We start from the raw sequence: 130,549 nt of genomic DNA on the forward strand, positions 1-130,549 counted from the left end.
GATGTAGTAGTAAAGTTGTAGGTGTTGGAGAGGTGGCAGGGGTCTTGACAGAAGTAGACAGAAGTCTATGAATCTTCCCCTGAGCTACTCTAATGGGTGTGTGGTTGGCAGAGGAGGCACAGGGAGTTTGACGGATGTTCTCTGTCAAATCAACCAACAGAGGATATGAGGAAAGTAGGAATATCTTGCCCTTTACCTCTAATAGTGGTGGGAGAGGGAACATTGTAATGAAAACTAATATGATTAAACTTACATGATGTATACAGTAACACATGGATAATACTTAAAACAGTAGCTAGCACATAGTAAGAGCTTAATAAAAGTTAAAGGGAACATAAAAAGATAACTTTGAAAACATTCTTTCCACTGGGGGTTATTCTGTATGTTAGTAAATTGAACACCAATAAAAAATAAATTAAAAAAAAAAGAAAATATTCTTTCTTGTGTATCAGTGTAAGAAATTGTCTTCAAAGTTTACATGCAATAGACAAAACCAATTTTTTACTCATTAGATCTATTTTCCTGTTTCTCTTGGGACCCTGGGAAGAGTTCATGATTTGGCACACTCTCAGAATAGCTCTGTTTATACCAAAAAGTTGCCTACAAATGCATTCCAAAAGACCCATGATCCAGAAAACATTTGTAGTACTCTACATGGTTGAAAACACAGGCGGAACACTCCCAAAACTGTTCCACTGACCCCTTTCAGGCTTTCCAGAGTTTGGAGTTTACAGGTTCAGAGCCTGTCTCTCTCTCTCTCTCTCTCTGCCTCTCTCTTTTTCCTTTATTCCTCTTCCTTTATTTCCTTTATCCCAACAGAATTCTGTGAAAAGATCACGCCAAGGGAATAAGGACCAAGAAAATAATGTATCCCTATAAACATCTCAAACAGTAAAGTTTGAACACTATAAGTCAAATTTTAAGTCTGCCTTGTAGATAATCTAAGATGTTTACTGAGAAATTAGTCCTTACTGTGTGCTAGGTACTAAGGTTTGCTCCCTCACTTGTAATGCTATTATTTTTATGACAATCTTGTGAGATAAATCAGGTGAATAATGAATATTTTATAGATGACAGAGGTAAGGTTCAGAAAGTGACTTGATGAGGGCCACAGAGTTGGTGGCCAAGCTAGGATTTCAACTCACCTTATCCACCAAAAGACCTTTCCTTTCCCCTAAATCTGTGATCTGCAGTCTTACTCTGGTACACAGTAGTCAGTAAGTCACTGTGAGCAATCAATGTCCCCAAGTATTCTCCTAAATGTTTGCTTCCTCTTGGAAGTGTCACCTGGTAGAGATGGTCTTCAGTTAGATCTACTTTCAGCTCTTTGCTGCTGCCTCACCCATTTCCCAGGGTTCAAGTGTCCCAAGGGTTTGGGAGCCCAGAGTGGTGGCTCAGTACACCCACATCCTCACTCCTTAAACAGATGTGTCCCTAGGCGCCAGAGTTCTGAACCCTGCTGTATTTGCATTTCTCATTTTTCTCTGTCAGTCTTAGAAGCAGGAAGTGGGGAAATCACTGACCTTCGACATACAAAGTCTAAAATGCCTATTAATAAGATGATCATGCCATTTTGTATCATCATCACAACTGGAAATGTAGTAATGGAGCATGTGGCCCAGTTTCTCTGTTGGAGTCCAGTTTTCTGTGTCTTTCCTGTGGGCTCCCCCATCCGAGTGGTAAAAGGCTGTCTTTTCCTGAGATGTTTAGAAATCAGATATGGAATTTTAAAACTGAAAGAGATCATCTTATATAATTCACTCAGGAGACCCAATGGAAGTCACCCAAATAGGGAAGTTTGGGTTAAAAATAGAACTAGGTTTCTTGTCTCTTTATTCAGTGCTTTTAAATAACAGTATGAAGGGCTTTTTTTTTTTTTTTTTAAGAAATGTTAAATTTCTATGTAGAAAGCAAAGTAAGATTTTCTAAATGATGGGTTCAAATACTTATCTCTTTTGTGAAGTTCCCAAAGCTAGGCCAAACTTTGAATTCATAATAATTTATTGTACTGGCACAAATAAAAAGGTTTCCAGAAAGATAATCTCTTTTATTTTCTCCCTAATTTCTATTAAGCTCTTAATATGTGCCGGGCACTGAGTACTTAAAATATGTTATCACATTTAATCATGTAAATTTTTATCAAGTCAGTTTTGACCACATGTTAAACATGTGGTTAATAACATGTTAAACATGTTATTGGAAAATAATAGTGTTGGCTGGAGCTTATGAACCAATGCTGAACCAAGCATTTTACACATTATCTAATTTAACCCAAACTTCTCTGAGCTCTAGACTCAAATCACCATCTCTTACCTCAGTATCTCCTCTTGAGGGTTTCAATAGCATCTCAAGTTTAACAAGTCCTAAAGCAAGCACATACTCACATCCCCTTCCCTGCCCCACCATTTAAGACCAGCATTTGCTCCTCACTTCAGTGAATAGCATATTGTATACTTCCTAGACCTAGGAGTTACCCTTGCCTCCCTCTCCTTGGCCTCCCATTTCTAACCCATTATCAATTTCTGTGGATTTTACCTCCTAAGCTTCTCTCAAATCTATTCATATTTGTCCATGTCTATCAGGCTACCCTATTCCAAAATACCATAATTTCTCACTTAGATTTTATCAAAAAATTCTTAATTTGCGTACCCTTAGCTGCCCTCACCCTTCTTAAATCTGCTTTACAAATTGCATACAGTGTAATCTTTTTAATAAGACAAATCTACACATGTTCTGTTTCTTAAAACATGTTAACAGCTTCCCATTGCTCTTAGGATAAATATAAACACCTTAGTATGGTTAACAGGGTAATGCATCTGGCTGCTGCCTCTCTCTCCTTATTTCTTCCACATTTTTCTCCCACTTCAACTATATTGTTCTTCTTTTAGTCTTGTTGAATATAATGTTCCCTCCAGCCACAGGACTTTGCACATAGTTCCATTTGCCTGAATTGCTTCTTTTCCTTATCTAGTTAAATCCCTCATCCTTCATATCTTGGCCTTCTCTAACTCTTCAGATTAATTAAAATCCCTCCCATTCTATCTTCCAGCACCATGGACCTCTCATTTATAAGATTTATCATAAGTGTATTTCTTATTTATTTGTGTAATTTGTATCTTTCTTCTTTACTAGACAAGAAGCTCCACTAAGGCAGGTGTATCAACATTTGCTGAAAATGGAATATCTAGTGCCAAGTATAGATTTTACCCTATAGATGACATTCATTTTTTAGGCATTATCTGATACATAATGAAATCAATAAATAGATTTTCCCAGCATGATAGAAATTTTATTGTGTCATTACTGCTATTTCAGCTCATCCTATACTATCTGCAGAGAGTCTTTTACATATAATGGAATCACAAACTCAAATACTCATAGGATTAGGCAAGTACTAATGGGTAGTCATCATCTAAAAGGAGCAGCGATGAGAAACATAGGCTCTGAGATTTCTCAAGAGAAACTGTATGTGCAGTTTTTTTAAATGTTTCTTATAGATGGAAAATGTACTGAGACAATTGGACAGAAAGATGAGGAGTGGGAAAGTTTGTTAAATGCTACTAGGTAGATGTAGTGATTGAATTGTGTGCCCAAAAAATTTACATCCACCTAGAACCTCAGAGTGTGACTTTATTTAGAAATAGGGTATATTTTTCAGTTATAATTAGTTAAGGATTGAGATAAGATCATATTGAATAAAGTAGACCTTAAATCCAATCATTGGTGTCCTCATGAGAAGAGAAGAGACAAAGAAACTCAGCGAAAGAGTCTATGTGAAGACTGAGGCAGAGATTAGACAGATGCCTCCACCAGCCAAAGAAAGCCAAGAATTGCCAGTAATTACTAGAAGCTGGAGATAAGCATGGAATAGATTCTCTTTCAGAGTCCCTGGTAGGAACCAACCCCACTAACATCTTGATTTTAGACTCATGAACCGTAGCAAATAAATTTCTGTTGTTTTTTACAGCATGAAGCTTCCTTGGAAAGTTAAAAATAGAACTACACTATAACCCAACAATTGTACTATGAGGTATCTACCCAAAGGGTGCAAAAATACTATTCAAAGAGGGGGTACATTGACCTTGATGTTTATAGCAGCATTTTCAACAATAGCCAAATTATGGAAAGAGCACAAATGTCCATTGACTGATGAATGGATAAAGAAGGTGTGGTACACACACACATACATACACACGATGGAATATTACTCAGCCATCAAAAAGAGTGGAATCTTGCCATTTGCAAGGATGCAGTTGGAGCTAACGTGTATTTTGCTAAGAGAAATAAGTCATCAGAGAAAGACAAATACCATGTAAATTCATTCATATGTGGTATTTAAGAAACAAAACATATAAATATATGGGGAAAAATACAAGCAAACCAGGAAACAGACTCTAAGCTATAGAGAACAATCTGAGAGTTGCTGAAGGGGAGGTGGGCAGTGGGATGGGTCAAATGGGTTATGGGTTAAGCAGGATACTGGCTGTGATGAATACCAGGTGCTGTATATAAATGATGAATCACTAGATCCTACATCAGAAACTGTTATGCTGTATGTTAACTAACTGGAATTTAAATAAATCTTGAAGAAAAAAAAAGAGTAGTGTTATTTCTATGAATGAAGATGTTTACCAGAAGGTGCTTCCTTTAAAATATTCTGTGATGGCACATGTATGAAAAAAAAATTTCCAAGAATGCTCATTGTATTTTTTTTTTTTTAGAGAGTTCAGTGTAATTTTATCCAATGTGTTAACCACACTGTGGTTCACAGGTCACAATATATACAATCATATTAATAAAAGCCTTCTAAAAGTGATAGAAAAAAGAAATTATGTTGTTTTAAGTCACTCAGTTTATGGCAGCCACAGGAAAATAAGCAAGGAAAGAAAAAAAAATCAGGACTGATAGCTAGGTGAATAAGATTTGGGCACATAATGGTCATTAGAGGCCTTAGCAAGGGGCATTTCAGAGGAGAGGTTTGAGAAGTGAAACAGAAGTGAAAAAATTCAGATCCTGTGTCTATGCCTGCCTCAAATCACCCACCCCCTCTACCAATCTATGCTGTGAACAGAAGCTTCCAGGGCAGACAGATGGCCTGGGGCACTTGCCTGCCTACAGTCTGCCTGCAGGTCTATCTGAATTACACAGAAAGAAGGGACTTCCAGTTCTTGGCTACCTCTTGGGGAACACATGAGACTGGCTGGGCACAGGACCAAAAGAGAGTTTGGCTCTGCTCAGGGCCAATAACATGATGAGTGAGAGAGGTGGAGGCGCCTGGGAGGAGGAGAACAGAGCCAGGTAGGAGCAGAGAGCAGCCGGGGAAACCCATACAACTGCAGAGGTCAGTCCTAGCACATGTAGTCAGAGAGTCCTGGCCTGGCCTTGTTCAGGCAGAGGTTAAATCAGGCATTGCTTACAAAAGCACATTAAGAGGTCAGTCCAGTCAGTGGGGAAGCTGACAAGGAATTCCAAGCAGTAGGTGATAAGAGAGTCATCATATGAAAGTACCTTGTTATTCTAAGAATTATGTTTACTCTCAGCCAATAGCTGGAGAAATGTGGACCAGGATGCAGTGCCCTGATAGAGGAGCATGGCAGAGAAGGGTCTGGATCTAAGGTGAGCCCCTGAGCCCTTCATTGCATGATACTGAACACTTTTAGCCTGGCTCTGAGCAGCTCATCTCCAGCTGCCTCTCTCAACTGTGCTTACTGTATCACTTAACATTCTCTTATGTTTTCATTTCTTTATTTAATTTGTCTATTGTTTACATAATTGTTTATACAGAATACACAGTTTTTCTTTCTCAATCTAGTACCTACGAACTCAGGTAAAAATGCAGTAAATCATTAATAATTAATTTCAATAGAATTGGCCATTATAGAGAACTCAAACTCAATTTGAGTTTGGTCAGAAATGGCCATTTCCCATATCCCTAGAAAGCAGGATTTGAAAGGAATTATCCTTACGGTTGCTTTTCCCTTGTCTATGTGTAAACAACGATGATATCGCTGCACATTTTCCTAAGCAATAAACTACATAATTCTCATGTCCTAGTTTCTTCAACATAAGCCCAGTTTCTACTGTTTAAAACATAAATTAAAAACAATAAAATTATACTTCAATAAAAATTTTTATTTTCAACGTTCTCATTGTTCCCTTGAATACAGGTAGTGCTTTTATGTGGACTTTGGTTCAGAAATGGGGCAGCCACTGGGTATAATTTGGCAAATGGTAAAATGACTCTAATTAGGAAAATCCTCAACAGAATGATTTGTTCATTCATTCATTCATCTGTTCATTCCTTCCAACAGAAAGCATTCTTTAAGCCTTCTGTGTGCCCTGCACTGTTTTAGGTACTATCCGGGAACAGAGAAGCTCTTGCCTTCTGGGAGCACAGACAGTGAACACATAGAATATTATACACCGCACAGTGCCAAGAAAAAGTTGCAAGATATAGAATTAAGTCAAGTAAGGTATTCAGTGGAGGCTTCTTTGAAAAGATGGGACCCAATTGAGTAGAAACCAGGATGAGGTACTAGAACAAGCCAGGGATACATACTGGAGAAGAGGAGTCCAGCTGGGGTGGGGGCCAAATGTGAAAGCCTTGGAGCTGCTTAGCTTGCTTGAGAGAATAGCAAGCAAGCTGGAGAATGGGGTCACAGGAAAAAAAGTTGTAGGAGATAAAAATTGAAGAGGAATCTAGAGGCCAAATTACAAAGGCAAGAATAAGGGCTTCACATTTTATTTTACATGAGAAGGAGGCCTATGCCAATGCAGTTTCTCAGCTGACTAGTGATATGATTTTGATTTGACTTGGATCTTAAAAGAATAATCTTGGCTGCATTTTAGAGAATACATAGTTAGGGGATGTAGGGGAAGAAAAACTTTTACATCTACCCTTCTAGATTCTCTAGTTGTTCTAACAATTAAAATGATATAAGACAGAATAACAAGAGAAAAATAAAATTATGTACATGTAGGGGATCCCCATAAAGATAGAAGACTCAAAAGGCAGCTAACAATTGAGTCTTCTATACCATCCTGAGCCAAGGAAAGGAGTAGGGAGCTGGGGCTACAGAGGAGGAAGTCAATTCATAGGAAGCTGAGAGGAGGAAATGTTCCACAAACAAAGGTTGCCCTGCCCTGTAGATTAGTTGTTTTTTAAAAAAATTATCTCTGGTAATAGCTTTCTTCCCGGTAATATGTAAATTTCTTCCTTTCCAGTGTAAATTTCCTTTATAATTCCAGGTTTTCCCACGTATGGGGAGATCTGTATTTCTTTTAGGCAGTTAAAAAGGTGGTAAAGAGCTTTTCCGGAGTCCGATGGGTTTAGATTTTCTTTAGTTCTAAATAAGCCTCCTGCCAAAGTGGCATATTTAGGGAGGGTGGAGGGGAAGATTGTTTTGAACTCCTTCAGGAGCAAGAATGAAAGTAGAGAGACCAGTAAAGAGCTTTTGCTCTTGTCTAGGGGGGAGATGATGATATCTGGGACCAAGGAGGTAGCAGTAGAGATGGTGAGATTTGGTCATATTTGTGATATAATTAAAAGGCAGTTATAGTGAGTTGAATGGAATCTCCCTCCTCCTCCCACAAAAGAAAAAAACAATCCAAAAAAAAAAAAAAAGAAAAAAGAAAAAAACAATCCATGTCAAATCCCTGGAACCTGTATTACCTTGTTTGGAAAACTTATTGCAGATGTAATTAATTTTTTTAAGATTTATTTATTTATTTATTTATTTATTTATTTATTTGAGAGAGAGAGAGAGAGAGCAGACATAAGCAGGTGGAGGGGCAGAAGGAGAGTTAGAGAATCCTCACACAGCCCTGCTGAGCACAGAGCCCAACTCAGGGCTTGATCCCAGGACTCTGAGATCATGACCTGAGCCAAAATCAAGAGTGGGACACTTGGTTGACTGAGCCACCCAGGAGCCTTGCAGATGTAATTAATTTAAGGATTTTGAAATAAGGAGATCATCCTAGATTATCTGGGTGGGTCCTAAATCCAATGACAAATGTCCCTGTAAGAGATATATAGAAACTTGGCACACAATAAAGGCTCTTCCTCACACTTCCCCATCCCCACTGCCTTCTGACTGACCTTGTGCTTATTCATATGACCCTCCAATGTGTGGTGGGCCCCTCCCCTTAAGAACTGTGGGTACAACGAACTGTCTCTTCAATGGCTATCGTTTCCTGATCTGTCGGCCTTGTCACACCTAAATAATAATAAAACCTGTATTTAAAACAATTGATGCAGTGAGCAGGGAGGTTTGGCCTCAAACTGCAATGACATAGCACTAGACTGTTCTTGGCTTGCTAACTGGTTTCACTAGATGGCAGCGGCAGCCTGAGAAGGTATCCCTGCCTGCTGGTGTGCATTTGTGTTGTGGCTGAAAATATTTGCTGCATTCGAGTTAGGATGAGGGTTAGGGTTATATTAATATTTATATACTAAAATTTATGTATAATAAATGATATATAATAATTACATATACCAAAGCTTACTAATTTGAATAAAGGGTGCTGATCAACTTTTTGTGTCTATAGCATAGTCTCTAAATAATTCTTGCATTTGCTAAAATGCACTCAAATGACACAGCTTCATAGACTTAATGCTGAGGCTCAAATTATAGTTATATCTGGGGATACTGCTAAGTTTGAACACTGTACGCCCTATAATTTTAAGAAAGTAACTAAGAATAGAATAGAGGAAAAGTAAGTATGGCTCATTTTAATGATAACCTTGCCTAAATTTCTCATAGTCGTAGTAGCTATTGCTCTAAAATGTCCCATATTGGGCATGGACATTCTCAACACCATGAGTAATAAATTAAAATGAATCAAGTCTTTGGCACTTACAATTTGGCCTTGATAAAATGGAACTCCATGGACTCCCAGTTAAAACGGCCCAAATTAAGTTAAAATAGGGCCTTCAAGTATTAAAACATATAAAATCTCATTAATAAAGGGACAATTATCCCCATTGCCTCTCCAGTCAAAAGCCCAATTTTTCTGATTCTTAGCTGTGGAAAAAATAAATGGTGCTTCATGGTAGATTATTGAAACCCTAATGCAGGGGTCCCCATGCCCAATGCCCACTATTAAAATCACTGGCTTTGTCTAATCCACAACTGGTACCCATCTTACTAATATAGATCTGGCTAATATGCTCTGTTCAGTGCCCATTTCAGCAGATGGGTAGCCATAGTTTGTCTTCAGCTTCAAAAGCACACAATACATTTCAAGGCTACCCCTGAGGTACCTCAACTACTTTGCCATGGCACACCATCTTTGCAGACAAGATCTAACTGTACCCACCTCTCTCCAGAAGCACACAAATGTTGCTGCATTGACATTGTCCTCCAAGGAGATTCCTTTGACAGACTAATTAAGAACATAGATGTCCAACATTTTTCAGTCTTTTTTGGTTTCTGGTGGCAACATATTCCTCATTTACAAATTTTACTTAATCTTACTAGTGCTGCCACAAATCAGCCCACCTTAAGTTGGGCTCACTCCAACAAAAGACTTAAAAACTGTCCCAGTTGAAATCAACAGGCACTCCCATTAGTGCCTCAGTGACTCTTTCACTATAAAGACTTTGACAAACTTTTCCCACTTAAATCTTTGGATCACCTCTGATGTCCATGAATTGCCCAAGGACTTCTGATGCCAGAAACTGCCCTCCTCAGCCTCGTGCTATATACCATTAAAGACAAATAGCAACAAGCAAACAAAAAACAAAATGACTGGTTATTTACTGGATTTTGTGGGAACTAGAGGCTGTTAAAGATGCTAAACCTCTGTGATTTCCATTTCTAGTTGCCCATTTTTCTTTGAGTCATGGAAACAGTTTCCACAAGTTCAGGATGTCTATCAAGATCTCTGAAATACATAACGGAGCCAAACCTGAGGTCTCTGGCATATTCCATCTATAGGACGGGGTGGTCTCCTTTGACTTCAACCTTTTACCAGATTCCATAGTGCTAGAGGTGGTCACCCTTATCCTAGATCCCTTGGCTACTTGGGATTTACTAAGTAAACAGCAATGAGAATTGATAGAATATACCAATTGCACTGCCAACCATCAAAATAATGGAGTTCAGTGAAATGCTGCTACTCTCCATTCCTTGGCCAGGATGTCCCCAATAAGTAATAAGATCCAAAGATCAACACAATTAGCCAAACTTTATTCAGTCATTTTAGCATTGGGTATCCCTAAAAAGATCTCCACCTTGCCCCAGGCTTCAATCTCTTTTAATTGAAGATTCCTTGAATGACTTGCATTGAGTACCAACTTAAAAAATTTTGTCCCCCAGATGCCTGGGTGGCTCAGGGGTTGAGCATCTGCCTTTGGCTCAGGCCATGATCCCCGGGTCCTGGGATCAAGTCCCCTAATGGGTTCCCCACAGGAAGCCTTCTTCTCCCTCTGCCTGTTTCTGCCTCTCTCTGTATCTCTCATGAATGAGTAAATAAAATCTTTTTAAAAAAATTTTCTCCTCATCTTTCCCTATATGTAAAGGAGGATATGTGTCACATCTGTGTATATAAAGACTCAATATATATGAGATCCTTTGTCTTCCTCTTTCTTTATACATGTTTGATCTTGCTTCTGTTCCATAAAGGCTAAAGACCAGTTGGAGAATGCCTAATATTAACCAAGGACTCATTGACCATAGATTGCCCCATGACCCAGGTACCTACTCATCTATGTGGAATCCATTTGATCATAAACTTCTGCCTTATAAAATCAAGGGAAAACAAAAACTGTCAAGTGCAGCTCAACACCCTTCTGTTGACTGTTGGTTTCATTACTATTGATCTGGTGGCTTTCATTGATTTGCAATCTAGAGGCCCAAATCTTCCAAGTAAACCATTATTTTGACCAGACATGGCAAATACTGAGACTCATGTGCTTTCTAGTTGTGTAAGACTAGCCCTATAACTCAAAGAATGTCACTGATGAAACCAACGACTGAGAAAAAGGGCCCACACACATATTGGCTAAATTGGAAAACAAAAACCTACCTAATGCTGGAGCTCCAACCTCAGCCACGGATATTTTCATTGCCAGGAAATCTGATAGCCTATTAACAACATACTGCTCCTCCTAGCTCTAACAAAGCTAGTAAACAATTCACACTGAAGGCCTTTCAAAAGCAAACTAGCCAATCCAGAGCCTACACTCATAACCACCTTTCCTATCTGGCTCTCACAATCTGAGCCACAATCTACAATGCTGAAATTATTCAAACCAGTGAATCTAAAGCCTGTTCATCTTTCTTTGTTTGCTCCTTCCCATGGAAACCACAATAAAAGCACTTGCTCTCATTTCCCCCCACTCCCTGTGTTTCTTGACCAACCCTGATACTTCCCTTGTGACCTTGTATAGCCTAACGTGGGCCCCTTTTTCTTGGGATCTGTGAGTTTAACAGATGATCTTTTCAATGATGCTGACCTGTTGGCCTAAATAATAAAACCTGTATTTAAAATTACCTAAGACCTAACGCCTAGTCACTCTACCTTTCAGACTCATCAAAGGGAGAGAGCCCCATGGCTATCTCTCCAAGATGGTAATGACGAAATTTGGAAGTTTTGGGGTTTGTGAGCTAATGGCTAAGAAAGAATTCTTGAGACATTTTTGGTGCAAAAACATGATTTTATTATAGCACAGAGACAGGACCTGTGGCCAGAAAGAACTGCACTGGGATTGTGAGGAGGAACTGATTATATTTTTTTAATTAGTGGGGTTTACGGATAGTGTAAGTCTCTAAGGAATTTGGAAGCAATGTTCTCAGGACCTTGAGGGGCTAGCTGTTATCACTATAAGGTTACTTTCAGTCTTTAATAAAACATAAACATTAAGGTGGAGCCTGATTTTTCTTCTACTGCTAATATCCCTTTATTTATTCCCTTGAGATACCTGATAGCAACATGAAGAAACTACCCTCACATGGGGAAATCATCTCTTAGAGACTTAAAATTATTTTTCTCATTACTATTAGAAGGTGACAATATGTCCATGTGTATTTTATTCACCCACTCTTGCCTATAGTCTGATGAGATAAGGAACTTTGTTTCTGGTTAAGGCAAAATAAGTTAGGTAAAGTATGGGTGGGAAAGTGGGTGACTACTGCATGCCTACCACAACCTGCTGACTATTACCATTACCATTACCAAGAGCTAATGACAGAGGCTAACTACACCATTAAGGATGTAGATCTAAAAGAGCAAAGTGCTGGTGGGAACTAGTTATTACCTTGGTCAGATTATTCTTGCCCTTGAGATTGGGCTGTACTCTTTGAAAGTGACTCATTTATTATTTTTTAATTGTTTTATCTCTAATTATCTTATTATGGAACTCAAAGCTGAACTCTCAAAACTAGATTAATGCTAGGCCATTGGGATTTTAGTGTGGATTGTACCACACAATTCAGCACTGAATTATTTCTACCTTATACTAGTCACCATGGATCCCTCTATACTATAGTTAACTTCTCATCATTTTTGTTTCAAGCATCTTATGGATAGAGACTTCTATTTCTCCTTCACAGTATGAGTAAATACTAGGTGCTCACCAGATGCATAGATTACATATGTAGTCTTATATTTTATCAACTTACATAAATAGAATCAGTTATAATATCTGATGCATCTTTGGGTTCAAATCATATAGAATAATGTCAACAAGTCAAGGGTTTTCCGATTGAGTTAAGAAATTAAGTTCAAGTGCCAAAATTGTGGGCTTCGGCACATATTGTTGAAATAAAAAACACACAAACAGCCATCCATTGCTCTTTTCACACATTTGTAGCTTTATGAAATTTATCAGTGTGTTAGGGCTGAGTTCCAAGTTCTGAATGTCCTGTGGAAGAGTTGTCATAGGAGACATTTCTCAATTTATAACAGCTGCAAACTCTGTTAGTCAATTAAACTGGGAGACCAGCTACAGATGACCCAAAAGCAATCCATTAACTTTGAGATAAGTGTTTCCCAGGTTTTCTGATCTTTTTTGCTCATCTGTTTATCTAACACCTCTATCAGCTGGTCTCCCTAGGTTCAAGCTGCTCCAAGTGTGATATACAGACCAGTAGCCTTGACTTCCTCCAGGAGGCTGTTGGAAATGTAGGATACCATATTTCCTAAGCCCTAGATCTACAGAGTCAGGATCTGCATTTTAATAAGATCCCAAGATGAAATAGATGTACATCTAGTTTTCAAAGCACTGTTTTAAGATAACTAAAATAAAAAACCCATTTTCATCTTGCATAGTTTTTGCTGTTGAGGATTTTTGTTGTTGTTGTTCCATTTTTTGGAAAAGGTAGAATGGAGGTGGGTGATGGTGGGGAGAATGATGGAACTTCTAGTCATTTGAGTTGTTGTCTCTTAGCTAAGTCAATAGTGGTTTCTGGTGTGCAGTTTGCTGTACAATAATTGAGATAAATAAAAAGGATTGAACCTGTATTTCAACCAATACTAATGATGTGAAACAAGCAAATGTAAAGTCGAGATGACCAAGGATCCCAATATTCAATAAATTAAAAAGTCTTTTGCCATAGTAAATCATAGAAGATCCTCTCCTTTTCTTTTAAGTCAGCAAACATTTACCGAGAATGTGTTAACTTCTAGGTCTATAAGAATGAATAAAATGTCTGCCAGTCTTGAAAGCTTCATGATCTAATTGAAATTCGAATAATTTTGATACAAATTGTGTATCAGCTATTTCAAAAATAGGAAGAACTTATTAATTCTTCTCCGGAAGGTCTCACATAGATGCTGACTTAGGACTATGTAGAATGTATCTCCCAGTTGGAGAGATGATTACAGGGGCGGCATGTGAGGCCCTATAAGATGGTTTCACTCATGAAGCCAGAGAACACCCCACTGTGGTAGCATTCTTCTTGCTAGAAGCAGTCAGGTAATAAAGGAGAAGGAAAGAAATAGGCTTGAGATAAATTGATGGTTTTTCTTGCTAGTGTGTAATGAGCACAACTCTGAGACTCAGAGTCCTCATTATTAATGAGGACTTCAGAACAGGATAAAACTGTTCAAACCAATTCCATCTGATTTGATAACAGACTATGGGTGTATAAGATGCTATCATTGGAGGAGGTTGAGGGAACGGTACATAATGACATTCTATACTATTTTTGAAATTTTTGGTGAGAAACTATTTCAAAATGAAAAATATGTGTAACAGAATCCCATAATATTTCACTGCTTTAGAGAACAAAAAGACTTTGCTTTGGGATGCCTGGGTGGCTCAGTGGTTGAGCATCTGCCTTTGGCTTGGGTCATGATCCCGGGATCCTGGGATCAAGTCTGGCATTGCGTTCCTCACAGAGAGCCTGCTTCTCCCTCTGCCTTTATATATCTCTGCCTCTCTCAATATGTCTCTCATGAATAAATAAATAAATAATCTTTTTAAAAAATTAAAAAATAAAAAGACTTTGCTTTCTAAGTCTTAATTTCCTTTATTTTCTATAAAATGGTTATAGTATTATAAAGCATAATAGTTATAGTGATATACTATATATACCATGATTATAATATACATATACATAAGACCATAGTCTAGTATATATTTGCTGGGTTTTTTGATCACTGGTTATACATTCCCCTATCCTTAAGATATCACTCATTTGTGTTTAGTCCTAATTGAACTATTAGTTAATATTCTCTGCTTTCTCTTAAAGGGCATGAGGCAAGAGGTAGATATGACTCAAATTAGATCAATCTAACAACATCAGCTATCTATTCCTAAATTTAACAATTAAACAACAATATTTTGGTATTTCTCACAATTCTGGATAGGCAATTTTTCTGCTGGTTTCACCTGAGTTCACTTATGTGGTTGAATTTAGCTGGTGAATTGGAAAAGAATTGGGCTTATTGGACAGTTTGGCTCAAGTGATGTAAAAAAAAAAATGATGAGAAAGGGCTAACGTTAATTCATTTCTTCAGGGAAATTCCAACAGACCAGTATATTAATTAGTTCCTGTTCATCCAAATCCTACTTACTCTTCCCTGCCCTTTCCAAATCTGTTTCTTCAGCTATTCCTTGAATTCTGTGACCATCCTTTACTCATGTCATTATTATAAATTCTCCTTGGGCTTGACTTGGGTAGAGTTGGCTTCCATTGTCTACATTTAAAAAACCTGATATGAAAAGCTCCTTCACAGAGCTGCTGTGAGGATCAAATGAGATAATGTAAATGAGGCACTTAGCAGGGTCTAGTCCCATAAGAACTCTCAATACATTTAGTTATTATTATTACAATGACTTGAACTTTGAAGGGGTAACTAGAGAGAAATGTAAAGAAAAATGGCATTAAATAGTTTTTTGCTCTGTCTCCTAGGGACACTAGAAGCTTTAGAACTGAGGCTGAATCTGACTCCATTTGCTAGGTATCTTTTTATGACTTTTATGACCCTCAACAGACACAGGTAGTCTCAGTCCAGCCACAGTAGATTTTATATTTATTTTGATGTGATTCCATAATGAATATACTCTCTACAAATGTAGAACCAGTTCCTGCCCAGAAACTTCCACCTCCTGTAGCATAGTTCCTCCAGAGTATTAAAAAAGATTCTAAAGTAAATAGCAGGAATATAGGACACAGGGTCATATTGATGATAATGTTCCTGACAAAGTCCCATGCTCTTCTTGTTTGCCTTCCAACAATTTTACACTTTCTGGTGGATTCACTTGTTGGAAGTCACAGTTCTCAAAGACCTGACATACACTCCGTGCACATGGGAATTTTGTTTATGATAGAGATGGCATCTCAAAATCAGTGGGGAAAAGTACTACTTGATAAATGACAATTAGGGGACCATTTGGGGACAAAAGAATTAGATCTATACTCCGAACATAACTACTTAACTAACATAAATTCCACATAAATCCAATATTAAAATGTAAGAAACAAATTTATTAAAGACCTAGAGCAAAATATGGAAGATTTGTTATGTCTTTTGAGTGGAAAAGCTCTTACTATGACTCAAAATCAATAGCGATAAAAGGCTGATTAAGTGACAACATAAAAGTTTAGTGAGGGGGAATCCCTGGGTGGCGCAGCGGTTTGGCGCCTGCCTTTGGCCCAGGGCGCAATCCTGGAGACCCGGGATCGAGTCCCACGTTGGGCTCCCGGTGCATGGAGCCTGCTTCTCCCTCTGCCTGTGTCTCTGCCTCTCTCTCTCTCTCTCTCTCTCTCTCTCTCTCTGTGTGTGTGACTATCATAAATAAATAAAAAACTTATAAAAAAAAAGTTTAGTGAGTTGTATATGATAAAACACATACATACATGCACATGCCATAGACAAATCCAAAAGACAGTGTCAAATTGAGAAGAAATACTTTTCAAATTATATCACAGATATAAAGTGACTCTCCCTAAAAAAAAAAAAAAGAAAGAAAGAATAGAAAAGCCTAATGAAAGAATGCAATTGAGAAAATGAAACAATTAAACAATTGAGAAAAAAGAAAATAATAAATGATTCCTATATATAGTCCATTTAGGAACAAACTTGTTGGCAAAAGCTTCAAGATTTTTTTTGGCAAGAATGTGGTGGGGAAATGGATTTCTGCTGGGAGAATAAGCTAGTGCAATCCTTATAAAGGCCAGTTTGTCAATAAATGTTAAAATTATAAGTGCTTAAACTTCTCCACCCAGAAATTACACTTTTAGAAATTTGTTCTATAAATATATTCACATATACATGAAATAATTTGTAATAGCAAAGATTAAAAACAAATTGAATTTCCATCAGTAGGAAACTTAAATTGTGGTACCTTCATACAATATAACTCATTTAGTGGTTAAAGAGAAAAAGGAAATGAGAAAGCTTTTTATGTACTGAAACAGAGGTTTCTCTCAGATTTAAGAAAAAAGCGAAGTAAAGGACAATGAGTATAGTGTGTCACCATTTGTGGTTAAAAAGGGGGTGGGCAGAGGGGAACATATTTGGAAATGTATAAATATCTTTGCCAGCATATGCATCCAAAAGTTGTGGGAGCTTACACACATACACCCACACACCAACTAATATAGTAACAGGAAGAGCGTGGGAATTAGGAGTGGGGAAGGAAGATCTTTCACTCTTATACTTTCTTATGGTTTTTTGCTTTGTTGGTTTTTTGGGGGTTTGTTTTTTGTTTTTACTTTTTGAACTACTTAAATATATTGCTTCGGCAAAAACAGTAATAATTAAAACAATAGCAGAGAAATAAGAAAAATAAAATAAAAGTCCTCTCTTTTAAGAAAAACTCACAAATTCAAGGCCCTCCATGTGCTGAAATTCTAATGAGAATAACTATATGACTACCATTTTTAGAGCCTATACATTTATAAAGTATTTCCCTCTACTCCTTGATCTCCTTAGACTGTTTTATTTCTTCTTTAATTCTTAGAACAATTTACAAAGTTGGTTTTGTTGTCCCCACTTAGTAGTAGTAGATGAGAAAATTGAGTCTCTAAAGTTTACAAATCCCCAAAACTGCTATCTGCTATGCACTAACACAAAGATTGGAACATAAATCTGGACCTCCTTGCTTCAGGTCGACTTCATTCTATCATGTCATGCTGCCTTGAGGCACTTGGCCTTGGCTCTTCTTGCTTGAGTGGCTACACTCTACATTGTAGAATGCAGCCCACCCTCATTCTCTTGAGTGATGATACATATTCATATGCTGATCCTGTTCAAATCAAAGCTCCTGATATGCCTGGGTTGCTCAGTGGTTGGGGGTCTGCCTTCGGCCCAGGCCATGGTCCCGGAATCCTGGAATCAAGTCCCACATTGGGCTCCCCTCGTGGAGCCTGCTTCTCCCTCTGCCTGTGTCTCTGCCTCTCTCTCACTCTCTGTGTCTCTCATGAATAAATAAATAAAAATCTTAAAAAAAGAAAAACAAAAACAAATCAAGTCTCCTAAAGTCTCCTTCCTGCACAGGAACATAGACTATCATGTGACATGATAAACACCTGATCAAAAGAACCAAACGCCTAGCAAAGATCAGCTATATTATTTAATTAATTGAGCCAACTGTGGCACATTTGGACAGCTTCCTAATTCTTGACAAGGAGCAAATTAGGACAGCTTCCTAATTCCTTATTTTACAGATTACAATAGGAAACTTTCATAAGCCTATGTACTAGGTACTATTTTAAGTGCTTCACATTAATGATTCACTTGATTCAAATATCAACTTAACGAAGTAGATACTATTACGCCTCCCTTTTCACATGTAGATAAACTAGGCAAAGAGAGTTAAGAAAGTTAAGAAAGTCACCCTAGTGCTAAGTGGTAGAGCAGACTATTGGAATCCAGACAGGCTGTCCTCGAATCCATGTTCTTAACCTTTATACTTTGAGGTAACATGATTTGTCCAACTCAACTAGTGAACCAAATGGGCTAGAGCTCAGGTTTTCTGCATTGAAGTCCAGAGAGCATCCAGTGTAGACACACCAGCACTGATTAAAGACGGTAACTATGATGAAGTTACAAAGATATATCAGAAAGAGAGGGAGAGGTAGAGAGAGAGGGAAGGATGGAGACAGGGAGAGAGAGAGAGAGAAGGAAAAAGGAAAACAGAAGGAAGGACGGGCAGGCCATTTTCCTTGTCTTCAGAGTGTATGTCCAGGTGCCTACTGGCTTCCTTCTGTTCATCTACAGACAAAAAGCTCTGATGGTCTGCTGTGGGGTGCCTTAAACAGTTCTCAGAAGAGTGATATCATTTTGTCATTGGGTCAAAATTTTACCAGGGGACGATATCACCTTTCTTGCTACATCCTTTTTCTGGCTCTGGTCCTCTCTCTCATTAATTAAGAGGAAGTTTATCTGGTTAACAAAACTATGCTTCTTAGTTTTTAGAAGAATAACTATTTGCAAGTACAATTTGTTGAACTTTCTACATACATTATCTCATTTGACCATTATTAAACCCACTTTAGAGATGAAAAATTGAAGTTTCAGGTAGGTTAAGTAACTGGCTCAGTCATGTAGCCAGTATGTAGAAAGACTAAGATTTATATCCAAGACTGATTCTTTCTTACTCTGTTCAGGCTGATAGAATAAAACTGAGAGATTTATAAATAGACTGAATATCTTATTAAAATAAAATAGAAATATATTTCTCAGTCTGGAAGCTGAGAGGTCAGAGAACAAGGCTCTAGCAGATTGGTTGGTGTCTTCTGAGAGCACACTTTCTGGTTTGTAGATATCCTGGTTTCTCAGTTCCTCACATGGCAGAAAGAGATGGGGGAGTGTCTCTAGGGTTTCTTTTATAAGGACACTAACCCAATTCGTGATGGATCTACTCATAACTTAATCACCTTCCCAAGGCCCCTCCCCCAAATATCACCACATTGGACATGGACATTAACATTTAACATATGAATTTTGGAGGGATGCACTCAGTCCAAAGCAGATTCTAAAGACTTCTGTTTAATATGTTGATACTATTGCTTCCCCACAGTATATTATAAAACCTATAGATGCTTTCATATGGTGTGAACATTTAAATCCTAATGTTGTATCCACCTATATAAGAAAATAAGCTATAAATATGTATTTTCAGGTTGGCAAAAGGGTGGTGTTTCTTTCCAGCTCTTCTTCTATCCCCATCCGGCCAGAAACTGACTTTGACAAGGTCACAGTGAGGTGATTCTGTCCTTGTGTACAAAACTGATCCAGTAGCAAGCTATTTAAGAATAATTTAGCACCATGTTCTAGGCCAGAAGAAAATAATTCAAAATTAGAACATAATCCCCAAAGGGAAATAGGTTTCTTGTTTGTAGAACTTCATATATGCTTCATAGTTCTATAGCACAGCAGATTTTTCTAAGGTACTGAGCTCTGACAATGTGTTTGTTTTTTTTTTTTATTTTTATTTATTTATGATAGTCACAGAAAGAGAGAGAGAGAGAGAGAGAGGCAGAGACATAGGCAGAGGGAGAAGCAGGCTCCATGCACCGGGAGCCCAACGTGGGATTCGATCCCTGGTCTCCAGGATCGCGCCCTGGGCCAAAGGCAGGCGCCAAACCGCTGCGCCACCCAGGGATCCCTGACAATGTGTTTTATAAGAAAAACCTAAAGCATGAGAGAGAAATCAATGGACATCATTTTTTGCTACCTGTTTTCTCTCCCTCATAAGGCTCTTACTGCTCATCTTATTTAACTCAAGGCTTCTCTGTAGAATATCTCATTTTATTAGTCAGCAAATGGGGTAAATTACTGGTTTACATTTCCTAATGCTCCTTCTTGGGCAAAAACCAAGGGGGATAAATTAAAATTTTAGTAAAATGTCCTGTAATGTCAAAAGGAGCCAGAGCTATACATAGAGCTAGGTATACAGCTAGCAAAGTGCATCTACACACATTATTTTGGATAGAGCCACTTCAACTGAAGTGCAAAAGGCATCCTGTTAAGAGAGAGAATTTGTGTTTTTTAATGGTTTTTCCCTTTCCATGTATCTCCCTAACAGTTTTCTAGGCTTTACTCTAAAAACAAATAAAAATCCCTGCCTTCAATAAGCTTATATCCTTTTGGAGGAAGACAGAATTTACACACAATAGCAAGTAAATTAAATTGCTATTGGAGAGTGATACATTTTGGGGAAAAAATTAAAATGTGCTAGAAGGTAGGCAATTTAAAATAGAGTGCCATCAGGGAAAACTCCACTGAGATGTTGGCATTTGAACAAACCCTAAAGGAGTTTGAGGGAGAAAGGCAAACTGATATCTTGGAGGAGAGCCTTCCAAGCAGAGGAAAGACTAACTGGTTAGGCTTTGGAGTGGCATGGGAGCACACAGTACTGAAAGGACTGGAGTGGCTAAAGCAGAGAGAAGGAAGTCAGGGTGGAAGGAGGTAAGGTGAGGTGTTAGGGGACAGGCAATGTGTGGGGCTGTGTAGACCATCAAAGCATCCTGCTTACACCAACTATAGTTTCATTTGTAATCCCTATCATTAGCAAAGCATTTAGTGCTTGTTTATGTTCTTGATCAAATTTAAACCTACTTTGGCGGGGTAGAAAAGTGTAGCAGATACCATTGAACTAGAGATGAAGAACCAGACTCAGACGATATTGAATAATTTATCAACTTCTCAGAAAGTTGTTTGATCTGGATATGACCCTATGTCTCCTCATTTCTAGATCTTTTCTCTTTCCACAACATCTTGACTTTATCTCAGGATATCTATGCTTTTAAAATGGGGAGCGATAAAAAATAAACAAACAAATAAATAAATAAATAAATAAATAAATAAATAAATAAAATAAAATGGGGAGCAAATAAAAATGCAAAACTCTGGGTCATTTATTTAAAAGATTTAATTATTTAGAAAGAGAGAGAGAATGAAAGACAGAGTGTGGGGAGGAAGAGGCACCAAGGGAGAGGGAGAGAAAAACTTAAGCAGATTCTGCTGAGCACAGAGTCAACTCGGAGCTGGTCAACATATGACCCTGAAATCACAACCTGAGCCAAAACCAAGAGTCAGCCACTTAACTAACTGCATCATCCGGGTGCCCCAACTCTAGGCCATTTTTAGATTTGATGCAGTCTCTCATCCATGTGCCATGGTCCATTTTACTATCCACAGCTACAAGAGAGTGTAGGTTACACAAAGCCCAGCCCTACTGGACACCATACATATTAGACTACAGCATGAATGGTGCTCCCTGGAGTTGAACCAAGGGCTGGCCCTGCCATCAACTATCAGCTTTCCTTATCTTGATGTTATCTCTTATTTCTAGCTCCACATTTGTCCTCAGAACTCAATAGCAGAATTCCATCTTCCCAGTTTTGACTTCTAATATCCCCTAGATAAAACATGGTTTGCACTGGCATTTTGGCAAATAGTTGGCCCAAACCCAGCCCAGCATTGAACCTCATCTGGAATGACTTGCCTGGAAGGCAAATTAGCCATTACTATTCCTTCCTCACTCCTTCCTATTCCTCACTCCAATGCCCAACAAGACATGGGGTAGTTCCTTTCTACATCTATTTATCCAGCTCATAATCTTAAACAGTTAGGATTTATCTTCAATTCTTGTGTTTATTGCAAACCTCCCCAAGCCCTGGGGTGTGAGTTTTTTTCCTTATGCTGTCTTTGCAGGGTCTTTGACAGTCGTTTCCACAGATCGCTAAGCCTGAGCCAATTTGATGAATGGAGTTCAGAAATGGACATTCGTTAAACAAACAGATCTCCTAAGTTAATAAACTTTGTTTATAAGCTAAGTAAATTTCCTCTTATGAAATCTCTCACGGTATCAAGTTGTGCTGGGGAAGAAAGCAGCTGTTTTCTCAAGGGTCTTTGGGTCCCTAGTCACTGCTCCAATTTACAGAGGGGTGCCCATAGCCATGTACTTTCCCATGCCCCATCTCCTGACTTCTGGGTTTATAAGTGATGTGAGAATCCTTGAAGCAACAGAACTGAGACCTCTGGCAACAGATTGCTCCTATGTCTTAGTCACCATGAGAGCTGTTTTCTGACACAGCATCCTATTTCTCCACTGAGGATGCCTTGTTCTTTCTCAATTAAACCTCTTTTTCCTTCCTTTAACCCTCCAATCCTAGATCCCCTTTGATCATACTGTTTTCTTAACCTCAAGCCAAAAGGCCTCCACTGGAGAAAACAGAGGCATCTTTTATCTCTTAACAAATGAAATAAAGATAAAAGAATTGCATGCAATACCCTTATACCACAGCACAAGTACAAGTCATCAGAGGAAACTCCCACAATAAGGCAGTCCAAATGCTGTCCATGCATGCTTTCAGTTCTCTGATTTATCCTGAGGTACAGTTTTCCAGTTTTTCCAGTGAATTAAGTATGAGTGAAATATCTTTATTTTAATTCATAAGTGTTGTTTTCTTACTTTGAGATGAGCTTCAAATCGAGATTTGAAAATACTCCAAAAGAAAACACAAAGCAGATCAAGCTGACTCTTATGATATTGACACAAGAAAGAATTTCTGAAATGGTGGGAAACAGCTACTTTCCTCCTTCAGGGATGGAAATGTGTAAAATGTAAATTATTCAGAATAAGGCCCTGGGCTGAAGCTTTTATTTTATTGCTAAAAGATTATTAAGAGCTACAAGTGGCTCTTGTATTGTTAGGATATGAAATAGTATTAAGTACCATCTTAGAATATTAGCAATTAAGAATACTAAATATTAATAATATTATTACTATTAAGTATTAATGTATATATTTGTATGTTTACATATATATATTATATCTATCTACCATCAATCTGCCATCTATCTATACGCTGATGATTGGGAGGAAGAAGGTTGTGGAGGGAAGTTTATTTTTACACAAGGAATGTCACAGTATTTCACAATGAAATAAGTGTTTCCAGCTCCAAACGCAACTTGCAAAATAATCCTTTTTAACAATTCCCAGGACCCTGAAGAACCAAAGCCAACTGGTATTCTGAGCAGGAGTAGGCAAATTCTCTGTGTTAGTTTCCCAAGGTTGCCATAACAAACAATCACAAACAACAGGAATTTATTCTCTCAGATTTTTGGAGGCCAGAAGTCTGAAATCCTGCATGGACATATTTCTTCCATGGATGCAGGGGAGAATCTTCTTTGGCTTCCTCCAGCTTCTGGTGGCTACAAACATCCCTAGGCTTCTGGCCCCATCACTCCAATACTGCCTCTATTTTCACATCACTGTCTCCTCCGTGTACCTATTCTCTGTATGTCTCATAAAGACACTGTCATTGGATGTAAAACCCACCTAGATAATTCAGAATGATCTCAAGATTTTTAACTTAAACTTTGCAAAAGGTAAAGATTTTTTTTAAAGATTTTAGTTTACATAAATTCTCGATTTAATTAACATACAGTATATTATTAGTTTCAGAGGTAGTTTAGTGATTCATCAGTTGCATATAACACCCAGTGTTCATTACATCAAGTGCCCTCCTTAATGACCATCATCCAGTTACCCCATCCCCCTACCCACCTCCCCACTCCAGCAACCCTCAGTTTGTTTCCTATAGTTAAGAGTCTCTTATGATTTGTCTCCCTTTCTGTTTCTCTTATTTTTTCCTTCTCTTCCCCTAGTTGACCACTTTTGTTTCTTAAATTCCATGTATGAGTGAAATCACATGATATTTGTCATTCTCTGACTGACTTATTTCACTTAGCATAATGCCCTCTAGGTCCATTCATGTCATTGCAAATGGCAAAATTTCATTCTTTCTGATAGCTGAATAATATTCCATTGTAAATAAATACCACATCTTCTTTATCCATCTGTCAATGGACTTCTGCGCTCTTTCCATAGTTTAACAATTGTGAACACTGATGACATAAACATTGGGGTGCATGTGCCCCTTCAAATCACTATGTTTGTATCCTTTGAATAAACACCTAACAGTGCAATTGCTGGGTCATAGGGTAGCTCTATTTTTAACTTTTTGAGGAACCTCTATACTGTTCTCTAGAGTGTACCAGCTTTCATTCCCACCAAGAGTGTAAGAAAGTTCCCCCTTCTCCACTTCCTTGCCAACATCTCTTGTTTCTGGAGTTGTTAATTTTAGCCTTTCTGGCTGGTGTGAGGTGAGATCTCATTGTGGTTTTGATTTGCATTTCCCTGATGCTGAGTGATGTTGAGCATCTTTTCATGTGTCTGAAAACTTGGATATCTTCTTAGGTGATATGTCTGTTCATGCCTTATGCCCATTTTTTGACTGGATTGTCTTTTGGGTATTGAGTTTGATCAGTTCTTTATAGATTTTGGATACTAGCCCTTTGTGTGATATCTCAATTGCAAATATCTCCTCTCATTCTGTAGGATGTCTTTTAGTTTTGTTGACTGTTTCCTTTGCTGTGCAAACACTTTTTATCTAGATGAGTTCCCATTGGTTAATTTTTGGTTTGTTTCCCTTGCCTTTGAAGACATGTCTAGTAAGGTCAAGGAGGTTGCTGCCTATGTTCTCCTCCAGGATTTTGATGGATTCTTGTCTCACATTTAGGTTTTTCATCCATTTTTAGTATATTTTATATGGTGTAAGAAAGTGGTCCAGTTTCATTCTTCTGCATGTGACTGACAAAAGATACCTTTCCACATTCATAGGCTCCAATGATTGATATAGACAAGATATCTTGTGTGCATGTGTGTATATGTGTGTGTGTGTATGTGTGTGTGTGTGTGTGTGTGTGTGTGTGTGTGTAGAGGGCACTATTCAGCCCTCTATACTCTCTTTTCACACATTCTTATCATTTTTTTTACCTGGGCATTTAAGTAGTCCCCTGGCCTTAGAGTAAAATATAAAAACAAACAAACAAGCAAACAAAAACCCGCAACCTCTCTTAGTTTTAGTCCCAAAGACTTTATTTCCCAGGTCCCAGATAAATTCCATGATGGACTGAAGGATCCATCCCTGAGATTATATCTTATCACTCTCCCCATTCACCTTCTCTAGTACTCCTTCACACCTCTTCCACCCAAACTCTCATGGAGTTAGCTAAGAAATCAACTCTGGTGTTCCTCCAGTGTTGGCCTTATGCCTAGACATAACAGTTTTCCCAGAATGAACACAGTTGAAGCAAAGCCAGGACCTCCTCTTCAGCCCCTCCCATCCCTGACCATAGATGCATCCCTAAATCAAAATGTAGGTGACTGTTTCTGTCTAAAATTAAGCTACATCAAGAGGCTTTGACAAAATTAGTACTCAATAAATATTAATTGAAGAAATGAATGAACTATAAACTTTTACTTTTATAATCAAAAATTTTATAACCCCTCCTTACTAAACTACAGCCTACTGAAATTATCAGGCACATGAAATATTTGTGAATTTAATTGAACTAAATCTGAAAACAAAAATGGAATAAACCTATTGTTGTGGTTAATTTTATGTGTCAACTTGGCCAGACCTTGGTGTTCAGACATTTGGTTAAATATTATTCTGGATATTTCTGTAGGGTGTTTTTGGATGAGATTTGCAGTTAATAGATGTACTTTGAGTAAAGCAGATTGCTCTCTGTATTATGAGTGAATCTCTGAAGGCAGGAAGAAAACAAAAGGCTGACCTCCCCCCAAGCAAAGGGGAATTCTGGGAGCAGACTGCATTAAGATTCCATTTGCGGTATCAGTTCTTACTGGTTTGCCAGTAGACTGCCTTTTTACAAAAACTGCAGCTTTTTTGAGACTCTGGCCTGCTGATCTCAATCAGATTTTGGACTTGCCAAGGCTCACAAATGCATGAGAGAGTTCCTTAAAATAAATCACACACACCCACCTCCTCAACCTACCCCCACACATCCTATTGGTTCTGTTTCTCTGAAGAACTCTGATTATTGCACTCGTGCTGTACCAAAGGTGGCCAAACACAAAGCCAATGGCAAAAACACTGATTTTTTTTAACTTGGATAAATTTGATATGGCTTTTCTTACTATTGAGTTAAAAGGTTTAGTAATACTAAGTGTTGGTGAGGATGTGGAGAAAAAGGAACCCTCATGTACTGTTGGTAGGAATGCAAACTGGTACAGCCATTGTGGAAAACAGTATGGAGGTTCCTCAAAAAGTTAAAAACAGAACTACCCCATGATTCAGTAATCATGCTACTTGGTATTTATACCAATAATACAAAAACTCTAATTCAAAGGGATACATGTACTCTGATGTTTATAGCAGCCTTATTTATAATGACCAAACTATGGAAGCTGCCCAAGTATCCACTGACAGATGAATGGATAAAGAAGATATGATACATATGTGATGGAATATTATTCAGTCATAAAAAAGAATGAAATCCTGTCATTTGGAATGGCATGGACAGAGAAAGAATGTTAAGTGAAATAAGTCAGTTAGAGAAAGACAAATACCGTATGATTTTACTTCCATGTAGAATTTAAGAAACAAAGCAAATGAGCAAGGGAAAAAAGAGACAGAGATAGGCAAGCCAAGAAACACACTCTCAACTATTGAAACAAATTGATGGTTACCAGAGGGGAGGTGGCTGGGGGAATGGGTTAAATAGGTGATGGAAATTAAGAAGTATTCTTGTCATGATGAGCACTGGATGATGTGAGGAATTGTTGAATCACTATATTGTACATCTGAAACTAATATAACACTGTATGTTAACTTTACTGGAGTTAAATAAATAAAATAAATTTAATTTTTTTAAAGGACAAGATGCTAGTAGGCTAGGGGGGAAAAGTCTTAGTATTCTTAAAAGTCATGTTGTGAAGTTTATTTTTTCTCACAATCTCAAACAACAAACTCAGTTCATTTAACTGGATACTTTAGAGTTTGTTGATATGGAAGCTTCTGCCTGTCTGTGGTTGGCATCATTATGAAGTTTTATAAGCAGGAATAGAAGATCACACTTAGCTTTGCTCTCAATCTTGAAGGAGCACATAGCATCACCAGAAACGTGTGAAATGCATATTCTCAGATGAAACCAAGACCTACTGAATCAGAAACTGTCAAGGAGTGTCTTTTAACAAGCTCCCAGGTGATTTTTTTAAAAGATTTTATTTATTTATTCATGAGAGACAGAGAGACAGAGAGAGAGAGAGAGAGAGAGGCAGAGACACAGGCGGAGGGAGAAGCAGGCGTCCTGCAGGGAGCCGGATGTGGGACTTGATCCCAGGACTCCAGGATCATGCCCTGGGCCGAAGGCAGGTGCTTAATCGCTAAGCCACCTGGGGATCCCCTCCCCAGGTGATTTTGATGGAAGCTAAAGTTTGAGAACCAATTTCCCACAATGAAGGTCAAAGTCCAGAGACTCCTAACTCTGGGAAATGACAAGGGGTAGTGGAAAGGGAGGTGGGTGGGGGGATGGGGTGACTGGGTGATGAGCTCTGAGGGAGGCACTTGACAGGGATGAGCACTGGGTGTTATGTTATACGTTGGCAAATTGAACTCCAATTAAAAAATATACGAAGAAGAAGAAGAAAGAAGAAGGAGAAGGAGAAGGAGAAGGAGAAGGAGAAGGAAGAAGAAGGAGAAGGAGAAGAAAGAAGAAGAAGAAGAAGAAGAAGAAGAAGAAGAAGAAGAAGAAGAAGAAGAAGAAGAAGAAGAAGAAGAAGAAGAAGAAAGAAGAAGAAGAAGAAGAAGAAGAAGAAGGAAGAAGAAGAAGAAGAAGGAGAAGGAGAAGGAGAAGGAGAAGGAGAAGGAGAAGGAGAAGGAGAAGGAGAAGGAGAAGGAGAAGGAGAAGAAGAAGAAGAAGAAGAAGAAGAAGAAGAAAGAAGAAGAAGAAGAAGAAGAAGATGGTCAAAGTCCTCCCCCAGTCACCTCTTTTGACTAGTAGGGCCCTGAATAGAATCCTTTTAGATTAGCTATTTTAAAAAATAATTTTATACAGCCAGAATTGCATATAGGTTTAGAAAACAGTTCCAACTTGACTTTTCTTGCACCTAAGAAGTTAGCAGATGTGGCAAAAACAAATATTTATTCAGTACTTAACCCTTACCCTTCATTTTATTAGGTTCAATTCCTCTTCAATCCTTTTTCTCTGCCTACACTCATGCTTTACCCTGTCACCTAAATTATCTTACCCTCTAGTTCATTGATTAATCATTCAAGGCCCAACTGAGGTCTATCTTTCTCATGATGTCCTTTCAGTTACACTACTCTTGCTCTTTATCAAATATCTGATTTAATTATTGCATTTTCTCATATGTAACTCATTTCTAAGTGTAACTGAGTTATAATTGAGTTAGCATTGAATTGCATTCATATTTAGCTTTTCCCTACTCCCTGGGCCCTACAAAGTATTGAAAATCTCTGAAGGGAAGGTATACAACTTTAGGTAGTTGTACATGCCTAACTTGGTCAGCTCAGGCTGCTAAAATTAGACACTACAAAGTGGATGTCTTATCAACAACAGAAATTTATTTCTCCCTGGTTCCTTTAGGTCTGGTTTATAAAGCATGCAACTAATATCTAGTTTACTCTGCTTTAACTGCTATATTTCAGAATCAACCCTATTTATCCAGACTATAGGACCACGTCTCTAAATTATAATCAAAGGAATTTTCAAAATTTGTACCATCTCTTCATGGCTGGACTCACTAGAATTTGGAGAGGTTAGAACTATTGAAATCCAAGTTACCCAGACCTTGAAGTGTCCAAGGTCACCTGGCCCAGAATAGTTGGTATTTTTAGAAACTGGTATGGAGTTTCTATTGAGAAATGTGAGTGTGATAAAATTACTTCCAACAGTATTTCTTGGCTGAACTGAATAATCTTGAAGCTTGTTTTGTGTTGTGATGACTAGGTGAACAAGTGTGGGATACACAAAGAGTATGGGATCTAATGCACTCAGAGGTATTTTTTTCCATAAGTTTCTAAATGAAGCTGACCTCAACTACCAAAAGAGTGCACACTCTTTCTTAGGAGCTTTTTAGAATGCCTTTGGTAACTTGACGGTTGCAGCTTCAATGGTACAGAATTCTCAATTTAGGATCTCAGGAGGAGTCTTTCTTAATGGACATAATATAATGGTAGCAGAGGTGGCCATGTCGCTAGTGAGGAGGAAAGGAAGTCTTGCTGTTGCCAGAGCTAAAGAAAGGACTTAGAGATATGAGGCCATAAGAATCTAGCAAGCCATATTTAGATGTTCTTAAGTGAATATTCCACAAGTTCTCAAGGAAAATATCAGAAAACTTTAATGAGAATTTTGGTCAGTTTGTCAGAGTTATTTTTGTTGTTGCTCTTCTTCTCCATGTTAGACCATCTTTCAGAAAATCCAAACTTCCATTAATAATCATATCAATGACTATCACTTATTGAGGACCTATCGTAGTCTAGACCTGTGATTTCTAAAACAGTAGCAGCATGGAATTATTTACATTTAAATTAAATAAAATGAAAAATTCAATTCCTCAGGCACACTAGCCGCATTGAAAATCCTCAGTAGCTACTTCTGACTAATAGCTACTATATAAGACAGGGAAGAATAGGGAATTTCTATTATTGTAGAAATTTCTATTAGATTGTGGTACAGGCACTCTCTAATGTCTTATGAGCATTATTCCTAATTCTCACACATCTCTATAGTGAATATTATTACCGCATTTTTGCTGCTAAGAAAATCAAACCTCAGAAGGGCTCGTGGTTTGTCCAAGTTCATGTACAAACTGGCAAAGGTAGGTCACAATTTTAATTTGGTCTGGTTCCTAGCCTCTTTTTTCTCTCTTTGCCCCATGTTTCTTGACTATAACTTCTTATTGTGGAAACTTCTTTTTTTTTATTGTGGAAACTTCTTTTCAAAAAGTGTCTCAAAAGGACATTCACCAAAGAGTAGAATCATTACTGAACCACTGAGAATTTAAGTAGACAATATGATAAACTACCAAAGTGAAAGGTACTTTAAGTTGCTAAAAAAATGGCATAGGAGCTTAGGTGTGGTTATGTGTAAATTACTGTATCACATTTAGGCATAAATACTGTAAACCAGACTTGGAAGCTGTTAAGCTGTATCCAATAGTTAGTTCATCACTCAAGAAATGGTTATAGATATCCTTGAAGAAATGATTACAAAGCTCTCCTAAAGTCAAGAAGCATCAATCTTCTATTGGATACCATGTATAAGCAGTGAAAAATAAGCAGAAAATATGACTCTATCTTGTGGAAATTTATGTTTTGGCTAAAGTAGGAAAACTGTGTGTATAATTTTACAATGTACCTCAAGGAAGTCTTAATATAACTGTATAGGAAGATTTCAGACACAGGGAACTAAATTTACTAAAGAAATAGATAACCTCTAGGTAAAGGAGGAAAAAACGTGAGTTTTTGCCAAGGGGATAATAAAGATAAGATTATGACTAGAGTAACTGGTCATTGTGTTTCTCAAACACAGGAGCAGGTTTTGGTGTGGGGGGGGGGGTGGGGGGGGGGGTGTTTAATTTCCTACAGCACATTGCATATTACTGGCATACAATTATTGCTCATGAGTTATTTCTTGAAATGAACCAAATGTAAGAATTTTCTGACTCCACAAATACTAATGAAATCATCAGAATAATAGAATAGGTAATACAATGTGAAATTTTGGTCAATTTTTGGATTACAGCAGCTTTGCTCTTCTCTGATATATACACTCTCTTCTACAACACATTTTTCTTTGATACTGCATTCATTTTATGTGGCTAACAGTTATTATGGTTTACCCTCACAAACTCTGTAAGAAGACAAGTTCATATCTCTCAGATTTGCAGACCCTTCAAAGTCAGCAGAGCTCAGTTCCAAGAGAACATGTGTGCCCCACCTCAGATGCCTATAAGATGGTCTGAGTACAAACTGTGAGTCCTTGAAGCTTGGGTGCCTGCCCTGGAAAGCAAGCTGGACAGAGATGACACCAGCTGACCTCAAACATGAGAGAACAATGTGTTAATGACACAGGGAACAGGAATTAAGTCAGATGGTAGTGGATGTAATGGAATCACTCTGTCTTGCCAACATTTTTCAACCTCTAGGCAAGCAATCGTCTTCAAAGCTACTTCTTATCAAGGTTACAGTGATAGGCAGATCCTGACTTACCTCTTCATGCAATGTATACTATTCTTTATATTAATAGAATATTATCAGCTCAGGTTTCAGGTTCTGTGATTCACAGGAGAAAAAACAATGGCACATGTTGGGTAGTTGTTAACTTCCCAAATGTACAAATCCCAGAGCTGAGAGTTCCTGCTCTGGGTGGGCAGGAAAGTTTCACTAAGCTTTTTTTTTTTTTTCAAAAAGGCCTGCCTTGAGTCATGAAAAAACTAACTACATTTCTCCAAGCCAGGGAATAAGGCTTGTGCCTAAATATTGGTCAAGGAGTGATTTAATGGTTCCTTCTATTTAGGTTAGACAGAACATAGATTTAAAAAGAGGAACAGTAGTAGCACAGAGAATGTTATAGGGATGGGAAAGAAGGAAATCACTCCTTAACAACTCTTAGTCTCTGTTAGTTTTTACAATTCTTCATAGAGCACTTTTGTGCCAGGTAAGTGCATTTAGAAAGCTGTCTAGTCATTTTGGGAATGGTACTTCAACTCATTAATTTAACAAATATTGAACCTTTATTCAATAGTGTTTGGTTATGACAGCCTCTGTGATCACATAGGAGGGCACCTGAACTAAAATGGGGGTGGGACATAGAGAAGGTCCCTTCCCCAAGGGAAATATTTCTGAGATATGAACATTCACAATGGTAGTAATTATAACAAAAAACCTAGGGAAAAATTGTTCTATATCATGGGTGTAGTATATGTAAAGGTCTATATGTGAATAAGAGCATGAATATTCAAGGAAAAGAGGTTCATGGTGACTAAAGAATAAAACATAAAGTGGAAGCGGTATGGATGATGATGGAGGGAGAAAGGGCCAGATCAAGTTCTGCAAACCTAGCAGCTCACATACATGAGCATTGGTATGAATCCAACACTTTGTTTTACATGTTGGATTGTATTTACTACTCACAATAGCCCTAGGAAGTAATTACAATTATTTCCCCTGATTTTAAAGATAAATAAAGAGGGGCTTAGTGAATTTATATGATTGATCTGTGATCATTGCTCCGTAGTTAGTGAGAGCATCAGAATTTGAACCCAGGCAGTCTGTCATAGAAATATTTTCAGTATTAAGTGACATAATTAAGTCAGAGTTCTAGAATTGTTGACCAAAACCAGATGTTAACCACACCTACTGACCCACAGTGCTTCATAATTTATTAAAAGGACTGCTAACTAATATTAGAATTTAATCATCACGTTTTCTTTCGGTAATTAATCACCATATATTTATGGAGTTTCCACTATATGCTAACATTGTTGTAGGAACTATAAATAAGTCAGTGAACAAAATATACAAAACTTTTGATTCCACAAAATCTACATTTCTAATGAGGAGTGTTAGGCAGTTAAAAATTAACAAAAATATAATAAATAGAATTGTTTCTTTCGGTAAACAGAACTCTAATTTAATATAGCTAAATATACAAATATTTTCTTATATGATCCTTTTTTATATTTGTCATTTAAAATGTTTTTCTACCTTAAAATTTAAGAGATATCCAGGTGTATTTTCTACTATATTTTCTCCCCAACATTTTACTTTAAAAATTTCAAATCTACAGAAATATTTTAAGAACACTACAAAGAACATCAATATACTCTTCACCTAGATTCAGATAGATTCATGAATTGTTAATATTTTATCATACATAAAAATTACCACTACCACTTCCATACAACACTGGGTGCTCATCACAGGTGCACTTCTTAAACTCTGTCACCTATTTAATCCATCCCCTCCCCCCAGCTCCCCTTTGGTAACCATCAGTTTGTTTTATATAGTTAAAAGTCTGTTTCTTGGTTTGCCTCTCTTTTGTTCCCTTATGATCATTCTTTGTGTTTCTTAAATTCTACATGAGTGAACTCATATGGTATTTGTTTTTCTCTGACTGACTTATTTTGCTTAGCATAATACTCTCTAGCTCCATCCGTATCTTTGCAAGTGGCAAGATTTCATTCTTCTTTTTTTTTTTTTTGTTTTTTTTTATTTCATTCTTCTTAACAGCTAAATAATATTCCACTGTATATGTATAGTATTCTTCTTTATCCATTCATCAGTTGATGGACATTTGGGCTCTTTCCATAATTTGACTATTGTAGATAATGCTGCTATAAACATCAAGGTGTAGGTATTCCTTTGAATTAATATTCTATATTCTTTGGGTAAATAACCAGCAGTGCAACTGCTGGATTGCAGGGTATTTTTTTAATTTTTTGAGGAAACTCCATATTGTTTTCCAGAGTGGCTGCACCAGTTTGCATTCCTACCAACAGTATAAGAGTGTTCCCCTGTCTCCACATCCTTGCCAACACCTGTTGTTTCTTGTGTTATTAATTTTAGCCTAAAATAAAACGTTTTTTTTAATTCAGTAGTTAATTAAATTGCTATTTGTTGTCAATTTGTGTTACTATTGTTTCTTGTACGTGGGTTCACTTTTTTTCTTGCTGATATTTTGTAGATCTTTTAGTAAGGATCCATTGCTGATAAATTTTCTTGTTTGTCATATTTACTGAGCTCAAAATCCTGTTGACAATTACATTACTTCAAAATATTACCCCATTGTCATCTATTGTAGCTGGTGAGAAGTATTTTATATGTCCGATTCTTCTGGGTGACATGCCCTTTGTTTCTAGCACATTGTTAAATTTTGCTTCAATTTCTTTCATTTCTCTAATTTTCCAATTCAAAAATTCTCTCTTTAGCAGTCCATTCAAGATTTATATCTTCATTTACTTTTGGCAAATTCTCAATGATTTCTCCAAATATGGTCTTTTAACTTAATTTCTTTTAGTCTGTTTTTCCAGAACTTTTAATAGACAAACATTGGGCCCTCTCTATTTATCCAGTATGTTTTATACCTGCTATTTGCTTGTTTATATCTTTGTGAATTTTGCACAGAATTTAGCATATAATTCTGTTTAGATTTATTTCATATCTTTAACCTTTCAATTTACAAATTCTCTTTTCAACAATCCACTCAAGATTTAAAATAGGCAAACGTAGGGAGTGTTTAAGTTCTAGAGCTCTGCTTCGAATCTGTCCAGGTTCAATTCCACTTCTACCATTCATTAGCTAATTCAGCTGAAACAAACTACTAGCTTCTCTGGAGTTCATTTTCCTTATCTGTAAAATGTAGATAATAGTATTTACTTTGTAGTAATTATGAATATTAGGAAAGCCAGTATCTGTAAAGTATTTAAAAGAGTTATTAGCACACATGGTAAGCCTCAATAAACACTAACTTTTATTGATACTGTTCTATTAATATCTAAATTTATTTCAAAAAATTTAGAGAACATGGGAAGAGTAGGAGGACCTAAGCTCACCCCATCTCACATTAACAACTAGGTATCAGTCATATCCAAGTCAATAAACCAGAGAGTGATCAGAAGACTGACAGAAAACACTCCACAATTAAATACAGAGAAGAAGCTGCATCTGAAATATTAGGAAGGTCAGAAAGAAGGTTGCCTGTAAGACAGAAGGAGCTGTGCACACAGAAAAACAGGTCTCAGGTAGCTCACATGGGGAAGACTAATCCCAAGGAAGTATGACTTTGAAAACCAGGGGGGCTGGGGACCCCAGGGTGGCTTAGCGATTTAGCTCAGGGCATAATCCTGGAGTCCTGGGATCGAATCCCACATCAGGCTCCTTGCATGGAGCCTGCTTCTCCCTCTGCCTGTGTCTCTGCCTGTCTCTCTCTCTCTGTGTGTATCTCATGAGTAAATAAAATCTTTAAAAAAATAAAAAGAAAACCAGAGGTTGTATAACCAGTGAGACTTGGAGCCTGAAGCTTTAAAAGTCTGACTCAACACTGGTCTAGAAGGGACGGTGAGTGATAGCAGGATTGTTATTCTTAAAGAGACAGTAGCCTCCACAGAGAGACAACATAAAAATGGCAGTTTTTACAATGCTGGAGGCAAATGGGAAACATCTATTCATACTGATTTCAGAGTATGCTCAGAGACTTCTCCAAAAATAGGGGAGCTCACAGGTACCATTTTCCATCCCTGCTCCCCAACATACACACAGGGCCATCTGCAGGAGGCAGGACTGCACAGTTGGGCATTTGCTACCTAATCTGTTAGCAGCATGCCACACCCACAAGTTTTCCTGAGGATTCACTCCACTCCAAGCCTGCTAGCCCCAGCTCTGGGCTCAGAGCAAATTTTAGTAAAGCTGTGCACACATCATGCCCAGCCACCAGGTGCACAGCTGCTTCCATGTGCCATACCCAGCCATGACATGCTGCACCCAGCTGTCACACTGCACTTGGCCTCTATGCAGAGCTCAGTGACCATTTTTCCCACGCAGGGCCCAACCGTTGCTGCACTTAGTTTTGTACCCCTGTGCACAGTCCAGAGCACTGTAGTGCTGCATAGGACTAGTGGCCTAGCATACTTTTTTAAAGATTTGATTTGATTTGACTTGATTTGATTTGATTTGATTTTAGAGAGCACAAGGAGGGGTAGCAGTAGAGGGAGAGAGGTAGGCTTTCCACTGAGCAAGGAGCCCATGTGGGGCTCAATCACAGGACTCTGGGATCATGATCTGAGTCAAAGGCAGATGTTCAATCAACTGAGCCACCCGGGTACCCTGGCCCAGCATAAATTTTGCTAACACCATTGCCTCACTCCTGAGTTACCCAGTGGGCACACCTCCTCAGAGCTGGCCTCCCTGGGGTCCACTAACAACACAAACACAGGTCACAACAGGCAACGAGTCAGTGTAGATGATCACGCTGAAAGAAAAAGTGACTCAGACACAAAAGCAGTGCATAAAAAATACATATAGGATAGTTTCCTGAAGTGCTAGGATCTGGTAACAGGGTTCACAACAGGCAGTACACTCCGGGAACTCCTCTTCATAAAGTCAATACTTTTAAAAGACAAAGACATATCTAATTTTCTTAACATATAGAAACAGACAGAGAGAGGAAGATAAAATGAGGAGACAAAAAAATTTATCCCAAATGAAGGAACAGGACAATGCCACATCTAGATATCTTAATAAAACAGATTAACATGCCTGATAGCAAATTTAAAGCAATAATAATGATACTCACTGGACTTGAGAAAAGAGTGGATAATATGAGTGAGATCCTTAATACAGAGATAAGAAATGGCAACAGAGATAAAATAGCTCAATAAACAAAATGAGAAACACACTTGATGGAAAAAAACAATAGAATGGAAAAATCACAGAAATGAATTAGTGACCTAGAAGATGGAGTAATGGAAAGTAATCAAGCCAAACAAAGACAGGAAAAAAATTACACAAAATGGCAATATATTTGGGAACCCAGTGACCCCAGTCAAAGGTAATAACATTAGTATTATAAGAGTCCCAGAAGAAAAAGAGAAAGAAAAAGGAGTAGAAAGTCTATTTGAAGATATAATAGCTGAAAACTTCCTTAATCTGGGGAAGGAAACACATGTCTAGATCCAGGAGGCACAGAAAACCCTCCACAAAATTGACAAAAGCAGATCCACACAAAGACAAATGGTAATTAAAGTGGCAAAATACAGTGGTAAAGAAAAAATCTTAAAAGCAGCATGACAAAAGAAGACAGTTACATACACATCCCTCAATAATTTGAAAGTATAATGAACTAATCACTCCAACTAAACCACATAGGGTGACTGGGTTAAAAAAAAAAAAAGAACTATCTTTATGCTCTTTATAAGACACATATTTTAGACCTAAAGACACCTACATATTGAAAGTGAGGGGATGAAGAAATATCAGAGAAATGGATGTCTTAAAAAAAAAAAGCCAAGTAGTAATACTTATATCAGACAAAATAGACTTTTTAAAAAAATTTTATTCATTTATTCATGAGATACAGAGAAAGAGAGAGAGACAGAGACAGAGACAGAGACACAGGCAGAAGGAGAAGCTGGCTCCATGCAGGGAGCCTGATGTGGGACTCGACCCCGGGCCCCCAGGATCACACCTCCGGCTGAAGGTGGCACTAAATCACTGGGCCACCGGGGCTGCCCCAAAATAGACTTTAAAACAAAGACTCTTATAAGGGATAAAGAAGAACACTATATAATAATAAAGGGGACAATCCAGCAAGAAGATACAACAATTGTAAATATTTATGCACACAACATGGGAGCACTCAAATATATAAATAAGTTAATAGCGAACATAAAGGAACGAATACAATATTAGTAGGGGACTTTAATACCCCACTTAACATCAGTAGATAGATCATCTAAACCAAATATTAACAAGGAAACAATGGGTTTGAAAGACACACTGAAATAGATGGATTTAACAAATATACTCAGAACATTCTATTCTAAAACAGCAGAATACACATTCTTTTCCTGTGACTTGGGACATCTCCAAAACAGATCACACATTAGACCACAAAACAGTCTCAACAAATTCAAAATGATTGAAGTCATACCTTGCATCTTTTCTGACCACAAAGCTATGAAATCAGAGGTCAACCAAAAGAAAAAATCTGGAAAGACCACAAATACACGGAGGTTAAATAACATGCCACTAAGCAATGTTATGGATCAAACAGAAATTTTAAAAAATAGAAAATTAAATGGAAACTAGTGAAAAAGAAAACACAATGGTCCAAAATCTTTGGGATGCTTCAAAAGCAGTTTTAAGAGGGAAGTATATAGCAATACAAGCCTACCTCAAAAAGCAAGAAAAATCTCAAACAACCTAACCTTATACCTAAAGGAGATAGAAAAAGAACAACAAACAAAACCTGAAATCAGCAGAAAGAAATAAAGTTTAGGGCAGAAATAAATGATATAGAAACTAAAAAACAAAACAAACCCACAAAAACTAATAAAACACATCAATGAAACCAGAGGCTGTTTCTTTGAAAAAATCTATAAAATTGACAAACTCTAGCCAGACTTATCAAGAAAAAAAGAGAAAGGACGCAAAGAAATAAAATGACAAATGAGAGAAGAGAAATAACAAGCAATGCCACAGAAATACAAACAATTATGAGAGACTATTATTAAGAACTATATACCAACAAATTGGACAGCGTCAAAGAAATGGATAAATTCCTAGAAATATAACCTAACAAAACTAAAGCAGGAAGAAATATAAAATTTGCAGAGACTGATAACCAATAAAGAGATTGAATCAGTTATCAAAAAACTCCCCAAAAAAAGAAGTCCAGGACCAAATGGCTTCACAGACGAATTCTACTAAATATTTAAAGAAGAGTTAATTCCTACTCTTCTCAAAAGATTCCAAAAACTAGAAAAGGAAAACTTCCAAATTCAGTATATGAGGCCAGCATTACCCTGATACTAAAGCCAGATAAAGATATCACAAGAAAAGAGAACTACAGGCCAATATCCTTGATGAACGTACATGCAAAAAATCTTCAACATAATACTAGCAAAATGAATTTAACAATAAATTTTTAAGAAACCATTGACCACAATCAAGTGGGATTTATTCCTGGTTTGCAAGAGTGGTTCAATATTCACAAATCAATCAATGTGATACATCACATTAATAAAAGAAATGATAAGAACCATATGATCTTTTCAATAGATGGAAAGAAAGCATTTGACAAAATACAACCTTTCATAATAATAATAAAAAAAATAACTCAACAAAGTTGGTTTAGAGAGAACATAACTCAACATAAGAAAGGCTATAGATGAAAAACCCACAGTGAACATTATACTCAATGGGGGAAAACTGAGATTTTCCTCTAAGGTCAGGACAAAACAAGGATGTCCATTCTCACATTTCTATTTAAACTATTTAACGTAGTATTGGGAGTTCTATCTATTGGGAGTTCTATCTATATTTATTGGAGAAGAAAACAGATAAAATTCATCCAAATGGATAAGGAAGAAATACAACTTTCACTATTTGAAAATGACATGATATATCTAGAAAATCCAAAAGACGCCACCAAAGCATTGCTAGAACTGATAAATGAATTAGGTAAAGTTGCAACATACAAAATTGATGTGTAGAAATCTGTTGCATTTCTATACACTAATAATAAAACAGCAGAAAGAGAAATTAAGAAAATTCCATTTACAATTGCACCAAAAAATAATAAGATACCTAGGAATAAACTGAACCAAAGAGGAGAAAAAAGTGTACTCTAGAAACTATAAAACACTAATGAAAGAAACTGAAGAGGAAGAGGACACAAAGAAATGGAAAGACATTCCATGCTTAGGGGTTGGAAAAACAAATATTATTAAAATGTCTATACTAACCAAAGCAAACCACACATTTAATGCATTCTCTCAAAATACCAGCAGAATTTTTGACAGAACTAGAACAAACAATCCTAAAATTTGCATGGAACCACAAAATAACCCTGAAAGGTTAAAAAAATAATAAATTGAAAAAGAAAAGCAAAGCTGGAGGCATCACAATTCCAGAGTGAATTCAAGTTATACTACAAAACCATAGTAATCAAAATAGTATGGTACTGGCACAAAAATAGACAAATAGGTCATTGGAACAGATTAGAAAACTCAAAAATGAGCCCATAACTAGATGGTCAATTAAGCTTCAACAACACAGGAAAGATTATCCAATGGGGAAATGACAGTCTTTTCAGAAGATGGTGTTGAGAACTCTGGACAGAAACATGCAAAAGAATGAAACTGGAGCACTTTCCCACACCATACACAGAAATAAACTCAAAATGAAAGAAACATCTAAATGTGAGACAGAAAGCCATCAAAATCCTAGAAGAGAACAGAAACAGTAACCTCTTTGACATCATCCATAGCAACTTTTTTCTAGATATATCTCCTGAGGCAAGGGAAACAGAAGCAAAAATAAACTAATGGGATTATATCAAAATAAAAAGCAAGAGAGGATATAATCCACCAAACAAACTAAAAGGCAACCCACTGAATCAGAGAAGATATCTGCAAAAGACATATTCAATAAATGATTAGTATTTTTAAATAAATAAATAAATAAATAAATAAATAAATAAATATATGGTTAGTATTGAAAACGTATAAAGAAATTATAAAACTCAACACCCAAAACCAGATAATCCAATTACTAAATGGACAGAGGATATAAACAGACATTTCTCCAAAAAAGACATCTAGATGGCTAACAAACACATGAACAGATGTTCATCATCACTTACCATCATGGAAATACAAATCAAAACTACAATGAGATATCACTTCACACCAGTCAGCATGGCTTAAATTAACAATATAGGAAACAACAGGTATTGGTGAGGATGTGAAGAAAGGGGATCCCTCTTACACTGTTGGTGGGAATGCAAACTGGCACAACCACTCTGGAAAACAATATGGAGTTTTCTCAATGTGTTAAAAACAGAACAAGCCTACAATCCATCAGTTGCTCTACTGAGTATTCACCCAAAGAATACAAAACACTAATTCAAAGGGATGCATTCACCCCTATGTTTATAGCAGCATTACTTACAGTAGCCAAGCTGTGGCAGCAGCCCTAGTATCCATCAATTGATGAGTAAATAAACTGTGGCATGTTCATGCAATGGAATACTATTCAGCCATAAAAATGGATGAAATCATTTGCAATGACATGGATGGATCTAGAGAGTATTATGCTAATCAAAGAAAGGCAAATACCATATGATTTTACTCCTATGTGTAATTTAAGAAACAAAACAAATGAGCAAATGGGGGGGGGTAGGAAGGGAGAGAAAAATCAAGTAACAGAATCTTAATTTTAGAGAAAAAACTAATGGTTACTAGAGGGGAAAGGGTCCGGTAAAATGGATTAAATAGGAAATAGGGATTAAGGAGTGCGCTTATCCTGATGAATAGTGGGGTGATGTATGGAAGTGTGGCATCACTATATTGTATACCTGAAACTAATATAATACTGTATGTTAACTAACTCCATTAAAATAAAAAAAATTTAAAACTAAAATGGGAAACATTTATTGAAAAAAATTATTTTAATTGTTTTTGTTTTTATTTAAATTCCAGTAGTTAACATACAATGTAAAATCAGTTTCAGGCATACTGTTTAGTGATTCAACACTTCCATATAAAACCCAGTGTTCATCACAAGTGCATTCCTTAATCCCATCACCTATTTCACCAATCACTCTACTCACCTCCCATCTGGTAACCATCAACTTGTTCTGTATAGGTTAAGTCTGTTTCTTAGTTTGCTTCTCTCTCTCTTTTTGCCCTATGATTGTTTTATTTCTTAAATTCCACATTTGTTTTTATATCATTCTTTCTTTAGTTGCTGCCTTTAAACATAACTTTATTTTTAATGCCAATTGCATCTTCATTTATCTCCTTGAACATCATAAACATACTTACTTTTAAGTATTTTCCACATTGCTCTACCAATAATTTCATCTGGAGAGATTTTTTTTTTTTCTGATTTTGAGTCTTGTTGTCTATTTTATTAAATGTCATGGTTTTTGGGATGTTGAGAAACAGGCTTATTTTGAGTAGGAGATTTTTTTTTTCTTCTCTCTTTTGCTCCAGGTAAACTTGGGCTCACCTGTTTCTTTCTAACAAGTTTGTGGTTGTGCCTATCTAGCCTTCTATATCTCTAAGTAAGAAAATCTTTTCATGATAACTTGGAGCTCATTCGTGCCCTGAACTGAGACTGGGAATATCAAAGTGCTGTCACAGAACCGATCCCTAGTTGGTAACTTTGAATTAAATAAAAGCAATCTATCATATTCTATGAAATCCAGGATGTTACTGACTGGAGGCTATAATTTTATGGCATTCTATGTACCAATTAAAGAAAAGAAAATTGCCAATTAAATCTTGCTATACTGCTTTGTTATCACATATAATTGTTATTTTATACTTATCAAAAAATTTGGCTTCGATGTCAATATCCATCATATATTACTCTATACATGTATAAAAGTCAATGGCAGTGTAGAGGTTCTTCAAGAAGGTAAAAATAGAACTACCCTATGACCCAGTAATTGCACTACTGGGTATTTACCCCAAAGATATTGATGTAGTGAAATGCCGGGACACCTGCATCCCAATGTTCATAGAAGCAATGTCAACAATAGCCAAAAATGTGGAAGGAGCCATGATGTCTTTCAATAGATTAATGGATAAAAAAGATGTGAATATATATAAACATATATAAATATTGGAATATTACTCAGCCATCAGAGAGGATGAATACCCACCATTTGCTTCAACATGGGTAGAACTGAAGGGTATTATGCTGAGTGGAATAAGTCAATCAGAGAAGGACAATCATATGGTTTCACTCATATGTGGAATATAAGAAATAGTGAGAGGAATTAAAAGGGAAAGGAGGGGAACTGAGTGGGAAAAATTAGAGAGGGAGCAACCATGAGAGACTCCTAACTCTGGGAAACAAACAATGGGTTGTGGAAGGGAAGGTTGGGGGGGATGGGGTAACTGGGTGATGGGCACTAAGGAAGGCATTTGATGGGATGAGCACTGGGTGTTATCTATATGTTGGCAAATTGAATTTATATTTTTAAATTAACTTAAAAAAACACCAATGGCTAACATGTTCCTAGAATGTGTCTTTCAATTCAGAAACTGATATTCCATATTTTTTCACATCTTTTTGGTCCCTGTGCCAATTAAAGCATGGGTGATACAGCATTTCTTAACATATCTTCATGAAGCTCTTTGTACCTCTGACCCTCATTCTAGTTTTGATACTTATGATTAGTCAGGGACAACTTGCCTCACAAATGCCTGCTGTCCAAAAGAAATTCTGGAATGCTTTCAGCTTTTAGAGATATTGCAATGTGGAAATGCATTGCATAAAAATGGTTTTTAAAAACTGATAATTACCAGGTTGCCTGTGTGGCTCAGTTGGTTAAGCATCTGCCTTCAGCTCAGGTCCTGGGATCAAGCCCTGAATCAGGCTTCCTGCTCAGCAAGCACAGGGGCTCCAGCTTGTCCCTCTCCCTCTGCCTGCCCACCCCCATCCCAGCTTGTGCTCTTTCTCTTTCAAATAAATAAAATCTTTAAAAAATTTTTAAATGTGGTAATTACCAATTTGCCCTTCTATCCAGTATAAGATATTTGATAGAATCTGAGACATTTTAATTGAGAATGAAAGGGGAAGCATGCTAGAATTTCCACTACCTGCTTAAAGGAGAGTCTGTAATGCTTAAAAGCATTCAATATAAAATTTTTTGTTTTAAATAAAAAATAAAAAGACCAAAAAACAAAAATAAGCAAACAAAAACATCTACTATTTCTTAGAGATATAACCTTGGTCCAGCTAATAAAGCTCTCTGTACCTCAGTACTCTTCTAAGGTTATAACTTAATTATATAAATTAATGTGTAAAGCACCTAGAACAGTGCATGTTCATAATTATCCACTTTCCCACTCCTATACTTGTCTAACTGCCCAAATCAAAGTTCTGTTTTGTTTCTAACTTCCTTTTACTGGCAGAGAGGATCCTCACCACAGCCTTTGACTTCTAGCTACAAGTTTGGCTGAGAACAGTGCCCTTTCTCCTCTCACCCCAACCCTTTCTGCTCATACAGGGATTCTTTTCAGTCATCTTCTCCTGGCAAGATCTCATTTCTGGCCACAGTACCTTTTCCAGACAGAGAGCCTGTCCCTTGAGTCCTGTTAACTCCTCAACTTCTAGTTCATAGAAATGTTTGCCTGGTTTTTGAGTTCAGCTGGTTTTCTCTTTTTATATTTTACCACTGTTAAAAGATAAACTGAGACACATTAAATTTTTTACAATTTTATTCTTAAAAAATCAACTCCAATCAGGCAGCAACAAACCATAAGTGATTAGGAGCACTCCACTCACAGAAGCTAGAGGAAAGAGTTCTGTAGAGAAATTATGAAAGCAAAACCAGAAAATTATCTGATTAGCTTATGGAGTTGCATTATTTGAAAAAGACTAGTTGGTTATTTCTAACTGGTTGTCCTTAGATTTTGATTTCTTAACCTTGAGGCATTTATAGCTTAGGTTTGAGTTTCCTTACCTAGGCAGCTAAGGTGTTAGGGCTACCACCTAAGAGCCTAATGGCCTTGTTTAATTTAACATCAATAATTGCTGTATCTTTTGATCAGAAGGGGCAATTGAAGCATGAATTCTTTGTGTCACCTTGGCTGGAGTTTTTAATCATGTTTTTACATATCTGTATCCTTATTTAGGGTTCAGGACTTATTCACCTTGGTATTAGTCCAACACCTGACACAGTGCCTACTGCATGGTAGCACTAAACAAAAATGATTAAATGACTAAAATAAACTTTTTTTTTATTTCAAAACTTATCTTAGTGTCATTTTATAATGTTTTATTTTACTTAGTTTCATTTGGGACTCTGATTTTCTATTTTTATTTTTTATTAATGAGACTTAAGAGTCATGAATTTTTGTTTGCTTTATTTATTTTTTATTGGAGTTCAATTTGCCAACATATAGCATCACACCCAGTGCTCATCCCACCAAGTGCCCCCCTCAGTGCCCATCACCCAGTCACCCCAACCCCCGCCCACCTCCCTTTCCACTACCCCTTGTTCGTTTCCCAGAGTTAGGTGTCTCTCATTTTTGTCACCCTCATTGATATTTTCACTCATTGCCTCTCCTTTCCCTTTTATTCCCTTTCACTAATTTTTATATTACCCAAATGAATGAGACCATATAATGTTTGTCCTTCTCCAATTGACTTACTTCACTCAGCACAATACCCTCCAGTTCTATCCATGTCGAAGCAAATGGTGGGTATTTGTCATTTCTAATGGCTGAGTAATATTCCATTATATACATAGACCACATCTTCTTTATCCATTCATCTTTCGATGGACACTGAGGCTCCTTCCACAGTTTGGCTATTGTGGCCATTGCTGCTATAAACATCGGGGTGCAGGTGTCCCGGCATTTCACTGCATCTGTATCTTTGGGATAAATCCCCAGCAGTGCAATTGCTGGGTCGTAGGGCAGATCTATTTTTAACTCTTTGAGGAACCGCCACATAGTTTTCCAGAATGGCTGTACCAGTTCACATTCCCACCAACAGTGCAAGAGGGTTCCCCTTTCTCCACATCCTCTCCAATATTTGTTGTTTCCTGTCATGTTAATTTTCACCAATCTCACTGGTGTGAGGTGGTATCTCATGTGGTTTTGATTTGTACTTCTCTGATGGCCAGTGATGCAGAGCATTTTCTCATGTGCTTGTTGACCATGTCTATGTCTTCCTCTGTGAGATTTCTGTTCATGTCTTTTGCCCATTTCATGATTGGATTGTTTGTTTCTTTGCTGTTGATTTTAATAAGTTCTTTATAGACCTTGGATACTAGCCCTTAATCTGATAGGTCATTTGCAAATATCTTCTCCCATTCTGTAGGTTGTCTTTTAGTTTTGTTGACTGTTTCTTTTGCTGTGTTTACACAAAGATAAACTCAAAATAGATGAAATATCTAAATGTGAAACAAGAATCCATCAGAATCCTAGAGGAGAACACAGGCAACACCCTTTTTTAACTTGGCCACAGCAACTTCTTGCAAGGTACATCCATAAAGGTAAGGGAAACAAAAGCAAAAATGAATTATTGGGACTTAAGATAAAAAAACTTCTGTTTTTTAATTTTAAAGATTTATTTATTTATTTGATAGAGAGAGCAAGGAGAGGAGCGGAGAGAGAGAGAGTCTTAAGCAGACTCCAAGCTCAGCAGAGTCCAATGTGGGGCTCCATATCCCAACTCCAAGATCATTACCTGAGCTGAAATCAATAGTCGGATGCTTAACCAACTGTGCCACCAAGATGCCCCTCGTTTGCTTTATTTTAAGCAAGTTTTTTAAAATAGTTTTAAACCTATAGAAAAGTTGCTAGGGCAGTATAAAAAACTCTAGCTTTCCACTTAAAATTTCTATTTACTACATTATCTCCATCCACATCCTCCTCTCCCTTCTCTATGTCTATGTCCATGTGTACATACACACACACACACACACATATATAGAAGTGATGCCCTATTACCCCTAATTACTAGAGGGTATAACTCCTAAAAACAAATTGGTTGATATAATTGGCTGCTCCCAAATTAAGAGCAAAAATATTTATAATTGTTACATCTTCTTTTTGTGTAGCCCATTTAGGTATGACATAGTGTCCCTCTTCATCCCTTACTATAGTCTTTGGTTTAAAATCTAATTGGTTGGGCAGCCCTGCTGGCTCAGTGGTTTAGCGCTGCCTTCGGCCCAGGGCATGATCCTGGAAACCTGGGATCAAGTCCCACCTCAGGCTCCCTGCATGGAGCCTGCTTATCCCTCTGCCTGTGCCTCTGCCTCTCTCTCTCTCTCATGAGTAAATAAATTTTTTTAAAAAAAGATGAAGAAATAAAATCTAATTTGTCTAATATGAGGTTGCCACTCCAGCTTTCTTTTGGGGTCCATTGACATGATAAGTGGCTTTCCAGCCCTTCACATTCAGTCTGGTGGTGCCTTTAGCTCTATAATGAGTCCTTTGTAGAAAGTGTATGTATGGGTCTTGCTTTTTTATCCAATCTGATACTCTTGTGTTTTCTCATTGGAGCATTTAGTCTATTTACATTCAGAGTAACTATTGAAAGACATGAATTTAGTGCCTCTTTATTTCCTCTACAGTCACTGTAGATTGTCTGTTTCTTTCTTGTCTATGTTACTTTTGGGCTCTCCTTTTACTTACAGGATTCCCTCTTAATGTTTCTTGCAGGACAAGAAACTTGGTGGTCATATATTCTTTTAGTTTCTGTCTGTCCTGGAAGCTCTTTATCTCTACTTCTATTCTGAATGACAGCCTTGCTGGATAAAGTATTCTTGGCTGTATATTTTTCTCATTTAATACCCTAAATATATCATGCCAGCGCTTTCTGGCATGCCAGGTCTCGGTGGATAGGTTTAATGCCAGTCTTGTATTCCTACTCCTGTATGTAAGGAATCTCTTGTCTTGAGCTGCTTTCAGGATTTTCTCTTTGAAATTTGCAGGTGTTGATCTATGTTTAGTTGATTTTGGAAGGGGTCCTCTCTGTCTCTTGGACAGAATGCCTGTTTCCTTCCCCAGATTAGGGAAGTTCTCAGCTATGATTTGCTCAAATATACTTTCTGGTCTCTTTCTCTTTTTTGCCCTCAGCCACCCCCATAATTTTGATATTGCATTGTTTTATGGCATCACTGATTTCTCAAAGCCTCTCTTCATGGTCCATTAGTTTTTTTCCCTCTCTTTTCCTCAGCTTCCTTCCTTTCCATCAATTTGTCTTCAATGTCACTTATTCTCTCTTCTGCCTCTTTTACCCTACCTGTAGAGCATCTAATTTAGACTCCATCTCAGATCATTTTTAATTTTGGCCTGATTAGATTTCATTTCTGCAATGTGAAATTCTCTAATGTCTTTTATGTTTCTTCAAGCCCAGCTAGTAACTTTATAATTGTTTTCCTGAATTCCATCTCCAACATTTTACTTACATTCATTTCTATTAAATCTATGGCTGAGAGTATTATCTCTGATTCTTTCTTTTCTTATAAATTCCTCCTTCTAGTCATTTTGCCCCAAGAAGAATGAAGAGGTGAGAACTATCAAAAATATCAACCATGACCCAAGAGAAATACACACTAGATGAATCTGAAGAGTTCAAAAACCAGAAAAGAAAAAGGCAGAGAAAAAGAGAAACAAAACCAAAATACCAAAGAAAAAAGAAAAAAAAAAGTGGGGAGAAAGGTGAGGGAGAGTGAATATAATTTCACAGAGTGGACAAAACAGAGTGACTCACTTGCTCTGAGGGCATTTTGGCTTGTGTGTTAGAAGACACTAAATTCCGAAATTATAAAGAAAGCAAAACTTACATATTACAAAAATAAAATTGATTACAGTGAATGGAAGCCAAAAATGACGAATATATCTATAAAATGTACATGTAAAAACTGAAAGTTAAAAAAGACTTAAAAACAAAGAGTTGATAAAATAAGAAACTAGTTGAAATGAAAATAAAGAAAAAAATTGGAAAAATTTAAGCTGAAAGATTAATGAGTCATAAGAAAAAAACTTGAGTTCTATATACTATTTTCACCTAGTACTGGAGTTTTGAAGTCTTGTTTGGCCCATAAACGTGCAGTTCATCTGTTCTTGCAGCTAGTCTTCTGGGAGAGAGGCCTGCTGTGCTGATTCTCCAGTGTCTGCTTGGGAGGAGTTGAACTGCCTCTTGTCAGGGGCCCAGGCTTAGTGTAAACTGGTTGCTCCGTGTGGCTTTTGTTCCAGGAAGGCTTTCCGTGCATATTTAGAGGGTGAAAATAAAAATGGCCAGCCCCATCTCCAGCCCTGGAGGTGAAAGATTGAAAGATCGTGGTGTGTGCCAAAATCTTCAGTCTTCTGTGGCATGCACCCACTCAGATCCTCCAGGGGGAAGGTGGAGGGAAACTGATTTGTGCACTTTTCAGGGCCCTGCATGGGAGAGTGTTCACCCTATGGGATCCTGTGCTCACCTGCTCTATCCTCCCAGATGAAGCATAGGGTCACCCCGTTTCTGTCCTTACAGGGCCCTGGCACAGAGGATATTCAGCTGGTCATTTGCACACCTGCCCCACCTCCCTTCAGGGAAGGCAGAGGGGTTGCCGAGTTCCAGCCCTTTTCAGGGACCCTACACAGAGAGTAGTCCCCCATCAGGTCTCCGTTCAGGGTTTAGGCTAAATGCAGCTGAGAACCCCCTCCTGGGCTAGCTGGTATCAGCCAGTTTCTCCACTCCCATGCTTCAGAACTCTGAAGTTCAGGAACACGAGTTCTTTCTGTGACTCCAGGGATCTTGAGACCCCACTGTCCTACCTGGCAGTCTACCCTGCTTCAACACTGAGCACCTTTCAGGGAGGGAAGTCTTTCACTGGAGTAGATTTCTAAAGGTCTTGAATTTGCTCTCCAGGGCTGTATCACTTTCCAGTAGGCACCTTACACTGGCTCCCTCCCCCTGCTGTTTATCTTCAGATATATCCCCCCTGTTTCTCTTCTCCACACTCCTACTTTGCAAAAAGTGGCCACTTTTCTATTTGTAGAATTCCAGCCATTCTTTTCTTATATCTCAGGTTGAATTCATGGATGCTCAGGATGATTTGATAGTTATCTAGCTAAATTTAGCAGACCAGATGAAATGAGGTCCCCTAGCCACAAGAATCTTGAGTGGCAAGCTCTCTGATAACCATCGATTTATTCTCTGTTGCTTAGTGTGCCTCTCTTTTTTTCCCTGTGACTGAAATCTCCATTTGTAAGGGTGTATTCCTCTCTCTATCTGGAAGAGAAGGAATGCTCTAAATCACAATGAGCTCTTATCAATGAAGAAGAACTTAATTAAATCTACATGACAGCTTACCAGTGGTTTACTGTGCTTTTCCTGATTCCCTCCCATAATGGCACTCCTTCCTTTCCTGACCCCAATATCTTTTGTTTTTAGCTGAAGATGGTATTTAAGATATTGTCTCAAGCCATCTGTGGGTGTTACTCAGTTTTCTTGGGTATCTCCCATGTATACAGAGGTTTACATTTTATTAAACATCAGTTTGTTTTTCTACTGTTAATCTGTCTTTTATTATAGAGTCTCAGTTAAGAATCTAGAAAGGTAGAGAGGAAATTAATTTCACTCCTCTCCACATCAACCTAAGCATCCATTGATGATTCCTGCATATATAAACTATCACTGTTATGGTTGACAAAAAATTATTCTCTATTTCCATTGATGAAATTCAGAGTAGGCCACCCCAAAATATGCCGCTTTGGCATATTGATCATTTTGAATCAAAATTACTTAAGCAGCAGTTGATATAAAGATATTTGACCCTCTTTTGTCCACCTGAAAAGAGGAAGTAAATCTTCCATGTAAAAGATACACTCCCTAGAGAGGGACATTCTTATCACAAGAGATAGAGAACTTAGGGCTGCAAAGGCTATATGAACTAACCTTGTTATTTCTTTACCAATTTATTACACAGGCTCAAATTTCTTTGTGAGTTTATTGTCCTTTTGTCCAAAATATCCTGCTTTGGTCATCCTTTGAATCTCATATTTTGATAAGCTCCCAGATTTTTGAGATTTACATTTGTTTTTTCTCCTGTTAATTTGTCTTGTGTCAGGCAGGAAACAACAAATGTTGGAGAGGATGCGGAGAAAAGGGAACCCTCTTACACTGTTGGTGGGAATGTGAACTGGTGCAGCCACTCTGGAAAACTGTGTGGAGGTTCCTCAAACAGTTAAAAATATACCTGCCCTACGACCCAGCAATTGCACTGTTGGGGATTTACCCCAAAGATACAAATGCAATGAAACGCCGGGACACTTGCACCCCGATGTTTCTAGCAGCAATGGCCACTATAGCCAAACTGTGGAAGGAGCCTCGGTGTCCAACGAAAGATGAATGGATAAAGAAGATGTGGTTTATGTATACAATGGAATATTACTCAGCTATTAGAAATGACAAATACCCACCATTTGCTTCAACGTGGATGGAACTGGAGGGTATTATGCTGAGTGAAGTAAGTCAGTCGGAGAAGGACAAACATTATATGTTCTCATTCATTTGGGGAATATAAATAATAGTGAAAGGGAAAATAAGGGAAGGGAGAAGAAATGTGTGGGAAATATCAGAAAGGGAGACAGAACGTAAAGACTGCTAACTCTGGGAAATGAACTAGGGGTGGTAGAAGGGGAGGAGGGCAGGGGGTGGGAGTGAATGGGTGACGGGCACTGGGTGTTATTCTGTATGTTAGTAAATTGAACACCAATAAAAAAAAAAATTGTCTTGTGTCAAGTTATTAGACTAGAACCTAAAAGGGAAGAAAGGAAAAATTCCTTCCCTATGGGTTTTGTTGCCCCATATGAGGTCCTCCACTGACTGGACATTGCCCACTTCATGGCTACTGCAGATGAGAGATCCTGGGACCTCTGACAATTGCTGGCATGAGGTAGAAATTCTTACTACAAAAGCCTCTTGGATCTCTGCCTGCAAAGTCTGGTGGAAGCAAGAGTGGTGAAAGTCCTTTTCTTTGTCTAACTTTAGAATAGCAGGAAAAATACTTGTGTGAATTAGTTCCTTGCATATAGTGACTTTGATAAAGATTTGTTATAAGTAGTCTTCATTTCTTCTGATCCCATTCCTCCCTGAGATAGTCACTGTTTTCTTTTGTCCGTCTTTACTGTCTTTACTTTTTTTTTTTTTTTAAGATTTTAGTTAATTTGAGAGAGAGAGAGACCAAGGAAGTGAGAGAGCATTGGGCGAAGGAGGGACAGAGAGAGAGGGAGAAGCAGACTACCCACTGAGCAGGGACCCCAACACAGGGCTTGCTCCCAGGATCCTAGAATCATAAACTGAGCCTAAGGCAGATACTTAACCACCCAAGCATTCCTCTTTGTCTGTCTTTTGTGTAGTTTTTCAGAAAGACGAAACTAGAGTTGATGAGAAAGAGAGAGAGAAAAATAAAACCTCTCTAATGGACTGATATATAAGAGAAGCCATTTTGGATTTCTTTCTAAGTTAGCATGACTGTACATAAACTTTGTTTACAGCAAAAGTGTGACTTATGGCCCACCAGGCATACATTGTACATCAGTTTTGTAAATGAGTAGCCTAAAGAAAAAATATCCTGTCCTTCAGATATCAATCAATGCTTCTACCCCCTGCATTTTTTGCCATTAAAACCCTTGATTCCTGACTACATGCTAATTTATAATTTTTGAGCTTTTACAAGATGTAAAAACAAAAAATATATATATAACCCTGTAAAAACTGTTTATTCTCTAGAAAATGTTCTAAAAGAGTATGTTTCCTGGGAAGCTCTCCTAATTTGGGCTCAAATAAAACTCTTTTTTAACTTTTAGAGATTTCTAAAAGGTTTATTCATTTTGTGTCAACAGAGTAGTACTGGGGCATAGTTCCTATAAGCCTGGTGAGCTAGCCTCACACATTAGTGAGCTCACAGTTCTCACTGCACCAATGTCTGTTTAGTGAAGCTTTGCTGTGTGTCCCCTATGTAAAAAATCAGGAACCGTTTTCCTTTTATCTTATTCTGTGTTGAGTGTTTGGTTTTGTGACCAGAATCTCTGGTCCCTGTCATCCAGATGGTGCACATAATGGTGTGAATCTGGTGGCAGTTGAATACACTGGGATTCTGAGATACAAAGCCATAAATAGTATCTTCTTTATCCAGTCATGCCAGCTCTCAGAGGAATTTGTCATAAGAGGTCCCAGTCTGTTAGGGACCTTTGTCATCTCAACCTTTGTTATCTTGATTCTACTGGAAAAGTCTCACTCCAGTAGTGCCTGCCCAGTGTCACAGATTAGTGGGTCTGTGACTGGAGATGTCACATAATCCTGTGAGAAACCAGAGACACTGTTTTTACTACACTATTTTTACTATGACAATAAAGATCTTTGCTTTCTTGAGATAACTCTGAGAGTAAACTTTTGAGTCATGGATGCTGTATCTTCTACACTTACTTCAGGAATGCCTCTCACATTCATGATAAAGATTTATTCTAAACCTCAGAAGTTACCTCCAAGTCTTTCCGTAAAAACACACAAGGAATATCATGGCTAGCCTTAGAGATTCCTTTAACAAGATGGGGGAAAAAAAGAAACTGAATTTTAGAACAAAACTTAAAAACCACATCCAATGTAAATTTCTTCTTTCTACCCTCTCGTACATCTCATTATTCCCAACTCTCTGTCTCTGACTGTCCAGATTTTTTGGATGTTTGAGCCCCTGGTCTAAATTCCCCATCTCAAAAACAAATTTCCTTATCTTCTTAAATTTCTCCAACATTCTCAGAAAATCCCTAAACACATACTTACTGTTTTATCATCTCCTTTCTTTTTTTTAAAGATTTCATTTATTTATTCATGAGAGACACAGAGAGACAGAGAGAGAGGCAGAGACATAGGCAGAGGGAGAAGCAGACTCCCTGCAAGGAGCCTGATGTGCAACTCAATTTCGGACCCTGGGATCATGCCCTGAGCCAAAAGCAGACACTCAACCACTAAACCACCCAGGCATCCCTCTCATCTCCTTTCTTATGAGATTTACAGAAAACACTGTGGCATGGTCTCACCTCCACATCCAGAGTATACAGTTTATTTACATAAATGCTAAATGTCAGGAATGAATGTAGCAGAAACACCCGAGACAGATGGTGATGAGGTTTGTTTTATTGTGCCTTGCAGCTCTTCCTTCTTTCCAGAGATCTGTAATCAGGTCCTGCCAGTTTGGGGCCTTTCTATGCAATGTCCATTGTGTGTGTATCTTCACAGTAAAGAATTCATGTCCCTTTTACAACAACAGATCTTTTAAATTACAAAACCCTTTTACTTCTACTTTCAGATCCTACCACATTTAAAGGGAAATTAGAAAGATTAGTGACCATTCACAACTTCACTCATGGAGACTGCTAAGGAGTATTTTTCCCCTTCCATGATTATACTATAGTTAAACATGACAGATGGCCCCCTGGAGAAAACCACTCCTAACAAGGAAAAAACAGTCAGCCCGAAACTCTCCCAGGCCCTCCTAAAAGTGACTAGGAAATATCTCAGCTAGCGGATGATATTCAAAGCTTGATAGGTATAATTTTAGAGCCTTTCCACCCTAAAATGAATTAGTCTAAGGTTGAATTGTGTACTCAGAAAGAGGAGCATCTGAAGGTCTTTGTTGAATGGCGTATGCAAAGTTTTCAAAGGCATACTACATTAAACCCAGAAGCTCCAGAGCACAGGAATTTTTTTTTTTTTTTTTTTTTTTTGTAAAGAAAGGAACCTTTTAATTTCCACTTTAGTAGGAAATTGCCTCTCTGGTATAAAGAGGCAACTATAAAATAATGTAGTTGGATGAGCTAGCAAGCCTATAAGTGTCATCATAGAAGCAGCTACTCAGTTATTTGAGAATAGCTTGAAGGAATATGGGGGCGGGAGGGGGCAGTTAAAATGAACAATTGTTGCTCTGCAACTTAAATCTTTAGAGAGATAAATGTATGACTCTAAAAGCAATTCAGAGCCCTTCCTATTTTCCTCTAGACATGTGCCGACATTGTGAAAGGAAAAAAAAAACAAAAAAGGCCATTGGAAAAATAATTGTCCTGCACTGAAGAGAAAGGACCACTTTAAAAATAATCCCCAGGCCTCAGCTCCCCCAGAGAGTCAACTTTTTCCTCTCCTGTGAGGCAATTCACCATTGACTGATGAACTCAGCTGATCCTCACATCCCAGAGTTCAGCATTAATTTTTTTTTAAAATGATCAAAAACTGGATTTTAAAATTGACACTGGTGGGAATTTGCCATCTGCTGAGAGGATTTATCTCTACCTATCACCTCTGACTGAGGCTGCCAGAGTCTCAGGGCAACCTATTTCATTACTCATAGCTCAGGCCGCCCCAATATCTTTAGGCTTTCTTAACAACACTATGCCTGTCTAATTTCCAACTTCTCACCACCAAAACTTTTTAGTAGAGATCTGTTATGTAAATTTAATGCCACTATGGATTGTAATGAGAAATGCATTTTTATTTCTCTACCTTCTCTACCTTTTCTAAATTTCCTATTTTTCTTGTTAGCAAGCCCTCTTGTTCAACTCCAACAGTTAAAGCCAGAAATAGATAAGATTGCTTAACTCACATTCTAACTGAAAACTATTGTATTAACTTCTTAACACACTTTCTTGTTTCATTGATGAAAGTGTACTGCAATAAATGGAACATCTCAGGGCCAGATCAGAAAAGCCCTGATAGCAATGGAATGCTTACAAGGTCACACCTTAATGGCCCCTTCTCTGTCCTTGATCATGAGCTGAACACATACTAACACCTATTCATGATAACTCACTCTCTGCCTGCTCTCTTGTATGTACTCCCTTAAATTATCCTCAAATAACTTTGTCCATCTTGTAGGCAGAGAGGTGAGTTTTTAAGGTTGAACCTACCATCTTGCCTGGCTGCCAGCATCCAAAATAAATTTTTCTTTTACTCTTTTCCAAAGACTCTTTTGAGTTATTGGCTTCTCTTGCAAAGAGCTTATCCAAGTTTGTTTGGCAACAGTGTTGTGAATGAAGCCAGGGGTTGTGCTCTCAATTTGCCCAATGCTCCTGGACAAATAAGCCCCCACCAGGGCTTATCTGTTCATTTCCTGAGTTAGCAGCTGTGATAAATGGGTCAGTAACATCCTTACTGTAAATTCATCTGGATTTAAATTCCTCTGAAGAGGATGAGTCTTTAAAAGATGTCTCAATTAGACTTTAACACCCCATTTACATCAATGGATAGGTCATTCAAACATAGAATCAACAAGGAAACAGTGGCTTTGAGTGACATATTGGACCAGATGGATGTAACAGATATATTCAGAACATTCCATCCTAAAATAGTATAATAAGTATTTTTTTTTCAAGATCACATGGAAGATTATCCAGAACATATAACATATTAGGCCACAAAATAAGTCTCAATGAATTCAAAAGAATTGAAGATATACCATGCAAATTTTCTAATCACAACACAATGAACCTAAAAATTGACCACAAGAGAAAATTTGGAAAAACCACAAATACATAGAGGATTAAAAAAACATGCTATTAACAATAAATGGGTTAACCAAGAAATCAAAGAAGAAATTTAAAAAAGACATAGAAACAAATGATACTGAAAACCCAGCAGTCCAAATCTTTGGGATATAGCAAAAGCCATTCTAAGAGGAAAGATTGTAGCAATTCAGGTCTACCTCAAGAAGAAAGAAATATCTCAAAATATCAAATAAATTATTTGACATTACACCTAAAGGAGCTAAAAGACGAAGGAGGGGGAGAAGAAGGAGAAGAAGGAGAAGACGAAGAAGAAGAAGAAGAAGAAGAAGAAGAAGAAGAAGAAGAAGAAGAGGGGCAATAACAACAACAAACAAATCTTAAAACCAGTAGAAGGAAGGAAATAATAAAGATTAGAGCAAAAATAAACAAAATAGAAAATAAAAATAACAACAAAAAAACAAAAAAACATTAGAATAGATCAATTAAATCAGGAACTGTTTCTTTCTTTGAAAAGATGAAAAAATTGACAAACTTAGTGAGACTCATAATAAAGAGAGGGAGAGAGGGGACTCAAATAAACAGAATCAGAACTGAGAGGGGAGAAATAAATATCAACACCACAGAAATACAAGGGATTATAAGACAATGTTATAGAAAACTATATGTCAACAAATTCGACAACCTAGAAGAAATGGATAAATTCTTAGAAACATATAACTTACTAAAACTGAAGCAGAAAAAAATAGAAAATTTGCACAGACTGATTACCAGCAAAAAAATTGAATCAATAATCAAAAGACTCCCAACAAACAAAAGTCTAGGACCAGATGGCTTCACAGGTGAATTCTATTAAGCATTTAAATAAGAGGTAAATAGTTCTTCTCAAACTATTCCAAAAAATAAAAGAGGAAGGAAAGCTTTCAAATTCATTCTATGAGGCTGACATTATCATGATATGAAAACCAGATCAAGTCACTACAAAAAAGAAAGCTATAAGCCAATATCTCTAAAGGATACAGATGGAAACATCCTCATAAAAATGTTAACAAACCGAATCCAACAACACATTAAAAAAATCATTCACCATAATCAAGTGGAATTTATTCCTGGGTTGCAAGGGTGGTTAAATATTCACAAATCAATCATTATGATATATCACATCAAAAAGAGAAATGATAAAAAGCATATGATCATTTCAATGGATGTAGTAAAATCATTTGACAAAGTACAACATTCATTTGTGGTAAAAATCCTCAACAAAGTAGGTTTAGAGGGAGCATACTTCAACATAGTAAAGGCCATGTGAAAAACCCACAGCAAACATCATAATAAGTGGGGAAGAACCAAGTGATTTCCCCCTAAAATCAGGAACAACAGAAGAATGCCCACTCTCACCACTCTTACTCAACAAAGTAGAGTCTTAGCCACAGCAATCAGACAACAAAAAGAAATAAAAGGCTTTCACTGAAGTGCCTCAGTGTCATAGTTATGCATTCAACTCTTGGTTTCAGTTCAGGTCGTGATCTCAGGGTCATGAGATCAAGCCGGCATCAGGCTCCATGCTCAGTGCAGAGTCTGCTTGACACTCTGTCTGTTCCTTCCCCACTGCACACACACACTCTCTCTAAAATAAATAAATAGATTTTTAAAAAATAAATAAACTCTTCCAAATCAGTAATGAAGAAGCAAATGTTTCACTATTTGTGGTTGACATGATACTATATAGAGAGTCCCTGAAAGACTCCACCAAAAAACTACTAAAACTAATAAATGAATTAGTAAAGTTGCATGATACAAAATATCAGAAATCCACTGCATTTCTATACACTGATAATGAAGAAGTAGAAAGAGAAATTAAAATAACTATCCCATTTACAGTTACACCAAAAATAATAAAATACCTAGGAATAAACTAAACCAAAGATCTAAAAGACCTCTATTCTGAAAACTATTTTCAAGATTAAACTTTGGTGAAAGAAATTGAAGATGACACTAAAAAAAGAAAAGAAAAAAAAAAAGGAAAGATTCTATGCTCATGTATTGGAAAAACAAATATTGTTAAAAAAAAAAAAAACCTACACAGATTTAATGTAGGCCTTATCAAAATGCCAACAGCATTTCCCACAGAAGTAGAAGAATCCTAAAATGTGTATAGAACCACAGAGACCCCAAAAAGCCAAAAAAATCTCGAAAAAGAGCAAAACTGGAGGTATGACAGTCCCAGATTTCAAGTTACACTACAAAGCTGTAGTAATCAGAATAGTATGTACTGACATAAAAATAGACACATGGATCAATAGAACAGAGAGCCCAGAAATAAACCCACAATTAAATGGTCAATGAATCTTTAACCAAGGAGGCAAGAATATGCAATGGGAGAAAGAAAGACAGTCTCTTCAAAAAATGGTATTGATGGACCACCTTTTTACCCCATACACAAAAATAAACTCAAAATGTCCAGTCAAGAAATGGGCAGAAGTCATTTCTCCAAAGAAGACATCCAAATGGCCAATAGACACATGAAAAAATGCTCAACATGACTCACCATCAGGGAAATACAAATCAAAACCACAATGAGATACCACCTCATACCTGTCAGAATGGCTAAAATTAACAACTCAGAAAACAACAGATGTTGGTGAAGATAAAGGGAAAGGGGATCCTTTTTACACTGCTGGTGGAAATGCAAACTGGTACAGTCACTCTGGTAAACATATGGAGATTCTTCAAAAACTTAAAATATGACTCAGCAATTGCTATACTAGTATTTATCCAAACAATACAACATAGTGATTCGAAGGGTCACCTGCACCCCAATGCTTATAGCAACACTGTCCACAATATCTAAAATATGAGAGAGCATAGATGTCCATCAACAGATGAATGGTAAAGAAATGATATATAGATTATAGATATAGATATAGATACAGATATAATGGAATATTATTCAGCCATCAAAAACAATGAAATTTTAAAAATAAAATAAATTTTAAAAAAAATTTTAAAAAAACAATGAAATCTTACCACTTGTAATGATGTGGACAGTGCTAGATTAAAATATGCTAAGTAAAATAAGTCAGTTGGAGAAAGATAAATATCGTATCATTTCACCCATATGTAGAGTTTAAGAAACAGATGAACATATGGGAAAGGAGAAAATAGAAGGAAACAAACCATAAGAGACCCTTAAAATGTGGTGTATATATTCAATGGAATATTTTTCTGCCATAAAAATGAGTGAAATCTTGTCATTAGCAACAACATGGAGGGATCTAGAGGGCATAATGCTAAGTGAAACAAGTCAGTCAGAGAAAGACAAATAACTTATGATTTAATTATGTGGAATTTAAGAAACAAAACAAAGAAAGAAAAAAAAGAGAGAGAGACAGAGCTGCAAACTCTTAAATATAGAGAACAGACTAATGGTTACCAGAGGGGAGGATCCATAGAGGATGGATGAAATATGCGAAAGGGATTAAGAGTACATTTATCATGATAGCACTGAGTAATATAGAATTGTTTAATATTGTGCACCGGAAAATAATATTACACTGTATGTTAATTATACTGGGATTAAAGTTTAAAAAACGTAATTTTTTCCAAAAATTTTTTAAATGTCCCAATTAGTCTTTGGGCCACCCATGCAAATGAAGTTAGATTGTTACCAAGTGCAGGGCCTGTGTGCATGCATTACTTGGAAAAATAAATAAATAAACCATTTCCATCAGTAATTGAAAGCCTCTTTCAAGAGATGAATAATAAGGAACTGAATTTATATAATAAACTGTCTTTTGCAGCAGGTGTATTTGTCTTTACTTTCTCACCCTCTAGTATGCTAATCTTGCCAGTGAAGAAAGAAGGCAAATTGACTCAGAAATTAGTTTGTGCAAGAACTAAGAGCCATAAACTTGTAATTGCTTGCTACTCCTAGTCCCTAATCTAGCTAGTATTCTTCAATTCTTGCTGATGTAGCCTGGTTTACAGTAATTTATCTCTGTTCAACTTTCTTTTGAATCCTGTTGCATTTTTTGTTTGGTTTGGTTTTGTTTTTATTTAAATTCAATTAAACAACATCATTAGTTTCAGATGTAGTTTTCAATAATTCACCAGTTGCATATATTGTTCAGTGCTCATTACATCACATGCCCTCCTTAATGGCCCTACATCCTGACTTGCAAGTTCTTTTCCCATTTATATTTAGAGGGAGTCAGTTAACATGGATTTGCATATCTCAGGCATTTTGTGAGTCCTTTAATAATTTCTCAAGTCCTTAAAGCTCACTGGGTAGCCTTTTACCCTGTACAAACTAAGCAGGGTACGACTCCTTTATTCTCCTAAAGGCACTAGCTAAAGGGAACCATAAGGCCTCTTGCCTTAAACTTCAATGGGTACAAATAATGGTTACCTAATTAGAACATGAGATATCTCAGGGCATTCCAAAGCTCACCTCAAAATGCTTTGAGTCAATTTTGTCCATCCCCTCAAAAGGAATAAGCAATTACATACATCTCTAGAGGCAGCTGGCTACTGCTGCCAATGAATTTCTAATTTTGCTATTCTTGCTAAACCTCTATATTCTCCTTCCAGATGCCAGATGGGTGATAACTAACAAACTGAAAGACAATTGGTTCTGCCCTGACATTCACACAATTTCTGAACAAATTAGTTTCCGGTGCGCCAATTGTAAATACACCGAGTTTCTAGAAGAAATCAGTATACCCCAGCAAATCCTCCTAGGCTCACAGTTCCCTTTGCTGTACTTCAGATGGATTGTATAAACTTGCCTCCAGCTTGGGCTAGTCTTACTGGTTATTGTCTACATGTTTAGTGGATGGACCTGATGACAGTTGCATTTACATTTAGAGGGAGACAGTCAACATGGACTCATGTATCTCAGGGATATTTTAAATCTCTGATGCTGCAATAGTAGTAAAGAAATTAATATCCTGACAGTAGTAGTAAAGAGATTAGTAACAGACTAATTGGCAGCATTTTGTTATTTCTTTATGGATTGAGTCAGAGCAGGGAACTCATTTTAGAGCAGAAATAAACCACTCGTTTACAAAGACTCCAGAGTACTCCCTAAAATTTTGTATCCTGTACAATTCTCTATCATCAGGAAAAATAGAACCTAAAAATTTAGACATAAAAAGGGCTTTAGTAAAGATCTGTCAAGAAATTTGGGGCTAAATGGCCAGAAGCATTGCTCTTGACCCTTATAAAGATCCAGATTATTCCAATTAGAAGCCATCAATTGACTACTTTTGGAATAGTGTTTGGATGCTCAATGCCTCATGGAATCTCTAAACTTTCCATTTCTAGGTTAACTGAACATTGTGGGAACTTAAGTTAGCAATTTGATGCTATGACTAGCTGTATATAAAGACTAACAGGGGGCAGCCCGGATGACTCAGTGGTTTAGCACCGCCTTCAGCCCAGGGTGTGGCCCTGGAGACTGGGGATCGAGTCTGGGATGGGCTCCCAGCATGGAGCCTGCTTCTCCCTCTGCCTGTGTCTCTACCTCTCTCTCTCTGTGTGTGTCTTTCGTGAATGAATAAATAAAATCTTCTTTAAAAAAAAATATAGAATGCTCTGGTGTATTTAAAAAAAAAAAAAAAAAACTAACTAGTATACTTGAAGTATATTGCCAACAGGTCAAAAAAGGCATGACCTCCATTGACTGACAACCCTTGCCCTCCCTTTCAACCAGAAGACCAGATACACATCAAGGTCTTAGAACAATACATGCTTTATCACCTCTCTGGGAAAAACTTTATGAGGTATGCTAACCACCATCAAAATAAAAGAAAAATCCTGAATTCATGGAAGTCATGCCAATTAATTAGATAATCTGAATTAATGATTCAGACCTGGAAGACAGTCCCTGCAAATGATTTCCAGAGTCAGTTCTCAGGTTTTTGAAGCAGAAGACATTACAAAGTGGACAACTTTTCCCAAGATCAAGAAACTTTGCTTTTACCCATTTTCCATCCTTTATAAGACTCCTTACCACACACACACACACACACACACACACACACACCACAGTTTATTAATGAATACTTTTTTCCTTCCATATTTATTATTTATTAGAAGATTGACTGGATATTGTTTCAATGTGCCCTGCTCCCCCTCTGAGTTTTACATAATGATTCTCTCACTCTGTGTCTTGCTCTTAGTTGAAAAAGCCTTACTTTTTCAACAAGTCAAGTACAAACAAAACACCCCTTTATGTCATTTTGACAAACCCTGGTGAATCCAACCGTTGATTATGCCAACATTTGGATAATGCAGAAGAACCTGAAATTTTCCTGCCAGTGTGAATACCTGGTGGACTAAGTATCAAAGACGAATGAATGGCCAGGAATGGTATCCACAGCTAGAAAAGCATCACTTTGTTTTTTCTTCTGGTGAGTTATTTGAGCTGGGAAAACCTCTGTAGAAGCTCAAGGGCTGCCCTTTAACCAGACAAAAACGATAGGCAAAAATATTTCCTTTTGTATTGAAAACAGACATGCCCCTGGACCTTTCCTGGGTAACATACCAGCACAATATTTCAATTAAATCCTGTAGTTTGATTTCATAGACATTTCCAAACCTGTCAGGGATATTAAAATTGACTGTAGCACTACCTCCTACGATACAGATATCTGCCAAATCATAAAATGTCTTAGATGGTTCACAGGCCATCCTTGTATGAGTTTCACTTGGGGTATCACAGCTGCTTCCCTGATTAGACTGCCCAAATTATATGTGGATAGACCAAAATTCTGGACTAACTTGGCCAGGTGACAAAACCAAACTTTATAGCTGCCAAAACCAGACTGCAGGTCCCCTATATCAGGCATTTTGCAATGTGTTCAGCTCCCACAAACTGACAGAGGTATATGGTAAGTAGAGATGTATCAATGCTAACATTTCTTGTGGCAAAGGTCATGGAATGTCTCAGACCTGGAAAATTACTAATTCTGCTCTGACTTTATCTTCAAATCACAGTGATCTTCTTATCTTATGTGACAACAAGGTATATAATGTGTTCCATCTAAATGATCAAGATGATGTGGACTCCAACACCCGGCTCCTCTGTAACCAAATATTCCACTTTAAATGTCAGTCAAATTACAAACTCAGACTCCTTTTTTTTTCATAAAGCCATGCCATGTAATCATATTAGATGAGAAATTATGGAAAATCTGTTTGTGTATTCCTACTACTTTTCAATATCGAGGACCTTATTCCCAAGCTTTGAGACTTATGAATTCTTAAGAATTGAAACTTAGGGAAAGGCATTCTTAAATCTTTCTATGGTAATAGAACAAAAGAGTCCAACACCACTCTGTGGACTTTCGAGCTATTCCGGTCAGAGGGTAACAACTAAACCTCTGTTGTCCTCCAAAATCATGCTCTAGATACACTGACTACCCAACAAGGGGTAGTGAAAAATAATGTTTGCATATAAATCCAACAGGAAAAGTAGTGTCTAACTTATATTTGTTAAAAGAGTAGATTAACACTTTCCATTAGGTAAATGCAGCACAACCATTTTACTGGACTAATCTATTCCCAATATTGGGAGCTAGTTTATAATGAGTTGTGGGGAAATGTGCTTCAATTTTTTTTGTTTGTTCATTCTTCTTCTAATCAATGCTCTTCTCTTCCTTTGCAGATCTTTTACCAGTCACTAAACTGATTCTGCTCTCCATAGCCATCAGCTCAACTTTCGATCTGATGGATTTAGTGAAGGCCACCCTAAAATATGCCTCTGTAGCATTTGATCTTTTTTTTTAATTTTTATTTATTTATGATAATCAGAGAGAGAGAGAGAGAGAGAGGCAGAGAGAGGCAGAGACACAGGCAGAGGGAGAAGCAGGCTCCATGCACCGGGAGCCTGACGTGGGATTCGATCCCGGGTCTCCAGGATCGCGCCCTGGGCTAAAGGCAGGCGCCAAACCGCTGCGCCACCCAGGGATCCCCGCATTTGATCTTTTTGAATTAAAGTTACTTAAGAAGGAGCTGGTGCAAGAAAATTCTGCCCCTATGTTGTCCCCCTGAAAGCGAGAAATAAATCTCCCACGTGAAAGGTACCTTCCCTGTACCAGAAAGTAGAGAGACATCCTTATCACCAGAGATTTAGGACTGACACAAATCTTATTATGTCTTCACCAATTTACCCTGACTCAAACCTCCTTGTTTTGTCAATTCCCCACAAATGTATTTGTTCTTTGTCTACAAAGTATAAAAGCTGTTTACTTTGGTCACTTCTTTGAGTTTTATATTTTTATGAGCTCTGTACACAGGAAATTAAAATTTGTTTTTTCTCTTCTTAATCTGTCTTGTGTCAGTTTAATGATTAGACCAAGGAACCAAGAAGGGAAGAAAGGGAAAGTTTTCTTTTCCTATACCATCATTGTTTCTACATTTATTAAATGACAATCTAATCTAAGAAAAAGCCTTTATGTCTCCTCCATTTATTTAAGTACAGACTCATGATTTCTGTTTTATTCATTGGTTTGTAATATGACACTCAGTCATTATCTTGATACTCAAATTGTCTGAGATTTTGCTAGTAAGAGTTCTGTGTCTTTGTCCTTCTGGCATGTCTCCATCATTCTTTGAGCATTTCCTTGCTTTCTGATATAAGAAGATGTTTCAGACTCATCTTGGAATTTTCTTACTATAGCCTTAGAATCAGCCATATTTTAAGGATTCCTGGTTCCTTTTAGTGGAGGTTGGTATTTAGAAACCAAGATCTGAGTGGTGTGTGCTTTGCTTACTGCTATTAGTATGTCATTGCTTATTGGCCATATCAGCAAGAAAAAAAAAAAGTAGGAAATATATTCATGTATACATGCATACAACATATTTATAATTTATATACATCTAAACTCTATAGCTATACCTACACATACAACTATTTCCACACTGATGTGTATGTATGTGTATGTGAGCATTGTACAAGCACTTTGGCCACTCCTCTGCTCATCATTTTATGTGTCCCTCCCCCCCTTACTATTCTAATTCTTCAGACACCAGGTAATCCCTCTACATCACACTTCCTTCCACTCACCACACCATTTCCTAGGACAAGAACATTCCCATACCTGGAGGGAAAAGAAAGACAAAGAAAGATGGAAAAGAGAGGAAGACAGGAAGGGAAGAAAGAGTTGATCTTTATTGTTGTTGTTCTGTTTTCTTGTCTACTTCTGTTGAAAGATATTGGAGAATCCCCGACTCCAGTTTTCCACAGAAAGTATAAAGTAGACAATAATCTCAAGATCCCATTTTTGTGAGAAGCCAATCTGTTTAAACAAGGAGCCTCACCCAGCAGCAGCTCTGAGTCTCCCACTCATTTGGGTGGCAGCACACTTCCTTCTTTGGTCTGCATCTCTCCCTTGCCTGAAGTTGTCTGAGTTCCAGTAGTAGGAAGGATGAGTAATGGCACTGAGAGAAATTGTTTCCATTTCGCTAGGAAAAAAAAAAAAAAAAAGAATGATCTCTGTATTCACGGGAAGGAACAGAACTAAAAATATCACTGGCCTTTACAGAGCTGCTGCTGAGTGACATTCAGGATAGAAAGGGTAAAATGAGGCCCCAGAAGGCTGATGGTGGTTGGCAGAAGCTCTGCTAAAAGCCAACTCACACCTCAGTTTTCTATTCAGCTACCTAGGACACTCTGGTTCTTAAACAATGGCTTCAGGAGAGCTTTCCACTATGGTAAATTAGTAGACTAGGACCAAAATCTATTGGTTTAGTTACAAGATCTTGAGTTTGGGGCATTTTCCCGGTCAGTCACAAGCTCTCTAGTCACATGTTCAATTTCTACACCCTGGTGGGCTGACATGATGAGGCTTCCAGGTCCCCTGCTGGGTCTCATAAAGGTTAAACCCCAAGTCAGTGGAGGCTCTAGAAATGTTCCCATACATGCCAGGGAAATGACAGCAGGGGCAGGGGTTAATGCAGAGGCCATCCTAGATCCAGTAAGAATCAGTTACAGAAATTCACAAAGCACTTTTCTGTTTTTGGTTTCTTCATTTGAAAAACAGAGATAACAACATTTGACTCCAGACTTTTGTGACCGTCACAGGATGTATTCGTTGCAAACATATTTTCAACAAATATCAGATACTATCATGAAGGCTCCAGTTTATTTAAACCTAATTGAATTGTATTTATGTGGTGCTTTTCAAAAAAGAAAGAGCTTTCAACTTCTTACCAAATTTATCCTAATCAACAACTGCCTGATGCTTCAGAGAATAGTCTGAGAATGAAGGAAATTAGAAGCCTACCCTTGTTTAGAAACATCAATGCTCTTGGTTTGTATTATTAGCCTTGTCTTTTGGTATCCCACTAGCATGAGTGATTTTTCCAGCATATATTCTTTCTCTTTTTCCATTCAATTCTCTGTTCAGTGTTCCATTATTACAGAGGCCTTCCTTGATCATCCTATATAAAATGCCTCCACCTCTGACTCATAGTATTTTCCTATCATCTCCCCTGCTTAAATTTCCTTTTATAGTATATCTCACCACCTGAAAAAAATGCCTATTTGTTTATTTGATTATCATGTTTGCTCTAACTAAAATTTGAACTCCCTACCAATAAGGACATTTTCCAGTTTTATTCACTGTTTCCTCCCCAGTACTCAGAGCAAGTTGGTACATGGTAGGTACCTAGTAAATATCTCCTGAATAATTATTTGAGTTCTTATTTTTATACCTTTACTTTTCAAAGCTTTCCAGAGCTTTACTTTTCAAAGAACTTTCATACACATTAATAATAACACCATGGGGTGGGAATGATAGCTATTTATATCCTCATTTTAGAGTAAAGACCAAAACACAGGGTCAGTTACTGGCCCAATATCACACACCCACTTAATAAGAAGATCCAGATCTCCAAAGCTCTTATTACATGACATCATTTGCTAGGTTACATACAAAAATGTCCTGAAGGATTATTTACCTATTAAAATACCCAAACCTGGGCAGCCCAGGTGGCTTAGCGGTTTAGCACCCCCAAGGCCTGATCCTGGAGACCCGGGATCGAGTCCCAAATCGGGCTCCCTGCGTGGAGCCTGCTTCTCCCTCTGCCTGTGTCTCTGCCTCTCTCTCTCTCTCTCTGGGTCTCTCAAAAATAAATAAAATCTTTAAAAAATAATAAAATAAAACTCAAACCTCAAAATCATTTGGCAAATAAAGTAAAGAGTTTTTGCTCTCAGAGAAGTTGTAGCTTAAACTCTTGACTAATGAATATAGTTTGCAATCAAAAAGAAATCAATTTGCCAAATAAACTTTATATTCTTAAATATTCTTTCTTCCTTTAAAGATTTTATTTATTCATTCATGAGAGACACAGAGAGAGAGAGAGGCAGAGACACAGGCAGAGGGAGAAGCAGGCTCCATGCAGGGAGCTCGACACGGGACTCGATCCCAGGTCTAGGATCATGCCCTAGGCTGAAGGTAGCAATAAATCACTGAGCCACCTGGGCTGCCCAAATATTCTTGATGATAGGGACCACAACAGAAAGTGAGGGACCACTACAAGAGAAAAAAAATGCTTCGATTCTTATATTCAGTTTTTAAGTCATTTACTTATTATCATTATTACCATCAACACTTATTTTTCCCATTTCCTACTCAATTTATGAATTTAAGGATGAACTAAAATATTCAAATAATTTCACAAACTCTTATACATACAAAAATAATGATAGTGCTAAAATATAACTTAGCTGGAAAGCAGGAACAGTGAGCAAAGTTCAACAATTTGTATTTTAGTGTATATCCATCATATAAATATGATGGATAAAAGTCAAAACTAAATAATTGAAGAGATATTTATATGTGATATTAGCCATTTTTTAAAGCAAAAAAAATGATAAATACAAAATTTTATACAGTTATGTCCAGGAAACAGAGAAGGGGATGGGATTAGGAAGAAACACACGGGTAAATCCAATGTTACCAGTAATTGTAGATCTTATTTTGGGTAGTACATTTTGGCTCATACATTTTTTTCTAAATATATTTCATAATGTACACTGATGGTTTTTTAATTTTTATTTATGTATTTATTTATTTGAGAGAGAAAGAGAGTACAAGCAGGGAGGTGGGCCAGAGAGAGAGGGAGAAGCAGACTCCCCACTGAGCAGGGTGCCTGATGTGGGACTAGATTCCGGGACCCCGAGATCAAGACCTGAGCCAAAGGCAAGCGTTTATCTGACTGAGCCATGTAGGTGCCCCAGTATTGTTTATTTATGTTTTATATATAGGTAACACATATCATACATACAGTTTGATTTAGTGGTCACACAAATCAACCTTACTCTGTAATAGAATTATGAATCCCAACCCTGTTGGAGTCCTCTGTTATTGTAACGTACACTCATGTATCCTGACTGGTATGGTGTGTGTGTGTGTGTGTGTGTGTGCATACCAACCATTACATAATCGAAAAATTTGAGTACTTGGAAGAATTAGGAAATAATGTACAAAAACATGTTATGAAAACTTTTATCTTATGAAAGATAAGGACCATCTGCAGTCCCCACAGTTAAATCAGTATAAGCAATGAACAAGACAAAAAGCCCTAGAAGCAGTGCAATCTGAAAACAGTAGGTTTGAATATATTCCATCTGTTCAAATTATCAGAAAGCTAAGAAGTCCCACATAAAAATATTCTGTTTTAGTCCAAAGCAGACACAGAATAATTTAATACTCTTTGAAGGTAATAAAGAGTAAAATGACACTACCACAAATGGAGTGATTTATTTAGATGAGAAAATTGAGAAATCTCTCTATAATGTAAAGAAAGGTTACCAGGATGAAACTCTGAAGGAGACATAGACAAGAAGCAAGATCCTACCTCAGAAATATGCATGATCTTTAGAGAAAAATCAAGACTCGAGGAACAAAAGCAAGGATGAAAGACTTACCTGCATAAACCTTTCCTAAATTAGAAATATCTGATTGCATGCATATCTGAATGAATATGCAGACTGAAAGTGTCACATTTCAAACAAAAATCACTAAAAGACATCCCTATATCTATTCTTGATTAGACTTTCAAATTATAAAGAGAAAACTTTAAGAACTCAGGAAGATTAAAAAGGGCAGCTACTTCTTTTCTTTTAATTTAAATTCAAGTTAGTTAACATATGGTGTATTATTAGTTTCAGACGTAAAGTTTAGTGATTCATCAGTTGCGTGTAATACCCAATGCTAATTACATTGAGTGCCCTGATTAATGTCCTTCACTCAACTACCCCATCCTCCCATCCGCTTCCCCTCTAGCAATCCTTAGTTTGTTTCTTATAGTTAAAAGTCTCTTATAGTTTGCCTCCCTCTCTTTTCATCCTATTTTGTTTTTCCTCCCTTCCCCTATATTCATCTGTTTAGTTTCTTAAATTCTACATGAGTGAAATCATATGATATTTGTCTTTCTCTGACTGACTTATTTTGCTAATAATAACATCCACGTCATTGCAAATGGCAAGATTTCATTCTTTTGATGGCTGAGTAATATTTCATTTTTTATATATGTACACATATATATTTACACATTTTATACATACATAGTATATACATAAATATGTATATAGTATATATATAATGAAATATTCATATATATATACATACACACACACACACACACATATATATATATATTCTCGTCTTTATTCATTCATCTGTCAATGGACATCTGAGCTCTTTCCATATTTTGGCTATTGTGGACATTACTGCTATAAATATTGGGGGGCATGTGCCCCTTTGAATCACTCTTTTTGCGTCCTTTGGGTAAATACCTCATAGTGCAGTTGCTGAATCATATGGTAGCTCTACTTTTAACCTTTTGAGGAACACCATACTGTTTTCCAGAGTGGCTATACCAGTTTACACCCACAGTGTAAAGGGTTCCCCTTTATCAGCATCCTTGCCAACATCTGTTGTTTCCTGACTTGTTAATTTTAGCCATTCTGACAGGTATGAGGTGGTATGTCATTGAGGTTTTGAACTGTACGTCCTTGATGGTGAATATGTTGAAAACTGGACAGCAATATACAGAAGAATGAAACTGGACCACTTTCTTACACCATACACAAAAATAAATTCAAAATGGGTGAAAGACCTAAATGTGAGACAGGAATCCATCAAAATCCTAGAGAAAAATATAGGCAGCAACCTCTTTGAAGAGATGCTAGCTAGATGCGTCTCCAGAGACAAGGGAAACAAAAGCAAAAATGAACTATTGGGACTTCATCAGGATAAAAAGCTTTTTGCACATCAAAGAAAACAATCAACAAAGCTAAAAGGCAACCTACCAAATGGGAGAAGGTATTTGCAAATGACATATCAAATAAAAGGCTAGTATCCAAAAGCTACTTCTATCAAGGACTAAAAAGTTTAACAGCAACTGATAGTGAAACAACACTCATTAGGCTATTATGTGAAAAAGACCACTGGCTAGTTAGGTTGGGCCTGTGGGTATAAGCAACAAAAATAAATCTGCACTGTACTAGGACGTAGAAAGCATTTTTCAGATGCCATATATGCCTGGCCAGCTTGACCCCTTACGGCCCACAACAATTTACATCACCCCATCTGGAGTCACAAATATTGTGCTTCTGAATTAAACCATCCCTGGGGAATACATCTGAATTCCTAACCTATATATAAATTTTTGAAATATAAAAATAACAAGATTTTTTAGCCACTGTTTTAGGATAGTTTGTTATACAATAGATAACTGGAACACCTACAAAGTGATTGAGCCATTCAATGACCTGCTGAGGCGCTTCTTATGACTTTAACATCATAAAGCCCATCTCTTTCAATTCTATCATCCTACTTATTCCACTGTACTATTTATACTATTTCCTAAATCTTCACATCGATTTCAATCAATCAGCACCCAGTCTGAAAATTACAACAACTTCCCTCATGGCTTGGTTGGGTCTTACTTTTGTTTGTTAGTTAATTTATTTCCTTTTTGTCTGGACTAAAAGTTTCACAGAAATTAAATGACAAGCTGATTGGATTCTGCATCCCTTTCCTTGCCAGGCTCTAAGACCACGGCATGAAAGTCTGCTAATGAAAAGAAGATTTGTGCCTCTGATGGTGTGTAAAATCCCCTAAATCCACAGGTCGGGGCAGTACTTCCCTGAGGTAGATAGCATTTGCCTCAACCTTGACCCCTTACTGTCATGAGACCAGGTAGCTGGAGGACTGCTCTGCTCTAAAGACACTAGAGCTATCATGCTTAGGGACTTGAAACTTGTTAAGATTTGAGACCTAAAGAACATATTACTGACTTCAATATATGCTGACAAAGGACAAAATCCAAACTGTTTAATTAAATGCCCACAAATACATGTTAACTTCATTAAACACTGAATTTAATACTTATAAAAAATTTCATTACATTTCAAGTTAGATTTTTTTAACTTTACAAGAATTCCTGAGAATGTACCATGAATGCCAAAACATTAGTCATTCATAAAGTAAATTACAAAAAAAAAAATCAAATGTAAAAATACAAACATACTTAAAAGTTCTAAAAAATCATATTAATGTGTATTAAGGGTACATTGCAATATTTTCATGATGAAAGTAGGACTCCCACAAATAGGAATTTGAAATATCTACTTGGTCCTAACTTGGTCTTGGGAAACTGGCCAGCTTGCTTTAAAAACAACCCAAGCACATTTTATACATGTTGTCATTCCCCTTTCTGTTTGCTCAATAATATTTGGTTCTACTCTATTCTTTCACTGAATCTCTTACAGAATTAGAACCTAAATGGTCCTGAGTGGCTCATCCTAATTCTTACTTTCAGATCAGGTTGTTATCTCATGGATCATGGGATCGAACCCCAGATAGGGATCCCTGCTGAGCTGGGAGTCTACTTGAGATTCTTTCACTTGCCCCTTCCCCCCACTAGCTTACTCTCTCATTCTCTCTCAAAATAAGTAAATAAATAAAGCTTAAAAAAATGGTCCTATAGAGATTCAATTCTATCTTTAGGTGATTAGTGTGTTGTTGCCAGCTTTAGAAATAAGTCACAGACAAATGAAATGCTTTGACTAAAGTTTCATGGCTAGTAAATAGGCCAAGACTGGAATCCATGTTTCCTGACTTTAAACATTTTTTATTCCCCTTATTTCTCCTTTCAAAGCACCTTATAACATTCAATTTATTCACATGCTGAAAAGCATTATTGGGGCAGGAAAGGTATACCATGCAAATGTCTCATTCTGCTGGGACATGATTCTACACCAGCTGACCAAAGAATCACTCTTAGAACTGTGATTTGAGAAAAATGGAGAATAAAAAACCCTACATAACAAAGGAAGAAAAGAGTTTGAGTGAAGAAGCACAAAGTTCAATAAAATCCCAAACCAAAACTGCTCTGCGTTGTCTTGAGCCAGTCCTCCTGCTAACATACATCCTAGATGGGGTTCAGGCTGAAGAAGTTGGAGTCTACAAGGCAGAGTAGTTTCTGAGAGGCAGGAAACAAGAGGGACAGAATGTTAGAGACAGACGTGATTGTCTTTGTTTTTTCTCCCTTCAAATCAAACCCAATTCCCAGAAAAACAAAATCTACTCTTGGCCACTTACACAATCCAAATACGTAAATAATCTCTCCAAGGAGTATTTGCATTTTAGCTGTCTTGTTTTTCTGTAAGAAATAGAACTAAATTTTGGCTAACTTTTATTAATCATGTGAGACTTCACGTTGTGCCTTTCTGTTTACTTATACTCCCCTGCTTTCACGTTGAGATTTGGCCTTAATTTTTCTTACCATTAAATTCTTTATTGTAAAAATATTTATATTTAAAAGCATATCTGGACATTTTTGTTGCTAGAGTATAATTTATTAAGTTGAGGAATAACTATGTCCCCTGCAACTGTTTACTTTCCCCTAAGGTGATTTCACCTCTTAAATCACATCATACAATCCTAGCCTATTCCACTGACAGAAGTCTTCATCATCCCCAAAGAGGCTGCAGAAGTCCCTGACCCACTGGACCTCTTTTTTTTTTTTAATTCTAAGCAAAGGATAAAACACCCAGGTGGTCTATGTGCCTAGAAACTTAGAGAAAAGCAAGCCAAGAAGCAGAATAAGTAACCCTTTAAAGAATGCAAAAGTAAATGAAAGATCTTCTTTTCAATATTTTCTTAGGAAAAACTGAAATAATCCTAAATATCAAGAAATTAATTTACTTTGCCTTCATGTTAATTCTTTGATGGTTCTTCCAGCTTTTCCTTCATTACTTCCCCTCCTTTTGACAGTGTTCCCTTAGCTTCTCCACCCATCTAGGACTTCTGGCTCCATCTCTCAGACATTCCTATAGGATATCCTCTCTAGTCCACTGGAAGAGCATCCAGAGAGGCTTCCCAATCCTACTCTGTGATGCTCTGCGTTGACTGTGCTTTCCCTCTGGAGGTCATCATGACTGGATCAGAAGGGTGAGTCTTTCCCAGTCAGGAGAGCAGGCCTGACAATCCTGTTGCTCCACAGTAAGTAAGACTCCATCATATGTTCCAGTGCCCTGCAGTAACCGCATCCAGCTCTCTTGTGTCAGGGAATCAATTGTTGTGTATTTATTGAAGATGATACCCAGAGAGGTTAACAAAGAGACCATTAAGCAACTCCACCAGAGGAGCATGATCTACTGACCTGGTTTAGGAGCTTAGGAGCTGGGTTATTTTTTATAATTCCATCCCTTCTACCCTATTTCCTCCTTGCTGCAGGCTCAGCAGAAATAAAACACAGCTGGTTATCATTATTTTCTCCACGACTACTGTCCACAAAATTGAAAACAACTATTTCAGACTTTTCCTTCCTCAGATAAAATAGTGCCAAATCTATAAATATTTCCTCCATGTTCCATTTCCCACTCAAATAATTTTCAGTGTGAACATCTCATTTGGGTATTTGATTTAAAATCAGTGTATTTTTTCAGAGACAGATATTCAAATTAGATAATGTTAAATTATTTCATTTATTTTTAATAATTTATGCACATGTGCAAAAATTTAAAAGGTGCATGAGGGGATAGAGTGCAAAGGCAGTCTCTCTCCTACCTCTGTCCCTCAACAACTCAGCTCCTTGACCCAGGAGCAGTTACTGTTACTAGTTTCTGAGGGTCCTAGTAGAAATGGTCAATGCATTACATAACTTATATGATTCTGTATACTCCCTCCACACAAGTTGCAACAAACACATTGTTCCACAGTTATTTCACTTAGTATATTTTTAGTCTTCCCAAATCAGTACATGTGAAGCTACATCTTTGAAATGACAACATTTAGCAATGTAATGATACAGCATAATTTATTTGACTTTTCACTATATTAAATTCATTTTCAATATTTTGTTATTTCAAACAACAATGTAATTAGTATCTGTGTATATTTACCACTTAAAACCTGTAAGAATTTATATGTAAGATAAAAACTTAAAAGTATTGCTGGGTTAAAGCATATATCAATTTTTAATTCTGAAAGATACAGTGGATTGCTCCATTTCCCTTGAAGGCAGTTATTAACAGTATACCCTCCGCCTGCAGTGTAAGAGTCGGTCCCCCTGCCCTCTCATTGGTACCATTTTTTATGAAATGTTTTCTTCTTTTTTTAAATCACTTCCTTGTAATTTTAGTTTGCATTTCTATTATTATGAACTCAGTCTGAATATTTTTCATAAATTTTAAAACCATATTTCTTAACACGTGGCTGTCTGGTCATATCTTTGCCCACTTTTATAATAATTTACTAGACTTTTCAGTATTGACTTGTGGTGCAAATGAAATTAACTCTGTGATTTGTGTTTGCTTTTCTCCTATGGTTTTTTTTTTTTATTTCATTTTATTTATTTATGATAGTCACACAGAGAGAGAGAGAGGCAGAGACACAGGCTGAGGGAGAAGCAGGCTCCATGCACTGGGAGTCCGACGTGGGATTCGATTCCTGGTCTCCAGGATCGCACCCTGGGCCAAAGGCAGGCGCCAAACCGCTGCGCCACCCAGAGATCCCTCCTATGCTTATATTTTTAAACCATATGAAATTTATTTTGATGTGACATATGAGAAGTAGTGATCCATTTATTCTCCTAGAAGGCTACTCAGTTGTTCCAATACCTTTGGTTAAAGAATCCAATTCTTTTTCGATGATGTAAAATGTTAATTTATAATATGTGTATATATACATATTAAATATATACACATATGCACTAAAATTCTGTGTATTGAGACTATTTTTCCCTGATTGATCTTTCTTTTCATGCACCAGACAACACTATTTTAATGACTTGCAGTTTTCTAATATATCTTAATATCTGGCACAGTTTGTCCTTAGACATTGTTTTTATTATTGTTCAGAATATGTCATCTTATTCTTACCTCTTTATTTTCCATGTGATTTTTAGAAATGTGAATAATTGTTTGTTATTAAAAAGTTATATTGCAAATTGAACACCAATAAAAAATAAATTTAAAAAAATAAAAATAAAAATAAAAAGTTATATTGGTATATTTATCAGTTTCAAATTTAAATCTATTGATAATGTAAGGTTAAAATATATTTTTATAATTCTTAATTATTTTTTTATAATTCTTAATTCAACAATTAAATCAACAATTCTAATCAAGGTCATGGTATGTCATTTCATTTGTTTATCTTTTTTTGTGTTCAAAATAACAATTTTGCAATCTATTCTTATTCCTTTTTAAACTACTCCTACATATTCAATCTTTTTGGTTGCTGGTAAATAGTGGTTTCTTTCCTTTTCTATCCCAACTTTGTATATATGAAAGCTATATACCTTTTGCATATTAATTTCACCCCCCAGCCACCATATTGAATTTTGTATCAAGTATAATAAAATTTCAATTGGTTATATTTGAGTTTTTAGATACATAATCTTATCATCTTTGTGTAATCACAATTTTCTCTTCCTTTCTAGTGTTTATATAATTTTTTTTGAATAAAATTGTTTTTCAATAAGGTTCTCAAATTTATTTATATGGAGTAATCTCTTGTAATTATTTATGATAACTTAATTTTCCTTTAGATCATCAATGGCTATCTCCCTAACATCCTTTCTTATCTTCAGAATTTATGGGTTTTCCTTTTTTATATGATTAAGTTAGCCAATCATATACTCATTTAATTTCATTTAATCTTTATAAAGACCTAACTTTTGAATTAATTTATTAGTTCTGTTAAATTTTTTCTGTTATCCTACTTGTTTTTTGTTTTTATTTCTATGTTTTCCTTGCTTCTATGTCCCTTAGGCTTACTTTGTTACTATTTTTCTAATCTCTTGAATAAATGTTTCATTTATTTTCATTTTTTCTTATTTATTAGGTGCCTAGAAGCATGAGCATTGTTTTGGCTGAAATCTGAAAGTACTGATATGTTAATGTTTCACATGACGAGAAGACGTATTCCCTATTTGTAGGAGAATGGAATATCACTCAGCTATCAGAAAAGATGAATATTTACCATTTCCATTAACATGGATGGAACTGGAGGTTATTATGCTGAGTGAAATAAATCAATCAGAGAAAGACAATTATTATATGGTTTCATTCATATGCAGAATATAAGAAACTGCACAGAGGATCATAGGGTAAGGGAGGGAAAACTGAATGGGAAGTCATTAGAGAGGGAGAAAAACTATGAAAGACTCTTAACTATAGGAAACACACTGAGGGTTCCTGGAGGGGAGGTGAGTATGGGTATAGGGTAACTGGGTGAGGAGCATTAAGGAAGGCACGTGATGTGATGAGCACTGGGTATTATATGCAACTGATAAATTATTGAACACTAGATCTGAAACAAATGATGTGCTATATATTGGCTAATTGAATTTAAATAAAATAAAAATAAGTAAATAAACAAATAAATAAATAGAATTAGAAAAGTAAATGATCAAAAACAGACTCCTGAAAACATTAGCACATAGTAAGTACCTGATAATTTTATTTTCAATACGTGCATTTCACCTACATGACTTGCTTGGCCAATTTAGAGTATAACCAGCCACGTTTCTTTTTTTTTTTTCAACTATCTTGTGTTCTCATGTGCCTTTATTAGCAGCAAGTCTAATACCTACCCCAGAAGACTCCTCCAACATCTAAATTTGAGTATAAATTTTAATCAGCTTCCTCCCAGGAGACTCTTGGACCCCACTAGTACCAGTGTCTAACCAGCTGCCCAAGCCAAAAACAAAAATCTAGAGTCATTCTTAATTTCACTTTGTTCTTTATGCCCCACCACACATCCAATCCTGTAGCAAGGTCTATTAACTTTATCTCTAAATGTATCATAAATGTGTTCATTTACTTTTCCCCCTAGCCACCACTACCAAAAAATACTATCAGCTCTTGACTGGATAATTGCAACGGCTTACAAAGTTCCCACTTTTACTCTTGTTATATAAAATTCATTTTCATGTAACAGTCAAAATTATATTTTTAAAAGGTAAATCAGATCATGTTATTCTTCTGTTTAAATATCTAAGTGCTTTCCACTGTATTTTGAATAAAATCTAACATTCTTACCATTTGCTACAAACCCTCATGATCATCCCTCTGTCCACTTCTTTCTCAGTCTCCTCTAGTACCACTAGACTGTAACTCTACTCCACTCTCCAGCTCCACACATTTGGAAAGCATCAATCTTGTTCCCTTATTAGGATGTTTGCATTAGCTGCTTCCACACCCCACCTAGAGGGTTCTTCCCCTTGCTTTGTCCATGGCTAGCTTTATCCTGTTATTTAGGTCTTAGTTTACAGGTCACCTCCTCACAGGACCTTCTTTGACCACCTGAGTTAGAATAGCACCATGTGTCCCATTCCATCATAGTGCCCAACACTTCCTACTATCCATAGCCAAAGACAAAAGATAGTAGGTAATGAAGGAGATAATTTTATTCAGCCTCTTATAATAGAAAGAACATTCATTAATGAGAAGTGTCTCAAAAGATAAGAAGGGAGCCTAGAGTTTTATAGGGGTAGGTAAACAAGAAAGTCCATGGCAAGACTTAGTGTGAGTAATGAAGAAGGAGGGAGGGAAATTTCTAAGAACAAGGTGGATCTTTGTGGCTGGCTGTTTCTCACAACACAGAAAAATTTGTCAACGTTGCTGCCTTCTGTAAGTACAGAGCTTAAAGTTCAACATTCTCTCTCTCTCTCCTCACTCCCTTTTTATTTATTTGTTTAATAACAAACTTACAGATATTTGAAATAAAACTTCTTAAAGTTGCAGATTAGATGCTCAAAGGTCACTTTTTCTGGCTTAAAATCAAATTTTCAAATGCTGTATTGGGTATCTTATTATTTACATTGAATTAAGGCTTACCTGCATATTACAAATATTTGGATTAGTATGCCATCTTGAAATTTTTCTGTGATAGATACAGAGATTAATCTAAATCTGAATTTTGAAGGAAATAGTGGAAACACAAACCTAAAAGACTAATCTTCAAAGGACTCAAAATATGATAGAAACTCAGATTTCCAAGACAATACCCTGGGTAACTACATGAAATCACAGAATATTAGAACTGTTGGAGACCTCAAAAAGTCCAAACCCATAATTTTACAAATGAGGAAACTGAATCCCAGAGGAAATTATTTGTCCAAAGGCATATGGGATAGAGAGGAGTCTGGAACCAAGTCTCCTAATTTCTAGTCCAGTGTTCTTTCAATACATTATTTCTCCATGCATTTAAACACAGAAACAAAAGTCAAGAACATTGTTTTATAGGTTGTTTTCTCTTAAATAAAAATTAAATCAAATTGTAGTCATTTCAAGCTAAAAAAATAGGTAAATTCTGTCTTATTCTTCTTATCTTCAAAACTGATATGGACCTATGCCAGGTTATTGAAATAAAGTTTATTTAAAGTTTGAAGTTTCATTACTAATTTATAGACTCTGCCCATTGCAAATCTTTCCTTGGACAAATCATTCTGAGAGTCCATGCCCCTGATTAAGTCTTTGCCCTGGTGACACCTTTATTATAAGAGGCAAGAGTTCTGCTTTTGAAAGATGCTGAGGGTCTTAGATTAATGAATAAATAGGAATGCTTTTTTAATTAGCATCAGTTCATTTTTGGAAAATTGATCCAAAGAAGTTATAAGTATGGGACTAAGAAATAGATCTCTTAAAGAAGTACTTAATTGGTTTAAGAGACTTCCCAGAGATGTTATTTAAAATGCTAAAAAATATTTTCTTTTTATACTTACATGAGATACTTTAACCGATGCCATACCTTTTCATTGGCAGAAAAAAAAAATCTTAAAACGAGGAGAGTTCAAATTAATGAGCTTTTAGAATCCTTGCAATTTTCATCTACATTATACCTTGCATTTTTAAGGAAGCAAAATTTAATATACCAAGTACTAGATGTGTTGTCAACATTTAATAAATATCAAAGAGAATAAGATTACTTCTCACTAATAGAATAATTTGGATTATAACCTCTTATAGGATTGCTTTCTTCCCAAATGAACTCATTAAAGTTCAAAATTCTTTAGGAGAGCTCATTTTTGAAACTCTAAAGAAGACAAGAAATTCAAATTTTAGTTTATACTCTTTTTATACTTAAAAACACTAGATCGGGGGAAATATCTCTTTTTAAAAAACATGACCTAAACAATTAGTATCTTTTGAGTATTGACTATAAAGTATTGTCTTAGGCTGGGCAGTGAGAGACATTGAGGCAGGTATGACTGAAACAGGATTCCAAACTTTAAGAAGCTTGCAATCCACTTGAAGAGATAAGACATATGAAGAAACATCCTTAATGCAATATAATTGTGATGTGTCAAAAGACAGGCAAAAATACAAGGACACGACATTTCAGAAATAAGCAATAGGGATGCAGCAGCAAGCAAAACAAAATCCCTTTCTTCAAGATTTCATTCTATTGGGTAAGTCACATTGCATACAAATAAATAAGCTATACCCATGTCTATATTCATACTTATCTATATGTATAAATAATATTAGATACAGACTAAGGTGAAGAAGAGGGAGACTTTTTTAGATAGGATGTTCTGAGAAGGCCTCTTCTGACACTGTGCTATTTGAGACTTGATAGAAAGAAAATGAGCCAAGAGGAATATCTGGGGAGAACATTCTAGGAACATGGGGAAAAAATTTCTTGAATATTTCAGTGTGGCTAAAGCTCAGTGTTGGGGAAGGTAGTCCTGAGAAGATTAGTTAAGAAATGTGGCTAGAAAGGTAACTGGACCAGAGAATCACTTCCCAATGCTAAGGGCTTTGAAGTTCTTGAAAGGACAGTGACTTTCACTCTGAATAAGATGGGAACCACTATAGAGCTTTGACTCAATCAGTGGCATAATCTGACTTGGGTTCCAAAAGGATTACTCTGATTGCTATGGGGACAAGTAGAGAGGAAGGAGGCCCATTAGGGGGGATGTTATTAGTTTCCTAGGACTATATAACAAATTACTAGGCAAAAACACTAGGTGGTTTAAAACAGAGAAATATGTTCTCTCACAGTTTTGGAAGCTAGAAGGTGACCATAGAATAGACTCCTTCTGGAGGCTCTAAGGAACAATCTATTTCTTCCCTTTCTTTAGCTTCTAGTGGTAGCCAGCAATCCTTGGTGTTCCTTGAATTGCAGACATATCATTCTAATCTCTGTCACCCTTTTCATATGGGCTTCCTTTCTATGTCTATGTCCATTTCTACTTTTTTTTTTCTCTTATAAGAGTATTTGTCATTGGATTTAAGGCCCACTCCAAGCCAAGAAAATTTCAAGGTCCTTAACTGAATTACACTGACAAAGACCCTTCCTCCAAATAAGATCACATGCTGAGATTCTGGGTAGACATGTATTTTGGAGGAGTCACTATTCAACCCAATGAAGGGAGTCTGAATGATTCAGACCAAGGGCATTAGAGTGATGTGGGGAAAAGTCAGATTCTAAGATTCTTGAAGGCAAAGAGTGGGGTGTATCTATTTTGTTTACTTTGTGTCCTCAGGCAATAGAACAATGCCTGGCACATATGAGGTGCTCCATAATTGTTGAAATGATCTGCATTATACCCTCTGCTCATCAGAAAGTAAGGACACCAAAAATAGTCCAGGGTCAGGAAACCCCCTTGCTTCACTGAGGTATTCCAGCCTAGCTCAGGTCCTTCCCCATGAAGCCCTCAGTGACTTTTCCTATTCCTTCTTTAACCTCTTTAACCCTGTCACTTCTCAAGTGAGTGCTTGTGGTGTCAGGTTCCCTGCAGGAGCCTTTTATCTCTTGTATTTTTATTAGTTATCAACCCTGCAGAGGGTTCAAGGAACATTTCCTACCTTTGCATTCAGCAAAACAAAAACTGTTAGCATCCTGTGGCTATAACCCCTCCACACATGGATTGAATAACTGTTGATTGCTTATCTGAACAATCCAGAACAACCTAAGAAATTAGAGATCTTTGAGCTTTCAAATTGCCCCTGTAGATAGATGAGGAGGGAGGTTTTGTCTACAGCTCATAGATACCTGGGTCTAATAATATGATTGTACTCATTATCTCTGCTGAAAGTCTTGTCTTTCTCATTTATGACCTCTCTGAATTGAGGGAGAAGCCCATTCTACTCCTTAATTCCCATGTTTCTAGTCAGTATCATCATTCTTAGAGGTCCCTGTTAGGACAATGGTTCTCAGACTTGACTACACATAATTACTTGGGGGAATTTTTTTTAATAAATTTATTTTTTATTGGTGTTCAATTTACCAACATACAGAATAACACCAAGTGCTCATCCCGTCAAGTGCCCCCCTCAGTGCCTGTCACCCATTCATCCCCACCCCCTGCCCTCCTCCCCTTCCACCACCCCTAGTTCGTTTCCCAGAGTTAGGAGTCTTTATGTTCTGTCTCCCTTTCTGATATTTCCCACACATTTCTTCTCCCTTCCCTTATATTCCCTTTCACTATTATTTATATTACTTGGGGGAATTTTTAAAAATAGAAATGCCTGTGTCCCATCCTTAGAGATTTTTATTTAGTTCGTGGGGGTGTGGCTGGACACACATTTGTCAAATCTCCCCAATTAATTATAATATATAGAGTGCAGTTTGAGAACTATTGTCTTGGATTCCTAGGTGGCTCAGTAGGTTGAGTGTCTGCCTTTGGCTCAGGTCATGATCCTTGGGTCCTGAAGCCTGTCATCAGACTCCCTACTCAGTGGGGAGTCTGCTTCTCCCTCTGCCCCCCTCCCATCCTGTTCATGCTCTCTCTCTCTCACTCACTTTCTGGCTCTCAAAAAATAATAATAATAAAATATTTTAAAGAGAGAGAACCATTGTCTTTGTGGAATGTGTAGAACAGGCTTCTGTTAATACCAATTAATTATTTTGGAAGGGCCTATTGCCTGACTCTTTGTACTTTTTGTATGAAAAAAACAGCAAGCTAGAAATAATTCTACAGGGAACTCCCCAATGCCAAACCCACACATTGCTTTAGAGCCAGCTGTAGTCACATGCAAATCACAGCCAGGAATTATGAGAAAGAATTTGCCCAAAAGTGACCTTCCTCTAGCCAGCCCCCCCCACACCCACTTGGAATTTTACTGTTCAAACACTCTTCTTCATTGCCAGTCTACAATAAGTGACTTGATCAGTTTCTAAGAGAGATAGCCAATGCAAGTCGCATCATAATATTTTTCACTTCATAAACATTGAAAGGCTAAGGCAGTCATTTTTAATTAATGTTTGTTTCTTAGGCCAAGGAATAGCTGGCTCCTCTGACTGTGATTGTTTCTATTTTTCCACACGTACATTCTATTCCTCACATAAATGCAGTGGCTTCCAGTAGGACACTAGGGACTTTGTTGTTTTAGCACATTTGACTTTGTCAGAAAGAGAAAAAGAGGGAGGAGAAGGTTTGATCTGAACCTACCTAAGGTATACTGAGAACCAGAAGCAGTATGTGGAGGCTAACATAGTGATTTCATGGTTTCAAGTTTCCCAGGGACTATAAAACTATGTTAGCTGCTGCTTTCTAGTAATAATTCTAATTAGATACAGTTACACACAGATTAACTAACAAAAGTATACTTTAGTACTTTGTAAATTGTTTTGGAAATTTTTAATTATTCCAGAAATCATCTAGCATTGATTCCCAGTCTCTGTCTCCCCCACACCCTGTGACTCCCAGCAGCTCTGGTAGATGTGTGAAAGCTTTACAAGTCTCAGATTAGGACAGAGTATGATTTTTTAAGTTTTTAAAGAATTACTTTAGGAAATGTCCATGTTCCTCACCAACTCTAAAGGATCTGCGATGCAGGAAAGGATAGAAATTTCTCACAAGAATTCACATATGCTTCAGGAAAAGGTATAAATCCCTTTGTAGCTGAACATGAATTTGCTCCTTAGTTAGTTACAGATAGAGACCACACCAGGTGGAGTTGTCACACAAAGGAAACTTTATTTGCAGCAAATAAGGAGATGGCAGGAAATAATTTCCAAAGCCATGACTCCTACAGCAGGGGTGAGTGGGCTCCTTTTATTTAGAGCCAGGATGAATATTCAAAAACTGGAGCATTGTCATGATATGTAGAGGTGGACCTAGAGTCATGCTTGTGTCTTAAGGAAACATGCTTATGTGCACATTGTATGTAATGTTATGAGATGTGTGCTCTTCCTTGGGTGGATTTTAACATTATATCAAGGTAGAGGCAATTGTCAGACACTCCATGGTCTATAGGTGTAGATGTGGGTCCAGCTCAAACTAGTCTAGGCCATTGGAGCCCTTCCTGTTGTTTGCCTCTAAAAGACAAAGTTAACATTCCTGTGAAGGAGGATCAATGGGAGTCTTGCTGGTGACAGTTTTAACCCCATTACTCTTAAGAGATTTGGTTTCAATCCTGCAAAAACAACTCAAGAACAGGTGTTAAATTAATCTTTGCTCTCGAAACCGTACTGAAGTTTTACCATTGATTTATTGTCACGGATATGGTTAAGCTATTATTTCCTGCCCTGGTAGAGACTGTTTTTGTATTCCCTTTGTTCTGTTAAAAATCCTTAACTCCTGAGGATGTTGCATTTGTTTGTTCTAACACCTGCTGGAAGTTCTATAAGAAAAGTGCTCAAGCAAAACAGCAGGTGAGGAAGGCCTAAATCATGGGAAATAGCTGGGCGCCTAAAAAGACTTCTCTTGTGTCATGAAAGCTCTTATCTTTCTTTTTCTGGGGACTCCTCTTTCTGCTTGCACATTTATTTTCTGTTGTTGCTTATTTGTTCTGAAGCTATCATTTTACCAATGACTGAAGAAACACAAATGTTATTTTTCCAGTTAGTAGCAATCTAATCTATGTAAATTTTTTTATTCTCTCTCTCTGTGTGTCGGTAATTCTCTTCTGCAAAGCTTCTTCTCACCCCTTCCCAGTATGAGTACTCATCCTCATGGAATTGGGGTGGGGCCCTGGATTGTATGCTGGCTTTTCCTGATGGCTGCCACTGACCTTTGTGGGGACTCCTCCAAAGTTGGTATAAAAATTATTATAAACTAAAAACATCTGACTTAAATTAGTTGAAGAAAGAAATCTTATTTGAATGTCACTTTTCAGACTAAAGCAGAGTCTCCAGAAAATATAGCTGCCATCAATGCCCCTCTAAAGGAGTTACCTGTGAATTCAGCTGCCCTAATGACGAACTATTTTCATGAGCATTAAAAGGCTCGACTGAACCTTCCACATCTTCCCATTGTAACCCTAAAGTACCCCTCCCCTTTGCAAATTTGGTCTATAAACCTTTTATCTTTGGCTATAGAAAGAGTTACTCATTACTGAGTACTGTGACTGCTACCTTTTTTTAAAAAACATATTTATGTATGTTTGTAATGTATGTATGTAAGAAAGGGAGAACACAGAGAGTAAGGGGGAGAAGCAGACTCCCTGCTGAGCAGAAAGTCCAACGCAGAGTTCAATCTGAGGACACTGAGATCATGACCTGATTTTTCTGCTGCTTTATTATTAGTGTGTAGAAATGCAACAGGTTTCTGTACATTGAATTTGTACTATGTGACTTTACTGAATCATGTTTCAGTTTTTTGGTGGAGTCTTTCGGATTTTCTATATAGAGTAGTATGTCAACTGGAAAGAGTGAAAGTTTTACTTCCTCCGTGCCTGTATGGATGCTTTGTATTTCTTTTTGCTGTCTGAGTCCTGAGGCTAGGATGTTCAGCACTATTTTAAATAATAGTGGCAACAGTGGACATCCTTGTCTTGTTCCTGACCATAAAGGAAAAGATCTCAGTTGTTCCGCATTGAAGATGAAATTAGATGTGGGGTTTTTTTTGTACACGGCTTCTTTATATTCAGGTAAATTCCCTCTATTCCAACTTCTTTGACGGTTTTTACCATGAATGAATGTTGTACTCTGTCAAATGCTTTTTCTGTATCTAGGGAGAGGAACTTATGGTTCTTATCTTTTTATTAATGTGATGTATCACATTGATTGATTAGCAAATATTGAACCAAACTTGCAGCCGAGCAATAAATTCCACTTCATGGTGATGATTCTTTTAATGTACTGTTGGATTTGATTTGCTTTTGGGTTTGTTGAGAATTTTTGCATCCATGTTCAGCAGGGATATTGGCCAGTAATTCCCTTTTTTAGTAGTGTCTTTGTCTGGCTTGGGGATCAGGGTAATGCTGGACTCATAGAATGAATCTGGAGGTTTTTCTTCCATTTATATTTTTTGGAACAGTTTGAGAAGAATAGGTATTAACTTTTCTTTGAATGTTTGGTAGAATTCCTCTGTGAAGCCCTCTGGTCCTAGACTTCTGTTTGTTGGAAGATTTTTGATTATTGATTCAATCTCTTTGCTGGTTATGGGTCTCTTTAAATTTTTTTTTAATTTTTTAAAGATTTATTTATTTATTTATTTATTTATTTATTTATTTATTTATGAGAGACAGAGATTGAGACAGAGAGAAAGAGGCAGAGACACAGGCAGAGAGAGAAGCAGGCTCCATACAGGGAGCCTGACGTGGGACTTGATCCTGGCGGGTCTCCAGGATCACACCCTGGACTGAAGTCGGCGCTAAACCGCTAAGCCACCCGGGCTGCCCTTTCTTTTAAAGATTTTATTTATTTATTCATGAGAGACACAAAGAGAGAGAGAGAGAGAGAGAATCTCCTCAAATTTTCTATTTCTTCCTATTTCACTTTTGGTAGTGTATATGTTTCTAGGAATTTGTCCATTTCTTCCAGATTGCTAGTTTGTTAGTATATATTTTTTCATAATATTCTCTTATAATTGTTTATATTTCTGTGGTGTTGGTTATTTTTTCTCTCATTTTTAAATTTTATTTATTTGAATCCTTTCTCTTTTCTCTTTGATAACTCTGTCTAGGGGTTATTAATTTTATTTATTTTTTCAAAGAACCAGGGCCATTGGTTCACTGATCTGTTCTATTGTGGGGTTTTTTGGTTTTTTGATTGTTTTTAGTTTCTGTATCACTTATTTCGGCTCCCATCATTATTACTTCTTCCCTTCTGCTGGCTGTAAGCTTTGTTTATTGTTCTTTTTCTAGCTCCTTTACGTGTAAGGTTAGGTTGTGTATTTGAGATTTTACTTGCTTCTTGAGGTAGGCCTATATGGCTATATACTTTCCTCATAGGACCACTTTTCCTACATCCCAAAGTTTTGGATCTTTGTTTTCATGTATTTTTTTTTTATTTGTTCTTTGATTTCCTTGCTGAGCCATTCATTCTTAGAAGCATGTATTCAACTTCCATGTATTTGTGGTCTTTCCAAATTTTTTCTTGTGGTTGACTTCTAATTTCATTTGTTTGTGTGTGTGGTCAGGAAAGAAGCATGATATCATCTCAGTGTTCTTATATTTGTTGATGCCTGATTTGTGACCTAATACATGATCTATTCTGGAGAATGTCCCATGTGCATTTGAAAAGAATGTGTATTCTGCTGTTTTAGAATAGAATGTTCTGAATATATCTATTAAGTCCATCTGTTCCAGGGCGTCATTCACAGCCATTGTTTCCTTATTTATTTTCTGTTCAGATGATCTGCCCATTGATGTAAGTGGGGTCATTAAATTCTCCTACCACTATTTTATTATTACCAATTAGATCCTTTATGTGTATTACTATTTTTAAAAAATATCTGGGTGCTCCCATACTGGGTGCATAAATATTTACAGTTGTTAGATCTCCTTAATGGATTGTGTCCTTTATTATGATATTACATCCTTTTTTATCTAGTCTTATAGACTTCATTTTAAGTTTTAGTTTGTGGGATGCCTGGGTGGCTCAGCGGTTGAGCATCTGGCTTTGGCTCAGGGCATGATCCTGGAGTCCTGGGATCAAGTCCCACATCGGGCTCCCTGCATGGAGCCTGCTTCCCCCTCTACCTATGTCTCTGCCTCTCTGTGTGTGTCTCTCTCATGAATAAATAAATAAAATAAAATAAATAAGTAAATTTTAGTTTGTCTGTTTTAAGTATCAGTACTCTGGCTTTCTTTGATATTCACTTGCGTGATAAATATTTGTTCATCCCCTTAGTTTCAATCTGCAGGTGTCTTAGGTCTAAAATGTCAACATATAGATGGGTCTTGTTTTTGTATCCATTGACACATGTCTTTTGTTGGAATGTTTAGTCCAGATACATTCAGAGTAATTATCGATAGATATATATATATTAATTTCCATTTTATCACTTGTTTTCTTGTTTCTGGAGATTTTTTCAGAACCTTTCTTGTCCTTGTCACTTTTGGTCTCTGCTTTGCACTCAAACAGTCCTCTTTACTATTTCTTGCAGGGGTGGTAACATTCACACCCCTTAAGTTTTTGTTTGTTTGGGAAACTTGTCTATCTGCTTCTATTCTGAATAATAAGCTTGCTGGATAGAGTATTTATGGCTGCAGATTTTTCCCATTCAGCACATTGAGTATATCATACCACACCTTTCTGTGCCAAGATTCTGTTGAGAAGTCTCCAGCTAGCCTTATGGATCTTTCCTTGTAAGTTAACAATTTTTCGGTTTTGCTTTTAAGATTTTTTTCTTTATCACTATATTTTGCCAATTTATTTACAAAATTTGGGTGTTGGCCTGTTTTTGTTGATATTGATGGGAGGTCTCTGTGCCTATTGCATCTGGATATGTTTCCTTCCCCAGCTTAGGGAGGTTTTCAGTTATGATTTCCTCAAATAAATTTTCTGCCCTCTTCTCTCTATCTTCTTCTTTGGGCCTCCTATCATATGAGTTTTATTATGTTTGATGGAATCACTCAGTTCCCTAAGTCTGTTCTTCATTGTATAATCTTCTGTCTCTTTTCTGTTCAACTTCATTCTTTTTCTTTTTTTTTTTTAATTACAGTTTTATTTAGTTAATATAGTGCAATATTGGTTTCTGGAGTAGAATTCACTTATCACTTACATATACCACTCAGTACTCATCACAACAAGTGTCCTCAATACCTTTCACCCATCTAGCTCATCCCCCCCTCCACCCGCACATCCCTCCCTCAACCATCAGTTTGTTCTCTATCATTATGAGTATCTTATTGGTTTATTTCCTTCTCTCCTTCCCCTCCCCCCCTTTTGCCATGTGTTCATCAGTTTTCTTTTCTTTCTTTTTTTTTTTTTTTTTTTTTTTTTTTACCTCTGAACCTTTTATTGGCCTCCTGCTCCTCAAAGGATACCCTGTTTTGCTGCCTCAACGCCTCAGAATTTTGGTGTTGTTGGTCTCAGACACCACTTTGCCATCCATGATCTTGCTGGTGGTGGTCTTCTGGATGGTCTGCAAGGAGTTTCTCTTGTCCAGGGCGTCAGTAAGATTGAAGTCCTCCCAGTCTTCCAACAGGTGACGGTAGGTGGCAATCTCAGCCTCCAGCTTGACCCTTACATTCAGCAAGGCCTCATACTCCTGGGCCTGGCACTGCCCCTCTGCCCGGGTCTGGGACAGTTCTGACTCCAGGTGCAGCAGGACCCCGTTGAGCTGCTGCATCTGATCGTCTAGTGAGTCTCAACCTCCCTCAGGCTGTTCTCCAAGCTGGACTTCAGGTTTCTCATTGAGTCCAGATTGATCTCCAAGGACTGGGCAGTATGTCTTAGCTCCATGAGGTTCATCTCAGCTTCTCCTAACTCAGAGGTCTGTGTGGTGCTCTCCTCGATCTGCTGGGACCAGTACTTGTCCAGCTCCTCCCAGTTCTTCTGAGCCTGCTCTTCATACTGAGCCCGGATATCTGCCTGATCTTGCTGAGGTCCTGAGATTTGGGGGCATCCAACTCCACCGTCAACCCAGAGGTGGCGATTTGGTTTTATAGACCCTTTACTTCCTCCTCATGATTCTTCTTCATGAAGAGCAGCTCCTCCTTGAGAGCCTCGATCTCTGTCTCTAGCTGCAGCCGAGTGACATTGGTGTCATCAATGACCTTGCAGAGCCCATGGATGTCACTCTCCACAGACTGGCTCATGGCCAGCTCCATCTCATACTTGACTCGGAAGTCATCAGCAGCGGGTCGGGGATTGTCAATCTGCAGAACGATGCGGGCATTGTCCATAGCACTTGCAAAGATCTGAGCCCTCAGGTGCTCGATGGTCTTGAAGTAATGCCCCCAGTCTCTGACCTGGGGTCCCTTCTCCTCCAAGTGTTCCCGGATTTTCATCTCCAGTCTCTGTTTATCAGCCTCCAGGCTCCTCACCCTCTCCAGGTAGGAGCCCAGGCGGTCATTCAGGTCTTGCATGGTCTCCTTCTCACCCTGGATGCCCCCTATGCCCGCCAGACCCCCGGCCAGCCCCACGGCTGGGCTCCCGGACCCCCAGCCACCTCGGAAGCTGGTGGAGCGGGATACAGAGATCCGGGAGCCCAGCCCCCCATGCCTGCATAGACGCTGGCTGCGCTGCTGCTGATGGGTCGGACCCGGTGGCTGGGCAACTGCACGGAGCCCAGTGACCGGTAGTTGGAAGAGAAGATGGTTAAGCTCATGCTGTTCGGAGAGCAAGAGGGTGACTCAGGAGGCTAGGACTCAGGCTCGGGCCAGGAACCTATTCATCTGTCTTCTTTCTTAAATGTTACATGTGAGTGATATCCTATAGTATTTGTCTTTCTCTGTCTTATTTCACTTAGCACAATACACTGTAGCTCCATCTATGTTACTGCAAATGGCAGGATTTCATTCTTTTTGATGGCTGAGTGATATTCCATTCCATAAACCTACCACTTTTTTATCTATTCATCAGTCAATGGACATTTGGGCTCTTTCAATACTTTGGCTATTGATAAAGCTGCTATAAGCATCAGGGTACATGTACTTCTTCGAATCCATATTTTTGTTTCCTTTGGGTAAATAGCTAGTAGTGCAATTGATGGATCACATAATAGTTCTATTTTTAACATTTTTAGGAACCTACATACTGTTTTCCAGAGTGGTCGCACCACTTCATATTCCTCTTTCTCCACATTATCACCAACACCTGTGGTTTCTTATATTTTTTATTTTAGCTGTTCCAACAGGTGTGAGATACTATCTTATCATGGATTTGTATTTCCATGATGATGTGTGATGGTGAGACTCTTTTCACGTGCCTGTTAGCTATCTGGAAGTCTTCTTTGGAAAAGTGTGTATTCATGTCTTCTACCCATTTCTTAACTGGATCATTTGTTTTTTGGGTGTTGAGTTTGATAAGTTCTTTATAGATTTTGTATACTAACCCTTTAGCCAATATGTTGTTTGCAAATATCTTCTCCCATTCTGTAGGTTGCCTTTTAGTTTTGTGGATTATTTCCTTTGGTGTGCAAAAGTTTTTTTATCTTGATGAAGTCCTAATAGTTCATTTTTGCTTTTGCTTCCCTTGCCTCAGGTGGTGTGTCTAGTAAGAAGTTTCTATGGCCAAGATCAAAGAGTTTGCTGCCTGTGTTCTCCTCTAGGATTTTGATGGATTCCTGTCTCACATTCAGGTCTTTCATCTATTTTTAATTTATTTTTGTATATGGTGCAACAGAGTGGTCCAGTTTCATTCTTTTGCATGTTGCTGTCCAGTTTTCCTCACACCATTTGTTGAAGAGATCGTTCTTTTCCCCCCATTGGATATTCTTTCCTGCTTTGTTGAACACTAGTTGGCCATATGGTTGTGGGTGGAATTCTTGGTTCTTTAATCTGTTCCATTGATCTATTTGTCTATTTTTGTGCTAGTACCATACTGTCTTGATGATTACAGCTTTGGAATATAGCTTGAAATCCAGAATTGTGATGCTTCCAGTTTTATTTTTATTTTTCAAGATTGCTTTGGCCATGCAGGGTCTTTTGTGGTTCCATATAAATTTTAGTATTGTTTGTTCTAGCTCTGTGACAAATGCTGTTACTATTTTGATAGGGATTGAATTAGATGCGTAGATTGCTTTGGGTAGTACAGGTATTTTGACAATATTTGTTCTTTCAATCCATGAGGATGGAATGTTTTTCCATTTCTTTATGTCCTCTTCAATTTCTTCCAAAAGTCTTCTATAGTTTTCAGAGTACAGATATTTTACCTCTTTAATTAAGTTTATTCTTTTGTATCTTACTGTTTTTGGTGCAGTTGCAAATGGGATCACTTCCTTGATTTCTTTTTCTGTTCTTTGTTTTTGGTGTATAGAAATGCAACAAATTTCTGCACATTTATTTTATAACTTGCAACTTTGCTGAATTCATGTATTAGTTCCAGCAATTTTTAATAAAGTTTTATTTATTTGAAAGAGAGAAAAAAAGAGAGCATTTAAGGAGAGGAGGAGGAGAAGAAAAGAGAGAGAAAATCTCAACGACACTCCCCACTGAGTGCAGATCCCAATATGGGGCTTGATCTCACAATCTTGAGATCAAGAGTCAGACAATCAACTAAGTCACACAAGTGACCCAGTTCTAATAATTTTTTGGTGGAATCTTTCAGGTTTTCTACATAGAGTATCATGTCATATGCAAATAGTGAAAGTTTGACTTCTTCCTTGCCTATTTGGATTCATTTTATTTATTGTTGTGGTCTAATTGCTGATGCTAAGTCTTCCAGTACTATGTTGTAATAGTAGTGGTGAGAGTGGACATCCCTGTCTTGTTCCTGACCATAGGGAAAAGGCTCTCAGTTTTTCCCCATTGAGGAGGATATTAGCTGTGGGTCTTTCACATATGGCTTTTATGATGATGAGATACATCTCACCTATCCTTACTTTGTTGAGGGTTTTTATCCAGAAAGCAGACTGTAGTTTGTACAACGCTTTTTCTGAATCTATTGACAGGATCAGTATGATTCTTATCCTTTTGAAAAGTTAATGCAGTAAATCACATTGATTGATTTGTAAATATTGAACCACCCCTGCAGTCCAGGAATAAATCCCACTTGATCATGGTGAATAATTCTTTTGATGAATTTGAGCAAATTCTTTCAATTTGCTAGTAAAGAATTTGAGCAAATTCTTTCAATTTGCTAGTAAAGAATTTGAGCAAATTCTTTCAATTTGCTAGTATTTTGATCAGAACTTTTACATCCATGTTTATCAGGGATATTGGGCTGTAACTCTCCTTTTTAGTGAGTCTTTGGTTTGAAATGTAATGCTGGACTCGTAGAAAGAGTTTGTAAGTTTTCCTCCCATTTCTGTCTTCCTTTCTTCCTTCCTTTCTTCTTCTTCTTCTTCTTCTTCTTCTTCTTCTTCTTCTTCTTCTTCTTCTTCTTCTTCCTTCTTCTTCTTCTTCTTCTTCTTCTTCTTCTTCTTCTTCTTCTTCTTCATCTTCTTCTTCTTCTTCGGAACAATTTGAGAACACATATTCTTCTTTAATGTCTGTTCTTAAAATGTCTGTTAGAATTCCCCTGGGAAGCCATCTGGTCCAGGACTTTTGTTTGTTGGAAGATTTTGAATCACTGATGCAATTTCTTTGCTGCTTATGGATCTTCAAGTTTTCTATTTCTTCCTGTTTCAGTTTTAGTAGTTTGTAAGTTTGTAGGAATTTGTTCATTTTTCAGATTACCTAGCTTGTTGGCATATAATTTTTCATAGTATTCTCTAATTATTGTTTGCATTTTCCATCTCAGTTATAACATTTTTAATTTCAGTCTGACTGGATTTTAATTCTTTTATCTCTGCAGTAATCGATTCTCTAGTGGCTTCTATGCTTTTCTCAAGCCCAACTAGTATCCTTTAATTGTTGCTTTAAATTCTAGTTCAGACATCTTACTTATATCTGCATTGATTAAATCCCTGGCTGTCATTTCTTTTTGTTCTTTCTTTTTGGGTGAATTCCTCTGTCTTGACATTTTGGAGGGAAAAAATAAAAATAAAAAAAATTGAACAATTGAAAAAAAATTAAAAATAAAATGAGATAAAATAAAATACATAAAGGAAGATAGATCTAGTTGTGTTTTGGTCTACTTGTTATAAGAAGCTTATTTGAAAAAACATAGACCAAAAGAAAAGGGGTAAAGATAAAAATTTTAAAAGACAATAAAATAAAAAGAAATTTAAAAATTGCTTTCTGTATCTAACAAAAATTACTCTTTCTGTACCTAAACAAACAAAAATGACAGATAAAAACAAAGATAAAAGCAAAATACAAAAAAAAAAAAAGGAAGAAACAACAAACAAACAAAAAACAAAGAATGCTAGATCCTGTTTCTCCTAGAGTTGACGTTTTGCAGCACTCTATGATTAGTGGACTTGGTGTGGGTGAAGGATTTGGTGCTGGTCTTCTTGGGGAGGGTTCGCTGCTCTGATTCTCAGGTGGAATCACCCTGGAGGAGATGTACCTGCAGGGCACTGGGGGTGAGGAGGAGGTGATGACAGTGGGGCTTGGTGTTCTGTCTCTGTTCTCCACTTGGTGGCACTGTTCAGCTCACTGATGTGGCTCAAGCTTCTGCGTATGGGGAGAAAATGTCCACCTCCTATTCACATCTCTCTGGAGTGGGAAATGCTCACCATCCCTCTTTAGTGAGCCCTCAGATGCACAATGATGATCCCTCCTGTATCCCTGGTATCCATGCCCTTATCCTGTCTGTGTCAGAACTGTCCACCTGCTGAATGAGGCAGCACCTCTGTGTTTGATTGAAGGTGTGTCTGTGTTTCAAAACCCCACACTTCAGAGACTCCCAAGTCACAAATCTACTCTGATCCTCTGCGGGAGGCTTTCTCTGCATTGTGGCTGGTCTTGACTTGTAGCAGAAGACAGTACCATGACCATGTGCGGTCTATGGTAAATGGCAACACACAGTCCGCATGAGGGTTTGTAGACCTGGGATGTTGTCTTTGCTCCTATCCCAATGGGTAGGGAGGCTCGATAGTGCCTGCAGAGACTTTTGCTTACAGAGAGGCCATATCATTCTTCCAAATGAACTCCAAGCAACTGCTTTTTCCCGTGTGACCCTGGGAATCTTCAGGCTGCCTGCTGCTATGGCTCAGCTCTGTTCTCCCACTGGAGCATCATTCAGCTCCCCAGACCCCAGCCTGTCTATGTCACAAACCTCCCATCTCAGAATCTGGGCTCTGCTGTTTATAGAAAACTGGCAGGATTGTAGCCCTCTCCTTTTCCCCCCATCAGTGGTTTTGAGCACTGTGGTTTTGAGTTTTCCTTTTCCCCCCATCAGTGGTTTTGAGCACAGTGGTTTTGAGTTTTCTTGTGCAGTCCCTGGCATGTGTTTTTGCTGGGTTTTTTTCCCCCATGTTTTTTTCTCTCCCCTCCTTCTATTTCACTATTCCCTGTTTAGTCAAGGCTCTCTCCCCTGAGAAGCACCCACTCTTCTTTCCCCCATGGATCAACTCTCCAAGGTTCCCACCTCCTGTGGGACATTTTTCAGGTTTTTAGATGTGCACTTTGTTCTCTAAGACTTCTGATTGATTTCTTGAGTGTTTGGAATGATTTGATATTTATCTGGCTGTGTTCCAGTGAGGTAGCAGGGTTAGGATTACCCTATTCCTCCACCATCTTACCTTACTCTCCCAGTATTTTTCATTGTTTTGTCTTCTTGTTTCTCTGCTTCTTCCAGCCTGCTGCCTCAAGCTTGTTTCTAATCTTGTTTATTGCATTTTTCATCTCTGATTCTTTCATCTCCATGGTAAGGGTCTCCCTGATGCCTTCTTTTCTCAAGTCCATTGTGTATCCTTATGATTGTTGCTTTAAATTCTCCATCAGACATGTTATTTATCATCATTTCACTTAGCTCTCTGTGGCCTTTTCTTGTTCTTTCATTTGGGATAAATTCCTCCATCTTGGCATTTTGTCTGAGTATCTGCCTTCTTCTCTGTGTTAGAAAAGCCTGTTATGTCTCCTGCTCCTGGAAGTAATGGCCTTATGAAAAAAAGGTCAAGTAGTGCCCAGCACCCAGTGCTTTGGGGAGTTGTCTCTGGTGTGTGCGGCAAGCACTCTGCTGTTGTGTTTTGACTGCTCTGTCCTTCAGGCCAGTTGCCTGCAGAGGCCCTGGTTGCCTGCAGTGGGCAGTATCTGGTCTTTGGCCTGAATGAGGTGAGCTTTAATGAGCTGTGCTCTGGTCGGCTTGTGAAATGAGATCTCATATTACTTCTGTGAGAACTGAGGCTCTGCAGAACTGATTGGGAGACAGGGTGTAAGCAAGGGTTTGTGCTGGTCTTCTGGGGGAGGGGCCCACCACACGGGGATTGGGGCATGCTTCACTGAGGATAGTCCAGCCAGAGCATGAGGCATCAGGCCCGGTGTAAGCAAGTTAGGCAGCCAGTGTTGGTGCTGCACTGCTTCCTCCAGGCATCTCTGTGTTTACGTTGAGGGGCAAGGGAGTACAATGGCACCAGCCAGCTCTTTTATCCCAGGAGAGGCATCTTTGTGAATGCTGCCTCTCAGGGACACACTCGAAGAAGAGTGAAAAATCTCCCCATTGTGTGCACCAGGTATTCTTCAAATCACTGTTTCTGCCACTGGGTCATTTGCCTGTCTTCTCTCCAGGAACACAATAGTGCCCTCAAGTCTCTAACCCAGCAAAACCCACTGACCTTTAAAACCCCAGGCTTTAAACTCCATACATTGCAAGAATTCATGAAATTTAGCCCCTTTTATTTTTTAAGCCAATGGCTTTGGGGAAACATTTCCCTTGTATGTTCCCCCATGTGCTTCTCTCTCTCATCTCTCTCCATGACCACAGCTCCCTACCCTGTGTAGCATCTGTGTTCTGTTTCTCCCCTAAACCATGGTCTCTGCATTTCCTACCTTCTTTGATGTGACTCCATTTTTCTCTTTAGTTGTGCAGTTTGTTCTGTCAGTCCTCAGGTCAATTTCTGGGATATTTAGGACGATTTGATAGTTTTCTAGTTCTGTTTGTCTATTGAGACATGCCAAGGATCCTCGTACTCCAACACCATCTTACTTCTCTTAGGTAAAACTATAAACTATTTTTTTTATTTTTAAAAAGATTTTATTTATTTATTCATAAGAGACAGAGAGGGAGAGAGAGAGTAGGAGAGAGAGGCAGAGGGGAAAGCAGGCTCCCCACAGGGAGCTCAATACAGGACTCGATCCCAGGACCCCGGGATCACAACCTGAGCCAAAGGCAGACACTCAACCGTTGAGCCACCCAGGCTTCCCTATAAACTTATTTGTTTTAATTAATCAAAAGACACCAAGAAGATGATGAAAGACATGTAAAAAACTACATAGTAAAAATGGAAAAATCAACAATAATGTGACAGAGTTCAAGGAAAAAGTAAAAATACAATAAAATTATTAAAGTAAACTAAAAGGAACACAAACTCTGTTCATTGAAAGGGCTTGGGGTTACATTGGTACTATGGTGGCCTCCAGTACGGCATACCATCCTGCTTTGTGTAGTTCCCACCTGCACTGACTCTGGGCTCCTTACCATGACCAGTTAATGAGACATGAACAGGTAATGTGCAAGCAGAGGTTTGACAAGTACTTGCACACTGAGGTCTATCTTCTTGTAATGCTAGGACTTGGGATGTTCCTTGTTAGAATGTAGCAGCCATTCTGTGAGCAGCTCTACTTAGCCAAGTGGAGAAGTCATGCAGGGGAAAACTGAGACCTGACTGACAGCCCAAGCTGAGCTGCCAGATTGCAACACCAACTTGCTATCCACGTGAGTAATCTTCTAGCCTGATAAAGATGTTCCAGCTGACATCATGTCCCAGCTTACACTAATAGTCCACAGCAAGCTGGGCTCAAATTTCAGAATTGTGAGAAAACAAAAGATTATTGTTGCTTTAAAGTACTAGATTTGGGGAGAGTTTATTATGCTGCAATTAATAATACAAGCCAAGACATGTTGAAAACTCAGTAACAGTAAGCATGTCCTGGCACCTATATTGCTGTCTTAAAATACCATTTGCAACTAAAAGAAACCAAGGCTTCTTGGAGAAATAGCTGGTTCCAGGTCCAGAACATGAAATGTAAATAATACATGTAGGATGTCTTGATATACCAAAAAGCAAGGAATCTTCAAAGATTAATAGGGTCAGGGACGCCTGGGTGGCTGAGTGGTAGATGCATTTGCCTTTGGCTCGGGGCGTGATCCTGGAGTCCCAGGATCGAGTCCCACATTGGGCTCCCTGCATGGAGCCTGCTTCTCCCTCTGCCATGTCTCTGTCTCTCTCTCTTTCTCTGTGTCTCTCATGAATAAATAAATAAAATCTTAAAAAAAAAAAGACTAATAGGGTCATGTCAAAAAGATAAGAGCCAATTTGAAGAACTTCCCACTGACCAAAGATGAAATAATTTGAGATTAGAAAGTGTATCTTGAAATACAAAAAAAAAATTTAAGTTCAAATGATACATTTAAAAATATAATCAGGGGGATCCCTGGGTAGCTCAGTGGTTTGGCACCTGCCTTCAGTCCAGGGCTTGATCCTAGAGACCCAGGATCAAGTCCGAGTCGGGCTCCCTGCATGGAGCCTGCTTCTCCCTCCTCCTGTGTCTCTGCCAATCTCTCTCTCTCTCTCTCTCTCTCTCTGTCTATCATGAATAAATAAGTAAATAAATAAAATTTTAAAATATATATAATCAGTATCATTCTAGAATGATACGGAATTAATTTGTTATTTTGAAAACCTATAAGTAAAGGGAAAGAATTCAGCCTAATTCCTATCTTTCATTCTACTGAATTGGTGATTCTACTGAATCACCAAATAATATATGAGAGAAATATTTCATGAGAATGAAATGATGGGATTACAGTATCACCATTTATTTTACAACCCCCAACAAATTAATGAATTTTGATGATAATCATCAAAGGTTGATAATGTCACAAAAGGAGACACAAAAAGTGCCTTTTGATGAAAAGACACACTATGGTCTTGCTAACAGGATTAAACCTGATTCTGATCAAGCCTCTGGCTTCAGTTGCCAATGTGCAGAAAATATTGAAGACCGAGGAACGTACTGAGGAGTACCATGATCAAAATCTTGACCAAGAAAAACTTGATAGGCCAAATTGGGCCTGCTTTTCCAGAAGATTAAATTCAACATTATATAAAATCAATAATATATATCCTGACCCTATAGAGTTTATCCCAAGAATGCGAGATTGGTTTAACATTAGAAAATCAGCATAATTCACCATTTTTACCAACTTAGAAAAAAATCTCAGTATACACAAAAAACAAATTTCAGAAATTACAACATCTATTCCTGATGAAATTGTACAGCAAATTAGAAATAGAAGCTTAATATTAATCCAATAGGGGATCCCTGGGTGGCTCAGCGGTTTGGCGCCTGCCTTTGGCCCAGGGCACGATCCTGGAGTCCTGGGATCGAGTCCCACGTCAGGCTCCCGGCATGGAGCCTGCTTCTCCCTCTTCCTGTGTCTCTGCCTCTCTCTCTCTCTCTCTCTCTCTCTTTTTCTCTGTGTCTATCATAAATAAATAAATAAATCTTTTAAAAAATATTAATCCAATAAAAGGCATCTAAGAGAAACCTACTACATATCTAACAAGAGAAGCCTGAATATTTCCCTCCTAAGATAAGGAGCATGGCCAGGAGATTCATTCTCACCATTTCTATTCAATATTTTTCTAGAAGTCCTCACTAGGCAACAAGACAAGATAAAGAAATAATATCTTGGTTGGAAAGAAAAAAGTGATACTATCTATATTCACAGTTGATGTGATCTTCTATGTAGAATCTATAAAAACCTAAAACAGAATTCTGTGGAGTTTAAAAAAAAAAAAAAAAGAGTAGATCCAATAAACAAATTTAGCAAAATCATCGGATTCAAGACCAATATGTAGAAATCAATTGTATTTCCATGTTTACAATGAACAGAGAAATTGAAAATTTTTAAATGATTTATAATACTATGAAAATATGAAATAGGATAAATCTGACCAAAAACTGTGCAATACTTGTATATTGAAAACTACAAGGGTGCCTGGGTGGCTTAGTCAGTTAAGTATCTGCCTTCAGCTCAGGTCATTATCTCAGGGGCCTGGAATCGAGCCCAGTGTCGTGCTCCTTGCTCAGCTGGGAGTCTGCTTCTCCCTCTCCCTCTGCCCCTCCCCACTGTTCTCTCACTCTCTCTCTCTCTCGCTTTCTCAAATAAATAAAATCTTTTTAAAAAACTATAAAACAATGACAGAAATTTAAAAATCATTAAATAAATTAATACATATGCTGTGCTCATAGATCAGAATAGTAAACATCACACGAATGTTAGTTCTATCCATAATTATCCACAGGGTCAAGGCAATTCCAATCAACATCCCAGCAGGAATTTTTTTTTTTTTTTTTTTAGAAACTAACAACTAACATTATCTAAGATTATAATTAACTAAATGTCTATCTCTCCATTAGACCTTCAGTCTCTGGAGAGGCAGGGATCTGTTTTATTCACCATTAAATCCCCAGTACCTAGCATAGCATAGACCTTGGCTCATACTAGGCATTCAAATACCTGTTAAATTAATGACAGTATATATAATTGAATGAATAAAACTTGATATACATTTCAAGCAGAAATGCAAGTAGCTGCTTCATGTTAACTAAACCTCAAGAAGTTTTGACAAAACCATTGTTTTCCTAGCCATGCTATTAATTTTTTAGCACTTAATAGTGTCTTCTTGCATATGAAAAAAAAATTAATAGCAGTCAGAATAGTATATAGTACTGCTAAGTCAAATAAGCAATTAAATCCTGTATTTTGGATTCTAGCTCTTTCTATGGTAAATTAACCTATGAATTAGCCAGCCTCATATTTACAAGCAGCTATTATAAACAGTAAGCACTGGTTATGATTTGCCCTCACTCCAGCTTCCTATGGACGACAAATGGAGAATCTATGGTGCCGTCCTGCCTTCATGAAAAGTACAACTGGCTCAAATTACTGTTGGAATCCACGCTTCTCTCACTCCATATTTTCTGGAGCTGACAAAGGCTAAGGCAGCTTTTTTGACAAGTCTTATGAAGTAGAAGGAGAAGAAACTTTAATGTGGGAAGAGGGGGCATGGCTGTCCTGGACTTTGAGATCTTTCATTTCTAGAGTTCAAGTAACTGCAACCGATTCAAAGAAGTATCATAACCAAAGACAGCTTTAGGAATGGAAATGCCTCAGTCTTACCATGTTGTTTTGTAACGTGATTTCTTCCCTTTATAAAAACTTTCTTCAAAGGTCATTGTAACCAATATAAGGATAAACCACATAAGGAGAAGCATATTGTTATCTACTACAAGAATCAGATTTTCTAATAATAGTCCTGGTCCCTCTAAGGACAATTGGTAAAGTTACACATTTCTCTTCCATTATTCTGCTCTTAAGACATGACATTTCCCACCAGCCTCTGACCTACCTGTTCCCCTCCTGTGAGAGTCAGGGACAATTATTTCTCTAGTTTTCAAAAGCAACAATAATCTGTGCAGATGCACACATCCTCATGATCATCATGTATTTTTATACTTTCCTGGTCTCTTGGGAGAAGGCATATATTTGAGTATGCACTGCAATTTGATGAACTCATTTTATTTTTTAAAGATTTTATTTATTTATTTATTTATTTATTTATTTATTTATTTGAGAGAGAGTGTATGTGAGCAGGGGGAGAGTCAGAGGAAAAGAGAGAGGGAGAGAAGCAGGCTCCCTGCTGAGAATGGAGCCCAATGCAGGGCTCAATCCCACAACTTTGAGATCATGACCGGAGTCAAAATCAAGTCAGACGCTTAAGCAACTGACCCACCCAGATGCTCTGCTGAGCTCATTTTAAACAGTGTCTGTGTGTGTGTGTGTGTGTGTGTGTGTGAGTGACGCAGTATTGAATTATTTTAAACAAACTGTCCATATATGATTTCATTTTGGACAGTTATCCTGAAGGAATAGTTTTCCAATATCTTAGCAAATAATTTGTATTATTATTATTATTATTACTATTACTATTACTATTATTATTCAGTGACTAGGTGTATGCTATTATAAAAAACTGTACCTTGTGCTTAACCGGAAAGAACAATTGATATATTCATGAATTAGGATACTATTTAACCTCCTGTTACGAAGAATGATCATTTATTTTACCCAAAATACTGTGTTTTGATGAAGGTATAGTGAGATAATGAAAATATGATTGAATATTTGTGTTTAGTTCTCTTTCTTTTTTTACTTTATGAATAGACAGTATAGTAAAATAGCTCAAAAACTGAAAGAATATTGAAAATATATATTAGAGGAGCACTCTATCTCTGCCGAATCCAATTCTTTATGGATTGGATTATGGGTAACCACATTTGCTAGTTTATTCTGTATCCTTCCACAGTTTCTTTATGCTTACAATTTTGTTTATACATCATCCTATAGGGATGTCACAGAAGAAGTAATTCACCCTATGCTTTATAATCTATGCTCCTTAATCAAAGCCAAAGGCTTAAGTTAAAATAATAAAGGATTATCCTTCATAAGAGAAGTGCAGTAATACATGTTATATGATATGATTTATTCCTTCCCATCCCTTGTTCTTTTTATTAAATTTCAATTTCCATTAGTTAATATATGGTGTCCTATTGATTTCAGGTGTACAATACTGCAATTTAACACTTCCATACATCACCCTATGCTCATCACAGTAAGTCACTCCTTAACCCCCATCACCTATTTAACCTATCCCCACACCCACCTCTCCTCTGGTAACCATCAGATTGTTCCCTATAGTTAAGAATCTGTTTCTTCCTTCTCTCTCTCTCTCTCTCTCATTTTTACCCCTTTGCTAGTTTGTTTTGTTTCTTAAATTCCGCATATGAGTAAAATCATATTGTATTTGTCTTTTTCTGACTGACTTAATTTGCTTGACATAATGCACTGTAGCTCCACCCATGTCATTACAAGTGGCAAGATTTCATTCTCTTTGTTGGCTAATATTCCATTATGTGTATATACCACATCTTCTTATTCCATTCATCATTTGGGGTCTTCCCATAATTTGGCTATTGTTGATAATGCTGCTATAAACATTAGGGTGCATATGTCCCTCTAAATCTATATTTTTGCATCCTCTAGGTAAATACCTCGTAGTGCAACTGCTGAGTCATAGGATAGTTCTACTTTTAATTTTTTGAGGAAATGTCAAATTGTTTTGCAGAGTGACTGCACTAGTTTGCGTTCTCACCAACATTGTAAGAGGATTCTTTCTCTGCATCCTCACCAGCACCTGTTATTTCCTGTGCTGTCAATTTTAGCCAATCTGACAGGTGTGGGGTGATATCTCATTGTAATTTTTTATTTCCCTGGTGATGAGTGATGTTTGGCATCTTTTTGTGTCTCTTCTCTCCTTCTGTATGTTATCTTTGGAAAAATGTCTAGTCATGTCTTCTGCCCATTTTTTAACTGGATTATTTGGTTTTTAGGTGTTGAGTTTGGTAAGTTCTTTATATACCTTGGATATTAATCTCATCAGATATGTCATTTGCAAATATCTTCTTTCATTCTGTAAGATGCCTTTTAGTTTTGTGGATTGTTTCTTTCACTGTGCAGAAGTTTTTATCCTGATGAAGTCCCAATATTTCATTTTTGCTTTTGCTTCCCTTGTCTCAGGTGAGTTCTAGTAAGAAGTTGCTATTGTTGATGTCTGAGGTTGCTGCCTGTGTTCTCCTGTAGGATTTTGACAGTTTCCTGTCTCACATTTAGTGAATTTATTTTCGTGGATGGTATAAAAAAAGTGGTCCAATTTCATTCTTCTGCATGTTGCTGTCCAGTTTTCCCAAAACCATTTGTTGAACATACTTTTTTCCATTGGATATTCTTTCCTGCTTTGTTGAAGATCTGTTGACCATATAGTTGTGGGTCCATTTCTAGGTTTTCTATTCTGTTCCATTGATGTGTCCTTTTTTGTGCCAGTATCATACTGTCTTGATGACTACAGCTTTATAATATAGCTTGAAGTTCAGAATTGGGATGCTGCCAGCTTTGCCCTGCCTTTTCAAGATTTCTTTGGCTACTCAGGTTCTTTGGGGGTACTATACAAATTTTAGGATTGTTTATTTGAGCTCTGTGAAAAATGCTGATGATTTTTTATAGAAATTTGATTAGATGTGTAGATTGCTTTGGGTAGTATAGATGTTTTAATGATATTTGTTTTTCCAATCTATGAGCATGGAATATGTTTTCATTTCTTTGAATCTTCTTCACTTTCTTCCATAAGTGTTTTACAGTTTTCAGAGTACAGGTCTTTCATCTTTTGGTATCTTGGAATCAAGGTAATGCTGGCCTCATAAATGGAATCATTTGAGAAGAATAGGTATTTATTCTTTTTTTTTTTTTTTTTTTAGTTAAAAAATTTGGTATTAACTGTTCTTTAAAGGTTTGGTAGAGGGGTCTCTGGGTGGCGCAGTGGTTTGGCGCCTGCCGTTGGCCCAGGGCACGATCCTGGAGACCAGGGATCGAATCCCACATCGGGCTCCTGGTGGGTGCATGGAGCCTGCCTGCTTCTCCCTCTGCCTATGTCTCTGCCTCTCTCTCTCTCTCTGTGGGACTATCATAAAATTTAAAATAAAATAAATGTTTGGTAGAATTCTCTTGGGAAGTCATCTGGCCCTGGATCTTTATTTGCTGGGAGATTTTTGATTACTGATTCAATTTCTTTGCTAGTTGTTGATCTGTTCAAGTTTTTTATTTCCTCCTATTTTTTTTCCATAGTTTATATTTCTAAGAATTTGCCCATTTCTTCCAAGTTGTTCAATTTTTGGCATTTAGTTTTTCATAATATTCTCTTATGATCGTATATCTATAGTTTTGGTTGTATTTCTCCTCTCTCATTCATTTTTTCTTATTTATTTGGATTTTTCCTCTTTTCCTTTTGATAAGTCTGGTTAAAGTTTATAAATTTTATTAATTTTTTCAAAGAATCAAGACCTGGATTAATGATCTGTTTTACTGATTTTTTTGTTTGTTTTTGTTCATTGTTGTTTTTAGTTTCTATATCACTTTTTTACTGCTAGAATCTTTATTATTGCCCTTTTTCTGCTGGCTTTACACCTGAGACTAATATTACACTGTATGTTAACTAGAATTTAAATAAAAACTTGAAAGAAATTAAATAAAATCTAGCCAAGAAAATAATTATATTTTTTAAAAACTATTAAAACAAATTATTATTTCATTAACATATTTATGATAGTTAAATATTTATACCACACATAAGTAATGCATAATGTAGCATATTATTATAACACACTTATAATAATTAATAAAAATTTGAATTAAAAATTTAATAGAAAAATAGACAAAGAAAGCAGTAGTCATCACAATGGTGTGGATGTGAGCATATTAGAATACTTTGGGAGGTTCCAGTTGAATGTGTTTGTTCTGTTTATTCACCTCTGAAAAGGTTATAAAATTTTCCCTATGCATGGCTCCTTTTGATAAGGATTGGAGAGAGATGCAGTGTGACATGGGGAGTGATAGCAATTTGGTAGCTTTAGGTATACAAAGCTGGGACCTCTGATGGTCCTCTGAAGACCACTGTGGGAACAAGAGAAGAGAAAGATGAAGGAAGGGCTTTTTAAAAGTTTATAGAACTACAGACACCTGGGTGGCTCAGCGGTTGGGCGTCTGCCTTTGGCTCAGGGTGTGATCCTGTGGTGCTGGGATGGAGTACCACATTGGGCTCCCTGCGTGGAGCCTGCTCCTCCCTCTGCCTATGCCTCTCTGCCTCTCTCTGTGTCTCTCATGAATAAATAAATAAAATATTTTTAAAAAGAAGTTTATAGAACTGAATATTATAAGACATGTAGGATTCTCTTAGCCAAAGTACCATTTATCAAGTCTTCATCCTCAGTCTGTTTAGTTAGTTCCCACATCCCTATGTATTAAGTCCAAAATAATCTTACTCAGATGGAATTTTCTTGGCTTTACTGTACACCAAATTGTTTTTCTAGCATTCTGTTATTATACCATGTGACTTATTACTATTAACCTATTAATAATGATGTCAATAATAGGCAACACTTCTTCAGCAAATAAGCTAGGATTTGTGCAAGGTAATTTAAATACATTACTTCATGTCATTGTGATAATTGTATTAGGCAATTAGTATTATATCTCTAAAAATGCTGTAGCATTTCCAGATAACTGGCAGCCACAAAGTACTGTTCTTTCTACATTTTTGAACTTGGCTCGTTGACATTCTGCCAAGCTTCTCATGTTTACTGCAGCTGTAAAAAACATCAGAGTGAGGTTGATGTCATCCATTCTCAGCATGTGTCCTGTGTACAGAAGCTAAGCAGAGACAAAGTGGAACATTGCCCAGGTTGTCCAGATGCCAGATCAGTTTAATTCAGCAAACATTTATTGAGCTTCTAGTAAGTATCCAGTTCTGTGCTAGTTTCGGTGCTACAGGGGAACCCCAGAATAAATCAGGCAATAAATAAGGTCAGCCTGCTGACCTTCTGGAGACTCACAAGGTAGCAATTAAGAGACATATAGTTGCTATAATAATGACAAATACTAACAGAGACATAATTTAAATGCCTATAAGATATATTTTACATGCCTTCAAAGTCATCATTAGTAGTATATTAATAAAGAATTTGATTGCTGTTTGTTTTGCCTTTGAATATACACCTTTTGCAAATAAGGTCAATTCACAGTTAACTTTCAAGATTCATAAAAGCATAATCCATTAGTTCTTTCTAATAGTATTTGATAGGAAAACATTTTTAGCAGAATATTACCTGAAACAGAGACCAAAGGGAGAACCAAATTCTGTTTTTTGTTAACTTGCTGTCCGATAATGGCGTACTTGCCAAGGAATATAAAATGTAGATCTAGAAAGTCAGTGTTCTCCGAAGACTTGGAAAAAGAGAGTGGAATTAGTGTCATCAGACACAAAGTCAAGTAAAAATTATTGATCTGCATTTCGTCTACCTTCATGATTATTTCCATTCCTGGCTTGGGTCCTAACCTTAGTGCAGCTGAACACTAATATCCCACGAGGTCTTCACCACTAACCCGGACTCCTCTCCCCAATATGTACTAAATACAGAGGAAACAGACAGGCAAGCTGCACTTGCTCAAGAAGTTCAGAAATAGTCTTCTGTTGACCTATGTGAACAAGTCAAATCACCAAGAAGGCCAAGGACTTCCAGTGCCTTGACCTCTGATTCTCTTAGTTACTCTCCTCTGCAAGGATAGCTAGTTACTCTATCCTCTTTTAACTGAAATTCTTTGGAATGAGTGTAACTTTTTCCCCAAAATGTCTATAGTCTAGGCAGCCAACAGGAGCACCTTAATTTGCTGGATAGCCTTTTCCTAAAGCAGTAACCATCATATCACTTAAAACTAGAATTTCCATAACGTGAGAGCCACCACTAGCATTAATCTGGATGCTGAAATAATTTCTGAAGATTTCTACTTCTACTTCTCCTTCCTATGATTAGGGACACCACCAGTAACCCAAATGGGTGCTGTCTACATGTTGAGAATCCTGTCTGTTGTGGATTGCTAAACTGCACAGTGATGCCCAAATAATTTCTTAATATACCATGTGGCCAGTGCCATCTAATATATCCTAACCTGAGTAGGAGTCAACACTTATCTTTGTGATTTCAATAAGCATCAACCTTGCATCTTTGTCATGAACAGCTGCATTATCATCATGTAGATAGCAAGTTTCTTGAAGTAAGGTACTGCCATGGACTGAATGCTTGTGTCCTACCAAAATTCATATGTTGAAACTTCATCTCCAATGTAGTATTTGAAGATAGGATTTGGGAGGTGACTAGGTTATGAAGGTGGAGCCCTCATGAGTGGCATTAGTGCCTTATAAAATATACTCTAGAGAGTACTCTTGCCTCTTTTGCCACATGAGGATACAGTGAGAAGACTGCCCTCACTAGACACTGAATCTGCTGGCACCTTGACCTTAGACTTCTCTACCTGAGAAATATGAGAAATAAATGTTTGTTATTTAAGCCCCCCAACCTATGATAACTTCTTATAGCAGCCCAAATTAAGATAGGTACCATGTCTTAACTTCTATGGCATGTTACCCACAATTTAGCTCAGGAATGAACACACAGGGCAGACCTTTAGAAAGTACCAAGGAACTACTTTGTGTTACTAAAGAGGTCTTTTCAACTATGTGCTTAATAGTACAGGGGTTCTATAGGCTTCGTTTTCCATAGCAGCCCTTCCCTGCACAGCCCCTGGGCCTATCTAACCTAAATTCAGCCAAGCAACTGAGCCAATCCAGATCATGACAGGAACAATATTACTGACACATCCCACCAGCCTGGGAAACAGAATTAGAATTAGTGATGTTCCTGTACAGACAATGTGGACATTTAACCCAGCAAGTCTCTGTCTTCCCTTGTTCCCTATCATGTTGACTAAGTTCCCAGGACAGACTGTCTACCTCAGTGTCCCTATTCACTCCCTCAACTCCATCCTAGTCATCCTACATAGGCTTTGATAGTTTTTCCTCATATAGATGCAGGACGGATTCCCTCTATGTAAAGGTGAATACCCTGAAGCACATCACCACCTCCCACCCAACTTGAATTGCAGACCCATATGCCTTTCTCCACTAGACTGGCTCTTGTCTGCAGCTAACATCTGCCAAAATCTAACCTGAGCTTGTCATGCCCTTGGGGGTGTTGAAAGGATCAACCCTGTAAAACAAGCCTTGATCCCAAGGTGTTCATATCAGGACAGTCCTAGAACACAAATGTTCATCTTATTACCACAATCATCACTGCTTACTTTCATAATCACCAAACTTCCAGCAAAAGTATCACTCCCCCTGATATCAGTCTTTTAAGTGATTCATTTCAAAATAAAAATTTCTGTGTTGTTTGAAGATATACATGTTTTGGTGTGTGTGTGTGTGTGTGTGTGTGTGTGTGATGTGAGATTATTATGTAAGACACTTAATCCTCCCTCTTCTCATCCTCCTACTACGGTGATGTGTTTGACCTGATTTCCAAGAGCTTCCATAGTTTTGGACTATATTCAGAGTAAATGTTGGAATATATACTTTGCCAAAGGGAAACACCTCCCATTAAAAAAAGAAACTTGAAATTGCTCAAGTAAAAAAAAAAAAAGAAATTGCTCAAGTACTTATGACAAGAATATATCTATTCTGCTCCTCTTTCAAGACAAGAAAGGAGAAGGTAGACCCTAATTAGGTGACAAGATTGGCTGGCTACTAGGCTTGAGACTGAGTAAGGAGTTCCCAGTATGTGGGATTTTCATTGCTAAAATACAGAGGCAAACTGGGACAGTTTGGTCACTCTAATTCTAATTCAGGCAAATTGGGACAGTTGGTCATGCTAATTCTAATTCAAGCAGTGAATGTGAGTGGCAGAGCTATGGAGATGTTTGGGACACAGTTTTAATCATGATCATGTGGTGGGATGGATAGGTTAAACACCAAAACAACTCAAGCTGGTCTTAGAAGCTTGAGTTGACCAATCAGAGGCATCCCACAACATCAGGGTAGAGGAGGATTAACTGGCTCTGATGAGGATCAATTTACCATGTTTTGCTCTTTTTTCCAGATCCTAGAGTTATGGAATGCAGGGGTCTGGAGATTTCTTCTACTCCTCCTTCCTCCCTCCCCTCCTTTTTCCTCCTTTTTTTTTTCTTTTTAATTTGGATATAGTTGGCACACAATGTTACTTTAGTTTCAGGGATACAATTTAGTGATTTAACAAATTTATACATTATGCTTATTTACAAGTGTAGCTATGATTTGTTCTTTACATAACTATTACAATATCATTGACTATATTCCTTATGGTCTACTTTTTTATTTTATTCATGATAGTCACACAGAGAGAGAGAGAGAGGCAGAGACACAGGCAGAGGGAGAAGCAGGCTCCACGCACCGGGAGCCCGACGTGGGATTCGGTCCCGGGTCTCCAGGATCGCGCCCTGGGCCAAAGGCAGGCACCAAACCGCTGCGCCACCCAGGGATCCCTATGGTCTACTTTTTATCCCATAACTTATCTCATTCTATAACTGTTAGCATGTACCTCTCTCTCCCCTTCACACATCTTGCCCAACCCTCACTCTTCTCCCCTCTGGCAACCCTCAGTTTGAGCTCTGTATTTGCAGGTCTGATTCTGCTTCTTGTCTGTTTATTCTTTTTCTTTAAGATTCCATTTATGAGGAGAATAACATGGTATTTATCTTTCTTAGTCTTATTTATTTCACTTAGCATAATACCCTCTAAGTTCATCCATATTGTCTCAAATGGCATAATCTCATCCTTTTTATGGCTGTGTAATATTTCAGTGTGTGTGTTTGTGTGTGTGTGTGTGTGTGTTCCTAATTGTCAAATATACCATTCTCTTTGACTCCATAACTACTTCTCATTAGGCCTCATTCGGAGACTAATGCCAGCCTAATGCCTAGAACAGACACTGTCTACACCCTCATCCAGCTAGACACAGAAACCAAAACTGGTTGTCTACATAAACATAACTTTGTGAAATTCTCTGTATTCATTAGCATGACTATATTCTTCCAGGAGTTTCCTGTCCATGGCAATTTGATTGCTCAATACAGAAACTTTCCAAAAGATTCATCAATTCTTCAATGGAAAACATCAATAAACAATATACACCTCAAATTCCTCCTGTTGCTCTTTTCAAGCCTTGGCTGTTGGATTGTGAATACAAGGGAAGAAAAAGGCTTTCTTGAACCTCTTAGCTTTTTTGGCTATGTCTGAAATTAAACTAACAAAGATAAACTAATAGAAAAAAAAGTATACAATTTTATTTAATGTAAGTTTTATATGACATGTGAGCCATCATAAGGAAATGAAGACCCAAAGAAACAGACCTGAGTATCTTTACATTAGGTCTGATGAAGGGTGAGTAGTTGTGTAAAAATGATAGGTCAGAGAGTATGAGGTAAGTATAATAAATTGGAGGGAACTGAGCAAGGTCTTTTTGTTAGAATTTTTCTGTGCCCTTTTGTTTTCAGAGATAGGAATGCTCCTTTTCTCTATTTCTCAAATGAAGATTTTAAACCTGTTTCAGGGGAGGGGAGAGGTCAGAGTGATCTCACTCCTGGATTTTCTCAATCCTTCAGCTTAAAGTATTCAATATAGCAAGGGGTCATATTCTGAGGTAGTATGTGCTGAACCCCATCATGATCCTTACTCAATACTCATCAAGCCTCTGTTTTTAAAGTTCCATTTTAAATCAATGTCTTCAGGTTTTGATTGTCAATAAATTCTGATTTTATTATCACTACTCTAAGATACTGCCAATGCTTTACCAGGTTGCATTCTTCCTTAATGAAGTAAGCAACAAACTCAGTTTTATTTTACTAGAAGATTGTGTTGATGTTTTGTGGGGAGCCATCTTTTAAATCTCACAGGAGGCACTTAAAGCCAAACTGACCTTGCTGCACCTGCCTCCTAAGATTACTCTCATCCATCTCCCCCTTTTTCAACTTTCCTTTCCTTCTGGAGACTGGAATACATTTAAAAAATTACTTCCTTATAGAAGAGAGCAGCAACTAAGATATTGGTTTATCAGGTTAGTTCAGAAAACATTTAGTATACATTAAATTTTGGGAAATGTAGGGGCCAAAGAGGCAAACCACATTGTATATATATAATAAAGGGCTTCTCTTAGAAAAAAAATTCAGGAAGTATTACCTAACTCAAATTTAACCCGCATTTTATATAACACTTAAAAGATTGACCATTATGTCTCTATAAATTTAGATGATGATTTATAGAAAGTTTTTGGGTGCAACAGGAAAAACTTAGAGGCAGCTTGTCTAACATGCCAAGTATCCAGTGTACTCACAAACCATGTTTTTATTGATGGAATGGCCCACAGCAAAAATAAAATTTAAAAAAAACAATAAGTATCTATCAAAAATGCTACTTTTGGAGTGACTTGGTGGATTCAGACACCTCTTAAATCTAACTTTACCATGTGACTCAGAAGATTATGAGAAGCCTCATGGCATAGTCAGACTAAATTACATTCAGAGTTGCCAGTACTCATTTAATATTAGTCTCGGGAACCCAATATTTTTGGGTTCAAAACCTTTATCCTAATTGTACTAAGACTCTTAGTTTACAATGAAGCAACACATTTGGTGAAAAATCAACATTAGCCCCCAAAAAATCAATATGCAGAAATCTGTTGCTTTTTTATACACAAATAATAAGTCAGCAGAAAGAGAAATCAAGGAATACATTTTATTTACAATTGTACCAAAAACAATGAGATACCTAGGGATACACCTAAGCAAAGAGGTGAAAGAACTGTACTTTGAAAACTATAAAACACTGGTAAAAGAAACTGAAGAGGAGGGATCCCTGGGTGGCGCAGCGGATTGGCGCCTGCCTTTGGCCCAGGGCGCGATCCTGGAGACCGGGGATCGGATCCCACGTCGGGCTCCCGGGGCATGGAGCCTGCTTCTCCCTCTGCCTCTCTCTCTCTCTCTCTCTCTCTCTCTCTCTGTGTGACTATCATAAATAAATAAAAATTAAAAAAAAAGAAACTGAAGAGGAAAGAAAGAAATAGAAAGACAGTTCATACTCATGGACTGGAAGAACAAATATTGTTAAAATTTCTATACTACCCAAAGCAATCTACACATTTAAAACAATTCCTATTAAAATACCAGCAGCATTTTCACAGAGCTATATCAAACAATCCTAAAATTCATATGGAACCACAAAAGTCCTTGAACAGCCAAAGCAATCTTGTAAAAGAAATACAAAGCTGGAGGTGTCACAGTTCCCGACTTCAGGTTATATTACAAAGCTGTAGTCATCAAAACAGTATGGTACTGGTACAAAACTAGGTAGGCCCATAGATCCATAGAACAGAATAGGAAACCCACAATTATGTAGTCAACTAATCTTCCACAAAGCAGGAAAGAATATTCACTGGAGAAACAACAATCTCTTCAACAAAGGGTGTTGGGAAAACTGGATAGCTATAGCAAAAGCATGAAAATGGACTACTTTCTAACATCATACACAAAAACAAATTCAAACTGGATTAAAAATCTTAATGTGAGATGTGAAACCAACAAAATTCTACAAGACAGCACAGCACAGATGTCTCTAACATCAGCCACGGCAACATTTATCTACATATGTCCCATAGTGCAAGGGAAGCAAAAGCAAAGTAAAATATTGGGATTGCATCAAAATAAAAACCTTCTCCATAGTGAAGGAAATAATCAACAAAACTAAATGGCAACCTCTTGAATAGGAGAAAACATTTACAAATGATATCCAATAAACCACTAGTATCTAAAATATATAAACAGCTTATACAATTAAATACCCCCCGAAAAAGAAACAATCCAATTAAAAATGGGCAGAGGACATGAACAGACATTTCTCCAAAGAAGATATCCAAATGGCCAACAGACACAGGAAAAGATTCACAGCATCACTCATGATCAGGGAAATACAAATCAAAACTACAGTGAGATACCAACTCATACCTATCAGAATGGTCTAAATGAAAAACAGAAGAAACAACAGGTATTGGTAAGAATGTGAGAAAAAGGATCCCTTGTGCTCTGTTGGTGGGAATGCAAACTGATGCAGCCACTCTGGAAACAATATGGAGGTCCCTCAAAAAGTTCAAAAGAGAACTATCCTAGGATCCAGCAATTGTACTACTAGGTATTTACCCAAAGGATACCAAAAATACAGATTCAAAGGAGTATATACACCCTGACATTTATAGCAGCACTATCATTAATGGCCAAACTATGGAGAGAGCCCAAATGTCCATTAACTGATGAATGGACAAAGAAGATATGGTATATATATATACATATGAATATTACTCAGCCTTCAAAGAGAATTCAATCTTGCCATTTGCAATAACATGGATGGAGCTAGAGTGCATTATGCTGAGTGGAATAAGTCAGTCAGAATAAGACAAATTCCATATAATTTCACTCACATGTGGAATTAAAAAAAAACAACAACAAATGAGCAAAGGGACAAAGAGAAAGAGAGAGAGAAACCAAGAAACAAACTTAACAAGAGAGCAAATGGACAGTGCCAGAGGGGACAGGAGTGGGGGATAGGTAAAATATGTGATGGGGATTAAGGAGTGCCCTTATTCTGCTGAGCACAGGGTGATTTATGGAATTGTTTAATCATTTTATTATATACCTGAAATTAATATAACGTTGTATATTAACTATACTGGAATTTAAAATAAAAAATAATGGCTAAAATAAAAGGATGTACAGGTAGTTGATAAAACATTATTTCTGGGTGTGTCTGTGAGAATGTGTCCAGAAAAGATTAGAATCAGTAGACTGAGTAAAGACACGCTGGTGAGCATCATGCAATCTGTTGGATGTTTCTTTTGTTGTTGTTGTTATTGGATGTTTCAATAGCACAAAAAGGCAGACCTATCTGCTTGACTTGAGATATCCATCTTCTGCCCCCAGACATTGGCACCTTTGGTTCTTGGGCTTTCAGATTCAGGCTGCGACTTACACCATTTCAGTGCTGCTTCTTTCACTGGTATGGATTAAAAGGTATCATCCTTATTCACTCCTTTAAGATGACAGAAACAATAAAGGTCGAGGAACAGAGTGATACTATATTATGTATATAGAGTTAAAATGTGTCCTTGGAGTCATGGTCACCTTGAAATAATAAGTGGCCTGGTTTCAAATAGAATGCTTTACACATCTGAGAGAAGTATACTTGTCATTGGCATCTTGGCCCGAATCACATACAGAAGAATCCTAGGGCCTCATTTTACAACCCAAACTCTCCAACTTGGGGAATTCTGAGAGACTATTTTTCTAGCCCTTACTTATATATCAAAATGCTGAGTTCACAATGATTAATTCAATCAGCTCTTTATTTAACCTGTACTGTCATTGCTTTTGTGTATGATACTATCTCACATGATGTTGGCACACCCAGTAGGAAATAGTTATTTTTTCTTTTAAAATTAACATTAACTATATAGTGTTAAGATATTAATATCTTCCTTCTTTTTAACTTCTGCTTTCTAATTTTTTTTTCTAACCCCAACTCAATTTACCCAATCTTTACTTAGCTTTTTTTAGGTCAGCATCTCAGTTCCGTTTAGTAGCCTTCTTAGGACATACAGGAAAATCTCTTTCTGGAGCTAATTATGTTCATGTTTGTTACTACACTCTTGAGAAACCTATTTTAATAAGTCAAAGAATGTATTTTTAGAACATCCGAAATGTCTTGTTCCAAGCAAGAATGAGTAAATTGGTCAATTTCAAATATACCCATTGTTTGTAGAAACCTATAAAGGTAGAGATATGGAGAGTAAAGTGATGTTTCATTCATTTATGCTACTCATTAGAGTTTTAAAAGTCCTTATTCCTTTGCTTGTTTGTTTTGTTTCTTAAATGAAAGACAAGCCAAGAAACAGACTCTTAACTATAGAGAACAAACTAATCCTACCAGAGGGGAAGTAGGTGGGGGATGGGTGCAATAGGTGATGGAGATTAAGGAATACACTTGTCATAATAAACACTGGGTGATGTACAGAATTGTTGAACCACTATATTGTAAACCTGAAACTAATATAACTCTGCATGTCGACTATATCAGAATTAAAATTTTTGAAATAAAGAAAAAGTACTTATTCATGATTGTCACCATCCATTTATTTATGCATCTAATTAACAGAATTGTTAATATAAATGTAAGCATGTTTATTTTTATACACTTTTTTTCAGTAGATAGATGATATAATATTATTATTAAAGGAACCTGGTGTCCATCTGAGAAGGCAAGACAAATAATGATATAAATTCATTTCTGGGAGAATAGAATGATGGAGCCAACATAGAGCCAAGGCACAATATAACACAGCATTATTTTCTAGCTCCTACCTCCAGCATCTTTAAATATTCCCTAATTTTAGTGAAGGATAGGAGAGTGAGTAAAGTCAGTGATAATATGTACAGAGTCTTTGAATGAATTACAAAAAAAATGACCACTCTGGGTAGCTGAATTACAAAAAGATATTCACTTTTGAGCACATAAAGCACATGCAGATCCATGTCATTCATAGCTTTCCTATCTACTCCCATATGCCTGCTGAAACTTGCCAAGGTACCGTGACCCTAGCACCTTACAAGCTGCCTGCATGTAGTAGGTGCCTAATAAAATTTGTCAGCCTGAGTTAACTTTACACTTGCCTTCCTTTGTATCTCCAGCTATTAATATCACTTGCCACAGCTCACCATCAATGAATTGTTTAAATGGAAGAGATGTCAAAGTTTTCTGACTGAAACCCCACTGAAGCCAATGAAGCTTACAAAAAAACACCAGAGACTCCTGTGCATTAAAACTTGCTGGGAAAATGTTTGGCCAAAGCAGTTACCAGACCCTACACCATGGTGCTAAATCTAGCCATCCACAGATCAGTCCTTTCTCCCTAAATCTCAAACCTATCTCCATATGGGCTGGGCTGCTAAACAGTAGGACATTAGAAGGTTTATAATCAATAGTTATGTTTTTTATTAGATTTGAAATATTAGATTTGAAATTAGAAAGCTAAGTGGAGCTATTTATTTATTTATTAACTTCATTGAGGAATCACTGACAAATACAATTATATATATTTAAAGTCTACAATGTAATAATTTGGTATACATATACGTTATAGAATAGTTATAAAGATCAAGATAATTAACATAGAATCACCTCAAATAGTTAACACAGTTAACTAGTTAACGTGTGTGTGTGTGTGTGTGGTGAGAATGCTTAAGATTTGCTCTCGGTAACTTTCAAGTACACAATACCATATTCTTTCTTTTTTTGAGAGGGAGCAGGGGAGGGGCAGAGAGCAGGAAGAGGGAAAGAGAGAATCTTAAGCAGACTCCACACCCAGCACGGAGCCCAACTCAGGGCTCGACCTCACAACCCTTAAATCATGACCTGAGCTGAAATCAAGAGTTGGACCATAACTGACTGAGCCACCTCACCACCCCCATAATACCATATTCTTTACTATAGTCACTATGCTGCATATTAGATCTTGTTTTTAAGTAGAAACTATTATAACTCGCTGCTATGCTGACAGAATGATTTAGTAGGGAAGCAAAACCTGAGAAGCAAAAAAGAATAGAGCAACTTTAGAACAATGTCTGAGAGAAGATATTCCTTCTCTTGCACAATTGATATATAAGGAATTGGCCTTAGGTAAGACAGGTAAGACATCATATTAGAAAGGAAAGCAGAGTATATGGACATAGTAGCAGGGAGATTAGTAGATTGAGGAGTGGAATACACAGAAATTCTCCTTATGATTGCATCTATATCTTTAGTAAAATAAGAAGCCAAGTCATCAGCTGTGAGTGAAGAGAGGTAAGAAGTTATTGCAGATGTGAAATGAAATAATAATCTGGGAGAGTAAAACAATGTTTGGAAATGTAGTAGAATTACTGAAGGGACAATTTGAATGAGAGGGTAACAAAGATAGTTACAAGTGGTGTGTGTGTTCATGTGCTTATGTGTGTACATGCACATGGCCCTTAAAATCTAAGGAAGTAAGGATCAAAGTGAGGATGTGTAAGGAAGCAAGAGATTGATAAATCAATGAGTTGGAAGTTCCAAGGCATTTGTGGAATTGTTTCAGTGGAGACATTACATTGATTAAAAGAAAAATAAGAAGTAGTGGTCAGAGAGGGGAGAACTTGAAATGGAATTTATGAGTGATGGGATAATAGAATAATGGCATAATGTAGTATATGGCTCAGGATGTCTATGTAAAAATAGATTGGGAGACAAGACCATGGGAGGAGAGGAGGTAAAGCCATCATGAGGTCACAATATTAGGAGCATCATCTGTACACATTCCAGCTATCTATTGTTGCATAGTGAATCTCCCAGAAACTTAGTTAAAACAATTAATCATTACCTCTCATTGTACTGTAGGTTGACTAGGCTTAGCTGGACAGCTCTTTATCAGGGTCTCTCATGTGGATGCATCCAAGTGCCAGCTGGAATTATAGTCTTCTGAACACTCAATGGCTGGAAATCCAAAATGCCTTATCCACATGGCTGACAATCAGTACTATCTGCTGGCTGGACACTCAGCAGGTTGTTTTTTGTTTGGTTTGGTTTTATTTTGTTTTGTTTTGTTTCTTTGTTTTTATCACTATGCCAATATATGGTCTCTCCATGTAGCTTGGATTTCTTTTTTTTTTGTTGTTGTTGTTGTTGTTGTTGTTGTTGTTGTTATATTTGTCATAAAGAATTTTTTTTTCCGGTGACCTTTTTTATTATTTTTTTTATTTTTTTAAATTTATTTTTATTGGTGTTCAATTTACTAACATACAGAATAACCCCCAGTGCCCGTCACCCATTCACTCCCACCCCCTGCCCTCCTCCCCTTCTACCACCCCAGTTCGTTTCCCAGAGTTAGCAGTCTTTACGTTCTGTCTCCCTTTCTGATATTTCCCACACATTTCTTCTCCCTTCCCTTATTCCCTTTCACTATTATTTATATTCCCCAAATGAATGAGAACATATAATGTTTGTCCTTCTCCTACTGACTTACTTCACTCAGCATAATACCCTCCAGTTCCATCCACGTTGAAGCAAATGGTGGGTATTTGTCATTTCTAATAGCTGAGTAATATTCCATTGTATACATAAACCACATCTTCTTTATCCATTCATCTTTCGTTGGACACCGAGGCTCCTTCCACAGTTTGGCTATCGTGGCCATTGCTGCTATAAACATCGGGGTGCAGGTGTCCCGGCGTTTCATTGCATCTGTATCTTTGGGGTAAATCCCCAACAGTGCAATTGCTGGGTCGTAGGGCAGGTCTATTTTTAACTGTTTGAGGAACCTCCACACAGTTTTCCAGAGTGGCTGCACCAGTTCACATTCCCTCCAACAGTGCAAGAGGGTTCCCTTTTCTCCGCATCCTCTCCAACATTTGTTGTTTCTTGCCTTGTTAATTTGCCCCATTCTCACTGGTGTGAGGTGGTATCTCATTGTGGTTTTGATTTGTATTTCCCTGATGGCAAGTGATGCAGAGCATTTTCTCATGTGCATGTTGGCCATGTCTATGTCTTCCTCTGTGAGATTTCTGTTCATGTCTTTTGCCCATTTCATGATTGGATTGTTTGTTTCTTTGGTGTTGAGTTTAATAAGTTCTTTATAGATCTTGGAAACTAGCCCTTTATCTGATATGTCATTTGCAAATATCTTCTCCCATTCTGTAGGTTGTCTTTGAGTTTTGTTGACTGTATCCTTTGGGGTGCAAAAGCTTCTTATCTTGATGAAGTCCCAATAGTTCATTTTTGCTTTTGTTTCTTTTGCCTTCGTGGATGTATCTTGCAAGAAGTTACTGTGGCCGAGTTCAAAAAGGGTGTTGCCTGTGTTCTGCTCTAGGATTTTGATGGAATCTTGTCTCACATTTAGATCTTTCATCCATTTTGAGTTTATCTTTGTGTATGGTGAAAGAGAGTGGTCTAGTTTCATTCTTCTGCATGTGGATGTCCAATTTTCCCAGCACCATTTATTGAAGAGACTGTCTTTCTTCCAATGGATAGTCTTTCCTCCTTTATCGAATATTAGTTGACCATAAAGTTCAGAGTCCACTTCTGGGTTCTCTATTCTGTTCCACTGATCTATGTGTCTGTTTTTGTGCCAGTACCACACTGTCTTGATGACCACAGCTTTGTAATATCTCAAGTGCTGGGTTCAAAAGATAAGTGTCTCAAGAGTGAGCCCTTCAAAAAGCAGAAATCAGAAGCTATAAATCCAGTAAAGGGTTATGTCCAAACTCGTGCAGTGTCATTTCTACCATATTCTATTAGTAGAAGCAATCTCAGAGCCCACACAAATTCAGAGAGGTGGGGAGAACAGATCTCAACTCTTGATGAGAACAGTACAACCTTGCAGAAAAACATACAGAATGGGAAATATTGTTGTGGCCATTTTTGGAAAACAAAATCTACCAAATGTGGATAACCAATCAATAAGAACAATGACAAGACTAGTGTTAGAAAGACAGAGTGCTAAAATAATGGTTAGGAAGACTAATTCAGAGGTCTATACAGATAACCAAAGGGGGAGATAGAAGATACTGAATTTGTTGACATGAGCAAACTTGGGGCTTGAGGGAAGAGGAAGGGGCAATGCTTTAAAAGTGGTAAGGAGAAGCAGGAGTATTTATATCCTCAGTGACAAAAAAGGGAAAGAAAATATCTACCATTACAGAAGGCTACAGGAAAGAGTTGCTCTCGAGGGACAGCCAAGTCTCAGAGAAAGAAGGTAAAGATTGTTCAGAAGAGAAGTTGAGAATGGATTTTACTGATGACAAATCAATAATCTCAGAGGAAAATATGGAAAAATGTGTGGAGTTGGAGGAGGGTAGGAGGCAGTCATATTAGGGAATATATGCAATAATGAAGGGAGGAGAGTTAGATGATGAGTGACAGAGGAATCTTGAGCTTCTTTGATGAACAGTAAAAATGGATTTACTAAGCATGATGGAATTAAAGCATGATGGTCTCCAAGACAGGTTATTACGTTAAAGCTGCATATATTAGGGAAGGTATTCCCAAGATTTTGCTGGAGGAGATAGAACTTTGTGAGACTTTTCTTCAATTATTTGGCCCCAGGAATGGGTATTTCTGTAAGAGAAAAAAATTATTTTTAATATATCCATGGGTAAATATTATGTAACTCTTTTCCCTATTTTGTTTTGTTTTGGGCAGCTTATTAAAGTATAATTCGAGGAAGACATAGACACGGCCAACAAGCACATGAGGAAATGCTCTGCATCACTTGCCATCAGGGAAATACAAATCAAAACCACAATGAGATACCACCTCACACCAGTGAGAATGGGGAAAATTAACAAAGCAGGAAACCACAAATGTTGGAGAAGATGTGAAGAAAGGGGAACCGAACCCTCTTGCACTGTTGGTGGGAATGTGAACTGGTGCAGCCACTCTGGAAAACTGTGTGCAGGTTCCTCAAAGAGTTAAAAATAGATCTGCCCTACGACCCAGCAATTGCACTGCTGGGGATTTACCTCAAAGATACAGATGCAGTGAAACGCTGGGACACCTGCACCCCGATGTTTATAGCAGCAATGTCCACAATAGCCAAACTGTGGAAGGAGCCTCGGTGTCCATCAAGATGAATGGATAAAGAAGATGTGGTCTGTGTATACAATGGAATATTCCTCAGCCATTAGAAACGACAAATACCCACTATTTGCTTCGACATGGATGGAACTGGAGGGTATTATGCTGAGTGAAATAAGTCAATCGGAGAAGGACAAACATTATATGTTCTCATTCATTTGGGGAATATAAAAAATAGTGAAAAGGGAATAAAGGGGAAAGGAGAAAAAATGAGTGGGAAATATCAGAAAGGGAGACAGAATATAAAGACTGCTAACTCTGGGAAACGAACTAGGGGTGGTGGAAGGGGAGGGGGGGGGTGACTGGGTGACGGGCACTGAGGGGGGCACTTGATGGGATGAGCACTGGGTGTTATTCTATATGTAAGCAAATTGAACACCAATAAAAAATAAATTTATGAATAAAAAAAGAAAAGAAAAAAATAAAGTATAATTCGAATGCAATAAACTGCATTTCTAAAGTGTACAATTTAGTTAAGTGTTGTGATAGCGTAACCATCACCACAATCAAGATAATGAACATATCCACAACCCCAAATACTCATCTTGCTTTACAACCCTTCTCTCCTGTCTTCCCTCCCTTCAGTCTTCAGGCAATCACTAATAAGCATTCTGTCATTATAGATTAATTTAAAGTTAGTAGAATTTAGATAAAGGAAATAATATAGTACGCACACTTCTTTTGTCTGGCTTCTTCACAAAGCCATAATTATTTTGAGATCCATTCATGTCGTTGAGTATATCAATAGTCACAATTTGTTCACACATTCATATGTTGATAGTCACGTGGGTTGTTTCCAGTTTATAGCTATTACAAACAGAGATCTGCTATGAACATCCCTGTACCAGTCTGTATGAACATATGCTCTCATTTCTCTTTGGTAAATTCCTAAGAGTAGATAGGCTGAATTATATGGTAGGTGTTTGTTTAGCTTTTTAAGAACTTGCCAAACTGTTTTCCAAAGTGAGTATACATTTATATTCCCACTAGTCACGTATGAGAGTTTTAGTTTCTCATTATGATTATCTCTGATGATCTCTTCATATATATATATATAATCTCTTTTTTTCTTTTTTTTAAGTAGGTTCCATGCCCAGAATGGAGCCCAATAAAGGACTTGAACTCACAACCCCAAGATCAAGATATGAGCTGAAATCAAGAGTCGGATGCCTAACCAACTGAGCAACTCAGGCCCTCTAAAGTCTCTTTTTATTTGGGAGTGTGTATAACATTTATGATTAATGTTATTGTTGATATGGTTAGAAATAAGGATATTATCTTCCTAATTGTTTTCTATTTGTCCTCCCTGTTCTTTGTTTCTCCTTCTTTTTTTCTCTTTTTCTGTATTATTTTGGATTAAATAATTTTATTACTTCATTGTATCTCCCTTTTCTTGGCTTATTAGCTCAAACCTTTTGTTATTTTATTTATTGTTTTACCATTTATGACATAAATCTTTAATTTATCACAGTCTTTATTCTAATGATATTATATAATACAACTTCACTTATAGCATAAGAGCCTTACTTTCATTTCTTTCTTCCCAGCCACTGGTCCACTTTTATCTTTTTCCTTCTATATAAGTTATAAACCCCACAATTCTTTGTTGTTACTTTTGCTTTAAACAGGTGATTGTTTAAACACATTTAAAAAGTAAGAAAAAAACTATATGCAGAATTAATTGTCATTTCCAATGGTCTTCATTGTTTTGTGTGGATTCATATGTTCACCTGGAACTATTTTCTTTCCACTTTGAAAAAACACTTAACATTTCTTTAACATTTCTGATACTGGGCATCTGCTGATAATGAATTATTTAAGCTTCCATACGTCTGAAAAAGTCTTATTCATCTTCCATACATCTGAAAAAGTCTTATTTATCTTTGTTTTGAAAGATACTTTTTATTGGTTGTAGAATTTTAGCTATAGTCTTTTTTTTTTTTTAGTAAAATCTTTACCTTAAAGATATTGCTCATTTGCATTCTTATGAATTTTTTCAACAAAAAGTACTCTGTTATCTTTTATTTTTCTTCTTCTGTACATATATATATCTTTTTTCTCTAGTTGCTTAAGATTTTTCTTTCTCAAGTTTTTTAAAAGAACTTGACTACAATATGCTTTGGTGTAATTGTCTTGTTCCTGGATTTGGGTTATCCCAGAAGCAGCTGATGTGTATAACCATTGGATGTTTTCCAGCATCCATCTGTTTCCTTCTGTTTTCCAAAAGTCTTTCCCTAATGAGCAAAAGAGAGACTATGTCTGAAACATTTATAACTAACTGTCTCTAAATTCCTTAGATCATTGTAGATTTTATAAAACCATGCCTTTTTTGGTTTAAGGTAACTGGGAAAACAAAATATATGACCCTCAACACTAAATTTTTTATTTTAATTTTTTCAGTGAACGATCAATACTATTGACAAATCTCTAGAAAAACTGACAAAGAAAAAAGAAGACACGAGGTAGAAATGTCAGAAATGAAACAGAGAATATCACCATGAATACAACAGAGATCAAAAGAATAATAAATATGAGTAACTCTAAACACAATTTTATTGAAGTATAGTTGACACACACTGTTACATTACTTTCAGGTGTACAACACTCATTGGACAAGTCTATATATTATGCTGTGGTCATCACAGTAGTTACTATCAATCACCATGTGACCTTATTATAATAAGGATGACTATATTCTATAATTAGAAGTCTGTACCTCCAACTTTTCTGCACCTATTTTGTTTATCCCTCCACCCCATTCCCAAACTGCTATCAGTTTGTTCTCTATGTTTATGGATCAGTTTGGTTTTTGTTTGTTTATTCATTTGTTTTTTAGATTCTGGATATATGTAACATCGTATGATATTTGTCTGTCTTTGTCTAACTTATTTCACTTAGCACAATACACTTTCTTTTTTTTTTTTTTTGAGTGAGAGATATAATTCCTTTAATCTTGTCATAGTTGTACCACAGAAAGTTTAGGCTGTAAACACAAAACTATTCAATCATTTAAATTAATTATTTTTACCAGTAAAAACTAATTCATCATGCAGGCAACTTTTCTCTTGCTTGAGGCGAACGATCTCTTCTCGTTGTTCATTATTTTCTGTTGTCTTTTCATTTAGATCCTCTTTCAGTTTATTGACTTCAATCTTAAGTGTCTTCAATTTCTGCTTATAATCTTGCTTTTCTTTCACAATACAAGTCTTCACCATCTTCGCCTCACACAAGGCATGCTCTAATAGTTTAAATTTTCCTGAGCAGTCTGCAATGTGATTGACAGCCTCAATAATATCTTTGTCCTCAAGGTCTTCAGAGAGAAGAGAGGAATGGGTTGCTTTTTGAGCCATTTCTTGGAGCTGGAGCTGAGTCTTCTGAAGAGCCGCTTGGCATTCAATTTGATTAGATTCAAGGGTTTTTACCTTCTCGGTGAGTGACCTGATTATTTCAGTTCTTTTATGTAGTTCACCCTCTAATTTGCTGCAACGTTCTTCCAAAGTCAACACTTTCTGCGGATCCTCTTCCCAAGAAAAAAGTTGTTTCTGATGTACTGCAACCATATTATTGAGCTCTTTATCACGATCTTCTAATTCTCCAATGAGCAGCTGCAGCTTTTTCTATTGTTTCATAGTGGAACATTCAACTTCTGACCCGATGTTCTGGTGCACGGTGAGGAAGGCATGGCAAGATCTCATCTTTTTTATGGTTTCTACTATGTATATATACTTCTTTATCAATTTATCTATTGGTATACACTTGGGCTACTTCCATATCTTGGCTATTGTAAATAATGTTGCGATAACATAGAGGTGCCTGTATCTTTCCAAATTATATTAAGATGCTATCATTTTATTTGGGTAAATACCCAGTTGGGGAAGTACTCTATCATATGGCATTTCTATTTTTAATTTTTTGAGGACCCTCTATACTGTTTTCCACAGTGGCTTCACCAACATTTATTCTCACAATAGTGCATAAGGGTTCCTTTTCCTCCATATCCTCACCAGGACTTGTTGTTTCTTGTCTTTTTGATTCTAGCCATTCTGACGAGTGTACAGTGATATCTCATTGTTATTTTGATTTGCATTTCCCTGATGATTAATCATGTGCATTTTTTTCATGTGTCTGTTGGCCATCTGTATGTCTTCTTTGGAAAAATGTCTTGAATAGGCCCTCTGTCCATTTTTTAAATAGGATTACTTGTTTGGGGTATTGAATTGTAAAAATTCTTTATGTATCTTGGATATTGATTTCTTATAGAATGTATCATTTGCAAATATCTTCTCCTATTCAGTAGGTTGCCTTTCATTGCATTGATGGTTTCCTTCACTGTACAAAAGCATTTTTAAAATTTTGGTGTAGTCCCAATAATTTATTTTTTTGGTTTTGGCTCTCTTGCCTAAGGAGGCATATCTAGACAAATGTTTAATGGATGATGTAAAGGAAATTACTCCTATCTTTTCTTCTAAGGTTTTTATGATTTCATGTCTCATATTTTGGTCTTTAATCCATTTTGAATTTATTTGTGTGTATAGTGAAAGTTTATTCTTTTGTGTGTATAGCCCAGCTTTATTCTTTTATATATAGCTATACAGTTTCCCAGCATCATTTATTGAAGAGATTAGTACTCTTTGTTTCAGTAAAAATTGCTACTGATAATTTAATAGGGATTTCATTGAATCTATATATTGCTTTGACAAGTATGGACATTTTAACAATATGATATTTTCCAATCCATAAGCATGGAATATCTTTTTATTTGTTTGTGACATCTTCAATTTCTTTCATTGCCTTTTTACAGTTTGCAGAGTAGAAGTATTTCACCTCCTTTGTTAAGTTTATTCCCAGCTATTTTATTCTTTTAGGCACAATAGTAAATAGAATTGTTTTCTTAATTTCTTCTTCTGCTACTTTGCTGACTTTTGTTTTTTGTAGTTTTCTGTTTACCAATTCAATTATTTACTCATTTTTGGTCTTTTCAGTTTTGGAAGATTGTATGTTTCTAGGAATTTATCAGTTTCTCCTAGGTTGCCCAATATGCTGGCATACAATTTTTCATAGTATTGTATTATAGTCCTTTGTATTTCTGTGTTTTTTTTTTCTTGATGAATCTGGCTCACAGTTTATTGATTTTGTTTACTTTTTTCAAAGAATTAGTTCTTGATTTCATTGAATTTTTTCTTTCTTTCTTTCCTTCTTTCTTTCTTCTTTGTTCTTTTGTCTCTATTTCATTTATTTATGTTCCAATATTTGTTGTTCCCTTCTTTCTACTAACCCTGGGTTTTGTTTGCCCTTTTTTTTCCCCTAGTTCCTTAAGATGTAAGATTAGAATGTTTGAGATTTTTCTTGTTTCTTGGAGTAGGCCTGTAACACTAGAAATTTCCCTCTTAGAACTTCCTTCAGTATATGCCACAGATTTTGGACTGCCGTGTTTTCATTTTTATTTGTCTCTATGTATTTTTAAATTTTCTCTTTGATTTTTTTGTTAACACATTAGCTGTTTAGTAACATGTTGTTTAACCTCCATGTGTTTGTGGGGGTCTTTTTCTAGTTTTTGTCTTGTAATTGATTTCTAGTTTTAAACCAGTGTGGTCAAAAAAGATGTATAATATATCCTCTTAAATTTATTGAGACTTGTTCTGAGGCCTGGCACATGATCTATTCTGGAGAATGTTCCATGTGCACTTGAAAAGAATGTATATTTTGTTGCTTTTGAGTGCAATGTTCCATATATATTTTTAGGTTTATCTGGTATAATGTGTCATTCAAAGAAACTGTTTCCTTGTCTTTTTTATATTTTTTTAAGATTTTTAAAATTTATTTATTCATTCATGAGAGACATAGAAAGAGAGAGGCAGAGACATAGGCAGAGGGAGAAGCAGGCTCCATGCAGAGGACTCCAGGATCACTCCCTGAGCCAAAGGCAGACGCGCTTAACCTCTGAGCCACCCAGGCATCCCAAAAAACTGTTTCCTTCTTAATTTTCTGCCTAGATGATGTATCCATTGATGGGGGGGTGGGGGGGATTAAAGTACTATTACTGTATTACTATCAATTTCTCCCTTTATGTCTCTTAATATTTGTTTTATGTATTTAGGTGCTCCAAAGTTGGATACATAAATATTTACATTTGTTATATCATGACCCATTACACTCTAAATTAAGATGTGGATTGGTAAATCAATCCAATAGTAAGTTATGCTGAGTCCCAGGATGGAAGTCTCCGGCCTAGAAATCAGTACAGAAGTTAGCAATCTCTCTCATGCTTGGCAACAGAACACGTGCTGTGATTTGTTTAGCAGCAAGACAATCAAACCTATGAAGGATTATGTGCAAGCATGTTAGTGGACACAGGGAAACCCACCCTTCCAGTGCACCTAATTTTAAATTAATCTCTTTTCACTCCTTCCTTTTACATACTAAATCTTCTAGGATTCTGGATATCTAAGAGTCTGAGGCCCAGCTCAGCTTTTCTTTGGAGCAACCAGACTACATGTAAACATGGAAAACAGAAAATATTCAATAAGCATGATCAGCAACTCTGAGGCAAATGCTGACTGAATTTTTGGCCCTCAGTTGATTAACTTGTAGAAATCTCAAAACATACTTGGCATGTGTCTTCTGGAAATTTCCAGTCCCCAAATTGAAGAGTAGAGTGACACAACTGTCTATAAACTCATAACAATCGAAGGAAGACAACCTACTAACCTGAAACAGTGCTAATGGGTAAAGACTGATATTGCCAGGGAAAGATCACTAACTCAAACATAAAGAATTTATAAATGACAGAAATCTCATGAGATTTTCTGTGTGAAATCAATTTTCTGGATGACAATGCTATGGGAAGGAAGGAATTTAGTTCTAAAGCTATTTGATTATTCTTAGCTTCAAGTTTCATTAGATATGAGTCTATACATAATCCTGTTAAATGGAAGAAGTATATAATTTTATAAAAACAAAAATGAAACACCAAAAAGAGAAACCAAGTAGCTGATTATCCATTATCCTTTGCCTTACTAAAGGCAAGAAGGGGAGAAGGAAATTTCCTTCAAAATGTAACCTGGTTCTTTTGAAATATGATTTTCGAAATATTTATTTAAAAAACCAAAAAACTAAAATCTTGTCCATAGGTAAAGTATATGTATTAGTTACCTATTACTGCATAACAAATTATCACAAAATTTAGCAGCTTAAAACAATAAACATTTATTATTTCACAGTTTCTGTGGTTCAAGGATTTGGAATTTATTGCTAAGTCTCTCATGACATTGCATTCAAGCTATTGGCCAGGGTTGCTGTCTTTGAGGCTTGACTGGGTCTGATGGATCTACTTCCAAGCTCATCCTTGTAGCTGTTGAGAGGAGGTGTTAGTTCTTCACCACATAGGCCTCTTCATAGGGACACTCACAGCATGGTTTCCTCCAGAGTAACTCAAGAAGAGATACATTATGAGAGAACAACTTAAATAGAAGTCAGTGCTTTTAAAACCTGATTTTGGAAGTAACATACCATCACCTTTCCATATGCTACTGGTCACATAGGTCAGTGTAGGAGGTGGCTATCCAAGGATGTGAATAAAAAGAGGTGAGAGTCTTTGGGGCCGATTTAATGACTGATTGGTACACTACATACACACTGTGTCAGTAGTCACAAAGGGTTTGATGGGATTAATGCAAATCCATTTTCTCCTGTTAAAAGTCCCAGCATGTATCTTTTAATAGAAAATTCATTGTGGCTGAGTGAAGTAAGCCAGTCGGAGAAGGACAACCATTATATGTTCTCATTCATTTGGGGAATATAAATAATAGTGAAAGGGAATATAAGGGAAGGGGGAAGAAATGTGTGGGAAATATCAGAAAGGGAGACAGAACGTAAAGACTGCTAACTCTGGGAAACGAACTAGGGGTGTTGGAAGGGGAGGAGGGCGGGGGGTGGGAGTGAATGGGTGACGGGCACTGGGGGTTATTCTGTATGTTAGTAAATTGAACACCAATAAAAAAAATAAATATTAAAAAAAAAAAAAAGATGCTCAACCACTGAGCCCCCCAGGTGCCCCGGTATTTTTCTATATGGAAAGGCATGCTTTTCAAATTCAATCACTCGTTTTTGTTATTGCTGTTTGCTGGATTCTACTTTCTCCTTGGATTTTGGTATCTAACAAAGCCTCACCTTCAAGGATTCATACTCCAAGGTGTGTAATACTGTCACAGGAGGTCATCAGTGCCCCCCCTCCCAGAAGGAGAGGGGGCAAAGAGCTGGGGTACACAGTGGAGGAAGCAAGCACTGCTCTGGCTAAGAGATGGGATTTCTGTGTTTGAGGACAGGAGGTGAACTCACTCTTTTTGCACTGGTCGGGTTTTACTTTACAGTATTTCTGACTTTACCTTATACATTAATTCCTACAAAAAAAAATTCATTGTGCTTTGTATATGAAGTGAATTTATACTTAAGCACATATTTTTAATGTCTTTGGGGGGCAGAATGATATAAATGTGGGAGGATATACTGAGTTGTTAATCAGTAAGAATCAGTTCTAGTTTCATGCATGTTACTCAACTCTCTGAACTTATATCAAAAAATGAGAGTGCTAAGTGATTTCTAAAATTCTGCTACTTCTAAAAATGGTTATTTGATGATAGTCTAAATATAGAAAATCCCCAATAAGATTCATTTAGAAGATAATTATCTTTATAATAATATGTCTACAGTATGATAAAGGCATCAAAAATGGGCCTGCCGTCTTGAATCAGGCTAAAATAAGACATTATTTAATTTTTTTATTAGTTTCAGAGGTAGAATTTAGTGATTCATCCATTGCACATAAAAAATAAGACATTTTTAACAGAACAAGGTTATGGCAGCATTCACTTATGACAAACTGCCATGTATTGGGCCCTGGGATAGACAAGGCTGATGTTAGTGAATAGTAGATAAACACTGCACATTCCTCCTTGTAGGGGCAAGATGGGAGTGTCTCCAAATTATAGTTTTCATAGGTTATATATGTAACGTGATTGTGTCTATCACCACAGATCTATGCATATACATTTTAAAGAGTTTTATTGAAGCATGCCATAAGTCATCTTTCTTATTAAGTGTACAATATAATTTTTTAGTAAACTGCAGAGTTGTGCAATCATCACCACAATTTAATTTTCATCATCCCCAAAAGACCTCTTATATTCATCTGTAGTTAATTTTTCTTCCAACTCTCATCCCCAGGCAACAACTAAATCTACTTTTTTCCCTATAAATTTGCCTTCTGAAAATTTCATACAGATGGAATTATAAAATATGTAGTCTTTTGCATCTGGTCCCTTCATGTAGCAAAAGTGTTTGAGGTACATCCATGTTGTAGAATATATCAGCAGTTCATTCTTTTAATTTTCAATAATATTCCTTTGTATGAACATATCACATTTTCTTTATGTCTTCACCACTTGATGGACATTTGGGCTGCTTCCACTTTGGAGCTCTTATGAATAATGCTGCTATGAAAATTTTGTCAAATCTTTGTGGAAACGTTTCACTCCCCTTAGGTATATACCTAGTGGTGTAATCACTGGGTCAAATGGATTAAACTCTGTAATTAATTTTTGAAGACACTGCCAAACTGTTTTCTAGAGTGGCCACACCATTTTACATTCCCATCAGCAATATATGCAGGTTCACCTTTCTCTATGGCCTTGCCAACTCTTGTTATTGTCTTTTTGGTTATATCAACAGGCATGGATGGACAGTGAGCAAAGTCTATAAACTTTATAGAGTCCATCAACTGGTGAAATCTCAATTACAGAGTTATGCAATCATCACCACAATTTAATTTTCATCATCCCCAAAAGATCTCTTATATTATTTGTAGTTAATTTTTCTTCCAACTCTCATCCCCAGGCAACAACTAAATCTACTTTTTTTTCTCTATAACTT

At 37.1% G+C, this 130,549-nt stretch overlaps 2 long non-coding RNA genes and 1 pseudogene across 3 annotated transcripts; 2 read left to right on the forward strand and 1 right to left on the reverse strand.

Moving 5' to 3' along the window:
* Positions 1 to 5,314: 5,314 nt before the first annotated feature.
* LOC140616059 (uncharacterized) lies at positions 5,315 to 52,342 on the forward strand. 2 transcript variants are annotated; one of them, XR_012016557.1, is made up of 2 exons: positions 5,315 to 5,616; positions 48,033 to 52,342. It is a non-coding gene; the product is annotated as an uncharacterized lncRNA (long non-coding RNA). The 2 variants fall into 2 exon arrangements; XR_012016556.1 differs by having other exon boundaries at positions 50,605 to 52,342.
* Positions 52,343 to 87,972: 35,630 nt separating this feature from the next.
* Positions 87,973 to 120,592, forward strand: LOC140616060 (uncharacterized). Its single transcript, XR_012016558.1, has 3 exons — positions 87,973 to 88,043; positions 90,886 to 90,982; positions 120,188 to 120,592. It is a non-coding gene; the product is annotated as an uncharacterized lncRNA (long non-coding RNA).
* Positions 88,694 to 90,010, reverse strand: LOC140616553 (keratin, type I cytoskeletal 18 pseudogene; annotated as a pseudogene).
* Positions 120,593 to 130,549: the final 9,957 nt, after the last annotated feature.

Source organism: Canis lupus, chromosome 24 (genome assembly GCF_048164855.1).
Source record: "Canis lupus baileyi chromosome 24, mCanLup2.hap1, whole genome shotgun sequence".
NCBI classification, from domain to species: domain Eukaryota; kingdom Metazoa; phylum Chordata; class Mammalia; order Carnivora; family Canidae; genus Canis; species Canis lupus.